This window comes from Mangifera indica, chromosome 15 (genome assembly GCF_011075055.1).
Source record: "Mangifera indica cultivar Alphonso chromosome 15, CATAS_Mindica_2.1, whole genome shotgun sequence".
Classification (NCBI taxonomy): domain Eukaryota; kingdom Viridiplantae; phylum Streptophyta; class Magnoliopsida; order Sapindales; family Anacardiaceae; genus Mangifera; species Mangifera indica.
The window spans coordinates 10,952,400-11,086,540 of NC_058151.1; the positions used below are offsets into that span (position 1 = coordinate 10,952,400).

At 31.2% G+C, this 134,141-nt stretch overlaps 14 protein-coding genes across 30 annotated transcripts; 9 read left to right on the forward strand and 5 right to left on the reverse strand.

Annotated features, from left to right (window-relative positions):
* Nucleotides 1-11,596: 11,596 nt before the first annotated feature.
* On the reverse strand, nt 11,597-12,712 carry LOC123198329 (heavy metal-associated isoprenylated plant protein 21). Its single transcript, XM_044613015.1, has 3 exons — nt 12,582-12,712; nt 12,391-12,466; nt 11,597-12,018 (listed from the first exon to the last, which is right to left on the reverse strand). Exons 1-3 carry the CDS (start codon nt 12,651-12,653, stop codon nt 11,726-11,728), a joined length of 441 nt encoding a protein of 146 aa, XP_044468950.1. The 5' UTR covers nt 12,654-12,712; the 3' UTR covers nt 11,597-11,725.
* A 3,987-nt stretch (nt 12,713-16,699) lies between these two features.
* On the reverse strand, nt 16,700-23,545 carry LOC123198423 (methionyl-tRNA formyltransferase). 2 transcript variants are annotated; one of them, XM_044613131.1, is made up of 11 exons: nt 23,298-23,545; nt 23,157-23,219; nt 22,640-22,774; nt 22,171-22,273; nt 21,943-22,013; nt 21,755-21,859; nt 21,057-21,090; nt 18,641-18,741; nt 17,546-17,605; nt 17,226-17,486; nt 16,700-16,967 (listed from the first exon to the last, which is right to left on the reverse strand). In XM_044613131.1, exons 1-10 carry the CDS (start codon nt 23,418-23,420, stop codon nt 17,250-17,252), a joined length of 1,032 nt encoding a protein of 343 aa, XP_044469066.1. In that variant the 5' UTR covers nt 23,421-23,545; the 3' UTR covers nt 16,700-16,967; nt 17,226-17,249. The 2 variants fall into 2 exon arrangements, with proteins under 2 accessions (XP_044469066.1, XP_044469065.1); XM_044613130.1 differs by having other exon boundaries at nt 17,283-17,486; nt 23,298-23,544.
* Nucleotides 23,546-27,702: 4,157 nt separating this feature from the next.
* LOC123197162 lies at nt 27,703-32,838 on the reverse strand. 2 transcript variants are annotated; one of them, XM_044611326.1, is made up of 10 exons: nt 32,623-32,838; nt 31,716-32,056; nt 31,429-31,562; nt 31,294-31,351; nt 31,062-31,196; nt 30,389-30,991; nt 30,163-30,306; nt 29,981-30,091; nt 29,378-29,419; nt 27,703-28,642 (listed from the first exon to the last, which is right to left on the reverse strand). In XM_044611326.1, the coding sequence occupies exons 2-10, from the start codon at nt 31,728-31,730 to the stop codon at nt 28,019-28,021; spliced, it is 1,866 nt and encodes a 621-aa protein (XP_044467261.1). In that variant the 5' UTR covers nt 31,731-32,056; nt 32,623-32,838; the 3' UTR covers nt 27,703-28,018. The 2 variants fall into 2 exon arrangements, with proteins under 2 accessions (XP_044467261.1, XP_044467262.1); XM_044611327.1 differs by lacking the exon at nt 31,716-32,056.
* A 5,904-nt stretch (nt 32,839-38,742) lies between these two features.
* LOC123197304 (DEAD-box ATP-dependent RNA helicase 46-like) lies at nt 38,743-44,387 on the reverse strand. Of its 10 annotated transcripts, none has more exons than XM_044611538.1 (6): nt 44,141-44,348; nt 43,245-43,589; nt 42,582-42,737; nt 39,793-39,993; nt 39,417-39,689; nt 39,145-39,232 (listed from the first exon to the last, which is right to left on the reverse strand). In XM_044611538.1, the coding sequence occupies exons 2-6, from the start codon at nt 43,563-43,565 to the stop codon at nt 39,218-39,220; spliced, it is 966 nt and encodes a 321-aa protein (XP_044467473.1). In that variant the 5' UTR covers nt 43,566-43,589; nt 44,141-44,348; the 3' UTR covers nt 39,145-39,217. The 10 variants fall into 10 exon arrangements, with proteins under 10 accessions (XP_044467469.1, XP_044467467.1, XP_044467468.1 ...); XM_044611536.1 differs by having other exon boundaries at nt 39,145-39,319; XM_044611535.1 differs by having other exon boundaries at nt 39,366-39,689.
* A 1,563-nt stretch (nt 44,388-45,950) lies between these two features.
* Nucleotides 45,951-50,200, forward strand: LOC123198229 (ATP-dependent Clp protease proteolytic subunit 3, chloroplastic). Its single transcript, XM_044612897.1, has 5 exons — nt 45,951-46,380; nt 46,788-46,902; nt 48,069-48,244; nt 49,546-49,641; nt 49,757-50,200. The coding sequence occupies exons 1-5, from the start codon at nt 46,096-46,098 to the stop codon at nt 50,048-50,050; spliced, it is 966 nt and encodes a 321-aa protein (XP_044468832.1). The 5' UTR covers nt 45,951-46,095; the 3' UTR covers nt 50,051-50,200.
* Nucleotides 50,201-53,953: 3,753 nt separating this feature from the next.
* Nucleotides 53,954-56,496, forward strand: LOC123197331. The gene is made up of 2 exons (XM_044611581.1): nt 53,954-54,264; nt 56,021-56,496. The coding sequence occupies exons 1-2, from the start codon at nt 54,012-54,014 to the stop codon at nt 56,173-56,175; spliced, it is 408 nt and encodes a 135-aa protein (XP_044467516.1). The 5' UTR covers nt 53,954-54,011; the 3' UTR covers nt 56,176-56,496.
* A 3,401-nt stretch (nt 56,497-59,897) lies between these two features.
* LOC123197482 lies at nt 59,898-60,359 on the forward strand. Its single transcript, XM_044611804.1, has one exon. It carries the CDS (start codon nt 59,898-59,900, stop codon nt 60,357-60,359), a length of 462 nt encoding a protein of 153 aa, XP_044467739.1.
* A 3,481-nt stretch (nt 60,360-63,840) lies between these two features.
* Nucleotides 63,841-64,446, forward strand: LOC123198236. Its single transcript, XM_044612905.1, has one exon. The coding sequence runs from the start codon at nt 63,925-63,927 to the stop codon at nt 64,384-64,386; it is 462 nt and encodes a 153-aa protein (XP_044468840.1). The 5' UTR covers nt 63,841-63,924; the 3' UTR covers nt 64,387-64,446.
* Nucleotides 64,447-68,585: 4,139 nt separating this feature from the next.
* On the forward strand, nt 68,586-69,381 carry LOC123198376. Its single transcript, XM_044613072.1, has one exon. It carries the CDS (start codon nt 68,740-68,742, stop codon nt 69,178-69,180), a length of 441 nt encoding a protein of 146 aa, XP_044469007.1. The 5' UTR covers nt 68,586-68,739; the 3' UTR covers nt 69,181-69,381.
* An 11,492-nt stretch (nt 69,382-80,873) lies between these two features.
* On the forward strand, nt 80,874-81,326 carry LOC123197483. Its single transcript, XM_044611805.1, has one exon. The coding sequence runs from the start codon at nt 80,874-80,876 to the stop codon at nt 81,324-81,326; it is 453 nt and encodes a 150-aa protein (XP_044467740.1).
* Nucleotides 81,327-90,018: 8,692 nt separating this feature from the next.
* LOC123197484 lies at nt 90,019-90,459 on the forward strand. The gene has a single exon (XM_044611806.1). It carries the CDS (start codon nt 90,019-90,021, stop codon nt 90,457-90,459), a length of 441 nt encoding a protein of 146 aa, XP_044467741.1.
* Nucleotides 90,460-115,774: 25,315 nt separating this feature from the next.
* Nucleotides 115,775-120,872, forward strand: LOC123197462. Of its 5 annotated transcripts, none has more exons than XM_044611777.1 (8): nt 115,775-115,846; nt 117,103-117,358; nt 118,522-118,593; nt 118,710-118,768; nt 118,879-119,029; nt 119,556-119,636; nt 119,772-119,861; nt 120,514-120,872. In XM_044611777.1, exons 2-8 carry the CDS (start codon nt 117,104-117,106, stop codon nt 120,598-120,600), a joined length of 795 nt encoding a protein of 264 aa, XP_044467712.1. In that variant the 5' UTR covers nt 115,775-115,846; nt 117,103; the 3' UTR covers nt 120,601-120,872. The 5 variants fall into 5 exon arrangements, with proteins under 5 accessions (XP_044467712.1, XP_044467711.1, XP_044467713.1 ...); XM_044611776.1 differs by having other exon boundaries at nt 115,785-115,905; XM_044611778.1 differs by lacking the exon at nt 115,775-115,846 and adding an exon at nt 116,008-116,026.
* A 4,542-nt stretch (nt 120,873-125,414) lies between these two features.
* Nucleotides 125,415-128,002, reverse strand: LOC123197954 (eukaryotic translation initiation factor 5-like). Of its 2 annotated transcripts, none has more exons than XM_044612491.1 (2): nt 127,851-128,002; nt 125,415-127,341 (listed from the first exon to the last, which is right to left on the reverse strand). In XM_044612491.1, the coding sequence occupies exon 2, from the start codon at nt 126,989-126,991 to the stop codon at nt 125,636-125,638; it is 1,356 nt and encodes a 451-aa protein (XP_044468426.1). In that variant the 5' UTR covers nt 126,992-127,341; nt 127,851-128,002; the 3' UTR covers nt 125,415-125,635. The 2 variants fall into 2 exon arrangements, with proteins under 2 accessions (XP_044468426.1, XP_044468427.1); XM_044612492.1 differs by having other exon boundaries at nt 125,415-127,275; nt 127,851-127,938.
* A 3,883-nt stretch (nt 128,003-131,885) lies between these two features.
* Nucleotides 131,886-132,567, forward strand: LOC123197189. The gene is made up of 2 exons (XM_044611358.1): nt 131,886-132,124; nt 132,194-132,567. Exons 1-2 carry the CDS (start codon nt 132,019-132,021, stop codon nt 132,460-132,462), a joined length of 375 nt encoding a protein of 124 aa, XP_044467293.1. The 5' UTR covers nt 131,886-132,018; the 3' UTR covers nt 132,463-132,567.
* Nucleotides 132,568-134,141: the final 1,574 nt, after the last annotated feature.

The window sequence follows — 134,141 nt, forward strand, 5'->3', positions numbered from 1 at the left end:
GTCTTGTACATTATTTCCTAACGAGGGATTCATTTTTCTAGTTTCGATGGCATCAAGGCCATTGATAATGCCCTTTTCATCTCTGCTGAAATTCAATCGTCCTTGGTTTGGTAAACACCTGCACACAAACATGTTATCAATCGTCCTTGATAGGGCTTCAAAGGCCAAAGCTCTGCAGGTTTACCAGATCTTACTAACTTCCTGATTAAAGTAGCGGTCTACCCTGCCTGAAACCATCACCAGAGGGTGTTCCGCATCTATGTTGAATGAGTAAACACCTGCACACAAAGTCGAATCCAAAAGGAAACAAAAAATCATGTGTTATGTTGATATTTGGTAAAAAAAATCCAAAAGAAATTATTTGCAGAGCTTTTAGCATTGAATCATTGATAACAAATGATACATATTGAGAAATGTCAAAATAAAAAGAACTAGAAACAGATGAAAAGGGTCAAAGTGCCTCTAATTTTCTGGAGAAGTTTCCTCACTTTGGCACCCTTGGCAATAGGGCTGGATTTGAGTAGAGTCGAACTTGTGCTTATTTGAGTTCGAGCTCGATTTGATTTGCATGAAATTGAACTCAAGCTCGCTTCAATTAAGCTCAAGCTCGACTCATTTTAAAAAAGTCAAACTCGAGTTTGATTCAAGTTCATACTTTTAACTAGTTTGTTATTAAAATGACGTCGTTTTAATATATTGATTAAAATAATATCGTTTTATATCAAAATTTTTAGCTCTATGCGCTTAACGAGCTAAACACTTCAAAACTCATACTTGAAAATATTGAAGTTTCAGATTCGAGTTCAAGCTCGTTCTAACTGAGTTAAAGCTCAAACTCGAGTTCGGTTTAAATCTAGCCTTACTTGACAATTAATATGTACTTCAATAACACAAGTCTATAAAAGCAAATCCATCGCAAAGTAAACAAATTTAATAATTTGAGATACCTGTACGAGGTAAGAAAAGAACTCTCTCCATGGCCACTCAAGCTCAGGGTGTAATCAAGACTTTTGCTGAGGGGTTTCCGTGCCTCCATCATTGTTTTCTAAGCAATACATATTTTACTTTATAGTCACACTCAATTAAATATTAAATTTATACAAAAAAAAAATGATGAACATGTTAAATCTGAAATGCCGAAATATATCTAAGGCATGAAACATATTAAAACCCAAACACATAAAATCTCAATGAAGTTGGGATTCACAAAGTATATCCCAGATAGCTTGGAAGCATGAATGATTCTCAAGAGTGACATTTCTTGTTTTCATTTTGTAGTTAATTAAAGTTCAAATAACAATGATCATGCTTCAGTTCTATTTTAGAGTTTTATGTATAGTGATAGAGTAATACTATATGTACTTATTTTTTGGTACACAAATATATACATATGATATATTATCGTATGATTATGTGTTATTCTGTCTTTAATTCAAAATCACTTAATCATTTAATGACACATATCAAATGTATATCTATTTACGTATATAAAATAGACATACATAATTTTTTTAGGAATTGACAAGTCTAAACCAAATAAGATGAAAAAATAATAGGATGTAAATTTTTTTATGGAAGCATTTGTGTTATACCAAACGCTAAGTTTGAGTTTGTGTTAAAACTTTAAACGGCAATTCATGGTGTTTCATTGAGCTACATTTTAACAAAAAAAAATCATAGGCAATTATATTATGCAGAGTCAAACATAATTTGCTTCCTTCCTAGAATTATTAACAAAGTCATTTGACCATTCAACTTATAATAAAATTCAAAAAAGGGTATCACCTACATCCAACACAGCCTTATTCATCATTATGTTAAGTGCTCAATCAATATGCCGTAAACCATGTGCTCCTTTCAATAAGTTGTCCAATTGCACTCTTATTAAGGTTCATGTATATTTGTTCACAGCAAGAAAAAACATCCAGTACAAAAGTTTTTCATTCATAGAATCCTAGGAAAAAAGACTTATTCGCACCGAACATTTGGTCGGATCTTAAACTCACACTTGTTAAATTTTGAAAACTGAAATATCTATCTTTTTTTGGATTAAAGGTAAAAACATCAATTAAAACCTTAAAATTTTAAAATTTTATAAAGTAATTAAAATTTTATCTTATTCCCCACCCCCCCTTTTACCCGTAGTTTAAAAAACTAATATTTATTTCTAATCTTAACTTTTTCAATTTGGAAAACTTACATTTTTTTCTTCTAAGATTTATTTTTCTAGCCACCATCTCCGGTCATTATCTTCAACCCAACGTCTGTCCCTCCCATTGGCGCTTTCTCTCATTCTTGAATTGTTAGTCTCTCTTTATTAGCGTTTGGTCATTTGGTTTTGTTTGTCTTACTTTTTGTTTGTTTGGTTTTGTTTCATTTGTTGGCGTTTGGTCGTCTAGTTTGAAATCCATTTGGTTGACCAAAGTTACATGTTGGTCGTTTGGTTGTTTCATTTGTTTGGTGCTGTGCGAAATCTATGCATCTTGAATGAAATCAATGCTCGAACAAAACCAATCGATGGATGATTGGAAGACGACGAATGTGAGAGAGCAAAGTTAGATGAACGTGAGAGAGAATGAAGCCAGACAATCGGATTTTAAATGACAGACGAATCAAGAGTGAGATAGAGCATCAACGGGAGGGAGAGAGGTTGGCTTGAAGACGACAGCTAGAGACAGTGATTGGAAAAGTAAGAAAAGTAAATAAACCTTAGGGGAGAACATGTAATTTGAAAAATTAAGGAGGAAAATGAGGTAAAATTTTAATTTCTTTATATATTTTTCTTAAATAATATTTTTATCTTTAATCCTAATAAAAAATTTTAATAGAAAAGTTGATGTTTGGGTTTTCGAATAAAGGATAATCAATCAGTGAAATTTCATCATAATTCATAGGCACAAAAACTGCAATTATGACCAACATTTCCTCATTAATTCCAAAACACTGGACCATTCAAGATGCTCTAACAAGAAATTGTTACAGAAAAATAAAAATTTTACCTGGAAGCTGTAACTAGAAGCAATAGAGAACTAAGAAGCAGCTTATCAAATGAGTAATGAGGGAGAATAAGTGAAGAACGGGATTGCAACTTGGGTCTGAAAATTCTTGGAGGCGACAGCATGGTTCTGGAAATTGAGTTTTTGGGCTGTTTATACCTTAAAAAAAATAAAAACTTAGTAAGAAAACAAATTAAGGTGGGCTTGCATTAAAAATGTCAAAAAAAATTGGAGTTTAAGGGTGGGCATAGGCATACCCTAAAATGGCCCAATTCCATCCCTCCTCAAGCTCAAGCTACCCTTTAAGGGCTTGCGCATGCTGATGCAAGAGACTGTATCTTTTATTTTTCAACTTACTATTCTTCAGTCAAAATCAACAAATTATCTTTATACTTGGTTCAATTTATGGAGAATCTTTTTACAAGTTACTATCATATACCAAGCTGAAGGTTAAACAGCAAACTCTTAAAGTCCTTAATTTTAGTTCATGCAGTTATGAGTGAAAGAGCATTCATGTGAAGAAGCTTGAGAAACACTACTAACAAATTTTTTATAGATATCATGATCTCTACTGACATTTTCATGCAACTCTTTTTACATTTTGAAAATCTATTGAGTTTGTTTTTTTTTTTTAATTGACCTTTTTGATGCAAACTTTACCTTGTTTTTATATAATAGAATTAAATTTTGGATGTAATTCTAATAATCTGATCCTTAATGTTACCATATAATAGAATTAATAAGCATATCCTTAATGCACTCTATATATTCATAAATCATAGAAGAGTAACAAAATCACATATACTGGCTATAAATGTTCCAGCCCACATTGATGTCCCTATGATACTATTGCAAATGAGTCTAAGACATGCCAGAAACAAGATAGACCAATCAATTTTAAAGATAAAAATCCATGAAAAAGGAAAAAAAAATGCAAACAATCGAGCTGTCTAAATTAAGGAGGTTGGTACTTATGAAGAGACCATTGACATAATTGCTGGTAAACTCTAGAAGAGGTTAAGTACCTACAAAATAATAAAGAGATCTTAATAAGTTATGTCATGGTAGGACAAAAACAAAATCGAAAGGAAATACTTGTTGACAATATATTTAAATATAACGTAACGCTTAATATTATGAATGAAAGTGAGAATCTCGAACCTAAAATTGTTGAAGAATGTTGTAATAGAATGGTTAACCAAAATGGAAAGATGCAATCATGACATAATTAAACTCACTTGCAAAACGTGAGGTTTTTTTTACCTGTATTCTAAACATGTGAAGATGCAAAACTTGTAAAGTTCAAATGGGTCTTTGTACAAAAAATAAATGAGAAAAATGAAACTAGATATTAAACACAACTTTAGCACAAGGTTTTCTCAAAGAACCGATATTGATTATGAAGAAATATATTCTCTAGTCGTGGATGCAATTACATTTCAATATCTTATTAATCTAATAGTTTAAGAAAAATCTTTATATACGTCTAATAGATGTTGTTATAACCTATTTTTATGGATAGTTTGATAACGACATCTATATAAAAATCCTTGAAGGATTTCAAGTGTCTCAAACTTCTGACCAAGTTTTTCAAAAACCTATTCAATTAAATTATAAAAATCTTTGTATTTATTAAAATAATTTAGACGTATATAGTATAAGTGTCTTGGTGATTATTTAATGAAACAAGGTTATCAAATCAATCAAATATGTTGGTGTTTTTATTTTATAAAGAAATATGAATTAAATTTTATTATCATTGTTGTTTATGTTGATGATTCGAACCTTATTGAAAGTCTTGAAGAACTCTCAAAAGTAGTCAGATTTATTAAAATGAAAGATCTTGGAAAAACAAAGTTGTGCATTTGCTTGCAAATTGAACATTTGGTGAATAGAATTCATTTTTATCAATTATATATAAAAAAAAAAGTCTTAAAACAAGTTTGCATGGATAAAGCTCACCCATTGAGTACCCTAGTGATTCTTCGAACATTTGATTTGAATAAAGATCATGAGGATAACGAAAAACTATTTGGTCTTCAAGTATCATATATCAATACAAGCGGACATTAATGTATCTTGTTAATAATACACAACCTGATATAACATTTGCTATTAATTACTTATTAGTAAGATATAGTTCTTCCCCAACACCGGAGACATTGGAATGAAGTTAAGCAATATTTAGATATCACTGCAACACAATTAATGAGTTTGTTTTATTTAAATAAATCTAGAACTCAACTAATTGGTTATACAGATGTAAATATTTATGTTATCGGTATAAAACTCGATCTCAAACATGTTATTTATTCACATATGGTACAACAACTATATCATAGATGTCTAAAAAACAAACATAACCATTGCTTCATCAAATCATGCAGAAAAACTAAAATCTCATAAGGCAAAATGAGAATATGTTTGGCTAAGATTTATGACTCGAAATTTTATGAGAAACTTCAAAATGAGAACATGTAGTCTACCTTCAGAGAAAGATACTCAAACCTTATTTTATGAAGACAACATTGCATGCATGACACAACTAAAAGGGGGATATATAAACGAAGATTGAACAAAACACATTCAACCAAAAATTTTTTCATGCATGATCTTCAAAAGAATGGTGATATTGAAGTTTCGCAATTTTGTTCCAAGTGATTATTTGACATACTTACTTACCAAGGTATTGCCTTATGCAACATATGAAAAATTTATAAGGAACCATATGAGAGTTATGAAAATAATAGATATCTTTAATCTCCCAACTCTTGGTATCTCATAACCTTCATCTTTTTGCATTTCATGTCATTCAACCTTTTACATTCAATAACTTCGTTGTTATAGTGGTAATTTATTTCCCTTATTATGAATTTAATTTACCATTAAATCTCTGATATCTCAAAAGTTTTCGTAACCCTATAAAGAAAGGGTAATTGTAACATAAAAAAATAAAACAAAAATTTTCACATATTTTCTTTCTTATATTCATTCCTGGTGCATCTCCTTCCTATGTTCTTCTTATTCTATTGATATATTATTATCAAATTTAAAACAGTTTAAAGTAATTATTTGAAATTTCATATTATAATAGGAGTTTAATTTGAAGAGTTCAATTAGTCATATTGAATGGATGAATGCAGATGGACGATTACATTGTTCATTACTTCTTCATATGCCCATGAAGGTATCAGAATGGTGTTAAAATATTACACAATTTGAAGAATTTCATAATGAATATGTATATGCATGCCTTGACACATGCCGATTTTCAAAATAATTACAAACCCCCAATATAATTAATTCTATAAACTAATAGCTAATACCTGTTAGCATATCTCCAATATGACTCAACCATGAGTGATTTATCTTACATGAATTAACTCTCTATTCAAATCTAATTTCTCAACAAAACCAAAATGACAGACAACATGAAGAAAGCTTCTCTACTGAGTTTTCCAATATCTTAAACATTATCTTTTTATGTAAGAGTAATACTATGCATATTTATTTTGGGTACATAAATATATATACACTTATATGTGTCATTACATGATTGAGTGTTACTTTATCCTTAATTCAAAATTACACAATCATATGATAACATAAGTAAGTGTGCACACATTTGAATACCCAGAGTGGGTACACATAATTTCATTGTTTTGTGTAATTAGTCACATAATCAATTTGCCTCAAGCTACAGTAATATCAGCTACAGTCACATATTGTATAATTCTAGAGGATGCTAAATGATTTCTTGTCACCTATAAATGAACCAAATGAACAATTGCCCTTGTTAATTTCTCACATAAATTTTATTCAACATTACCTAATACATTCATGCATTGTTAAAGAAGATTTTCATAAAAGAAATGTGTTTCAAGCTTTCAGCTATTCTTACAATCCATGTGAATATAGAGATTTGGAAGCAGGAATTTATAAAAATACTATTCACTCAAGATTTATTCTCCAAGTCTTGTATCTTCCATTGATTTGTACTGGGAAATTCTGATTTAAATGATGAAATGTCAATTATGTGTAACTTTTATAAGTAGTTTTTAATACAAAATTTGGTTTCAATACTTAAGAAATTAATCATTTTAAAATTTCCCATTTGTAAAAATCATCAATATGTTCATAATCAAATTATTTGATAACGTATTACTTATTGAGTGATTATTGATGATATAAAGAAGACGATTACATAATAATACAAGACCAAATATAGCAGTTATTGTTAACTTAACTTTTCGTAAGATACAGTTTAACACGAAAACATTAGAATGAAGTTAAACATATATTCAGATACCTTATAGACAATTGATATGAGTTTGTTTTATTCAAATAAATTTAGAATTCAACTAAATGGTTATACAGATGTAAGATATATGTCTTATCGATATAAAGCTCGATCTCATTCACATATGGTGGAACAACTACATCATAAAGGTCTACAAAACGAACAAAAACTACTACTCTATCAAATCATGCAAAATACTAGAAATTCATGATGCAAACTGAGAATAAGTTTGGCTAAGATTCATTACTTAACCTGTCCAAAAGACATGTGATTTATCATCAAAGAATATATACTCCAATGATATTTTATGAAGACAGCATTGCATACGTAACACAACTAAAATGAGGATATATAAAAGCGGACAGAACAAAACACATTTCTCCAAAGTTCTTTTTCACACATGATCTTCAAAAAATAATTTGACAGATTTATTTTCAAAGGTTTTGTCTTCGCTAATATTTAAAACATTGGTTCATAATATTGGACTGCATCAGCTTAGATTCTTTAAATGATGTTTCCAACAAGATGAGTAACGAAACATATTGTGTACAAAATGGACATCCGAAGGGGAGAGCTATGAACATAATGGATGTGCTTAATCTCCCAACTCACTGTATCTCATAAACTTCATTTCTTTGCATTTCATGTTCTTCAAACTTTCACATTATATAACTTCTTTGTTATCAAAGTAACTTATTCCCCTTATTATAAATTTATTTTACCATTAAATCATTGGTATCTCAAAGGTTTTATAGCCCTCTACAATAGGGATAATTAATTTGTAACATGAAAAATAAAACACAAATTTTCACATGTTTTCTTTCTTGTGTTCATCCCTCCTGCACCTCTTTCTTATTTCTGTTTTATTAAATTTAAAATAGTTGAAGGTAATTATTTGAAATTTCATATCATAATAGGAGTTTGAAAAGTTTAATTAGTCATATTAAAAGGAATGAATGGAAATGGATGATCACTTCCGCATTACTTCATCAATTAAACCATGTCTATCTATTTTTAATATTCAATTTGTGTATACGGATGATGTGTTATCATATAATTGAATAATTTTGAATTAAAAATAAAAAACTCTCAATCGCGTGATAACATATCATCTATGTATATGAATTGTATATAAAAAATAAATACACATAGCATTACTCATGTACTGAGATAATTGACATACACACAATGTGTCAACATATATTAGAACAATAAAATAATACATACACACTTTTGATATATAATTTATATGCACAGATAATATAGTATTATGTGATTAGATGATTTTAAATCAAAGATAAAATAATATACTATATATCTAAATTATATATAAAAAATATGTACACATAAAATTGTCCGTACTAAAACTTAGATAACTGGCAAGGTCATGAAATGGTGTTGACTTTTGGTCAACGAAATTCTCCATTTGAACAAAGAGGAGAGGCCGGTGGTGCTTTGCTTGGCATGCTTAAACTTTTCTGGCATTGAGTTATTGGTCACTAATAAACAAATTAAACATCTTTCTTTATTCTTTTTGGAATTCCAATAACATATTTTATTGTTATGATAATCTCTACAAAATTAAGTATTCGATATTTAATTAGTGGGCGCATTTTTTATAAGCTAAACATTGTCAAAAGGCATAAAAAAAGAGCCACTCTTTTAGTAGAAGCTTCATTTTTATCACCAAATTTTATTCCAAGCCATGCTTTGTGCTCCCTATAATCATTCTCCTTTTAGCCCATTTATTTTCCTGCTTTTAATCATGATTAAATTATAATACTTAGCGGCGACATGCGGTGAAGTTTTGGCCATATTGAAGACAAGACATGAATGATTAATCCCAATTATATATGATTTGATTATAATACAATCTTTAATTATTGGCAACTTATGATAAGATTACATTTTTAATGTATGTTATTAAGTAATTATATAATTTTAAATTAATAATAAAATAATATTCAATCATATTATGATATATTAAAAAAATAGATACGTATAACATTGTTCTTATAATAAAATTATATATATATAAATATAAATTAGATATATAAATAATACGTCATTATATGAGTTAATGATTTTAAATTTAAAATAAAGTAATATTTAATTATATGATGATATATTATTTATTTACTTGATTGTATACTTAAACTATACATAAAATACATTGATCGAAAAATTAGGTCGGCCTGAATGTTTGTGATAAACTCTCTTTATGTAGTTGCTGCTTGTAACAAAAAGCTGATGAGATGAAAGATGAGATCTAAATTGGAGAAATTATCATAGTTAAGATTAATTATATTATATGATCACGGGATCGCCACCTTAATTTAATAATGGAAACGACGTCATTCCATTCAAACTAAAGCCAGAAGTTGAGGAGGTGTCGTTGAAAATCCAAGATTGCTTCCTCCATTAGACCAGGAACTCAAAGATTAGTTTAGATATATGTATTTGATCTGTCATTGAACAAATTGCACCCAATTCCAGAAATTTATTTCAACACTTTCTATTTATGCGTACGTAGAGATGACAAGAAGATGAGTAAGGAGATGAGTAGAAACTGAATACCTTAATCTCTGTTTTTGTCTTGACAAAAAATTTTTTCATTATCCTTGCTCCATTCCCAATGTTAGAATGATAGGAATCTTTCATCCTTTTCTAGTAGAAAAATCTCTCTTCCTTTCTCTATCTCTACAGAGAAATTATCCTGATTTCTTCTCTCTATTTCTATTAAAAATATAATAGAATATTTCTCCAGTATTAAAACATATTTAAAATAATTTAAAACTTTTAAGAGGAATTTAATATATAAAGGTTTAGAGAATATATAAAGAAGTTGACAAACCGAGAAGAGGATATATTAAGGAGGGGATGATTCAAAGATATATTTATCTTTGTCCTGTCTTATCTCTAATTACAGAGATTTTAACCATTCTTATTTCCATCTTTATCAGAAAATCTCTTTCCCATCTAAACAAAAAAAATTCAAAAACCTAGTTTCGTAGGTCAAATTGTCATCTTTGTTTGTTCTCTTGTTACATATAAAAATGAAAGGGTTATATAATAGGTTTATTGAATTTATACGTATGATTTATTATAAAGTTAAGCTACAACTATTATTGTGAAGCTTAAAATATCGCACTATGATCATATAGCTATAGTATTGCTTGAATTTTGAAGCAGAATGAATTTATTTAAGCAATAGTATTTATTAATTAATTGATAGAGGGAAATGCAATTAACGGTCAGTGTTAATGATATTAATCGTATTGTCTTAATTCCATTGCCATTAATTTTGCCTTATTCCTTTTATCTGCGGTGGGCAAATGAGAATCTAATTCTTATCTCTAAGTCCAAGATCTTAAAATCCCTTCGTGTCTTCCCTTTGAATGTTTCTTCACCATAACTCATCAATCATTTATTGTTCACTCTTCATTGTAAGTTATTTACTTTTTTTTTTTTGTCCACATCACAATTAAGCCTCAAAGTCATAAAAGAAGAAATTAAAAGTATTATCATGATCCTAAGTGTTAGTAAAATTTGTGGAGTATTAAAATTTGTAAGGATAAGATACAGGTTTGAATTTTATCATATTTATAAAATTTTAACTTACTTAATATAGTAGTTATAGGTTTAGTTACTGTATCTCGAGTTTATCCCTCTGATTAATTCAAGCGTGGTCCCTGGTCACAGAAAAAATATATATATTATCATTCTTTTTTTATAATCAAAATAATAATTGAAGATCAACTAGGACACCTCTTTATTTTATAACGTTTTTTATATGAAGTGGGACAATAATATTACCTAAAGAAAGCAACAAAATTGAATGTAAGGTTCTAAAATTTTCTTTATTTTTTGTTGCTACGAATATTTCTCAATTTTTCTCTACCGTTAAAGGTTAATTTTAAAATTTGATCAAACATGTTCAAAAATTACCTTATCTGTCAAATGAGAGGATTCTAATTTTTAAGTATAAAAGAGTGAGAATTCAAATATCTTTTAATAATATTTTAATATTAAACTCTTATTTATCTATATTGACGGTTTAAGTAAGATTCTCGTTATAAAAAATATATTTATTGATTAGATACTCTTCACATTAATCCTTAGACATCACTTTTATGACACTAACTTTTGATCATAAAGAATGGAAAAGGCTAAGATGGAAGAATCAAACTTTTTCCCATTCGGCTCAAAAGGAGAGCAGAAAGAGGGAGAGGAGCCTGTAGCAAATCATTGTTCTATGCCAGTAAGTACGATATTAATTAGTGTATAATAAGTTAATTAATTAACTAAACAAACTTTAAATCTTACCATTATTTCATAACCAAAGAGATGACAGACTTTCAAGTCTTTTTGATAAACCTTGGCAAAGAGACATTGCCTTGAAAAAAAAAAATTCAAACCATGAAAATTCTTACATAATGGAACATGCATTCACGTTATCATCACTGAAGATCGAAACAAGATTATCCTCCGGCGCGGTGGTGGCCGGAAAAGCTTGAACAACGTTACGAACGAAGCCGGCCGGTGCCCTTTTGTCATAAACTCCAGCAACATAAGGATAGTAAACCAGATGTTGAGGGATATAAGGCCAAAATTCAGCTCTTTTGCCTGTGCTTTTCACCCTCTTTAACACCTTGTTTGGTTCAACATACCCGCTCACTGTTACCCGGCTTTGTTTCCGATTCACCTCCACAGTCTTTACACCTGCATAAGGAAATTATAAATTAATAAACCCTTTATTTCCAGGCAATAATTAAATGTTAAATCAGTTATTTGAAACAAATCAGTAGGGATTCCATATATTTAAATGTGACAAATAATTTTATAAGTTTCCTTCATATATTTGTTGGCCATCATAATTGATAAAGATATGTTTTAAGGTCAAAAGAAACTGGATTCTCCAGGTCACAAAAGATTCAGCAGTAATTCCATATTTTTATATGTATACAGATTTCAACTTAGAAGATTCTTTTGTGTTTCTTCTATAGAGAAATATATGATTCAGAAGGGTAAATAGAGAGAAAGAGAGCTAGCCGTTTTAGCTATTTTAATGCAGAAAGCTTCAGGATGACGAACCTTTCATTGAGGTTACAGCTTTTTTGACTCTTCGTTCACAGCCATCACAGTCCATTTTGACTTTGATTTCAACCGTCTGAGAAACAAAACACAAACCGTTTCAGTATAAATAGAACACAAGAAGGGAAGATATATTGAAAGACAAAAAACACAGCTATGAAAGAGGGAGGAAGTTGAAGAAATAAGAACACCTGCATTGCTTTGCGTTTTTTCCTGGTGGTGGTGACAGTGCAAAAGTTGGAGAGGTAATCAAGAGCCCCCATTTTGCTTGACAGGAAAGAGAGAGACACTATATGATATATGTGCAGAGGCCTGGCTCTTATATACCAGTGTGGTTATTGTATTAAATAAAAGAGGCATATATAAACACATAATTTTAGTCTTTTAAGACCACTTTCGTGTGTATTACATAATCTCATCTGTACGCTCCTAATTTAATATAATCCAACAATTTTATAATCAATTTAAACAATTTCATACATGAAGATAAAAATTTGCACATATACCACATTGATAGTGGAGATGGCAACGGGTGGGATAAGGATTTAATCCCTTAATCTCTATCTCTGCCTTTGCAGGAGAAAGTTTTCTGTCCATCCCAACCCTATCCTTGATATAGGGATGATAGGGAATCACCCCCCTTCCCCCCTCGTACGAACAATTTTTCTCCCTTTCCTTCCTCATTCCTATTAAAAAAATAATAAAATATTTATTAGATGTCTCAACATATTAATAATAATTCAAAAATATTTTTTTTGGATGGGTAAACTTAAGGAGACTATTATATCAAGTAAGTCAAAGTTTTACAAGTATAACAGAGACTCAAACCTAAACTTTTATTTTAGAAGTTCTAATATTTCATTAATTTTGTTAACCGTTGGGTCAATAATTCAAAATTTGTAAGAGTAAGTCAATAAACAAAAGTTTAGAAAATATGTAAGAGAAAGGACAAATTAAGGAGGGGGTGAGTCAAGAATATATTTATTCTTGTCATCCCCCTATCCCTAATTATAGGGATTTTGGTTAACCTTGTTCCCGTCCCCATTTTTATTTGAAAATCCTCTCTCTGAACAAAGAGAGATGTGTTAAAACCCATTTTCGCAAACCGAATTGTTATCTCTAATTGATAATAACATAAACTAAATATATTTATATTTATGCAAATTAAATTCAATAATTGTTAGATAAACAAGATTATTATATAGATAAAAAAGCAATATGAAAAAAATATAAAAAAGAAGGCAATAAGGTGAAAAAAAACGAGAGAAGAGCAACCAGTTTTGGCTCCTCTCATAATTTTTTAATGGATTATGATAATGGGAAACTGTTGTAAAGTACTTTTGTGTTTGCTTTCAACTTTGCTGAATGGGTGTGGCTCCGCTTTGCAATTATTTATTATAAAAAAACAACAATAATGGTTTGTATACATTGAAACATCGACAACAAGGAAATCTTTCATTTATATCTGTATTTTATACCAACTATGTTCATATTTATCTCCTCAATCTTTTCTCTTCAAATTGATTAATTATTTATAGTTTCATAGGCATATTGAGCCAAGTTAGAGATCTAATTCAAATACAGAATGACTTTTTTATTAGGCCGAAAGACTTACTCCCACCCAAGGTTTAGTTTATTTCTAAACACTTATTTATAAGATTTTAAAAACTTAAATACCTACTTTTTATCAAATTTCTATTAAAATTATTAATTAATTATAAGGGTAAAACAGTTACTTTATCATTAATATTAAAATAAATAAAATTATATCTCATTTCTCTCTTTATTTTAAAAAACTAACAATTGCCCTTATCCAAAAGTTTAAAAAGTTATATTTTCCCTTTACTAGGGTTTACTTTCTTCCCCTTCCTTCTTTGGTGATCGGACTCCAACCAAGACCGGTCTTCATCTCGTCCTTCTCCCTCTGTTACCGAAACAATGCTTGATGAAGCGTAAAGAAGCCCTAGCCAACTTCTCTAGATCCTTTGGCATTTTCTGTCTAATTGGCTTTAGACAAAGCTTCCATTGTGCAATTTGTCTTCATCTGAAGTTGAATCAATGGAAAAAGAACTCAAATGGCATCGTCCAGAGTTGATTTGATGAAGACTCTTCATCAAGCTTTGTTGCGTTAGACATTTTTTACGACGACATAAGGAGAAGGATGGGATGAAAATGATCTTGACTGGAGTCTAATCACCGGAGAAGGAAGGGGAAGAAAGTAAACCCCAGCGTGGGGGAAAATGCAACTTTTCTAACTTTTGGATAAGAAAAAATTATTAGTTTTTTAATCTAAAAGAGAAAAATAAAATATAATTTTATTTATTTTAATATTAATTATAAAATAACAATTTTACCTATATAACGAACTAAAAATTTTTATCAAAAATGGAATGATAGATGAATATTTAAGTTTTTAAAACTCCATAAATTGGTATTCAAAAATAGACCAAACCTTAGGTGGGAATAAGTCTTTTGGCCTTTTTATTATAAGACAGTATACGTTCAGTGATACGAATTAATTAGGTCCTAATTTTTGGAGTACTTTGAATCCTTCTGACTTTGAGTCTACACATAAATTCTCAAATTTCGTCCATCGTCGGAAATATGAAGTCAAAAAGGAATATTTCTCTCTTTACACTTTTAAATTGAAATAATAAATGGACGATTAGAAATTTGTTCCTCGTTATATGTCAAAAGATCCACCACCAACCCATTAATTATTTCTTTAACAAATTTATATACATATATTTTTAATATGTAAATTAGTATACACATGACATATTATTATATGATTCGATGGATTTGAATTAAGTATAAAGTAACATCCAATCACATAATAACACATAATTTATATACCCATTTGTATATTTAAAAACAAAGACGAGTTTACAGAAGTCATATGTAGGATGGGTAATGTGGACATGTAGAGCTGTGAGAAACTAGGGATAAAATTAAAGTGGAATGACAATGTTTATTTGTTGTCATTAAAAAACATATGATTCGAAACTTTAAATGACTATCATTTGCGTTGTCTTGGAAAAGTTATAAGAATTGGATCATGGAAAAGAGACGACCAAGGAGAGTTTCACAGCCATGCATTGCCACCCAATTTTATATTTTTAGGCTTCTGCTATGCAATCAAAAGATTTTATTCGGAGTCAATTCATGAAAGTTGTTATAGTGGATAGAGTCTTTGTGACCGGTAATACCTAACAACACCGACCTATATGAATATGAAATGATCTCGAGTTTAAAGGACTAATAAATTTTAAAAGTTACATCAAAGTAATTAAAAACACAACTTCTACTAATATATCAAAATTCTATAATTACGAGTTTACTTTTTTAAAATTCAATAATAAATGGATGAAAAAGCATTAATTCCTTTTTGCTTTTTGAAAATCACTATTTTTTTATTATTTTTTATTATTGTAGTGTATTCCATCCTCTATAAATAAAAGATAATTCTATAACACGGGTGAGAGCGGAAAATTATAATATCGAAACATTGTAGACATGGACACATATCAAATTACCAAAGCATGGAAAAATCACTTATTTCATCTTATTAAAATGTATATACACAATATTGTTTAAATCCAAAATAGACACGTGTCTTTGATTACATGTTAATATATGGTTTGACCAAATTAAAGCTCAGAAGTACAATTTTTTTTTTGGATCGAAATCAACCACATCGAACAAAAGAAACCTCTAATCTAGTAATTTATCTCATAATTATTGAATCAAATAAGCTAAGAGTTTGATTTTTTGATATGTCACTAAAAATACAACATTGCTCAAATAACACATACAAAAATGAAAGAGCTGGTAATAAAACTTTGATGCATAGTAAAAATGGATCCAATACTTGTTTGAAAGACATTTGGGCACTTTCAGAAATGTGAAAACAAAAATGTTCTCACTCCCTTTACACCAACAAAAATGTAAGGGACAAGCCAGACAGACCCTAAAATGGATTTGTAAAGGCTAGTGGGAAAGTAAGCAAGATCAATTGATTCCATTCCAGATAGAGCTTTCAAAAACCAAAGGCATAATAACTATCGAATTGACAGCACAAATAAGCAAGACATGCAACTACAACCCAATTCAACCAATTATAATACCATTAAAAAAAAAAGAATGATCTACTTTCTTTAAAGCTTTTTGCTTATAGCAAGTTAATAGATTCCTCTTCAAATGCCACCGGCAAAAATAAATAAATAAAACGAATCCAGCTAAGATTATTCTTTTTCCAGGGAAATTTTTCCAGGGAAAATTTTACCAGGGAAATTTTTCCCAGTTAATATTGTAATTAAAAATTTTGGAAGATTAATTGCTGCAAAAATTCATGATTACATGGAATATATTTAGACCAATAAACGAATCCATGAAAAGAAAGAATCAATAGTGAAAGAATAAAAATGACACTTTGCTTAGCCTGAATCTCTACTTTACTTTTAAATTGCATTCTGCTGGCAGCTCTGCTTTAATATCTTCAGTTTTTGACCTCGCAAACCATTCCAAAATGCCGTGGCATTTACCACCTTCTTACCAGGAAGCTGAACTTCCAATACCTGATTATAATACCGAAAATTAATATGCTTTCTATTCCCAAAATCGTCTGATTGTACTAAACAGAACAAAAGAAACATTATGCATATGGAGATCAACATTAGCTGTATGAAATAACTATTAACATTTTACAGTAGTTCAACTATTTAAGGTACTTAATTTATAGAATGAGTCTGGTCTGTGATGTTTTAGACCACATCGGAAACATAAACCTTAAAACAATAAAACAGTGAAGGCAACAGTTAGAACATGTATCATACCCCAACAATGCATTTATGGCAAAATTAGATAGTTACTAGAAATGGCATGACATGCACCTCGAGAGATGTGCACCCTCCACATGGAATGACCAGCACACCCTTTCTGAAAGTGATGCTATCTACTTCTTTGGCCTTAAAATTGCTATGAGCACAGACTCTTGTAGTGATAATCTTGAGTTCTATGATATTTTGCTCACTGTTTCTGTCATCAACAACTGCTACTTTTGCTCGGGTTCCTGGCCATCCTGCAAATGCACGAACCTAGAAAGGCTGTGTCATAACGAAATATCAACTATGGAGAAAAAAGGGTGAGAGTTTACCTTATTATGAAGGATTGAAGCTTCTTGATCAAAGGATAGCCACGACTCTTCAGATGTTATCTACATGAACCAGTAAGAACTACAGTTTGAGCAACTTCACCAATTATATATCATTGAACATACTATACTAGGCCAACTCAACATTCTGCAGCAAGCCAAAACAGTTACGTAGATGACTGAGGGTAATACTTCATGTGAAAATTCATTCCCTGATAAAATTTCCTCCCCACCTTGTTACTAGGAAAACAACAACAGTTGAGTAAGATTTGCAGCCAAGTACCATATTATATTATTCCATCTCATCTTCCAACATCAGCAGGTGAACACCAAAAAGAGGAAACCCCTATATCAAAATATATATCCAAAGAAGAAAAACATTTCCTAACTAGGAAATACTCATAAAAAACGAATTGAACATGATATGTGATAAAAACACCATTTTATCACATGATTTGATTAAGTTAACACAGTGATATTCATTCAATACCATAAATTTATACTTGTTTTATTATTATTATTTTATGATATAAAATTTTAGGGTTACAATGCTCCTTCAAAATTTATTTGAAAAGTTTAAGCTAAATTTGCCATGCCAAACATGGTCAAGAAGGAATGCAAGGAGGTTGCATGTCACTGATTAAATTGCAGGGGAGGGTCAAAGATTAGTTGGTGAACCACAAAGGACTATCTCAATATAGCTCTAACAGAAAGCTAAGTGAACTAAAATTTTCTTTGATTAAAATTTTATGAAGAATACATGCATAGTACTCCAGAAGAGCCATAATTCAAGAAATACAGGGTCAATATTCTAAAATAATACAACATGAGAACAAGGTATCTTCAGCAGAGGACAACACATCAAAATAGAACATGAGATGTAGACTTTGAAAGTTGATGACTTGAAAAGTACACTGCTTTACTATCTCATGGCTCAGCACAGTCTAGAACAATATTGCCTTAAAGTAAAAATAGCTCATCAAACCCTCACAAGAGAATACATTTTGGAAAAACTGACAGTAGTGTTTAATCAGTACTGATGATGCATCATACATTTGAAAAATCTGCCTTACAGCTGAACAAATCATAAAGGAATACCTTTGGTGCCAAGGTGGCTTTAGAATCATCTTGGGCCTGTGCTTTCAGCTTTGCTGAGCCGTCCAATATATGGGGAAGTTCACGAATCAGAAGTTTGGATCCTGCATGGATGAAAAGGATAAACAAATTTAGTGGAACTAAATAACATATTATGTTGGAATATGATAGAGCCCCAGCTTGGAAATTGTATAAGAGAAGACATGGTCCCAACAACAGCAAAATGGGGCAGCAAAGAAATATAATCAAGGGAGGGATTTTGGGAGATTATAATGATGGAGAAATGCCATGTGAACCTATGGGATGAGTGAAGGGGTAAAGTTAGCAACAAGAAGAACATATGGGGAAAAATAGGGAAAGGGAAGACAAGGAAAAAATATATGAAGGAATTGAGCAGCCGCTAGCTGATAGGGAGATTCCAGCTCCTCAAACTGCTGGATTTCAATAGTTGATTAGGTTTTGCTTTTTGAAGTTAAATGTCTAGTCAAATTGCAGACGTTAGTGTTTTGGAAACACAAATTTCTTCTCATTGGAGTTGCTTCTATAACTGGTTTTGTGTTGTGAATTGAAGTTATGTGTGTGGGTTGTTACACTGATTGTGTGTGTGAGAATTTGGTTTTTGTTTGAAGGTTCAGGTGTTTATCAAAGTGGAATTAGAGCTCCTATTGGGATCCATATGATAATGTAGAATAGAGTTGAGGGTGTGGAGAACAAAGTGTCTGAGGTGTAAAAAAACATTAGCAAGTTATTGAAGAATGTTACATGTATTGCAATTAAGTTGGAATTGCTCACGGGAAGTGTCAAGTCTTTACATGACTCTGTCAATGACCTTTTGAATCATATAGATGGTCGAGAAAAAGGTTCACAAGGGAAAAACTCAAATGAGCTGGAGCAATCTACCTTGGCAATGTCATAGAGTGCAGGAGAGTATACGGAGACTGTAGTTCCAAGGGTAGGGGAGTAAGTTGTGACTTTGCCACCAGCCAACAATCAAAAAGAAGTCAAGGGCAATGACTAGAATTATTGTTGTTCAGCAGAGAGGACCCTTGCGGATAATTACTAAGGGTACAGTGTTACTTCTACGTAAATGGCGTTGTTGAGTTGGAAAACAGGGAGAGATTCTAGGAGATTTAATGATAAGCAAACGCCACATGGACCCCTGGGATGAGTGAAGGGGTAAAATTAGTTAGAGGAAGGACATATAAGGGGAAAATAGAGAAAAGGAAGACAATGAAAAAAATATAGAAAGGAATTGAGCAACTCTTCCCAACTCCTCAAACTACCAAATTTTGATAGTTGATTAGGTTTTTTTTTTCATTGAAGTCTCTGAAGTGAAATTGTAGACGGTGGTGTTCTAGAAATACAAATTTTTTCCCACTGAGTTGCTTCAAAAATTGGTTATGTGTTGTGAATTGAAGTTGCGTGTGTGGGTTGTTCCATTGATTGTGTATGTGATTTGGTTTGTGCTGTTGAATTTTTGAAATTGTAATTGAAAAAAAAAAATTAAAGGGCATATAATGTAACAAGTGTTCATTTCAACAATTGGGAATCAAAACATGTTAAAGCCTATAATAAACAAAGATGTTGATCCACACTCTAGGTTAAATAAAGATGTTGATCCATACTCCAAGTTTAAAGGGCTTAATATTTTTAACATGGTATCAGTGCTCATTGATCCACGACTTGTTTGAGCATGATAGGCTGAGTTGAAAGAAGTAATGCCCTAGGGTAAAAACCTAGGTGGACCTATGGGGCTAGCCAAGAGGAGCTAGTTCTTATTTCAAGTTGAAACAAGAAGAGTCACACACAAGTTTAGATGGGACACCTATGTATGGCAAGTGTCAACCGATAGCCTAGTTGCATTTGAGAGGGAGTGTTGAAATATATGTCCTATATTGGGAAGAAAAAGTAAAAAAATGCAAAGATATCTAATGTAATGAGTTTTAAAGTTAAATGGGTTTAAATTATTTTAACAATTAGAACCCAAGACATGTTAAATCCTATAATTACTAATGATGTTGATCCATACTTTAAAGGGCGCAAGATTTCTAACATATTATATTCAGCAATATGATTCCATGACATGGATCAAACACAATAATGCTTAAACTTCGACAAATTTATGTATATTATTAGTGCATTTATCAGGAAAATTGATAAATGTCATCTAAAGATAGAAGAGCTAAAAACTATCCTACTCTTCCTACATCTCACATATATGTCAACTTTTTTTATGCATGTAAATGCACAAACAAATGCCTCGAAGTGAAATAATCTCTTCAATATATGTATAATGCCAAATCATATGACCTGCAAACACTTTTCCATTAAGATATGAACAATAAAATGAAGCTATAGTTTCTAAAATGCATAATGCTTGAGTTACTAATGTAGGGCCCACAAAAATTAAGAGAAGCACCTTCAGAAAATAATAATGCTAATAAATCCGGTGCCTGCATGCCAATTAGAGTAAAGGTCAGTCACAAATTGCTTTAGAGACCAATAATCCGTTCTCAAGAAGAAATTTTGAGTGAAATTGCAGTATATAGATTTAATTCCACTATGTATGCAAGATGCATATGCTACATTTATAAGCTTATACTGGAAAATTACCAAACATTAGACAGACCATGCATGCCATCTATGTGTCAAGCCAATGACTGCATGCTACTTATGTCTTATTTTCTGTTTGATTAATTAAACTACGAACTTAAATAATTTCTACAGGGAAGTTATCTTGATGGCAGGCTTTTATCAGTTTTTGAATATCGATGACACAATGCAACAAATATAGAGGGTCTCTTTATATTGGATAATCAATATTATGTGTGTGTACATATGCATGCAATAGAGTCAAAGAGACGATTCAAGACAGTGAACGAAGCACCAGATAAGAAACAAAAGATAATATATTACATATGAACCAGTTAAAAATAATTTTTGAATATGGTTATCATTAAGCAGCTAAGATAACTTCATAAGCTGCATGATACCCAGTAATTGGGCCAAATCAATGCAAAACATCAACCAATTGACCAAGAGCAATGGATTAACTGAAATCCACATCCAACACTTATTTAAACTGAGGCCATAATCTCAGAAAAGCATCATTTGTACCTTAATTTGATCATCAACTTCCATTCTTTCACAAGCAATGATAGGACCAGCATCAAGTGCACGCACAGTAAAAGCTAACGATACTCCTGTTTCTTTAGCTCCATCCTAATGCAAAGTTTAAATGTAATTATACAATAGGAAGATTGTACAAGAATTCATATGTAGTCGTTATAGACCAATAAAGCCACCTGCAATGCTCTTTGAACAGGAGCAGCACCACGGTACAGTGGCAGCAGACTAGGGTGTATGTTTACTGTTCCTGAGAAAATAAAACTCAAGTGTTTGAAAATTTTTAATAGCAACTATTCTGTTTAGGTACGAAGGATACTACAAAAACCTTAGACTCAAAGTAGTTTTGTTCTCTTTCAGTTAATCTCTATAATTCCTGAGTTTATTAGAAGATCGTTTTCACTAACCCAATGGTGGAATATTGAGGAATTTGCTGGGTAAAATATTCCCATATGCTGCTGTAATGCAAAGTTCGGGCTGCAAAGCTCTTAAACTGGTCAGGAACGCATCCTGCATAAAAGTAGAAAGAGAATGGTTTCTCTTAATTAAGTCACTGAATCAAGCAGCAAAGGGAAGTTCCAATGGCTATGATATAAACAAAGAAAAAGGAACATCATTCAATCTTTCCAGTTCATTAGACAAGCACCGTCACCAAAGTTTGGGTTGCTTGCATGTTGTTTAAGATAGAAGGAAAAAAAATGCAACGATTCCAGTCAAATTATTAGAAATAAAACAACAGAACAACTTTTGGTACCATCAAATTTTAGCATTAACTTAGAGGAGCAAACCTTATGCATATCTCTATTATAGATAAGAAACTGATTATTTATTCAGCTTATTCAGATGTTAAAACCAATAGCATAAACCATGAATTACCTCTCCAGCCCGTTCAGGTGTGAAAATGAGGTCAGAAGAAAAGCCTCTCTCAAGAGCAAACTCCGCTACTGGAGAAGGCAGAACCTTTCTACCTCTATATCTTCTAGATGGTGGCTGGGTAACAATAGCTGCAACCTAAACCATACCAAATCAGTAAATTCCAAGGCATTTCCTCCTGATTTCAACACCCATCGAACTCAAATAATTAACAAATGTAATGATTCCCTTTTAACCAAAATCTTTTGCTTGCATTATACACCCTATAAACTCTTTTTCAAAACATTAACACTACATATATTACTACTACAAACTTGAAAAATATCCTGAACTTTAATAAGGAGGGGAAAGTTTGATACTGACCTAAAAAGCAATAGGGTTCTATTTTGTATATCAATAGAGTAAAACATAACTCAATTAGATGGATTTTAACATTGAATTAAACAAGAAAAGAAAACAAAAGAAAAGCTCATTGCTTGAAAAAAAAAAAACAAAATGCTACTGAGAGAGGATGGTGTACCTCAAAAGAGGACGTGGGTGATGAAGAAGCGTTGAAAAGAGCGTCAAGTACAGTAGTAGAGACCTAAATCCAGGCCAGTTCATGAGAAAAACAGTGAAATGAATCATAGATATAAATTTATCAACTGTGTGAGGCGGGTACCTGAGGAGAGCCCAAGAAGACTAGAGGCTTTTTCTTGGAAGCAGAAGAAGCACGAGCTGTTGTTGCTGATGAAGATGATGCATTGAAGCAGAAGAAGCGTCTCAACATAAACGAAGAATTCATTCCTCTTCTCAGCTTCTCATCTTTGAGTTAAGCAAGTCGGCTTTCTTTAAAAGATAAAGTTTTCGATTTTTTAAAATTTTCAAAAATTTCTTCTAAATTTCTATTACCCAAAGTCAGGCCACTTTTGTTTTGTAGACACGGGGTTGGATTCGAATCAATCTTATTTAAGTTTGAGTTTACTTTTAGTTTGAATAAGTTTAATTTAAACAACTTTGAATTTGTCCTTAAAAGTTTAATATTTTTAAGTTTAGGGAGAAGGACTATTTCACCCCCAACTTTTGATGCGTTCTTAAATTACTATCCACAGCAGATGAAAATCTACTTTTCCCACCCATGAGCAAACTGTCGTCCAATTTTTCAGTTAGGGACAGGGGCAAAATCATCATTTGCTATTTAAAACCTTAAAACTTTAAAATTTTACCATTTTTCCCCTCCAAGTTTTAAAAACTAATAACTAACCCATCCTCAAAGTTTAAAAAGTTTAGATTTCACCCCTAGGGTTTGTTTCCTTCTCCGGCCACCACCGACGGCCGACGCATTCGACCGATCTCTCATCTCCGACTACAAAGGACGACGAAGGACGACCCTTCGTCGCCTAGATCTGGACGACGAAGGACGACCCTTCGTCGCCCAGATCTAGACGACGAAGTGTCATTCAGATCTGGAAGAATAGACGAAGGACGACGCTTCGTCGTCCTTCGTCGTCACGTCTGGACGACGCGACTAGCGACGAAGGACAACGAAGCGTCGTCCTTCATTATTTAGGTGGAGTGACGAAGAGAGACCTCTTCGTCGCACGATGGTGCGACGAAGAAATTTCCGTCTCTTTATCGCACCAAAAGAAGGAAGAGGCCGGTGACGACGCCGGAGACGACGTCGAGAGATGAAGTTGAAGAATGGGGGTGAAATGCTAGTTTTGAAAGTTATGGGGGGTGGCTATATTTTGAAAATTATGGAAACCCTAGGTTTGGGGGTGAAAATGTTAGTTTTCAAAGTTTAAAAACTTTAGGGAAGGTGAAAATGTTAGTTTCTAAAACCTAAGAGGGGTGAATGATAAAACTCTAAAATCAATTTTGGGAGATTAAATTGAGGGGTATTTTTGTCATTTCTTTTAATAAGGGTAAAATAGGCATTTTACCCTTATACAAACAGAAATCATCTATATTAACGGTTCATGGGTGGAAAAAGTGGATTTTCATCTGCCGTAGGTGGTAGTTTAGGAACACATCAAAAGTTGGGGGTGAAATAGTCCTTCTCCCTTAAGTTTAATTTCAAATTTTACGAATATTTCACTCGTAACACCCATGCATTTAAAAAATTTAATATAAAATGATATTATTTTAATCAATATATATTAAAACGATATTAATTTAATAATAAATTGAGCTCAAAACTCGTAACGAACTCAAATTTGAGCTAAACTCGAGCATGACTCTTTTAAAACGAATTGAGTTCGAGCTCTTTTGAAGTGAGCTCGGTTTCATATTAATTGAGTCAAGATTGAGTTTAGACAAGTTTAAGTTTGACTCAGTTCGAATCTAACCTATGAATGATATAATTATCCATGAAAGCTAAAAATATTTATTTATTTAACAATAAGTTTATTATTTTTATTCTGAAAAATTATTTTCTGATTTTTTTGAAAAGGGTTATAAATTTAATTTACCATATTTTGAGGAGTTCATATTCCACAATCACAAACTAATTCAAATTTTAATCATAAAACCAATCCAAAAAATTGTAAATGTCAATCAGAAACCCTAAACACAAATTCCAATATTAACCGAAATCAATCAAGATGAGCATAACATTTTTTTTAGCATACTTAGGTTAAAAAATAACATGATTGCATAAAATTGTAAAATCTAACAATTTTTTTTCTCATTTTATTACTAAAATTTGATTGGAAATAAGGGAAACGCATTTGACTATGAAGACACATGCTAATGTCTATGACAACAAAAAAATAAAACAAAACGACAAGAAATTCACGTTTTAAGTTTTAAAAGGTAAATGTGATTAGTTTTTTATTGAATTTTAGTTAAAGGATATATTCTCACCCAAAAATTAATGTTTTTTTAAGTTTTCACTCTTTAACTTTGAAAAACTTTTTTATTCACTTATGAACTATTAAAATTAATCGAATCTGTTAGTTTTAAATTTTTTTATCATTTTTTTCTCTAATACCCTAAAAACAAATAAATTTTTTCTTAGACCAAGTTTTAAAAAATTACATTTCCTCCTTAGGGTTTATATTTCAATATTCGACTACTCCCTCCGATGCCATCTCTAGCAGTCTCTCTCTCTTAACAATTCCACTTCCTCCAACAATCTCCTTTAACATCTCTTCTCCCTCCAACAATAGTGTGACGCTCGTTTAGGAAAATGATCACCTTCCTAAAAGAAGATGAGTCATCGGGAAAGAAGAAGACGACTCGTCTTCTTTTGAAAAGACAATTGTCTTCTCAGAAAAGCGTTGCACGACTGTTAGAAGGAGAAGAGATGTTGAGAAAGACTGCTAAAGGAAGATGAACCATCGAGAGGAAAAGACCGTTTGCAATAGTATTGGAGGGAGTGATCGGATATTGAAGAATAAACTCAAAGGGGAAAATGTTATTTTTTTAAAACTTAACCTAAAGAGAAACTTGTCAGTTTTTAAAATTTAGAGGGAAAAGAAAATAAAATTTTAGTTTAATTTTAATATTATATGTAAAATAACGATTTTGTACTTAGAATTAATAAAAGGACTTTTCAAAATTAAAATGTAAGAACTTGAGAAAATATCAATCTTTTGATAGAAATAAGTCCTTTGACCTCGAATTTTATACAAACTATTGACTAAATCTAGAATACAATTTTGAAAATGGCAGACAAACAAAGGGAACCTCAATTAATATAAAGGCACTCTTGTAATATTGTAATTTGTTGTTCATAAAGGTTTAGCTATTCAAAAGTTGAGCTTCTTCATCACCCCTCAAAATATGGTTAATTTTTCATAACCCATGTGGAAAAGCAGGTTCAATATCTTGTGATTATTTTCAATTTAACAATTGTAGACATCTTAGATCTCCAGGTACGTTCTCATTCCACAGTGACAACTAACATTGTGTGAATTCTAAATTTTTATTGGCCAAAGGACTATTTCCCACCCAAGGTTTAGTGAAAGGAACCTATTAATTTTCAAAAACTCAAATATCTATCTATCTGTTAAAATTTATTGTTAGGGTTAAAGATAAAATTGTCATTTGGCAAAAAATATTTAAAAATTTTAAAATTTACAACATTTGCCATTTAGGTTTAAAAATGTGACAATTTCCCCCTAGGTTAGTTTTAAAATATTATCTTTCTCCCATCTAGGGTTTCATCTTTTCCCCATTCAGCCACCCTGTAAACTTTTGAAAACTTCAGTGTGACCCCCTCTCCTTCAACTTCAAATTTTCCAACTAGGGTTTTAAAATTCTGACAAGTTCTCCCTCCATCTCCAATGTCATCCTTTGCCTGAGACCGAGTAGTAATCAGCCTTGCCTTCTCTCCAGTACTCAAGCGATCCTCTGGTGATGGCACCACGTTATTTCTCCTCTCTCAGGTTCGTCATGCATCTCCTCTCCACGAGAATTTCATCCAATTGATCGTCGACTTAAAGCACAATGTCGACAAAAGGAGAAGTTATCACCGACAAGGAGAGCCAAAGAGAACTTAGACGTCGTGGTTGAATCATGGCGCATCTCTTCTCAATGATTTCGTCTTCGTCGATCTGTTAATGGCATTATCGGAAGAGAGAGCACTCTAAAGAAAGAATAGAAGTGACAACAGCTCTGTTTGAAGCAAAGATTGTCATCAAAGACGAAGGAAAAACAATCATCAAAATGTTATCTACAAAGTGAAACTCAAAAAGGGGTGAAACTAAAATTTTCAAAAAACTAAGAGGTAACTATAAAAGAGAATAATATGGGGAAACCCTAAATTTGAAAACCCTAATATGGGGTTGAAAAATAATTTAGCAAAACCTTAAAAAACATTAGGTGGAAGAAAATTGTTAGTTTTTAAACATGTTGAGAAGGGGGGGTGGGGAGGGTGGGAATGTGACAATTTTTTAGTTTTTTTTAATATTTTTAATTAAATGATAATTTTACCTTCAACTCTAATAGAGAATTTTAACAAATAGATAGATATTTGAGTTTTTGAAAGTTAATGGATAAAAATTTATCCTTTCACTAAACCTTGGGTGGAAATAGTCCTTTGGCCATTTTCACATACTAAATGTATTAGAATAAATACATACCCAATGATTGCATCCAAGCTCATTATTGTAACTGTCAAATTGAATAATATATTTGCATACAAAGTATACTCCATCAATCAAGGAGAATCCTAGAAAGAAAATTCTACCGGTAAGCTTAAATTTACTCCCCACATATAGGCTCAGCAACAAAGAATTCTACCAGTACCGGCCCTCATTAAGAAAATACCATTTTCAGCTAGCTTCTGAAAAAAATTTCATCATTTTTTTTTGTGTTTGATGAGGTTAACGCTCCCAGACTGACATATTCTAATATGATTTACAAGCTGAATCTCCAGAAAGTTTTGGGATGGACAGATTAAGAACAATCTACACTAAATTCTATATTATTCCATATACAAACTTCCAAGTGGAGCTCCCCAGATGAACCGAGGAAACGAAATGGAACTAGGAGAAAGTCCATAGGAGGAAACCCTTCTACCCGTCCTGGAAAATTCTGTGTCAGTGACTTCAATCTGAGAGAGCTGATTCCTCTTTCAGATACAAGATCATACAGATACTTTTCCTTTGATGAGCTAGGGCCTAAACGAGTTATCATGACTGTATTACCGATATTTTCAACACCCTTGTTGAGGAGAAAGAGCACAGCATCCTCCTCAGCTTGAAGAACAATGAATTCTTCATTCATTCCTAAACAAACAGCCAAAGGGCTATTGTACCTAAATTGCCTTCCAGAATCCCAATGTTTGCTGCTAAAGTGTAGTGACAACTGTTCCGATGATCCAACAAAGTTACAGGATAAAAGGGGGCATGCACATGGTGCATACATGCATGTTTCTTCATGGTCAGCATTCTTTGTGTAATCCACTGTTTCGTTGCATCCATACTCTTTGTTCCGGCACAGAGATCTGATAGATTCAACAACCACCTCAATGTCCCCACAGACTACACTCTGGCTCTCAAGAAAATTAGGCATATCTACCTGCAAAACATACCGAAGAAGTTCACATTTCTAAATGTCAGCAAATGATGCATTACAAAGATGTTAAAGCATATACAACTGAAATAAATCTGACTCATCAATCAATAAGATGTCAAATTAGCCAAACATTTACAGTGAAGTTTCAATCTCCACATTCAGCCCACAGTCCAATTGTAACCAATGAAGGTCCTGTCGTTAGGCCATCATGAGGAACACTCCTTATCTTTCTTCCTGGCATCATATTGTCTTCTTGCCATAAAGTTAAGAAGTCTTTTTATTATCGTTCTTGTTCCAATTTTTTTTTTTTTACCCGTTTAGCGCCAAACATATTCACATCCACCCTCTGTATGGAATAAGGAACTAATTTGAACAGCTATGACACCAAAAATTCCCAATGTAGTGTTACATAAAATAAACCAATAGTTAAATAGTGTTAAGTCTTTGGTCTTTTGCTGACACTGATACAGCAATCAAATCTACCCATCTTCAATTAGACTTAAACTACATAACCCATCAAAATTGACTAAACGCTGACCAGTATGAAGAGAAAAGATCTTTTATTCGCAATTGCTTACAAAAATACAGCATTTTGTCATAAGAACTTGTTAGGTGGTTCAAAAGGTAGAACTGTCTGAAGAAATGGAGAATTCAGCTACCATTATGGTTGACAGAAAGAATTAAAACTTATTATTAGTATAAAAGTTTAAGAATGAAAAGAAAAGAGACTTTTTGTACCTCATCTATAGCAATATCTCCATTCATTTGTTCTTCTGCAGCCTACAAAATAAACAAGCACAACAACATATTGTCAGTCAAATGGTTTCCTTTTTGTATTTTTCTCCAATTTGATAGGTCAGAGTAAGGGGAAATAAGGATATTATTTCACTGACTATTGTCTGGTTCAAAATGGACCTAGCATTAAAATGAAACCAGATAATCAGATATATGTAGTTTCTAAAAGAATTTTGAATATCAAGTATTAAACACAAACTTAATGAGAAATTAAAAATTACATGAAATAATGGTAATGCTTTCCATGTTTACTAGAAATTTAAAATTGCTTATTTTTCACTAACAAATTAAACATATTCTTTTTCTAACTCAAAACTTGAATAATCTTTTGTGCAAATAATATTAAAAAAATAAATCAACAGAAAGGGGAAAAACTCCTTATTTAATGCTCTTCTAATATATATACTAAAGAAATTATCATCAATATTACCAAGGGATAAAATGGAACATGAAACGTATATAAAGGGTAAAGCAGGATTGCTCATACACCTTGAATAGATGTATAGCAAAATAACGTAAATCAGGCATAGAATATGAAATGGATACCTTGTTCCTGTCCTCTTCAAAGATAGGATCATTTTTACTCGCTAGTGGAACATCTAGTTGATCTCTGTACTTGGATGACTCCATACCAACCAACCTTTCCTTGCAAACCACCTGCATCGAAACGGCTAACTTCATCACTCTGACATATTTCAGGGTATCATGCATTACCAATGAATATGTACCTTCCCAGATCCATAACCACCAAGCTCTCTCTCTCGTTTTTCTCTATCGTTAATCTCCTCTTCACCCCATGAAGACAAGCATGGAATAACAGCAGAAGTCATACAACCAGATCCGTCAATTGAAATGCTTTCATAGTAAAAGAGCTGTCAAGGAACAAAAATCAGCAATGGCTTTTTATGCTTAGAGTTAAAGAAGATGAAACAAGCTTATAAATATCTAGATTACCTGGAGAAACAAAAGACATCCGCCAACAGCACGTTGCTTCCCTTGACAATAACGAGAAACCTCACGAACTAGTCGGTCAAGTAAGAACTTTCCCCAGTTATATTGATGGATAACATCCATATTTGTCAAAAAATGGAGGAATGAAGGGCTTACATCCAGCCTTGCTGTTGGGGATAGAAGAGTGCCCAATGCATAGAGGACAAATGATCTTTTGAAGTCCTCTCCTGCTTCTGGTACTGCCAAACGCTCTTCTAGAAGGCGCACAGATATCCCATGATTTGTAGCATTATAACTATGACGTAAGTCAGCAATAAGATCATCAGGCCCAGAGTTCACCACATCCTTCCCACTAGCTGCCAATCCCATTACAAGTTCCACATCTCTTGGGGATAAAGATATACACTCACCACAAATGTCCAGGCTACGTCTTGTAGTGTTGAACCTCTCCAATAACCAAAGACACAAACTCCGACGAAGGGTTCGGCATCTAAGGCCCAGGAGGCTGCCAAAACCCATGCTTTTGACAGCTTCTTTTTGTTCAAATGTGAGGCGTTGTAAAACATTAAATAAACGACCAGGAGAGCATCTTGTGACCAGTTTAGTCTGCATCATTTAAGGTATAAAATTTTTCTGCCGCAGAACTTTACCAAGAGTGACCAAAAAGAAAGCATACCTGCTTTCTTGGCTTGGGAATACGGGCAGGAGCTGTACTCAAGTAATTATCCCACACTTCACGAGCATGCCTAGTATATTTTGCTTTCTCCTCAAGGCTCATTGACTTCCAAGCATCTGAAGCTGCCTTTGTAGCCTGAAATGAAAAGTTTGTCATGTCCAATTCTTGCCTTTAGAATATTACTTGAAAGAAAAGAGGCATTATCATAATTGAAGTCAGATCAGAAACTCACAGCTTTGAGGCCTGAGGACTCAGGATGGGAAGCACTGTACTCCCTAATAAACTCCCGGCTTCAACATCCCAATTGATATATAAGTATGTAAACGATGATAACTCAAAATACAACATAATAGTTAACTGATTTTACCTAAAGTACACCCATGAGCATGCGGGACGAGGTGTGACAACTTGCTTCTTCTTTTTCTTCGTCCTCCTATTTCCTTCTGATGCATCCTCTTCTGTCTTCCTCTTTAACACTGCACCATCAGCTTCACTAGGTACCTAGCATAGAACATAACTTTTGAGCTGTGAACCCAAAGAGAAAAGCTCTAGTTCCATGATAGAGATTCCTTATCACTTTAAACTGCAGAAAGAGATTCACTTCTAAATTGACAAAAAAGAATAGAGATGATTACAGCAAGTTAAACAAATTACCTCAGAATCAAACATTAACTGCCCCCAAAACTTGATTATACTAAGCCTCAGTTGACAGACTTTTATCTAAAATGATAGGAATGAGACTCTTTATCATAGGCAAGGTATACATCAATTTTTAAGCAGCCTCAAACAGTATATAATGTTCACAATGACATTATACCACATTCTTACTCATGCCACAAACCAAAACCAATCAAGCATAAAGTTGTGGACAATTTTATCAAAATTATAGTTCTTCAAAGAGATATCAGCAAGCACAATCAACCAAGCAGCCAAAATCTCTAGATTGCAGATCAATGCAGCTCTCCATGTTGTTCCAGTGATATCCCATCAATTTCCTAGGATATCAATAGTGTTACAATTAACTAGTTAAAAAATCATAATAGTATTTTCTCCATACTCTCTTAGGCTAAAATTAAGGAATCAGTGATAACCTCATGCTCTAAAAGGTAGTACCTTGTGTTTTTCTAAATAAATTTTTTCAATTCAAAAAAATGCCCAAACTAATATTTTAGCCTAGAAACGTTTATGGAAGATTAAAATGAAACAGAGGTACATGAATGAAGCCCCACCAGCTCACAAAAAACTATTCTTATTAGTCAAGAGTGGTAAACAACCTCAAAGCTCTTCTGGGTAGTACCCTTAGCCTGTGAACCATGCTGCACCTCATTGTACTAATGACTTTGCAAGTAATTCACAATTCGCTTTCAATTTAACACTACTACTAATGCCAACGCTTTTCAAATAAAAAAACCATAAACTCATACTGATATTTCAATTAATCACGCAACTACATAACCATCTTAAAACAATGCTCTTTCAGGTAGTACCCTAGGCTGTTTAACATTATACCTCTACCCAAATCACATAAAATAAAGCAAATACATAAAGTGAGAAGCAATACCATTTCTTGACAAAATTCACGCCGGAATTTGAGGCCACCACCAGGAGGAAGAGGAAACTTCAGAAGCAAAAGTAGGGTTTTGAAAAGGGAAATTTGGGTACAATAAAGTAGTTAGAGAAACAAGTTTGAGAAATCAATTCCGAGAGATAACAAAAAGGTAATTTAGGCTATCAAGTTGACGGAAGCCGAATGGGAATTGCCGTGGGAAGGAGGTGAATTATGTGACGGGTTATTGAAATTGGTTGAATGGGTTGGTTGGGTCTGAGTCGGGTTATGGGTAATGGGTGGGCGGATTGGGGTTCATCGGCTCAAGAAATGGGTTGAATGCAGTTTGAGTTGGGCCAGAGTGGGGTATAAAGGTGGGTTGGCCTGGTGGAAATTTTGTGGGCTGAAATTATGATTGAAGGTGGGCTGGTCTGAGTTGGACTATTTGAGATCTGTAGTATATCTGGGCTGGGTTTGGGTAGTGGATGATGGGTCAGGATTGATATGGTAGGAGGGTTGCGCAAGCCCAGGCCTCCATTTTTGACACAGCGCACAAGCCAGTCAAGACCTGGCCATGGTTCATGAACCGCCTGTTTCCATTCGGAACCACCGGTTCACGGTTCGAAAATATAAGGACCTTGAATCGAAACCGTAACAGGACGGTTCGTCCACCGTTCGGAACCGTCGGTTCCGATTCATGGCCCCGGTTCGGAACCGACGGTTTCAGTTCGAAACTGATATTGAACCGTCAATTCTAATGCATGATCTTGATTTAATTTTTAAATTATTAATTACAATAATTGAAAATTAAAAGAAAGGTTTTGACTTAATTTTTCAATTAAGCTTCATACGTATCTTCTTAGGGTTTAGAATAATCAAAGCCTACGTAGTTCTCTTACCTTTGTATATCTAATAGCTGGCAGTACCCCCTTACCTTATCATTCACCTCCACTATCTTGAGTATTATTTCTCGTCGTCATCGAACTATCCGTAGTTAAATCAAGCGATTCTTCATTGAAGTCCATTTTCATTTCTTGTTGGCGTAATTCGGCTCTTGTCCAATAGTCCACACATACTTGGGCTTCAATAGATTCGGGAGCCAAACTTGATCGTCTCTCATCCAATATATTACCCCCATGACTAAAAGCTTGTTCTACTGCGACAGTTGATACTGGTGCTGCTAGAACTTGTTTAGCAATAGCTGCTAATATTGGAAAAGTTGATACGTGTCGACTCCACCATTCTAAAACTGGAAAGTCTTTACCTATATTGCTGTCACCAAACTCAAAAATAGTAGTTAAATAAATATCCAGCTCCGAGGTGGAGTCTAATGTTCCTCTTGGTCTTTTGCCCCTTTGCATCATAATACGATCACCATAACTCATATTTTGGGTTGATGATGGGGCAATAGGTGGTAGAGAGGAAAAAGAACCGCCATAAATTAATGCATATTTAGCATAAATTTCTTTAATTAAATTCATAATATTAGTTATAGTTAATGAAATATTAACTTCATCTAATTGCAAACATTCATAATATAATGTCAAATAATCTATGACACCATCTAATTTAAATCTAGGATCAAAAAAACATGCAACAAGAAAAAGTTCTGAAATTATTTTATAGTAACTTAACCATTTTGTTTTCATTAAAGAAATAGCTTCTCGTAGAATAATATCTTGTTCGGCTTCTTGTAAAACGTCAATAATATTAACAGCTTCATTTAAAAACAAATAAGAAGTGAGATAATAAACCTCACTTAAAGTATATGTTGCATTATTAAAATTTCTTAATACATTTAAAACTTTTTTACAAATATCCTAATGTTGGGGATATAATATAACTTGTGGCACATTTTGTGAAATAAATGAGCATAATAAATCCCTATAATCAAATGACTCGTTGAGTAATTCATATGTTGAATTCTAACGAGTCGGCACGTCTTTAGGAAATCTTTTTGGTCTTTTATTATGTTGTTTACAAAATTTACCTCATTCTTTCATAGTTTGGGGATGTATCCATAAATATGAAATTGCTATTTTTATTGGACTAATAAAATTATTAAGACAATGTAAACCATCTTGTACACATAAATTTAATACATGACATGCACATCTAATATGAAAAAATCTACCATCTAAATTAGGTTTACAAATATCAATTAAATCATTTATTGAGACAGTATTTGAACGTGCATTATCAAATGAAATTGAAAAAATTTTATAACGTAATTTATATTCTTCTAATATTCCTTTAATTATTCTATAAATATTATCAGCCGTTTGTCGTTCATCAAACACCCTAAATGATAAAATTCTTTTTTGTAATAGAAAATCGTCATCTATCCAATGACAAGTTATACCCATATAAGAGTGAACTTGTCAATGGTCACTCCAAATATCACTACATAGAGATACACGTCCACTAAAATTTGTAAAAAATTGAATTAACTCTTTTTTTTGTTTTTTATATAAACTAAATAATGTTCTTTTTAATGTATTTCTTGGAATAGTTTTATGTGCAGGATTTAATGCAGTTTTACAATAATTATTAAAACCTAAATTTTCACCAAAACTAAATGCTAAATGATTTGTTGCTACCATTTTTGTAAATTCTTCTTTACTTTTATTATCACTATACATAAATAAAGATTTGTGTTTAGAATCATACTCGGTTATTTGTGTTTGGTCTCGGCTTTGCCCCATTTTTTTTTTATGCTTTGACTCCAAGTGCCTTTTGAATGTCCTGTATCCACCTCCTTGTTTGAATTTGTAAATTTGCCTACAATAATTGCAAGCAACATCAAAATTACCATCTTCTTTTTGTATTTTCTTGAAATGAATTTTGAAAATATCGGATGTAGGAATTTTTTGAGATTGTTGTTCCATCTCCATCTGTTGTTGATGTTGTTGTTGTTGCTCCACCTCTTCATATTGGTTTTCACTTTCTTGTGAATGAAAATCAACAAAATCATCTATAAGTTGATTTTCATTCACATTTGATATATGTGAATATTGACCAAATCACCTATTACTAGAAGAATTTTCACTGTTTGTCATTTTTTGATAATAAATAAAATTAATTATATAAATAAATTATATGATTAATTATAAAAGGTAATAAAAAAATAATAAATAAAATTAATTATAGAAATAAATTCTATAATTAATTATGAATTGTATAAAAAAAATTGAAATTGAAATTAATAAAAAATAAAGAAAGAATTTAATTAAATTTAAGAAAATTTGATTGAATTGAAAGATTGAGAGAATATTAAGAGTTTAAAGAATGAGAATGAGAGTTTGAAAGATTAAGTGAAAGAGTAGAGAGATTGAGATTTGAGAGAATGGAATTTGAAGGGGTATATATAGGAAAAAACTTTTTTGAAAAAAATTAAAAATAAAGGGGTGAATTGAGATTTTGAAAATTACAGGGGACCGTTGGTCCCCTGCAAATTTCCCTTCAAGCCAACGGTTCCCTGCGCAGGAAACCGTTGGCTTTTTAAATAAAATTCAAAAAAAATAAAAAAAAATTCAAATTTTTTTCGGTTTAGCACAGTAAACCGCCGGTTCATAAATCGGTGTGAACCGGTGGTTTCACAGTTCCAATTTATATAAACCAGAACCGAACCCTAGAACCACGATTTCGATTTCGGTTCAGTCCGGTTCTGGGTTTGTCGGTTCCGATTCTGGGTCTATCCGGGCCGGTTTCGATTCGGTTCACGTGCCAAATCGGCCCGTGGCCAGGTCTAAGCTAGTCTGATACAACACGTTAAAAATATAAATAATTAAAAAAATTAAATCTTGAAGGTCGATCCACTAAGGCCCCACAAAGGCACAACTCAAACGGGTTAGGACCGTGTCATAAGCCTTACATATTTGTAAGTAGACCTGATCTATTAGCGTGCCAAATGGCAGGCCTAAACATGACCCAACCCTTAGGTATAGTGGATTATGTTGGAATTGACATAATACGACCCATCACCACGTTAATGCAAATTTGACATTAGGGGGCGTTTGATTCCAGTTTTTAAAGATTACCTTGGTAATCTATTTTTTATTTTATTATTTGGTGTGTCAGTAATAAAAGATTACAGTAATCTTCTATTACCAATACTGACGTGACAGGTAATATAGGATTACCACATTCACCTTAGGTATTTAAAAATTACTAAGGTAATATTGATTTTATTATAATTATATTATTATTTATTAATTTTTTGAGATAAAAATAAATTTATTTTTAATTAATATGACAAATAATATAAAAAATATTTTAAAAATAATTATATTCAAGAGCATTTAAGTAAAATAATTTACTAGTAATCTTTTATTACCTTTAACCAAACACAATAATTATTTATACTTATCAAATTTTATCAAACATAGTAATTATTTATACCCAGTAATCTTCTAAGTAATATATTTTCAAGGTAATCTTTCTATTTTTGTAATAAAACATTATCCAAACCAAACGCCCCCTAGGTGTTTCTTAATAATACATATTTCTAGACAAGGGATTTATCTAAAAGATTCAAAAAGGGCCAAAGGACTATTTCACCCCAAGTTTTAGTGTATTCTTAAAGTTACACACATGAGATTTGAAAAACCCAAAGTCTTACTCATAGACTAACTTCCGTTAAAAAAAGTAAAGGTAAAATCGTTATTTCATTAATTATATTAAAATAATATAAAATTTATTAAGTTTTCCTCCCACACTTTTAAAAACTAATAAATTTACTCTTGTCAAAAGTTTTCTAACTTTCTAAAGTAACATTTCTCCCCCCCCCCCCCCCCCCAAAACCTAGGGTTAGTTTCCAATGGCTTTTTGGCCACCATCTCCAGCCACCAGAGAAAGAGCTTCGACTCACCATCTCACCGGCCACTATCGAACTTCCAAATGGCACACCAAAGATTCATTTTCGTCTATTCTAGATGAATGACGAAGACAAAGGTCTTCGTCGATTCCAGAAGAATCAAACAAGATGCTCATCTTCGTCGATTCCAGAAGAATCGATGAAGATTTCATCGATTCAAACGAATCAACGCATCTTCATTGATTTGTCTGGAATCAACGAAGACGTGTCTTCGTTGCCTCTTCTTCCACCGGAGAGTGACGATCTGGTAGTCGACGAGTAGTGGGTTAAAGTGTTATCGTTGGTTGCCAAAGATGGTGGCCAGAGAACGTCTGGAAAATAATCCCTAGGTTTTGGGGGGGGGGGGGGGAAATGTTACTTTTGAAAGTTAAAAAATTTTAGATAGAGGTGAAGTTGTTAGTTTTTAAAACTGTTGAGGGAAAATAGAATAAATTTTATATATTTTTAATATAATTAATGAAATAACGATTTTACCCTTACTTTTTTTAACGAAAGTTAGCCCATGTGTGAGATTTTGAGTTTTTCAAACCCCATTGGTGTGACTTTAAGAATGCACTAAAACTTGGGGGTAAAATAGTCATTTGGCCTTCAAAAAGCGAGGCAAACAAGCTGAATTACCTAGTGAATAAACTCAAAGCTAGTGAAGGTCTGTAATATCAATGATCGAAAGATTCTGAAGTGAAGACGGATTGTCAACCTCAAACCCACGGCAAAGATGAAGTTTGTTAAGCAAATAACAACAGTGGCAATGCCGAGAGATATGATCATGTTGTGGAACCTAACAATGGTTGCATTTCTGTGATCCTTATCGACCCACAAGTTCTTCATTGTCCTGTTTGCAACAAGCACTTGGCGATTCCGGTCTTTAAGGTCTGTCGTCTATACATCTTTCATGCAATTTCTTTTAGATCAGAAATATCAATGGGATTCTCTTTATCACCAACCTATTTCCACTATTTTTCTTATTTTACAGTACCGTACAGAACAGGCAATCTCAAGTTAATAATCTACATAGGTCCAGCTGATGAATATTAAGTGGGAATGTTTGATTTAGGTAATTTTTAATTATTAAAAGTAAATGACTGTCACAAATATAAATTATTTAAAAAATTATTAAATATAAATTAGTATTATGTTTAATAAAAATTAATAGATATAAATTGATTGGTTGGATATACTAAAAAAATATTAAAATATTATTTATTATAGTAAATAAAAATAAAAATAATTTTGTTAGAATCAGTACAAGATTTCCTTACTACAGTAATACCTCCCTAACAGTATCGATTAATGCAGTTGTACAGTTGTTGAGATATTACACGACTTGTTAATTCAAACCCAATGTTTAACAGAATAAAAATACTTCCTCAAACATTAAGCAGGACACAACAGATAAGATACAATCAAAATATTTTCCAAATTATAACTGATTAGTTGACCAGCTGCCAATGCCTCCAACACTACCCATGCTAAACTAAAATTAACACAAACAACTACACTTCTAATTCAATTTACACAAAAAAGTATAACACCAAATTCTTCACACAATCCCATATTACTTTCTTGAATATATACGGACCTCTAAGTTAAGTTGTCCATAGTATCCGAAGAGATCACTTGGTAACAAAAAGTCTTTTTCCAAATCAGACACTTTTTCTTCCTTTTTCTGTATGGTCCTTGTTATCGATTGAAATTTATACGTACTTCCACCAGACCTTGCCAACAAGTTATAAACTACTGCCTTTTTCCCTGGTTGACCAATACAAGTAACTGACATTACGTTCCCTCCAGATTCAGACATATTGTTGAGAATGAAAAGGTCAGCATTTTTCTCTTCTAGAAGGACAATGAACTTATGATTAACATTCAAAGATATGCTTACGACTCTGTTGTATGTGAAAGAAACAACTGAATTCCGATGTTTCACACTAACATGTTGGTGTAACTTGGCAGGTGTACCGATGAAATTGCAATCTGAAAGTGGACACGAACAAGGCATATACTGGCATGTCAGTTCGTGATCACTCATCAGGTTGTAACTCATTGTTTCATTGCATCCATACTTTGTGTTTGGGCATCTTACTTTGACAGACTCTAAAACTTTCTCGATTGCCCTACAACGAATATATCCAACCGGCAAACTGCAGGTAGGACATACACTCAATTGACCGCAGCAAACAGAACAAACTATGTGCCCATCTTCACACTGAATTAATTTTCATCCATGCATCAAACATACAATAAGAATTATCAAATTACTACACAAAGAAGCTTGTGCTGAAGATATAGCCAAGGGATAAACAAATTACCTGAAATACAGGAATTGTCAAGGGCTCTAAGCATATTGGGCAATCGAAAAGTTCCGGGTCAGATACAATCAAAGAAAAAGGAACAGCTTTTGAACTTCCTGCTCCTGCCGGTTGAGTCATTCTTCTTGCACAACAATTTGCATCCCCTTTCCCATGTCCTCGTGGTCTATCTCCAAATTTTTCCTTTTTTCGTTTTTTACTCTGTTTAACATTATGCATTACTATCAAATGTTATATCATAAAGAGTTTATTCACATATGAATCAAATAGAACAATATTATATATACACATTTTAGTACACAATTAGGTACAAAGATGATATATCATCATGTGATTGGGTGTTACTTTATCCTTAATTTAAAATTATTCAATCACATGATGAAATATCATCTGTTTAATGCAGACATAGTTTTATTAGAATCAAATATCTGATTATTAAGTTAGTTTTATTCATCTCAAGCATAGAAAGTATACTATAGTCAAAACATGCAAAGAAATCAGTTGTTTATCAAATATAACCGAAATAGCAAAACAAGACTCTGATTTCAAACTGAGATGAAAAATGAAAACTAAACCACAGTGATTCCAAACACCAAGCAATGCCTTTACTTATAATAACAAAAGAACTCAAACAAGTTCATAAATTTACTGATTTCAGCAAGCCCCACAAAAGGTATTTTCTAGTAATATTCATGCAATAATGACAACATGTTTCCACAAACAAAAAAATGGACAAAACATTTTTCTTCAATGAGAAAAAAATTTCCATTTTAACTTCATCTGATTGTTATAATATTGTTTTATTTCCAAAAAAAAAAAGGAAGACTTTTTTGCAAATATAAAAAAGTTACATTGTTAAAATGAGCACAAGAAACACTCAATTTACATGGTTTAGCTAACTTACAGGCAAAGTAGCACAGAAACTCATAATGGGGTGCGTTTCCACGTTTAGGAAACGTTTCCGTTTCTGAAACTCCCCGAAACTTATAAGAATCGTTTCGGGTCATTTCAAAATTTTTAAAAAATTTTGAAACACGTTTTTTTTAAATAAAAATCATAAAATTGATTAAACACATATCTTTTGTATTTTCAAACCTAAAATACATTTAAATCTCATATGAAATTTATCTCCTCTCTACTCTTCGATGTGTTACTCATCTCCTCCTCAACATATTATATAGATTATTGTGTATTGTTGTTTTTTTTCTTAAATATCTATATGTGTTTGCTCAAGAACAATTTACAATAAGTTTTATGATTCTATTTTATAATATTTTTTCTCTTCATTCTTTTTTTATTATTTATTTTTATATTATACAAGTTTATGTATTTTTGTTATAAAAAATTTATTATTTATAAAAAAACCCTTATATTTTTCATATTTATAAGTTTTCTCACATTTCTGTTTCCTATAGTTTTTAAAAAATGCATTTCTACATTTCCGTTTCCGCGTTTCTACGTTTCTCCGTTTCCGTTTCCGTGCTGCATAGCTTACAGGAAATCCAAGCTGCCAGTATTGAATAGAGACCCAAAAAACAGAAGAGTACCAAAAAATCATACCTCTCGAAGAATCTCAGAAGGAAAACCAGTAGCTTCAAATGACATAAAAGGTGGGGCACATCATCGCCATAGTTGTTAAAAGCGCATTTTGAGCGCGCTCAGGCGAGAAGCTCCTCAAGGCAATAGGCCCATTGCTTCTAGGCATGCAAGGCAGGCGAAACTTGAAAAGCACAGCTTAAGCACGTTTTTATTGTGCTTTAGAAGAAGTAAAAAGCTCTAAAAAAACACGTTTTTTAACCAAACCTAATAATACAAATATAGGTTTGAAATTTCTTTTTTAAAAATTTTTTTTTTTTATAACTCCCTTATTTACACTCCCTAAGTCAATGTATAAGGATAAAGAGGTCCTAGAATACAAATGCTTTAATGAAGAAATTAATAAAATCGGAGTTGAAAAATTTGATGATAAGAACGAAGATGTGACCTTCGATGATGAGGATAAAGACCTAGAATTCACTTAAAATACATCTTTGATAAAAGCTTATGTAGATTAAAGAGTTTTAATATTCTTTCATGTTTTATTATAAATATCTGTTTGTGTTTTTGAGATTTCATCTATGATACCATGTTTTGGTACTTGAGTGATTAGTCTCTATTAATTTTATTTTTTGGTCCAAAAGCAACACCTTCACCTCACTTTTTTCGCTTAAGCGATGGGACCTCTCATCGCTTTTAGGCACTTTTCGCCTTTAACAATTATGATCATCGCCCATCAGGGATTAACAAAACTGGTAAAACATTTAAATTTTCAGGGAGAAGACCTGAATTCGAGCTTTTGTCATGTTTATGAAACCATAATTTGAATTACTTAGGGAAAAAAAAAAAACTATGATCATCGCCTAATAAGAGTTGCAAAGGAAAAAAGTCATCATCAAGGTGCAAGGAAACAAACACGTCACGCAACAGATGAACAAAACAAATATTCTAAACTAGCATAGGTAATTCGTCAATAGACATGAAACTGTTAAAAAAACACACATATGCAACTCCAAAGCTCACCATCCCAAATGCTAATGCACCAATGAAATAAAATTATGTTTATTTTGGAAAACAGTTGTATATGAAAAGAAAAAGAAGACAGAGTACCCAATAACATATCCATTTAACAATGAAGTAGGAAAAGAGATGCAAAAAGCACCAAATAAATCCAATTTGATGGAATGTGTAAAGAGCACCACCACATATAGAATTCGGACACAGAACCATGAAACAAGTTCCTAGATACTCACAATCACAGTTATCTTATGTTGCTGGCAATAAGCATCAGGAAACAAACTGACTGCTGCATTTGACGAACCATAACCTCTCATAGACAATCCTCCATGTCTCACACTTGCTATTCCATTTGGGACATTATGTGATTGAATAGGTGCTCCTCTTAAGCTCTTTCAAAAAAATAATGAATTAATAGCATTAAAATTTTCATATAACACACGAAATGACATAAGTTTTGTCTCAATAACAGGAATGGAATTATATGACTAAGTTTCTGAAAAAAAATGCATAAACTAGTCAATGTTATGAATGCATCCTTCCTTTTAGGAAATTAGCTATCCATACCTTTTGTAAAATTAATTTGGCTAACATACCAAAACAATTCAACATGGGAGAACAAAGCTTATCCATACTTATGAACGTGAATGAGACAAAAGACATAACTAAATTATCATAATAAGGTAGGAAGTCTAAGCCCAATTAGCAACTATGACAACAAAAAATAATGCATAATGTTTTATACATTATTAAAACATACATCAAAGCGCAATAAAATGGGAAGACTTATCTAACTTGTAATGGAGGGCACATATAATATGATTTATCAGGATAAGGAATATCCAAACAAAATACACTGAATGTTGAATAGCAAATTTAGAGATGAGTACAACATATACCTGATTTCTCCTCGAGCCAACATCAAGCTTTGATCCACCAATGGTCCGTCGACCATACCTATCATCTTCCTTTTCAGGACTACAATCGCGATGTTGTCCTTCTGAAGATTGTTCAACTTGTACAGAAGAGCTTATTGGCACTGAGGAAGACCTTGGCGGAGGAGCCAAATTTGAAGGCCTCTGATACTGGGTTACATTTGTCTCTGGATTCCAAAAGTAAAGATACCCAGTTCTACCATCTACGAGGCCTTTCCATGGTTTGGGGAGACTGGGGTCCTCTGGTGCATATCTGATACTAGAGGCAGTTGCAGCAGCAGCCATTTCTAGGGAGTCAGCAAAAAACTCCTACAAACCACACATTTACAAGATTAAAAAGCATATTAAGCAACCATGATTTTCACCACTAACATGGTACATATCAGACTACAAATAAAATCTATCTATAAGTTCCAGCGAGAAATGCTTCATCAAAATCTCTACAGAGAATCCGAAAAAACAAAAGAAAAAAACAAGGTACCACTAATTACACGCATTTGACTTCTATATAGGGAAAGCAAAATTTAGAAACTGGCTTCAACCAAACAAAACGAGTGAGTAAATCAAACTCACTTCAGCAACAAGTTTAATTCTCAAATATTCCAATATTCATACAACTCAACTTCCATTATATTGGCATTCTGTTTTTCACAACAAATCCTCAGCAAACAAGACGTAACAATAAAAGTAACAACCAAACTCAATTTAAACCCTTAAACAGCCATCAATTTAAGAGAAACTGGTTCCGCTAATATCAACAACAATAGAAAAACAAAAATAGAATCATCTAACACAAATCTACAATCAGATGTTATAAAAAAAAAATCAGTTCAGCTTTGTATGAAACGAATCCCTCTTACAGTAACATTCTCGTTTCCAAACAATAACACATCAGCACAACACAAACACCAGCGTTAAACTTTGCAAAAAGAACCACCAAATTTGACCTGCAGCACAATTTAATACATTTTCCAACACCTGTAAAACAAAGCAACGAATTTGTACACACAAAAACCCTAGAATTCCCTTTGCTCAGGCAAGCAATGTAATAAAATTCAGATGTGAAAAACACTTATTTAATCATTACCTATTAGGCCATTACTGGTAACATAATTGAGTCAGACAAAAGTATTACTTTTTTTTTTTTAAATAGAAATTATATTATAATTTAAAATATGTATACGTAGCAAAATTAAATTTTATAATTCGTATCATAAGATCGTATTTGTATTATATCAGTTCAAGTTTTATATTTGAGAGTTTCAACTTTAACTTAAATTGAATTAAAATTATATTAAAATTTTTTAACACTAACCCAACTTTTAAATATTTGAGTTGACTGGATCTAACCCAAATTAATTTGAACTTATCAATTGTTTTTATTTTTCAAAGTATTTTTATTATTTTAATTTTTTTCACTAAATTATTTTAATATATTATTAATAAAATATACAATATAATATTTTGTGTTGTTCATAAATGATCTAAAAATTATATATTAAAACCTTTAAAGCACATAAGTAATTTAATTAATCAAATTATATTCTTACTATTCAATAATAAAATAAAATATTTAAATAAAAATAAAAATGAGTAATTACAATTATATAAGTATATAATTGCATGCATTAGGTAAAAATTTCAATTATTATTGATGTTATTTTTCAAAATTTTTATAATTTATCCATAACAAATTTTATTAAAATTACACTTCTTCAAAATATTTGAGTCGATTCAAATCGTATCGGATTACTTTAATGTGAATCTTAATATTATCTAATTTAATTTTGAATTATATCGGGGTGACTCAAAATAAATTTTGTATAAAAAAACTTAACCTTAATATGATTTTTTTTTTGTATCATATCAAATCAGATTAACAGATCATGTTAAAATTTATTGGTTCTAAACAAAATTATAAAATAAAATAATTCCAATCATAGAAATTTTATCTTTAATGAAAGACCAAAGGACTATTTTTCACCAAAATTTTAATGTCAAAACAAATATATATTTATGAGGTTTGAAAAACTTAAAATTTCCTCTATAGACTAACTTTTGTTAAAATTTTATATTAAAGAAAATAGTAAAATTGTTATTTTATTAAAATCCCTAAAAAATATAAATTCTATTAAGTTTTTCCCTTGAAGTTTTAAAATTAATAACTTTACTTCTACCTAAAGTTTTCTAACTTTGAATAATAACATTCCCCACCTCACCCCCCACCCCTCCCACCCCAAAATCTAGGGTTCTTACCCTCTCCGACTCCCAGTGACGTTGCTTTTGTCTGATGATACATAGAACATCATCTCTCACCCTCTCCAATGCGTGTCATCAATTCCAAATGAATTGATAAAGACGCATTGATTTGAATGAATGAATGAAGCCTCATTGCTTCGTCTGATTCAACGAAGTCTCATCAATTTAGATAAATTGACAAAGCTTTGTTGTTTCATCAATTTGTCTAGAATTGATGAAAATGACATCTTCTTAATCCCAGACACTTTTTTTTGAGATAGTGATCAACATATGGGTTCAAACATTGTCGCAGTGGCCAGAGAAACTGAAAAAATAATTCTAGGTTTTGAAAAAAAAAAATTAATTTTCGAAATTAAAAAACTTTAGTCACTAGTGGAATTGTTAATCAAATTAAACAAATCAAAAAATGAAAACCTATCATTTAGTCCTCGTTTTTAAGTGATTACAATGGTGTAATACGGTGTCGTTGAGACGACGAAAGAACTCAACCTGTTCAATTCGAAAGACCAATTTAATTTCCCAAACGCAGTCTGTGAGGACAAAGATAGAGAGGGAAATGGAGATGAGTGTAGCATGTGCGGCAGCTGCTTCCGTTTCAAAGCCTCTAAGTTTCTCAAAACAATCCCGTGTGAAAACCCAATTTCTTAGCAGGACCAAGAGACCCATTTGCGTGAAGGCGTTGAATAGCTTGCCCGCAAGAGGACACACCTTATCTACCAATTGGGATTTGTCTAATTTCTCTGTTTCGAACACCACTTCAGCTCCGTGGCTACCCAGGTTCGAAGAGCTTGATATCACCAACATGCTTCTTCGCCAGAGAATCATCTTCTTGGGCTCTCAGGTTCCAGTAAAATGAATATGATGTTGGGATTAATTGTTATATTTTTAAATGGTTTTTTACTTTTAATTGGTTATTTGTGATATTTTTGATCTTTTGGAGATGTAGAAACGAGATTTTGGATTTTTAGATTTTTTAGAAATTGTATAGCTGGTTTTTCTTTGTTCAATACAGAGTTTGGGATACAATATATGCTGGTGATTAGATGGTATTTTTGACGTTTTGAAATGGGTTTACTGATTATTGTTAATAGAGTTGTGTTTTACGGTTTGATTTTGACGATGTTTGTAAGGAATTTGTAGGATGATTGTATGTGCTTAAATTATAATGTATTAGATGGAAAATATGACAGGAATTTGTTGTTTTCGCTCTATGTTAAGTTTACTGGTTTTCATATCTACATTGGGCAGGTTGATGACATGACAGCTGATTTTATCATTAGTCAGCTCTTATTTCTTGATGCTGAAGACTCTAAGAAAGACATTAAGTTGTTTATCAATTCACCTGGTGGCTCAGTTACTGCTGGTAAGTATATATGTTGATATATATATGTATGGTAGTATTCTAGATTGGATCTGCAGAAAATTTGGTGCATGTGTTTGGGGTGTTAAATGGTGTAAATGCTGGCAAAGATTCTGGGTTCATGTGTTATGCTAACGAGCATAAATAATGCGATTGAAGTTGAACTTTAGGTTTGGATTGAGAAATGACTTTATCACCTGCTTCATTTATTTTCGTTTGCGCATAATTATATACCAGTGGGCATCCAATAATGACTTGTAAGTGGTTTTATGTCTAGGAAAATATTTGATGGCTTTGATTAGCCATTGAGGATTGTTTTTGCAAGGTATATGGCTCTTTTGATGTTATTAAGTTAATAATGGGTATGCTAAGGTTCTAAATTTTTTGAGTATATTGTTTGGTGTTTTTGGTTTTATGGGGTTTATATGTATTTTCAAAACTAAAGGATTACTGGGATGAGTTGAAAATTCTGCAGCTGATTTACTTTGAGCTAGTTAGTTCTATAAGCCAGAGGCAGTCGTCTCATAAGAACTTACTATTTTTTGTGTTGATTCTTATTTTTAATGTCGAGGGGGAGTGGAAATTCTTCTCTTTTGTCCACAAAGGGAAGTATTATACCTCTTATATTTTTTTCATTTATTGTTTTTTCATATACAAAAGCATAGCATGTTCTAAAATCCATCGCTTTCTTGGGATTATCTTTTGGCTGTTTGTTCACTGACTCAAACAGGTGTATCATCTATTTCAAGGATTGGTGCTTCTTCCCATCACATTTCTACTTGTCCTGCCATCAGTGGCATTGTGATTAACTTAAAGTGAACTAACTCTTTATTCTTGATTTCTGTTAAAGTTATTTTTTAAATTATTATTTGGTTAACACATCCAAAGACTTGAAGTTTATATTTACTTTGGTTTATAGTCTTAAATTCTATTAGCCCACTCAATAAGTCTTAGTATTGTTTAAGTGGCTTGTGTGTTAGGAACAATAGGTAAAGAAACTTTTCTAGAAACCTTTATGGACATAATTTTTTTAAATTTCCCACCTTACTTCCTCAGATGACTGAGGCAGGTTTAACTAGTCATAAGGAATCCAAGTGATTGTTGTCTTCACGTTACTGATGATCAAATGCTGATTGCTTTGTTCTTTTGTGCTTTGCTGATGCATGTAGGAATGGGAATATATGATGCAATGAAGTTATGCAAGGCTGATGTTTCAACTGTTTGTTTGGGGCTTGCTGCATCTATGGGTGCATTTCTGCTAGCATCTGGCACAAAAGGGAAGAGATTTTGCATGCCCAATGGAAAAGTGATGATCCATCAACCACTGGGGACTGCTGGAGGCAAAGTAAGTGTTCATTATCCACCTCTTTATGAGGACATTACTCTTGAATTCCTACCACCAAAAGTTGCTAATGCATGGAAATCTCTTGAATCTCATGCTTCAATCCCCAACATAAAATTTGAACACCGCAATGTCCTAGAATCCTAGCACTAGACTAGAATTTCTGGGATATTTAGTAGGATTAGATTCCCTAGGGTGATTTACACAAGGATAACAGTTGCTGATACAGAAGACATAATTGTGATAGATAGAATGTGCCCTTGAAGGACATCAGGTCAGCTCTAAGAAGAGGAGTGAATGGAAATTTTAGGCTGCCACATTGCAGTCAATCATAGTCATACAGTGCAGTCGGCCACAACTAGTTATAGCTACAGCAATATTTATTGGTATCACAGCAGCTTGATTTGTTTGTTTATCTTCCCTCTTTTATGTCATAAAAAAGCTATGGTAAAATATTAGGATATTCAATTTTTTTTCCTGCGGTAAGGATTAGTTTCTTTAGTGTTTAAGCATTAGGTATTTTGTGTTTGGGACTTTGGCCTCTTAATGCACTAAAGTGTTTAGTAAGCAGAGCAAGTGGATTACAAACACCTAACTTACTGGTATGTTACAAGCTGCTTAACCATGAAGGGGAATTCTCTACCTAAAACAGATGTGTTCTCTTTCATATAGGTCTGCTAGGTGTTGTAATCCAAAAAAATTTATTGCATTATGTGCAAGAAGGCTGGTGGCAAATCACTAGATCATATTTGCAATATTATTTGGAATTGAACCTGTAGGTCTTCAGTCTGCTTCTTTTTTGGAATTCAGTAGAAGTTATTTTTATGGATAATACTATTCTTTTGGGTGACTAATATGTGCTCAAGAGGAGTGTTTAAATGATTTTAAAGAAGATTCATGTTTTGGTTTTGTTGTGTTTGGAAGGATCAAGATCTGGAGGGTATTTGCATGTTGAATTATAATCCTATGGTAGAAGACTGTTACTACTTTTGTGTTTGATCAACTTTGTGTGATGCTTTCTTGAGTGCTTTTCTTTGGTTGCTCTCAATATTTCTCTCAATAGATCTCTCCCTTTTTCTCTTGCTATTTCCATAGCCTTTTAAAATAAATTACCGGACTGTATCTGTGATCAATTCTTTCATCACAATTGAATGCTGTAACACATTTGTTTGACAAATTGAGAACTTCTGTAACAAATTTATTTGACTAATTTAGAGGAAATTCCAATCCTAAGGATTTAGTTGAGATCAGGCCCATGGTTTGTTCTTACAAGCCACTAATTTCTTGCTTACCTGGGATTTCAGGCAACAGAGATGAGCATCAGGATAAGAGAGATGTCTTACCACAAGATTAAACTGAACAAGATATTGTCAAGGGTTACTGGGAAGCCTCTAGAGCAGGTTCTGGATTATATGATAGTGCCTCCACATTTCTTGTTATTTCGCGCAATCCATTCCTGAATTTCCCTTTCTCGTTTTCTTACATTTTTTCCTTGGAACCTATGCTTGTTTGCAGATTGAAGTGGACACTGACCGTGATAATTTCATGAATGCTTGGGAAGCCAAGGAATATGGATTGGTAGATGAAGTTATTGATGATGGCAAGCCGGGATTAGTTGCACCCAGTGGAGAGGCAATACCTCCACCCAAAACCAAGATATGGGATATGTGGAAGGTTGAAGGTAGCAAGAAAGCAAAGAAGAACTTTCTTTCAGAGGATAAACTTTTTCAGAATAGAAATAAAGGGGATCAAGGAAGTGATGAGGACAGAGGCACACAACAAGAAAAGGAGGCTTCTGCTCCTGTATGAAATTTGAGTCATCTCTTCTTCTTTTCCCTGATTTATATTGGCCTATACATGGTTCACCTTTGTTGTTTAAGTGGTTATCAATCACTAAATATAAATTTTGAGAGAATTGATCGGGTACAGATTTTAATCATTTTATTCAGAACGGTTGTTAATGTGACTACACAAATTGCATTTTTCCTGTTGGTATTCGCACTTTAGCTGGGGATATTAATTAAAATAGGTAGTCGTTCTTAAATGTTTTTCGACAGCAATTCATACGTTTTACCTTTTTAAGCAAATTAAAATTTTCATTCCAAAAATACCCTCATTTAATTTATCAACGTTTACCGTAGTGTTTCACCGATTAATTACTTACGTTTAACTATACGCATTAAAATTAATTTATCTGTAATGAATAAAATCTATAGATTGAAAAACAGATATACTACAGATTGAATAAAATCTACAGATTGAAAATGTTAATCTATGAATAAAATTGAAAAACACATTGAAAATCTATAGATTGAATAAAATTTATGAATAAAATCTACAAATTTTATAAAATTTATTTTATAAAATATATAAATTTATAAAATAATTAAATTTAAAATTGATTGATATATATATGAAAAATAATGGATATATCGAAAACGGTACGTTTTTCTCAAAACGGTGCGTTTTCTCAAAAGGGGTGCAAGAAAGTGTTAAGGGGTGCGAGAAGGGAATGAAAATATAAACAAGTGTGTGAAAATGTAAAGGGGTGCGTGAAAATACAACGGATGCATGAAAATACAAAACAAGTACGTAAAAATATAAACGGGTGCGTGAAAATATGAAAGGGTGCGTAAAAATATAAATGGGTGCATGAAAATGTGAAGGGGTGCAGGAATTGACTAAAAGGTACAGGTGCGTGAAAGGGTGCAGAAATTTACTAAAGGGTGCGGAAATTTATTAAAGGGTGCGTGAAATTGCACCCCTTTATATAATATAAAGGGGTCGCACCCCTTTATATAAAGGGGTGCAGTATATATATATATATATATAATATATATATATAATATATATATATATATATATATATATATATATAATTAATATAATATATATTTTTTATATTCCATGCACCTGCACCCATTCCCGCACCTCTTCACACACCCGCACCCTTTTAGTTAATTCCCGCACCCTTTATATATATATATATATATATATATATATATATATATATATATATATATATTATTAATATAATATATATATACATATATTGCCCCCTTTTATATATAAAGGGGTGCGTGGAATTGATTGAAAGGGTGCGATAATTCCTGAAAGGGTGCGACAATTGACTAAAGAGTATAGGTGTGTGAAGAGGTGCGGGAATAGGTGCAGGTGCATGGAATAATATATACTGCACCCTTTTATATATAAAGGGGTGCGTGGAGGGGTGCAATTTCCCGCACCCCTTACACATTTCCCACACCCCTTGATATAATATAAAAGGGTACAATTTCAATCACCCTTTAGTAAATTCTCGCACCCTTTAATAAATTCCTGCACCCTTTCACACACCTGCACCAATTCTCGCACCCGTACCCTTTAATCAATTCCCGCACCTCTTCACATTTTCACGCATCCGTTTGTATTTTTACGCATCCCTTCACATTTTCACACACCGCTTCACATTTTCACGCACTCGTTTGCCCGTTTATATTTTTATGCATTTGTTTTGTATTTTTATGCATCCGTTTGTATTTTCACGCACCCCTTTATATTTTCACACACTCATTTGTATTTTCATTTCCTTCCTGTACCCCTTAACACTTTCCTGCACCCCTTTTGAGAAAACGCACCGTTTTGAGAAAAACATACCGTTTTCGATATATCCATTATTTTTCATATATATCAATTAATTTTAAATTTAATTATTTTATAAATTTATAGATTTTATAAAATAAATTTTATAAAATTTGTAGATTTTATTCATAAATTTTATTCAATCTATAGATTTTCAATGTGTTTTTCAATTTTATTCATAGATTAACATTTTCAATCTGTAGTATATATGTTTTTCAATCTTGATGCGTATAGTTAAACGTAAGTAATTAAACGGTGAAATACTACGATAAACGTTGAGAAATTAAATGAGGGTATTTTTGGAATGAAAGATTCAATTTGCTTAAAAAGATAAAACGTATGAATTGCTGTCAAAAAATATTTAAGCGGGAAAGCGACCGCCTATTTTAATTAATATCCCCTTTAGCTGTGTGAGTTTGGGGGGGTTCTTTTTTGCGTCATTGGAGGTTAAACGAACAAATTCAGGGATTTTTGAGAGTATCAATGGGGTGAAATTCGAACTTTAAAGAAAAAAAAACAAAATAAGGGATTTTTGAACTCTGATTTCAGAATTAGATTGATTAATTTCAAACCCTAAGAACCCTAATTAAAATTCAATCAAACTCTAATTTTAATTTCTGCAATTATGATTTCAGTTTCAATACAAATTCAAATTTTATAACTTAATATGTACTGTTCTATATTACATGAAAGATTTATTTATATAAATTAAATAAATAAATAAATTATACTCTATAGGATCTATACACAGATTATAAAATACTGAATTAGAGTTTTAGGAATGCTTGAATCGCTATGTAAACTAAATTCAAAAGCGGCTAAAATTATTTGCTGAAATATCACCTTTTAACGTGACTTGGTTTTTTACTCTAAAAACCTATTTGAATGATAACTTTAAATGAGTAAATTATATTACAATTATACTGTACTAGGTTTTGGAATAAAAACCTTGTCTATATATAATAGGTTAATTGACCTCATCAAAGTCTAATAACCTCAAGGCCATACTTGTGTGTCCATCCAGAGCATAACATTTAAATGTATTGAGTTTATTATTATTGATTATTTAAACCTATTTACAAACTGATATTAGATTAGTTTAAGTGATCAATAAAGATTTATCGATCTATACGTATTGTTCTATACCATATGTAAGATTTATTTACAAAAACTTGAATAAATAAATAAATCAATTATAATCCATAAAATCTACACATAAGTTATAAAATACTGAATTAATCTTTATAGTTTTAAGAATACTTGGATCATTATGTAAACTAAATTTAAAAGCGGCTGAAATTATCTGTTGAAATATCACCTCTTAACATGACTTGATTTTTTATTCCAAAAACCTCTTATAATGAGTAAATTATATTGCAGTTATATTGCATTAGGTTTTGGAATAGAGATATAACTAATATATAGTAAGTTAATCGATCCTATCAAGGTCTAATAACCGCAAGACCTACACTTGTGTGTTCAATCAGAACATAATCTTCAAGTGTATTAAGTTTATCCTTATTGATTATTTAAATCTATCTACAAACTAATATTAAACTATTTAATTATCAATATTAAACCAAAACCATAAGCTGAAGTTTAGCCAGCTTAGCTAAAACACATTTTTTAAGGCAAATGATCAATGCCATTCAAAGCACTGAAGCTAAAACATGCACATCTGTAACATAGTTTAACACATCTGTTTCCAAGAACAATTGATCTAGTAATTAATGTCATCACTCGTAACGAAAACATAACTTGTTTGAAGATGCAAATCAAGGTACATGCATCATTGAGTACCACTGAAACTGAGAGCTCCTTCATCAGTTCAATGTGAACTTTATCTCTGCTGCATATTTTGGCTGTGCAGTCTGCATGCTTTAATTTTTATTCCTACCGCCATAATTTTACAAGTACATCAGTAGTTGATCAGTTCAATATTGAATTCTAAGAAACACAGTAGCTTACAAATATATAAATAAGTTTAGTTCTAACATGATTTAAATCAAGCTCAAAAGATATTCCAACCCGATTCGGATCGTATAATTCCTGGATATTAGCCCAACTTATGGTTTTGTCTACCCGACCGTCCTCTGTGTCCCATCCCATTACATTTTTCTTTCAATTTCTCATGGCTCTCTCCATTACTCATGTCTCGCTCCCTTCCTTCTCTTCCTTCCATAGAAATCGAACCTTGCCAACAATTTTCCACCGTTATCTGAGACCAACAACAACACTCACTTATTCATCAAGTCTCAATTCAATTCAATGCTCAGCCAACCCCGATACCAAAACTCTCAGAACTTGCAAGAACTGCAAAACCCAGTTCGACCCTTTGCTTAACCACCCTCGAGCTTGTAGATTCCACACCGCTCATTTTGGAGGTAACCCACTTCATTTCTCTTTTTCTTTTCAACTAATTTGTCATTCTATTTCATCTTTAATTTTGATTAAGACAAGGGTCTCAAAATTTAAGCTTCTTTTCAGAGAATCAAATTCTGTTGATGATTTATGTTATCACCACTTTGGCAATTGTATGTGTGATAATCCGGTGACTGATTGACTGGTAAATAATTCATCTTGTGCAATTTTTTTCGAAAATTGAGCTGAGCCGAACAATCCAAATGAATTATTATCACATTTTCACCAGGTTTTACTATCTTATATACAATAAAAAAGGGTAAAATTTTTACACTATCTACTGTAGATTGCAATGCGTTTCTGCTGTTTTGAGAATTAAATCTATTGGGAATTTTGTGCCTAAATTGATCAAACACATAACAGAATGATTGTTAAAATTTTATTAAAAGGCACAAAACCCTAACCCTAGAACAGGGTGTGAATAGAAGCTTAAAATAAATAGAGAATATTCAAAATACCATGATAGTGTTGGAGACTCCTCTCTGTGATCTCTATGTGAATGAGTCTTGAACAACTCTTTCCAAGCATAGAAAAACCACTACTTGTCTATAGAGGACAATGAGGACACCACTAACAGTGGAGAAGTAATAGGGAACTCAAGGATGGTGGTAACGATCTTTTGGAGTAGATTGACAGAGATAAGAGAATTTTAGAGAGAAATTTTGTAATGTATTTTTATGCAAAAGTGAACAGTGTCACCTAGGGCAACATAATGGTCATTCCTTGAGCTGAGCAGGTGTATCCATGTTTTGCACCATGTTGTCATTAAACAATCTTTACATGAGAAATATGTCATTACTTGTAGGGTTATTTAATACTATGATAGCTTTCCTATATAATTTATGGCTTTGGTCGAGATAATACTTGAGGCTAGGAACGTTTTTAGAATGACCACTTAATGTGTTCATAAGGTTGTTACAATCAAGACACACTTAATCCCCTTGTCATGGTTACTGCCATTATAAGGATTAATCTTAACATATATGCAAACATCTACACAAACAGATAAAAAATGTCATCTTGTTAATACATAAACATGAGATGGTGAGAATGTATATGGTCAAAATGATTGGTTGTAGTGCACAAAATCTAACAACCTCTTACTTTATCTGGAAATTTGTCTGAACGATGCATACGTACAAGTTTAGCTGTTTGTTAGTAAGGTTGATTTAAAATTAAAATGCCTGCAAAAATGAAAAATCCAGAAATGAAAATCTATGTGTGTGTTTGTTCATTCATAATGTTTAATGTAGTGTATCTTTGGATGGGAGAACAATCATGGAAAGTAAATCAATTATCAAGTTTGCTACTTGTAAGTATGGGAAAGCTTTGTAACAATTTTCTTGTAGATGTCATACATTACAAGATATTTTACCACTTATTGTGCCAAACCATGAATGCTAGTGACCGTAATTCAAATAAGCTTTAATTAAATGAAACTCTTCTTTTCTTAAATCTGTTAGGATAGATTTTGCAGGTCTCTCATGGAACTACTAATGTTGCAGATAAAAAAGGATTTTCAATTGCTAAATACACGGTCTTTAACACCAATATATCTTTACTTTTAGTCTGTACTCCTGCCTATAGTTGTTGCTGTGACATATTCCTGTATTTGGATGTTTTGGTGTGTTTTGTTCCTTATGCCTTTTTTCTTTTTCCTGGTTTGCTGAAGACAGATGTGGCATGACACGTTAATCTATCTTAAGTATGATGTTGCAGGAGAAACGAAGAGAAAGTTTGAAAGTGTCTACTCAGGAGGCACCATGGATACTCCTGATTCTGGCAAAGTTTTCCAATACTGGCATTGCTGTGGATCTGAGGACCCCTTTGACCCTGGATGTACTGCTGCTCCTCACTCCTCCTATGATGATTGATGCAGTTGAAGTTATTCCAATTTAGATGCCTAATTCACTTCTTTCACCTTAAATACTTGATTGTTTACTCATTATAGTTGTGGGTCTCAAATGTACATGTGCACCAAGGAAACTAAAACCAAAGATTTTATTTTTAGTGACTAAACCATTTTCTTAAAAATACAAGTTTGGTCCAAGGCTTTGATGAGAAGCGTCATCCTATTTTGGCCAGAGGATATATACTGTTAATGTAACAAGTTTTTACTTATCATCGGTTTGCACTCTGTTCAGAGGAAGAACATATCCTTGTGTAGTGCACAATTATCCAAAATTTTACTTCCAGATTTTCTTGTCGCCATTAACCTTTGGTTATATGTGCATGTCTTTCCTGCAATATAAAAGATTCATTTTACAGTTTCAACCTTCATTTTGGCTAAGTTTCCTGTTTTCTGTGTCCTTTATTATTCTAATAATTTCAAGGCCTGAATAATTCTCCAAATGAGGGTGAGCAAAAGAACTGGGTAGAACCAAAATCGTCAGAGTAACTGACATGATGGCTGACGATTTGGTTCTAGTTTCTATTTGGAAACGGCTTTGGTATGGTTTGTTTTAGTTTCGAAAATGATGGAACTAGTATTGTGCAAGAATTAGATCTGTAATCAAACCTAGGATACTCGGTCGGGTACCTGACTACCATTTCTTTGTTGCCTCACCAACCACCATAACCTCCACTAGACCCTGTTCTTCTCACGTCCGACTCTCCTTGTTTTGACCCCTTCAACCTTGGTATCAATGAGCTAGCTACACTGGTTCCCCTCGATGCTGCTACAACATCCATCACTTGGTCCAATCTAAGCACAGTTATGCTTTGAGAAGTGATTAAAATTTTGCAAGCGCTATGGTCACTCTCAGGTGGAATACCAATCTCATTCAAATTATTCTTTCCCCAACATCATATAAAGTTACTAGCACGGTGGTTCCCTCTCTTTCCATAAGTGCAGATGCCACTACAACATCCATCATTTGGTCTGGTCTAAACACAGTTATGTTTTGAAGGGTGATTAAAATTTTACGATCTCTATGGTCACTCCCCGAAGGAACATTGATTCTAGTTGATTCATAATTAACTGGGAAAGATGTTACATGTTAGCAATTTTTCTTTGAATCCTCATAATACTCAGATTTTAAGAGACAATTCCCATTACTACTTCATCATATATCTTTTTCTCTTTTGCTTGTTGATTGATTTTGCTCACCAACGTGGTCGTACCTATGTTTCCCATCCTACATATTCTTATCAAGTTGATAATATCATCAACAGTTTCTAGAAACAAATTCTATGACTTTTTCTTTTTGTTTTTTTGTGTGTGAGGGGAGGATTCTAGACTGTTTGACGGTGAAAAGGACATGGGGAGAAATCTTTTTGGTTTTGTTTGAAATAAAGAGGAAAGCGCAATGAAATGAAAGGTAAAAGAGTGAAAGAAAGGTTGTGAGTCGTGGAATAACAACAAAAAGAAAAAGCAAAAAAGAAGACCAATGCATGAACCACGGAAAAGCTAATGATAAAAAGAACATGGAATGGATGGAATGAATAAAACAAATTTTCCTAAAATTATTTGTGTGAGGTGTGAAAAATATTTGGTACCCAGAAAGAAGAAGAACTGACCATGTAATTTTATTTTTAAAACTAATTAATGATATTCATTTTAATATACTAAAAATAATAATTTAAATTTTTAATAATTAATAAATATCAGTTGGATGATTTTTGGGAACCTAATGTAAGAATAAGTCAATTGGCCTCGAAAGAATTGGGATACAATGTATCTAGTTAAATTTATGGGTACATTTGTTTATTAATTTATTGTCAACTTTTGATCTTAATGCAAAGTTGAAATTGGGATCTTCCTATTTAATCATCGAGAATCAAAATTTAGATTTATAATTGAATCGGCGACTATTAAATTATTTAAATAAAAAAATTATTTAAAAATATTATTAAAGAAGTTTCAATTCAAATTCTTTTTATTAAAAAACCACTTTAAAAAAAACATTTTTAAGGATTATAATTTTAAAATCACATCAAATATCAATTTAATAAAGGGTATAATTTAGTCTAATTAGTGATTGAATTGATTGATTGATAATCAAATTGATTAATTATTGAAAAATACTTTATAATCAAATATATAATTTAACTTATTTAATGTTAAAATAAATTTAGTTTAATAAAATATATATTTAAATATGATAAATAAATTTTAAGTTTATGATTTTATAATGAATTTAAAAAATTAATTTTTTATATTAGTCAAATCACATCTTATTATATATATAATTTAATTAAAAATTGACGATTTAAGTGATAGAATATAACGTTTAAAAGTCTGAAACACTTATTCTCAGCCAAAGTATAATGTAATTCAAGGATTTAAAAACTGAACCAAACAGGTCGGTCTGTGAACCAGCACTATAGCCGAGTGCTATTGAAGGCAAAACTGTTTTGAGGTTGAAATCAGATTGGACGGCGATTGAATCGTAGATTCTCGCCTGATCCGAGGTCCAACCAGGTTCAAGGCTACATATAAAACACTATTTTTCTTTTTCCTGTCCCTTACAGTGCACGCAGACGCAATCCTCAGTTGCTGCAGCTGACGAATTTCTTGTTCTTTGCCGACAACGATTTAAAGACTACGGCCGATGACAATACTGCCATCAAGGGGTATTGGTTTACAGGTTCACAAGGCAGCAGTTTCACGGTTATATTTGCAACATTTCACGACAACTTCTCAAGCTTAAGCGGTGGCTGACGACGACGAGTTTCCGTTGCTATTATGACCATTGACTTCTTAGGCAACGACATGAAGTTGGCGTTTTATAAGGCTTTGTAAACTCTTTAGAGCAATTGCTTAAGGCTGTGAAAACTTTTGAAAGTTTCAAATTAAAAGTTTCAAATTTAAACTACATGTTATGAGTTTATGTTTGCACAGTGAAGTGAACTGAAGTAATAAAGAGATAAAAATTGAATTGAAACAAGGGAGCAATCGGTCAATTTTATATAAAATTGACTAAACTATCAATAAAGAGATAAATACAATGAAGTCAACCTTGGTTTATATAAAATAATAGGTCAATTTTACGACTAAACTGTAATTCCGGTCTAACTGATCGATTCAAACTGTTCAACTGATTTAATCGAAACCAGTACTTAAAACGTTTTTTTATCTGGGTCCGATTTTGAAAACCTTGATGTAATTGTAAATTCTCATATTAGTCAATTTCTCTAAAGATTATAAATAAATGTTTGAGTTTTAAAAACATAGGGAGGAGAAGTAGAGATTTTATTATACTTGGGTACAAAAGGTCTTTTAGCCTTTTTAAAGCCGACCTGGGGGTATGTCAACAATTTTCTAGTTCATCAATTATTGATTTTTATTTTAATAATTCGAAATATTAAATTAAAATGAAAAATCTAACTGCGGATGCAAGTATCGGCAAGGAGCTCAATATTCTAGGAAGAATCATCTGATTAACTTTATATAATAAGCGCCGACATCAGACGCCAACGCGTGTCACGAGAACGCGGAGAATGGACACGTGTCAACAACCCATCAAACTCTTCGCCTAATCTTACATCTTAGATTTGCATCTATAAATACACAACAGCTTTGTCTCTCCACATCCATTAATCATCTTCAGCTTTATTTCTCCACTCAATTCGATCTTTCTCAAATTATTCAGAAATGGAATCAAATTCTCTCTGTTCTTCAATTGTTCTTCCTTCTCCTTCACGTTCTCAAAACAGAGGATTTGGGCAGGTAAAACCAACGCCAAGTGGCCGCAAAGTTTCTGTAAAAGCTGTAATGGACTCCGGCGACTCAAACTACAGGAGGCAAGGGCAGATGGTAGATGAAAGCATGATTGTGTTGAGGAAACGCATACGTGAGATGAAAATGATAGAGAGAAACTACGAGCCTCCGGTCAACTGGATGGCCTGGGAGAAGCAATATTATTCATGTTACGATGAATTAATATGCCAAGGCGTTGGGTTTTTGCAATCTTATTTGATGAACTGCCGGCCGAGTTTGGCTCTTGGGTTGGTTGCAGTGGTGGCCATGAGTGTCTCGGCTTCCGGCTTTATGGTTGCATCGCGGTTGTTAGAGTTGGCTAATGGAGTTTTGTCTGCGGCCGGGCATGTTGGTTGAATTTTGTACTTCTTTGATTCTTTATGCATGTAAATACAAGAAATTAACCACAGCGATAGGTGTTGATTTCTGTAGTTGTATATGTTTTTCAGGAAAGTAATGACAACATTCTAGTACTGTTTGGCTTGTTTTAGAGAACTAATTTAATTTTCTCTTTTTGAATCTATGATTCAATTGTTGAATTTTAATGGTTAGAATCTATAATACTAGGTATATCTAATTTTGAATATAATAAGATCATATGATGACGAATCTTGCAATGTTTTAGTGATGAGTATATGATACAACTTGAGTAATAAAATCTTGTGCTATGTATGCATAAGCCGGAAAAAGAGTGCATGTGTTGGACTACTAAGGAAGTAACTACCCCTAACTAAAACTACAAGGCTTAATTGAAAACGAAATGAAGTGAATTATCGGTTTTGTAATAAAGACCCTTATGCCCTCGCTCGAATCATTCTCCTAGAGAAATATAAGCTTGTAATACTCAATCAAAAATATGATTTAAATATTCAATTGAATACTCAAAACTAGATACAGATTATATACATAGTATATTTTAAAAATATATTATAATTGGTAAAAAGAAGATATAGAATTTGGGTCAACCCAGCTCATTTTCTCATGAATGTAGAGGGCCTATGTATACAAATTAACTAGGCTATGTTGGGGTCCACTGACATATGACCATCTTATGTCTTGACGTTGACATGACCTAATCTCTAATTTCTTCGTCTTCTCTTTTATTTTCCAATGCGATGGGAAGAGGTGTTGCTTGGAAATTAGACAGTGAAAAGTAGATATGGACTTTAGTAAAAGTAATTTATCTTAAGTCCATGATTTCACAACTAAGTCTTCTCATATAATTTTCATATCTTTGAAAACAATTTCGAAAGTATTCACAAGAAATAGCGGTAAAACTACCAAGAAATTCTATAATAGAGAGATTTTACTATATGATATGTACGATCAAAAGTCTGTTTGATGGAGTATATCTTTATTGTGATTTAAGGGCTATGGACCATTGCTATATGACTACCATGACCGAAGAGTCTCTAAAATTATTTTTTGGTTAATCCAAAATTGGCTCTCAGTTTGGCTATAATGAACATAGAAGGTAACTCCTATAAGTGTGAGAAGTTTGAGAGATATGAGAGAGAGAAATGACTACCATGTCTTTTTCTTAACCATTTTCATCCATAAAAACCACATAAATAATATATTTTTAAAATATATTCTAATTTAAAGGTGAATTCAAACTAAACTGAGATCAAACATAGGTTGGCTCAAGTTCAATTCGAATGGTTTTAGAGATAGTTCAAGTTCGGCTTAAGTTCATTGAACTAATTAGAATAAAGGTTTGAGTTCGACTTAGAAGAAATATTAGAGGTTCGTAGCTCATTTGAATTCGTAACTTGAATTTATGATTTGAGTTCATAATTCAAATTCGTAGTTTGAGTTTAGTATTCGAATTTGTGGCTCCATTTTTTTAGCCCGAGTTCACCATGTATATTTTACACACAAAAACTTTGGTGGATCAACCATAGTGACAAACTTTTAACCAAAGTTCAGAGAGTATGAGAGAAAGTGACAAAGAGATATGGAGAGAAAATGTTTCTCTCATGCTCTCAGCCTTTTTGATTTCTTTCTCTCATATTCTTTGCCTTTTTGGTCAATGCACCAAAATTTGGTAAACCATTTTCTTTTCGTTGTCTCTCATCGTGTGAATGAGAGGGATGGAGACTATGAGAGAAAGTGACGAAAGAATAAGGAAGAAAATGGTGGAGAAGAGAGAAAGTGATGACAAGGTGGTAAGAAAATGGTGGAGAGAGTGAGAAATTTTACTTTGATGGAGAAAGAACTTTTGTTTTATTAATGGAAGGTAGAGGAGGGTGTAAAAAGGTGGGGTGGAGGGGGGGGGGTTGTAAGAAATTGCATGGAAAATAATGGATAAAAGTGGTACATTTATCTGTTATATGAGCTGACTTAACTGAGACATGACTTAGCTTGGTCTAAACCGAGTTGATGGTTGGCTCATGACTTAAATTGAATTGAATTTGATCTAATTCAAGTTTGACTCGTTTTTTAGATGAGTCAAATTTCATGACTCGAATTTGGTTGAGTTGCCAAAAATAAACTTGGATCGAGTTACAAAAAGTTGAGTCAGCTTTTATGAGTGAGTTGGTTTGGCTCAGATCCAAACCTATTCTAATTGGTAAAAAGAAGACAGGTAATTTGGGCCAACCCAACTCATTTTACGAATATAGAGGGCTTATGTATACAAATTAATTGGGCTATGTTGGGTTTCATTGACATACAACCATCTTCTGTCTTAACCCTGACTTGACTCAATCTCTAATTTCTTGGTCTTCTCTTTCAATTTCCAATGGGATGGGATGAATATGATTTCCATAACTTACTTGAAACGTTGTTGATTGAAAATTAGAAAGCGAAAAGTTGATGTGGAGTTTAGTAAAAATAGTTGACCTAAAGTCCATGATTTCACTGCTAGGTCTTCTTATATAATTTTCATATCTTTGAAAATAATATCAAAAGTATTTAGTCATTTATAAGAAATTGTGGTAAAACAACTAAGAAATTCATAAAAAGGGTAAAAATATGAAAATTAATAGAAAAATATTATGTACATATATTTTTTAGTACTTAATTAGATATACAGATAATATGTCATATCTTCTTTAGTTCAGAATCACCAAATTATATAAAAATATATTTTATATATATCCAATTATATATTTAAAAATATGTAAAATTAATAATTCCTCTCTTTTTGTAAACCGATCGATTTAAATTAAGAATAAAACTATATTACAAACATGTGACTAATTTACCCATATGAATTAGGATGACAACATATAACTGACCGATTTTGAAGTGAAAGAAAATAAATGCTCATATTACCCAATCTTACCAATTTGTATTGATAAATTAATAAGATTTATTTATATATGTAATATTACTTTTTAAATTATTTTAAAGTATAAGAGATGAAAATAATAATTTTTAAAATAAAATAGGAGAAATGCCATTTACTCTCTACCAAGTTTTGAAAAATGATACTTACACTTTCATTTACAATTTACATTATGATATTTATATGAAATTACATAAATACTCTTTTTTTTTTTAAATTTTTGGTTGAGTTTAATGGATGGGTGAGAAATTGTTTTTCTTTTAACTTTAATGGTAGAAATATGTGATTTTGTGAAACCTTGGGTGGGAATTAGTCATTTAGTAACGGCCAAGAGCCCAATTTTCTAGTAAGAATCATTAGAATGAGTAATATTTTAATGAATACGCGCCGACCATTACCCTAGGAGCCAACCGCCATCCACTAACTGACGCCAACACGTGTCAACATTTTACAGGAGAACGCGAAGAATTGACACATGTCAACAACCCATCGGGCTCTTTGCCTAACCGTAGATCTTAGGTTTGTATCTATAAATAGTACACAACTTAAACAGCTTTGTTTCCCAAATCCATCCATCATCTTCAAACTCAATTCGATCTTTCTCAAATTAAAAAGTCTTTATTTTTAGAAATGGAATCAAATACTCTCTGTTTTTCAATTGTTCTTCCTTCTCCTTCACGTTCTAAAAACAGAAAATTTGGGCAGGTAAAACCAAGGCCAAGCGGCCGCAAAGTTTCTGTTAAAGCTGTAATGGACTCCGGCGACTCAAACTACAAGAGGCATGGGCAGATGGTAGATGAAAGCATGATTGTGTTGAGGAAACGCATCCATGAAATGAAAATGATAGAGAGAAACTATGAGCCTCCGGTCAACTGGATGGCCTGGGAGAAGCAATATTATTCATGTTACGATGAATTAATATGCCAAGGCGTGGGGTTTTTGCAATCTTATTTGATGAATTGCCGGCCGAGCTTGGCTCTTGGGTTGGTTGCAGTGGTGGCCATGAGTGTCCCGGCTTCCGGCTTTATGGTTGCTTCGCGGTTGCTAGAGTTGGCTAATGGAGTTTTGTCTGCTGCCGGGCATGTTGGTTGAATTCTGTATTTTTTAAAAAAAAATCTTTATGCATATTAATACAAGAATTAACTACAGCAATATTACTATATCAATCAGTTATACATATGCTAATATATTATCATATAGTTAAATAATTTTAAATTTAAAGTAAAGTAACACTAAATCATTTGATAATACATCATCTATATATCTAAATTGTATACAAAAAATTATGTGTATAGGGTGTTGATTTGTGTAGTTGTATATGTTTGTTAGGAAAGTAATGACAAGATTCTCACATTGTTTTAGAAAACTAATTTAATTTTCTGTTTTTGAATGTATGATTCAGTTGTCCAATTTTATTGGTTGGAATCAATAATATTATGCTCACTCAGTTTTAAGTATCATAACAAAATCCTGCAGCCTAAGTGGTAAAATCTTTAACGATGAATGCGTAAATAGGTAAAGAGTACATGTGTTAGGCTATCAGGGAAGTAATTACCCCTAAATGAAACTACAAAAGAACCTACTTAGAAATGAAATGAAGTGAACTATTGATTGCGTGATAAAGACCCTTATGCCCACGCCCCAATTGTTCTTCCCGTGGAATATGCCATGGAATATAAGCTTTTAATACTTAATCGGACATATCATTTGAATATCCAATACTAAATAGGGACTGATGGCTATAGTATATATTAGGGATATTAATTAAAATAGGTAAAATTTTTTTTACTTAAACGTTTTTAGGCAAACGTAAAACAATTTTACTTTTATAAACAAATAAATTTTTAATTCCAAAAATACCCTTCCCGACTTATTACTTATGCTTAATTTCACGAAAATTTTTCTTCTGAAAAGCTTCTAACATTGTATATTTGTTACATTCGATAATTCGAAGGTTGAAAAACTTATTTGAAAGATCAATTATTAGTCCAATTGAAAATATTAACAAAGTGAAAAATTGGGCAAAGCAGGGCGCGTAAAGTGGTAAGGTGCGTAACGTGTGTACGGGCATAGAGTGCGTATGGGTGCGATTTGAGTGCCGTTTAATTGAGTTACTCAGCCCATTTGGTTCCCTACTTCCTACGCCGCATTATCCAAAACACACTAAACCCACCCATCTGCTATCCTTTATAGGTCCATTTACTTTGGTTTTACTGAGATTGGCACTGTGAGATCGTGGTTGTGATCGAGAATGTCATCGGATTCGTCTGAGGTAAGTGGATCTTCTGGATGCATGCTTTTAGTTTGAGTTTATTAGGCTTATTATATAGTATATTTGGCTGGATTTTATTCTTTCTGTGTTGCTGGTGACAAAGAGGAAAAGTATGCCGTTCACGCACCCCACACGCACCGCACACTTCGCACGCACCTCACGCACCACGCACTCCGCATGCACCCACACACCCTGTATGCATTCAAGCATCCCTTCCCTCGCCTACGCACCCTGTATGACCCTTGACACCCACAGGGTCGGAAGGGTATTTTTGGAATTACAAATAAATTTACTTATAAAGGTAAAATCACTCTACGTTTATCTAAAAAGGTTTAAGCGGAAAAATTTTTATCGATTTTAATTAATATCCCTATATATTATATATTTTAAAAATATATTGTAATTGATGAAATGAAGACATAGAATTTGGGCCAGCCCAGTTCATTTTTGACAGATATAGAGGGCCTATGTAACAAATTAATTGGCTTTGTTGAGGTCCATCAACATACAGTCATCTTATGTGTTGAAGTTGACTTGACCCAATCCCTAATTTCTTCGTCTCCTCTTTTATTTTCCAATGGGATGGGATGAAAATAGTTCACATTACATACTCGTAACGCGGTTGCCTGGAAATTAAAAAGTAGAAATGAACTTTAGTAAAAGTAATTTTTCTAAAGTCCATGATTTTACTATTAAGTCTTCTCCCATATTTTTCATATCTTTGAAATCAAAATCAAAAGTATTTACCAAGGAGTTCATACAGGGGAATCTTCAGAAAAATAAGACAATTAATAATTCCTCTCGCTATATACGTAAAACGTATAATTTAAGTTAAGAATAAAAATATACTCATAGGTTTGATAGCTAAAATCATTAGGTTTTATTCATATCTCTTTAACCCTACCTCAATCTAAAATAAAATCATATTAAAATTTTTTAATCCTAAATCAAATCCAAATGTTTTTGTATTGATTTGATCTGATATAAAGTAACATAAACTATGTAATAAACAAAATCGTGTCAAAACATAGCATGATAAATAAGTTTATAACTTTTACTTCAAAATAAAGTTATTGATAACCAACGAGATTAACAACTTGTCAAATATTAGAACACTAACGAAAAAACAGATAAACTATAAATAGTTTTTTAGAAGTGTATCAAAAAGAGTTATTATATTAGAACGAATGTCTTTAGTAGAAGATGATAAATTTTTGCCAAAAGGTTTAAGACAAACTCTTTCGAGTTTACATGCTGCTAACCTTACAATGTTCCAAGTATACATTTTAAGGGTTAATTTAATGTAACTATCATAATTGAGCTAATAAAATAACTAAAATTAAGTTTTAACTTGAAAAATCCTAATATCGAGAAGTCTTATAATATTGTCTTTATTGAATATTTTTTTTGTTTGTATTAGCATCGGTAATGTCCTTTGTGATCTCATTTAATTTAAAATTATTATCTTCTGAATCAAATAAACCCTACAAAGCGTCACACTTTTTCTTGTCCACATGGTTTCTATACATTCCATTTCCATTTCAGGTAAGTTTTTACAATTTATCATGCAACTTTCTATCTATAAATTTTTAACTATCTACCTAATCATTTAGCTAACAACAACGCTAAACAAACATTAGCTAAACTAGCTATGAACTGAACTTCACCAATGGAAGCAACAAAATTCTTATCCTCCACGATTCTTCCTTCCCATCATGGAGTTTCTTCCTCATTGCTATGCCGAAAGAGGAATACGAAAAAGCCCTATATCTTAAGCATGGGTGGGAGTAGAGGATCGGAAGGACGAGATTATGAGGGAAGGCTGGTGGATGAGAACATGATTGTGCTGCGAATGCGCATTCAAGGGAAGAAATTGTCGGAGGCAAAGTATGAACCGCCTTCGAATTGGATGGACTGGGAAAGGAAATATTATGTGCAGTATAATTAGGATGTCTGTGAAGTAATGGGGCTGTTGCAGAGTTATTTGATGAACATTAGGCCAGGTTTAGCGGTTGGGATGATAGGTGTCGTTGCAACGAGTGTGGCCATTTCTACTGGGGTACTCCTGTTTCAAGCTGTGGAATTGGCAAAGATTATCTTATTTGGCTTTCATTTCATGTAAATCTTTAACAAATTAACAGAAGCCAATGTATGGCTATCTAGATTTAATTATAAGTTGAAGTTGGCATCAGTTCTTCTTGAATTAATGCACATTTTATATTTTTTCTAGTTTATTTTCATAATTCTTAAACTTAAGGTTGATTAATTCACATACCCAACTGCACTAGAAAACATTCAATAAATTTGTTACTACTTTTCTTTGTTTTGATATAATATAAACTTCATCGTGCATTTGCAATTACAGTCATGACTCATAACCAAGAAGAAGATCATCTTCTTTCACCGAAAGTCGAAGATATGAATAGTTGGGCTGGTACAAAAGAACAGAGAGGTCTAATATTTTATTTGCTAGAAAAATTATATGGGAAAATAAAGGTAAAATTGTTATTTATTAAAAAATTTTAAAATAATTAAATATAAATATTAGACAAAAATGAAAGAGATGAGACTATCTTCTTGATTAAATGATTGTACAATAAACTATGTAAACTAATATTAAGTATAAATTTATATACATATGATGATATAAAATAACATCTAGTTACATAATAACATATAATTATTGATATATAAATTAATATTTATTATAAGTTTTCATAGTTTATTCCACGGTAATTTAAGAAAATAGTCTCATCTTTTTTATTTTTGTCTAATCATTATATTTAGTTATTTTAATAATAATTAATATATCTTTTTATTATCTTTTTTATTAGTATATATAATTTTGCTCGAAATAATATGTATATAAGAAAAATGTAAATATGGAAACCAATGAACATTCACCAGTTTTTGTTTATATTTTATTCGGAATATTTACTCAAGAATTATTCTGGGATCTCCTCCTATAATTTTACTTTAAAAAGAATAATAAAGCACACGCCCGCCATGCTTCCTTCATGGAAAAGCCACTGTAATTGTGCAACTGCGAAGCAACGCATCTTCTCTGGGCTGTCGACACGCTTTTATAATTTACCAATTGCCACGCAACTACTTATCTACGCCACTATAAATAATGGTTACTTGCGCTAGCTAACTCACAACCATCTTCAAGAATGGATGCAACCAATTTCTTATCCTCCAACACTACTTTTCTTCAACAGCCTGCAGGGGTTTCTTGCTTGTTCTCAAAAAAGCCCTATATCTTAAGCATGGCTGGACGTAGAAGATCGAAGGGACACGATTATGAGGGAAGGCTAGTGGATGAGAACATGATTGTGCTGCGAATGCGCATCAAGGAGAAGAAACTGTTGGAGGCAAACTATGAACCGCCTTCGAATTGGATGGAGTGGGAAAAGAAGTACTATGTGCGTTATAATGAGGATATCTGCGAGGCAATGGGGTTGTTGCAGAATTATTTGATGAACATTAGGCCGGGTTTCGCATTAGGAATAATAGTTGTTCTAGCTCTGAGTGTGGCTATTTCTACTGGATTTCTCTTTTATCAATCCTTAGTGATAACAAAGATCATCTTTTCTGGATTTCATTTGTTGTAATCTTTTAGTATAAAATAAAGAATTATCCTTAACAGGTACCTAGCCACCATATATACGGTTTTGTTTAGGTGTAACTCGGGGATTCCATATGCTCAAGCTACCCTGTGGGAGCAAGACAAACTGATAGTCATTGTAGCTTGGTCTTCTTGTTGTTTAAATCAACTGGGAATATAATCTCAAATGTAAAATAATTTAAAAGAAGCTTTTGTATTAGGCATAAAGTTAAGGAAATCAGATGCTGAGCAAATTGCTCATTAGCGAAATTAAGATGATTTCAAAGCAGAAACAGTCTCAATGAACTTCTTTCTAGCCAACCAGCCACATTTTTTACGCTATGAAGTCAATCTTAAACTGTTATAAAGCACGTTCATTATCAGTGGGCAAGGTTAATTAATTATAATATCCTTTGAAGTTCATAACTTGATTACAACTTTTTCAAAAGCTAATCATGTATCTTTGACACAAATTCCTCAACTTTTCCGCATGAAGCTTTCCCAGTTATGATGTTTCATGGAAGACTTAACCAAACTCTTATATCTGACTACAAAATGTTATTGCCATTATTGTGTGAATATTAATGATGGACAGTACATATATATATAAGATGTCTTGTCCCAGGCTAATGTATGTAATTTAATGTATTGCACAAGTCAAACTACAGTAACAACACTAAGGATATGTTAATAGACCCTAACATTGGGAAAAAAAAGAAGGAATATTTAACGTAGCATCATCCGATGATAGAAAAATCAACGTTCATGATATAGTTATTAGCTGATGTTATAAGATATCCTGAAAGGGATGTTCTGAATGATGTAGCTAGATAACTTGCTTATGCCACTGACTCCATAGGTCTCCCAATGGGTATATATCTATCTCCCTCTCTACTTGTATTAGTCCTTTATATATCTAAGATTGAGATGAGAAATTAATATTTAAAATTTCTTAATTCAAATATGACTATGAGAATTTATTCACCACTAAAACAGAATATTTATGATGACAGAATGAACCCGATTGGGAAGTATAAAATAATTGTTCATTGTTACCAGGGAGGAGAATAAGAAGATGTTCTTATAAATATTGTCTACATCTACTATTAAGCTCCTATTGTTATAGGATGAAAAGTTTATTCACATTTCTATAGGAAGAATGGATAAATGATGTATAACTTTAGTATAACAAAGATAGGAAAAGAGACACAGTTTATTAGAATTCTAATGGTATGAAAATTTAATTAGTTCATGCATGCGTACACACCCCAAATTTTCAACTCAATTTTTTCTTCACTAGGTATAGAGTAGCTTGGCTTCTTTTATTGACAACAAAGTATTGCAATTGAAAATTTCTTGAATTAGGATCCTCTTTAAATGCGTCAATTTTGAAAGATTTTACGGCAAGCACCTTCCTGTCTATATTTGTGATTTGTGAGGCCGCAGTATCTTATCCCGTGGTCAATTTGCCGCATAATAAGACAGCGCTAGCTAGAAGTTTTGAGTTTGACATCTATATATATTTAATGCACACACAACGAAGAACCTATTGCTAAACAATAAAGTAAGTGTTACTAAATTTTTGTTTTGACGTTAAATTAGAAACCAATAAATATTTATTCATGGTTAGAAAATTTCAAAGCTATAATGATTCCATCTCTTAGTGATTTACCAAATTCAATCCCAGGTGTAATTATATCCTTGAATAAACATTTACCTGATGAATTATGTCACATAATTTAAGACTTTTAAGGTGTTAGTGTATCCTAGAGACGTATATAGACCATATCTGATTGAATCCGCTTTAGTACCATCTATTAAGCTTGTGTGTTCTGTTGGATTTAAGTCTAGTACAATAACAAGCAAAATTTACTAAGTTCATGACACGACTTTATATATATAAAAGATCGTGTCATACCAAAGCCTTCATAAGCCAACCCACAAGCTTTTATTGAGTTAATCCATTAATTTAATAAAAAATATTTTTGTTATTAAATAATTTTTTAATTATATTTTCTAATAAAAGAAAATATATTATGAAATTGAATTATGATCGAAAAAAAGATAAATTTATTTATAATTGATAAGTTGAGTTTTCATAATTAATCTCATCAATATGAGATCCAAAACTTGAGTTTGGTTAAAACTTACTTTTTGTTTAGTCTTTATTTATAGTGGATGAATATATTCTATTATATGTGAGACTCTTTTGCATTTCGTACTTTTGCAAAAGTGTCTCACATCTAAAAGAATATAAATATTCATGTCTTTTACACATTATAAATAAAAGTTTAATATCATGTTTTAACTAAACCTAAATTTTGATTGTTTAACATATGTGAGATTGATTCAAAGAACTCAACTTATTTTTTTAGGTCTAAAATTTTAATTTCTTATAAAAATTTATAATTTTTTATATTATAATTATTATTTTATTTATTTATTTATATTTTTTAATATTTTAGCACAATACTGATTTAGGAAGATCGATAGTACACTCTAGCCAGTTTGCGGGTTGACATGATCTGTTACAATAGCAGGTCATGCTTGTCCAAATCAGGCTAAAATAAAGAGCCTAGACCTCGGCCAGCCCAACCTCTTTGACACCTCTAATGTATCCTTAATCAATACTAATTTGTTGATAAATGGACGATTAATGATTAATCAGATGATGAAACTACTAATAATCACGTTATCAATACAATACATAGAGAGAGAGAGAGAGAGTATAATATCAAAACATTAATAAGAGATAAATTAATAATTATGATATATATTTTTTTTTTTGGTTTTGATTTAGGTTAATGGACTAACTTAAGAATATTATATAATAATAAAAGCTTTAGAAGTTTTTGTATGTACCACTATTAATATAAAGGGAAATTTAAAAAAAAAAGATTAAAATAAAACGGGCTTAAATAGAATAGATCAATTTTTTTGGGTGTTAAATGGGAAGTAATCAATACTTTACAATTTGATTAAAATGTTCTCATGTAAAAAGTCTTAAATTCATTTTCAACAGCAAAATTTCACATTCTCGCTCTATATACTTGAAAATAACTAAGTACACTATTAGTGATCACAAATCTGGCAATTTCATTTGATTCTAGCAGAAAAAAAAGGGAAAAAGGGTTAGTAAAGTGTTCTTTATTATTATTATGTTTAGTAGCTTATAGTCTAGAGATTTAAGCATTTAGTGTATATTTAGGGCGTTTAATGTCTCGATTTTGTCAATTTTTGTTTTATTATTAAAATAGTTTCAATCCTTGGCAATTCTGATAAAATTTGTTAATAGATTTGTGTTATAATAGGTATATAATCGATTAATATTGAAATCGTATTTGAAAATGATAGATTTAGAGTGATTCAATCACAACATATGATTTGCAATCACCACACTAATAATGCATGGTGATCAAGGTTGAAGACATGGACTTATTTGATATTTTTAACCATGTGTGAATTGTGTGGTAGGGGTCTTTTGGTTATTTTAAGTACGTGAGGGAGGGGGTTTACAATCCACCATGCAGGGCACACGTGGTGGGGATTTTTGGTAATTTTCCACCACACATGTTTTTGTTCAATATGTATAGCATGTGTGGCAGGGTTTTATGATATTGTTCGATTTTGCGAGTTTTTGATATTTTTTAATTTTGGGGGGTAATTGATATTTTCTAGTTTAAGGTTTTTTTACTTGTAGTTTTCAAATTTTTTAACCTTTTTTTTTTTTTGAGTAAAGCATGTATTATGGAAATTAACCTATTTTTATATATTTTCTTGCATAATCTTACTTCAAGACATAACAGAAAAAGGGACCAATCATGCTTCAAGACATAATAGAAAAAGGGGCTAACCATGCAATAATCTTAGATTTACTTAATAGCGCCACTTTAAGATGCAAGTGATGATGTGTGGCCACTAGAACTCTATAGCCAGTACTAGATCAACCTTGACGATTCGACAAAAAGAAATTTTCAGAACGATATGTTTTGGACATTTTCTTTCGTTAAAAGATAGTCATTTCAACAAAGTACTACTTGTACAGTCATTCATTCTATGTGAGGTGGTGAGGGCGAACTCCATTGAGGAGTTCTAGTTTAGAATTGATATGGTTAACATCCAGTTTAGTTCATATGAGTTCGGTCATGATGGGCTTACAATTCAACAGGTAATTTAATATACATAGTAACTTTTGTCTACCACTGACCATAGGATTTGAGAGATATACTTTATAGACAAGACATCAGTGGCGTATGTTGACATCTTATGCATCTTTGTATAGAGGGCATTGGGAGATGATGACTTCGATGCCATGAAGTTAGCATTACTTTACTATTTTCACTTTAATTTATTAAGGGTCGATAACAAAAAGGTGATCCCCAAGGAAGTTCTCTAGTTAGCATATCACATCAATGGATACATAGAGTTTAGGCTGATCAAGAATAAGCCCCCCTTTATGCGACAATACAATATTATAGGGTTACCTCTAGCTTTCTAAGTAACTATGTCGTCTAATCCTATTATTTATCATTTCTTAAATAATAAATAATATGTTAATAATTTTTTAATAAAACCTTTAAATTGTTATCACAATTTGGGATATATGAGACACTTGACAGATTGGAAAGTTGGGCAGAGCACATGTCCTTTTCAATACAATCACACATTTTGAGGTGGTGGATAAGAGACATCCCATGATGGGATGATGTCAAAGTTAGGCAAACCCTATAGGTATGCATTGATTCCATCAATGTCATCTGATAACTGGCTAACCTACTTGGGGATCACCTTTTTATCATCGGCCCTTAATAAACCAAAGTGAAGTTAGTAAAATAGCACTAACTTCAGGACATCAAAGTCATTATCCTCCCATGCCTTCTATTCAAAGACGTGTAAAATGTTAGAATACATTATTGATATCTCATCAATGAAGTATGTCTCTTGAATCATGTGGCCGATGATACACGAAAGATATTGATGTATATTGGATCACCTCTTGAATTGTAGGCTTGTCACAAGGGTAAACTCATACAGACTGAATCAAACATTAACCCTATAAATAATAAACCAACATTCTTAACCGGAGTTCGCCTTTACCACATCACGTAGAATGAAGGAGTGTATACCAACATTCTATTGAATTGACTATCTTGTAAATGAAGAAAATATTCAAAAAATAAGGTCCTTAAAATTTCTTTTTGTCAATCCTTCAAAGTTGACCTAACGTTGGCCATAGCGTCTGCACTTTAAAGTGATACTTCTAAGTAAATCTAAGATGATCAAATGCTTAGTCCTTCTTTCTTTTAAATCCCGAAGCAAGATTCTCCAAGAAAATAAATAAAAATAGGTTAACTTTTATAATACATGTTTTATTCAAAGAAAACATACAAAAAATTTAAAATCTAAATGTTAAAAAACCCTACACTAGAAAATATTAAGGGAAATTATAAAAAATAGCCAAAATATCTTCTTACTAAGCAAAAATGCATAAAGTCACTATTTTCAAGGAAAAATGCCCAAATTCACTATTTCTAAGCAAAAATACCTATGACTTTTTTTAAAATATCAAAATTACCCTTCCCCTCATTTATATAAGCTCCTCATTCACTATAAGGGGTTAAATGAAATTTTATTAAAATTAGGGAGGAATTTTGATATTAAACATTATAAGTTTTTCAATGAAATTTTAGGAATAGATAATTGAGGGGTCAAATGAAATGTTATTAAAATTTAGGGGGTACTTTGATATTAAACATTGTAGGAGCATTATAAATGAAATTTTAGGTTTTTTCCAATTTCTTAGTAAATCTAAGATGATCAAATGCTTAGTCCTTCTTTCTTTTATATCCCAAAGCAAGATTCTCCAAGAATATAAATAAAAATAGGTTAACTTTTATAATACATGTTTTATTCAAAGAAAACGGACAAAAACTTTAAAATCTAAATGTTAAAAAACCCTAAACTAGAAAATATTAATTACCCTCAAATGAAAAATATCATAAAACCGTAAAAATTAGAAAATTTTAGAAAAACCCCAGCACATGTGCTACATGTATCGAATAAACACAAGCGTGGTAGAAAATAACAAAAGAAACCCTTACCATGCGCACCCCATATGGTGGATTGCAAACCCCAACCCCCCACCTTACATACCATAAATATAAAAAAAAAACCCCTAACATGTAGGTCATATGTACATGTCTCATACCAAATAGCCCATTGGTTTATCCAAAAGCCCTACCATGTGGGTCACTCATGGTTGAAAATTATCAAATAAGCCACCATCTTCAACCTCAATCACTATGTGTGATTTGCGTGGTGAGAGCGAATCATGCATGGTAACCGAATAACCTTAAATCTACCATTTTTAAACCTAATTTTAACACCGATCAATTATACACCAATTTTAACACAAATCTATTCACAAATTTCATCAAAAATAATTACGAATAAACTAAGACTCGAAATACACTAAATTCATACCATGTTTAAATCTCTACATTATAAGTTGGTGAACATGATAATGAATGGTTTAGTAACTATTTTTTGCCAATTTTTCATCAAAAATTAAGTGAAATCATTGAATTTGTAATTGATAATAGTGCATTTGTGGTGAGTTTTGAGTATGCGAGGAGAAAATGTGAGATTTCAAAGTTGAAAATGAATTTAAGACTTGTTATGTACGTGCATTTTCATCAAATTGTAAAGTTTTATAAATATAATTGAATAATTGAGGATTGTAAATAGAAAATAAAAATAAATTAAGGTTGAGAGACAAAAGATTGATTGTACAAAGTTGTGCAAACTTTTTGTGAAAGTGAAAAATTAAAGTGTGTGTATCAAAATACAAAGGACGAGGGGTGCATATAACATTTTGCCACCGCCCTCCATGCCATCAAAATTGAAACTGACATGAAATGTGGTCGCCCAAAACATTAATTGTTTTGTACTAAAAGGTCATAAATGCATTATTATTTTTATTTCACTTTAATCGATGAAAAGCCACCATTTCATAGCACTTTTCTTTGAATTTTTATCACTTATAGATAATTACATTAATCTAACTGAGAAAAAATCTGGTGAGAAGAAAAATCAAAATAAAGGATTAAAATTATTTGATAAATTGTAAAGTGAGGTTGGACATACTTAAACTATCTAATTAAAAATCTTACTAGGAATACTCAATAAGACAAAATCTAATAAAAGAAAGAATAGTATAATGCACATTTTGTTTAATATGTGACATACTTAAAAGATTTGCTCTCCCTATTGAGTGCTTCTCCTGATGAATGCTCCTTTTGGTGAATGCTCTTCTCTTTATAATAAGATTAATTTGATTGTTTGTTGAGTTGTCATATACGTATGTTATATACTAACTTTTCAAATATTGATATCAATAATATCTTAGTGAATAAGTCTACAAGATTGTTGTTAGATAAGATTTGCTCGACATAAATTTTTCGACTCTTCTAAAGCTCATGAGTGTAAAATAATTTCGGTGAAATATGTTTGGTTATACCTTCTTTAATATATCCTTATCTAATTTAGGCAATACATGTTATATTGTTTTTATATAATATTGAAAGAGTATCTATTGTAGAAAGAAGACTACATGTATTTTGAATGTGATAGATGACAAATGGTACCCATATGCATTCTTGACTCATTTCATAGAGAGCTAAAATTTTTTAATAATTCGAAGATATTACAACTAAGGTTTGTTTGGTAGAATGATGTGATATTGTTATGTTATTATAAGTGAAAAATATATCTCTCTTGAGAACGAGTCTTATGAGGGTTAGAATGATAACCAACATTTACATATCAAACCAAACTAGAATTTTTAGGAGATTTAATATAATAGAATAATCTCAAATCCCTAATTCCACATAGGTAACAAAATATATGTTTGATTTCATTCTAGTAACAACGGATTGATGTAGAGCTAAATCAAGTAAATAAATTCACTACAAAAGATATATTTAGTTTAATGTTTTGAGCCAAATATAATAAGACACCAATAATATTAAGATACAGTGCTTCTGGATTAAATATTTTTTCATCTTTTTCTTTTGGATGAAATGGGTTCTTTTTCGAATCAAGAAATCAAATGACCATTGGGGTACTCAAAGAATAAGTCTTATCTATATTAAAGTGTTTTAACAATTTTTCAATAAATATTGATTCATGGATAAGCATTCATTCCATTTTAATTGTACTCGACCTACAGACCGAAACAATATATTATTTTCCTTAAATCATTTATCTCAAATTCTTTTTTTAAATATTCAATAGTTTTTAAGAGCTCTTTAAAAGTCTCGATTAAATTCATGTCATCAACATATACTACTACAATGGTAAAACCTGATTCTAGCCTTTTAATAAAGACATATAAGTATGTAGGGTCATTCACATAACTTTCTTTTATTAATTATTCATTGAGGTGATTGTACCATATTCTTTTAGATTGTTTTAATCCATACAATGATATTTAGAACATGATTAAGTACATGCTTTTTGAATTGAACCTTTTTACTTCAAACAATTTAAATCATTTTAAAAGTTCCATATAAATTTCTGTATCTAAGTTTTTATACAAATAAATAGTAACTATGTCCATTATACGTATATCTAGCTCGTCAAAGACTATTAAACTGATAAAATATCGAAATGTGATTATATCCATTACATTTGTGTATGTTTTATCGAAGTCTATACTCGACCTTTGGGAAACGTCTTGGGCTATAAGTCTTGTTTTATATCTAGCAGTCTTATTTTTCTCACAAATACTTATTTATATCCAACAGGTTAGATGTCTTTAGATATTTGGACTACAAGCCTAAACACTTAATACTTTTAAAGAAAAGTTAATTATGCTAGAATTGCTTCTTCTCATTTACGCTAATCATGCCTATGTTTGCATTTGTCCACAGTACATGGTTCAAAATTATCATCATTCATAATTTCAATAGCTACCACAAATAAGAATATAACATTAATGTTAATTGTTTTACAATTCTACATCTTTTTTGTATGAACATAATTTATAGAGGTTGTATTCTCATTTTCTTGTATTTTAGAAATTTGTTCCACTTCAAAGGCTTTGATCATTCAAGGATTGTAATCTCTTTTAGAGAAATATTAGCGAGTGTAAATTTTTTAATCGTTTTAGGATCATCATGATTATGTTTGATTTTATTTTTCGTTTTTGAATAACAATATCCTTTGATCTAATAGGTCTACCACACTTCTGATGTATAATAGATTTATCGTCACTATTTGAATAGACTGTTTAGTAATCACATTATTTCTTGCAGGTGCATTGGCAGTTGGTATATGTGATCTTGTCACTTTTGTCATCTCTACATCAGGTATTTGGTGGCAATTGTTTGTAAACGAAATATTTTTTGCACTTTAGCTTCACTATAGGATATATGAGGATCTAAATGAGACATAGTAAGTAAGTGCCAAATGAGTTCATATCTAACTTTAGGATACATTTTCTTTTCTCCTAAAGATGGGAGTGTTGTTTCATCAAAGTGACAATCTGTAAAATGTGTAGTAAAAAAATTACTTGTCAATGGTTCAAGATATCTGATAATGGATGATGAATTATATCTAGCATAAATTCCCCAAGGATGTTTGAGTCTTATTTTAGTGCGTTAATCAGATGCAATATGAACATATACAATGTAATCAAATATCTTCAAATAAGATATATCAAGTTGGTGACCAAAAACTAATTATATAGAAGAATATTTATGATAAGAAGAAGGTTGCAAGCGAATTAATGTTACAACATGTAACATAGCATGTCCTCATATAAAAGTTGGTAATTAAATTCTTAGTAATAAAATACGTGTAATTACTTGAAGTTGTTTGATAAAAAACTCAACTAATCTATTTTGAGTGTAAAAATGTGGGACTTGATGCTTAACATCAATCCCCATATAAATGTAATAATTGTCAAATATCTTAGATATAAATTTACTATATTAACTTGATCGGATAATCTAATAAATGTGTCTTTAATTTGATAATATGTGCTAATAATTTAGCAAATGCAACATTTCAAGTTAATAATAAACAAATATAAGACCACATACAAATGCATTAATTAAGACCATAAAATAATAAAATGACCCATTTGATCGATGAATGGGTCCACACATATCCCATTAAATTATATATAGGAACGATTAGATTTTACTCTATCATTAGAGGAAGATGGTTTTATCACTAATTTATCTTTTAAATAGATGGTAAATATTTCTCATTGGATAATAGAATTTTGTAATTATTTAATGCATGTCTGTGTGAATTTTTAACAATCATATGCATTATTGTGTGTGTTGTTAAAAAATAATGTTTACTTTAGTTTCAATTAATGATAAAGTTTAAAAAAACTTATTTTTTTAAAAATTGTGTGTGTTGTTGTATTATCTATCAGACACATGATTACATCATCTTTTTTGGTGTCAAAGCTTCAATTTTAAAATTTATATTCTTTCATTTAAAAATTACATTAATCATAAAATATATAAAATAATGAAAGGAAGGAATACATGGTAATAAGCACACAAAGTTTGTAGTTTAACAATTCTTGACCACAGGATGGGTGGAGCTTTATTTTTTTTTTTAACTTTGGGTGAGAAATAGTAATTTGTGGCTTGTAGTCTGTGATCCTTGACCATAGCTTGGGTGGAACTTTATTTTTTATTTAAAAACATATTTTTTGTTTGTGTAATTAAATCTAAATTTATAATGTATTATATATTTCCAATATAAATTTGATCCTTTTTAAATATCTTTCAATTTTTTAATTTCTCACCATTTAGAGTTAGAAATTATCATTTTAAATTTTTTTCTCTTTTTCACATATTATATCTGTTAAAGTCTAAATTTCCATAAATAAATTCAATTTTCTTCTCAAAAAGATTATAATAAATTATATTAATCAAATAGGCATTGGCATTCATTTCTTCAGTAAATATGTAATCTTTAGTTAATACAATTTTGTCACATACATAAACAACATTCATATACATGTATGTATGTATGTACGTATGTATGCGAAAGAAAATTTTGTTAATATCTCAAAGGTTGATTTCTAGTTCAAAAAATTATGCAAACAAGCAATATCTATAAATTTGAATAAAAACGATAATAAATTATTATGTATTTGAATAGTTTCAAATTAAAAATAAAATAATACATAATTATATAATGATACATTATTATTTATATATAAATTTGTGCATATTATTGGTACAAACTAGCTCTAGTTTGACCTGCCATTAGGGGTTATAAACTTTAGTATTATTGTGGGCGTTTAGACTCTTTTAAACATACTGCGTTACATGTCTAAATCAACTCTTCTCCTTCTAGTCTTCTTCTCTCCCCGTTTCTTTTCTTTGAAATTTAGGGCCTTCGATAGATAATATTTGAGTATCTTCTTTTAATTTTCCTCTCTATACTGCGTTAACACGTTTCCAAGAAATCAATCAAATAAACCCTACAAAGCGTCACACTTTTTCTTGTGGACACGGTTTCTAGACGTTTTATTTCCATTTCAGCTAAGTTTTTACAATTTACCACGCGGCTTTCCCACTATAAATGCTTAACTATCTTCCCAATCATTTAGGTAACAACAACATTAAACGAGCATTACTTAAGCTATCTATGAACCGAACTTCACCAATGGAAGCAACCAAATTCTTATCCTCCACCATTCTTCCTCTCCATCATGGAGTTTCTTCCTCATTGCTATGTCGAAAGAACGATGTGAAAAAGCCCTACATCTTAAGCATGGGTGGGAGTAGAGGATCAGAAGGGCGAGATTATGAGGGAAAGCTGGTGGATGAGAACATGATTGTGCTGCGAATGCGCATTCGAGAGAAGAAATTGTCGGAGGCAAAGTATGAGCCGCCTTCGAATTGGATGGAGTGGGAAAGGAAATATTATTTGCATTATAATCAGGATATCTGTGAAGCAATGGGGCTGTTGCAGAGTTATTTGATGAACATTAGGCCAGGTATAGCGGTTGGGATGATAGGTGTTGTTGCAATGAGTGTGGCCATTTCTACTGGGTTGCTCTTGTTTCAAGCTGTGGAATTGGCTAAGATCATCTTATTTGGGTTTCACTTAACGTAAATTCTTAACAAATGAACATAAGCCAAAACATGACCATCCAGATTTAATTATATGTCGAAGTTGCCATTAGTTCTTCAAGAATTAATAATTTTTTCTAGTTTATTTTCATAATTCTTAAACTTAAGGTTTACTAACTTACATACCCAGCTGCGCTGGATCTCTGAAAATAGTCTTGATATTTATTGAACCAATTGGAGAGAATAACAATCCTAAACTTCACCATTGTTTACGGCGTTAAATCAAATTTTCTAGGAAAATATTCGATAAATTTGTCACTTTTTTCTTTGTCTTTAATATTTTTATATAATATAAACTTCATCATGCATTTGCACGTACAGTTATGACTCAGAACCAAGGAGAAGATCGATCATCTTCTTTTACCACAAGAAGAAGAAAATAATAGTTGGGCCGGTAAAGAAAAGAAGAGTGAGGTATAATATTTTATTTGTTGGAAAATTTTATATGGGAAAATTTATGACAGATTAAACCATTCGTGTAAGTCCAAACTACCCCGTTTTCCCTGTTTTATATTCCCAACAAGAAAATTCAGAGCACATTTTTGTAGGTTTTGACTACATATTTCGTAGAAGAAACGATCCCCTTTGCCGTTGATTTTAGGAAACTGAGTTCGAAAAAGTTTATGAAGATTTTGAATTTTTGATTAGACAGGAAAGGAATCAAATTCATAAGCATATTACTCTTAAAAGACAAAGGAAGACAATCCAAATGATGGTGTTGGCAGCCGCAAACAAAACGTGGTGCTCATCATGTCATGTGCTTCTCATTAAAGTTATTCATGCAAAAGCTTGAAAATGTAAACATACAATTTTCTATCAGCGAAATTAATTAAAATACAAATGTTTGTGGTGGTCTATATAACATTAATTAATATTATATGTATAAATAATATATATAATTTTGTATATAAATAATATTATAAAATTATGTGATTAGATAATTTTAAATTAAAGATAAAATAATATTTATTTATATAATGATATGTTATTATTTATATATATTATTTATACATATAATTTTATTGTTCGTATTTTAGGAGTGATATAACCAAATTCTAAAATTAAATTTAAAGGTTCTCTCATTTCCCATTTTTAAACAAAACCCTGTTTTTTTTTTTTTTTTTAAAGAACTCTTCCTGTCACAAAAGCTTAAATATATGGTTTTCAATCTCTCTTACTTTCATTTAGAAATTAAAACCTAGAATCAAGAAAGAAACTTTGTTATATCTAGATATCTATAGAATAATTAATTTTATATTTCATTTATACGATGATTGTGTATTGTTTTTTAACGTGTTGATTTGATTTTTTTAAATTTGGGTTGAAATTCTTTAGCGTGTGATTGAATCACAATATGTGTGGCACACACTAGGTTTCAATAGAATTTTACAATGTGCAACACATGAGAGCTTTCTAATATTTTACTATGTGTATCGCATGTGGGGGCTTTATAGAGATTTTACTGTACGAGGTGCACTAGGGGGATTATTCATATTGTACTTTGTGGAATGGATGAGGGTGTTATTAAAATTTTATAATATGTATTGCATGGATGGTTTATGGGTATTTTACATTAGAGAATTAATTGATATTTTTCACTTTATGTGTCAAAATACGCAACATATACAATAAATATAGACTGAAATAGAATTTTTGGACACAATTTATTTTTGTAATTCTTAAATAATTTACCTAGTAAACTATATATTACGATGGTCATGTTTGTGCAATCTTCACTCACGATTGTCCAAACGGTTGTATACATCCATCGTTGGTGTCCTATGATCTTCAGAGACACATTAAACCATATAACCAACTTCATACATGGTTGTGCATTTTTTCATGCATGATCATACATGGTAACCAACTTAAACTGTATTTTTTTTATCGAGTGTATAGGCGTACATCTTCATCATGCACGACTGTGTATCATCTCATACTTGGAATATATTCACAACTCATTATGGAAAGGACCCAAGTGTCTTGCATCACATGTGCATGCGTGTAGTCCTAGCATACACGATCATAGAACATGCTTCAACAATAATACATGCACAAATATTCATCAAATATGGTAAATGAATAAAATAAATTTGACTTGTGGGTGTGTCATCTATATTTTGAGCTTTGAAAATTTTTATAAAAGAGTTAATAGAGATGCTTACAAGGTGTGGTAGAGTTGAATATTTCATTCACCACCCCGTTTGGTGAAAACTTGTCCTTGATTGCATTACAGGAAAAGTGGGGGATCCTAATCCCCACTCAACAAGGAAATTATAGTCCTTTCCATGCCTTAACCTATCATAGCCTACGTTCACTACACCATTCAAAAATTCACTTCTTGCCCTTTAGCTTGCTCATAACCACAACAAAATTAAAAATTTGAAAAAAAAATAAAGAAACATACTTGTTATTGATGAGATTATCATCATCGTTAGGGAAGAGATTATTGTTGTTATTATTGGTGTTGTTGTCGTGGTTCATTGAAAGAGATGATGTTAAGGTTAATGCCTCAGAGAAGAAGGATTTATGAAGACGAAAAGTGGGAGACAGAGAATTTTTTTTTCCAACACTAGATTTGATAGAAAAGGAGAAGGAGAAGGATGAAAAAAAAGACATGGAGAATGATAAGAGAAGAGAAGGAGATGGAGAAGAATGGAAACACAGAAGATAAACGGAAAGAGATGGAGAAGAAAGGAAATAAAGAAGAACAAAATGGGAGAAAAGAATAAAAATAGAGGGAGATTCAAGAGATAGAATAAGAAAAAAAAGGGAAATATACATGAGAAAGAACAAAGAAAAAGGGAAAAGGTAGATAAGCTAGTATAGAAAAAATGAAAATAAACTTTTATCTAATATAATTTACGAGGCACGAAATGGGGATAAATCTATTCTTGTTCTCACCCTTTCTTTGCTTATAGAAATTTTTCTTGTCTCTATCTTTATCATCACTCTCATTCTGGTTTCTATCAAAAAATCTTTTTTTTGTTTAGAATAAGCAAGTCAAGATTAGGTTGAAGGGTTGAAGTGTCATCCCTATTGCATAATCATGTTCTGAAATAAAATGAGTACTACATATTCAGTCATGCAATCATATATATAATTGGATATATTAATTATCATTAAAATAACTAAATATAATTATTAGTCAAAAATAAAGAGATAAGGCCATCTTCTTGAGTGCAAAATGAGCACCAATTTATGTATCAATATATTACTATATAAATAGATGATTTCAAATTAGATATAAATTAACATATAATCATATAATAATAATAATATTTACATTTTTACATAAGAAACATGCAAATATGGAAACCAATGATCACTTATCAGTTTTATTTTATACATACATACATACATATATATATATATATAAGGAAAATTTACTTTAGAATTGTTTTCTGATCTCTACGTAAAATTTTACTTTAAAAAGAATAACAGAGCGCACGCCCGCCATGTTTCCTTCATGGAAAAGCCACTGCAATTGTGCAACTACAAGCAACGCATCTTCTCTTGGCCATTGACACCCTTTCCAAATTTACCAATTGCCGTGTAGAATTATGAATTGGATTATAAACTAAATTAATATTATTGACAAAATAGTGTATAATATATACTATTACAATATAGCTTAAACTAAAATTTTAATCTTATGAAATAAAAATAATAATAAATAGCTACACTAAAATTTTAATTTTATAAGATAGGAGGATAATAAATAATTAAACCGAAATCTTAATATTATAAAATACAAAAATGATAAATGACTAAACTGAAATTCTAATTTTATAAAATAAGAAAATAATAAATAATTAAATTGAAATTTTAATGAAATAGGAAAATAATAAATAATAAATCAAAATTAAACCCAATTAGAATCATGCCAAATAATGATAGGACATCATCAGAATCGGATGAAATTGGACTATGTTTAACACCACACAACTACTTATCTGCGCCACTATAAATAATGGTTACTTATGTAGGAAATTAGAGAATTAACTCACAATACACATTAAAAACTGAACAAGTCTGGGAGGAAGAAACTTTAATAAATTTTAAATTAAAGAAGAATTACATTAAACACGTAAGTGAGCATTTAAATAGAGACTCTCTCCACTTAGTTGTTACACCACAAAGCCATGACTCCTAATTTTTCTAACAGACACTTAGTGGACAACCCACTACTTAGACTTATTCAACCTTAATTCTAGGAACTAACATCCACTAACCAGAAATATAGCAACAGTAAAAGACCACACTTGAATTATTTCCAACATTTCCCCCCTTTAATTCAAGGAAGGGCTTCAACACCCATCATTGAACAAAACTTGATGAATTTGGCTTCAGTTACAGCTTTTGTGAAAATATCTGCTGGTTGTTCTTCAGTGTTGATGTACTGCAACTCTACAATATTATTTGTAACTAATTCTCGAATGAAATGATGTTTTGTCTCAACATGTTTTGTCCTTCCTTGCTGAACTGGATTTTTGGATAATGCAATAGCAGATTTGTTATCACAAAATATCACACTTGCTTCATTTTGCTTTAGCTTCAAGTCTTCCAAGATTCTCCTTATCCAAACAACTTGACATGTTGTAGTTGTTGCAGCTGCATACTTTGCTTCAGTGCTTGAAAGGGCTATATTGTTTTGCTTCTCTGAGCACCATGAAATGGCTCCTGAACCAAGGCTAAGAACATACCCTGTTGTGCTTTTTCTATCATCTGAACAAGAAGCCCAATCACTATCAATAAAAGCAATAAGTTTATTGGATTTGCCTCTTAAATACCTAATGCCAAAATTAGAAGTTCCTTGAACATAACATAGGATTCTTTTGGCTGCTCCCAAATGATTCTTGCTTGGGTTGTGCATAAATCTAGAAATTAGATTAACACTATAAACAATATCAAGTCTTGTATGTGAAAGATACAAGAGACTCCCCACAATGCTTCTAAAGTGCTTTTCTTCAACTTTTTCAGCTCCATCACTTAAGGACAACTTCTCATTCGCATTCAATGGAGTTTTGACAGCCTTGTAATTCTCCATTCCTATTTTTTTCAATAAATCAATAGCATATCTTCTTTGACAAATGAAAATTCCATGTGAATCCTGCACCGCTTCAATTCCTAAAAAGTAGTGTAAAGAACCCATGTCTGACATCTCAAAAGTTTGCATCATGGATATTTTAAATATTTCTATCATATGAGAAGAGCTCCCAGTATACACCATATCATCAACATATAAACATACAACCAAGAAATCATTACCATGAGTTTTAACATAAAGCGTAGGTTCATTAGCACTCTTTTGAAAATTATTCTTAGCAAAATAGGAATTAATCTTGCTATACCAAGCCCTTGGTGCTTGTTTAAGTCCGTAGAGCGCCTTGTGCAATTTATACACCTTTTGTTCTTGCCCTTTCACCATGAAACCTTTAGGTTGCTCAACATACACATCTTCCAACAATTCACCATTAAGAAATGCAGATTTTATGTCCAATTGATAAATCATCCATCCATTATGAGCCGCCATTGCCAACATAGTTCTAATTGTATTAAAATGTGCAACTAGAGCATAAGTTTCGGTGAAATCGATACCTGGAATTTGTGCATACCCTTTAGCCACAAGTCGTGTTTTATTCCTTTGCAAAGAACCATCTGAGTTGAGCTTAGATTTATAAATCCATTTCAGCCCAATTGCTTCCTTTCCTTCTGGTAAATCCACTAAGGTCCATGTGTTGTTCTTCTCAATTGCTTTAATCTCTTCAGTCATTGCAACTCGCCATTCTTCTTTCTTTATTGCATCCATGAAGCAACAAGGTTCCTGCACAACACAAACATGTTGACAAGATTCATAAATTTCAGCAAGTCTTCTTACTCTTCGTGGTGTTGAATCTGGAGATGATGAAGACTCATTTTGGCTATTTGGTTCAACATCTACAATCTCCACCAGAATACTAGGCTGCAATTTAGCATCTTCCCAAAGCCAAGCTTCATCTTCCTTAAAAATGACATCACGATTGATAATTAATTTTTTAGAACCAGGATCAAAAAATTTGTAGCCTTTAGTTTCCTTGCTATAGCCCACAAAAATACATTTAGTACTTTTGTTGTCTAGTTTCCTTCTCAATTCAGTAGGTACACATGCATAAGCAATACACCCGAATGTTTTTAAATGACTTACATTGGGTTTACAACCATGCCAAGCTTCAGGCTTTAGTTGGAAATCTATTGAGAAGATAGACAGCAGCTCCAATAGCTTCAGCCCAGAATTTCTTTGGAAGATTTTTATCTTTTAACATGCTCCTAGTAGCTTCAACTATTGTTCTATTTTTCCGCTCAGCGACTCCGTTTTGTTGGGGAGTATAGCTTGCTGTAAGTTGCCTTTTGATGCCAATGTTACTGCAAAAATTATTAAATTCTGTGGAAGTAAATTCACCACCACGATCGGTGTGAAGTGTCAAAATTTGGTAGCCACTGTGCTTCTCAACCATAGCTTTGAATTGCTTGAAACATTCAAAAACTTCTGATTTCTCCTTCAAAAAATACACCCAAGTCATCCGTGAAAAATCATCAATAAAAATCACAAAGTACTTACTTCCATTCAAGCAGGGTGTTTGCATTGGTCCACAAACATCAGCATGCACCAACATTAAAGGTTTTGAGACTCTCCATGATCCACCTTGAGGGAACTTATCTCGATGATGCTTACCAAAAATGCAAGCTTCACATGATTGTTTTTCAATACTAACCATTGGAAGCCCATCCACCATCTTCTTTTTATACAACAAATTTAGTCCACCGAAATTAAGGTGACCAAATCTTTGATGCCAAAGCAAGGAATCATCACTAACTACATTAAAGGCATTTATAGAAACTTTCGAAAACACAAGTGGAAACATATTATCTTCTGTCATCTTGATAGTGTAAATTAACTTCATGTTCTCCTTTTCATAAATCATACACTCAACATCATCGAACACTATATAATACCCTTTCTTTATCAATTGACCAACACTAAGTAAATTCTGTGCTAACCCAGGAACATACATTACATTATGCAAATATTTTTCACCATACTTTGTCCTTACAGAGATTGTACCCTTTCCACATGCCTGAACACGAGTATTATTTCCCATCTTTACTTGTGTTTTCACAGACTCATCAAGTTCCAGGAAGAGTGATTTGTTGCCACTCATATGATTACTACATCCGCTATCAAGATACCAAACATCATCAAAATTTTCACGATGAGTAAATAAGCAAGCAACAAATAAATTTTCTTCATGAATATCCCTTTCTTCTTGTGCATTTTCTTGCTCAGCAGTTTTTTTAAGACAATTTTTCTGAATATGGGCATATTGCTTACAATAATGACACTGTGGAATATTTTTGTTTTGACTATATTTCTCCTTATACCAACAATTTTTTTCTTCATGATTTGATCTTCCACAATGTGAGCAAGGAACAAAATTAGAGTTGTTACCTCTGTAATTAGTGTTTCTTTGCTGGCCATAACTTCTTCCCCTGCCTCTTCCTCTTCCATGAAAGGATCTGTCGCGTCCACGACTAGAGTTGCCTTGATTCGAATCATCAAATTTCTTTTTCAAGTCAAGCTTCAATTGAAATGCTTGTTGAATAGTACTTTTCGATGTTCTGTTCATCCGTTGTTCATGTGTTTGAAGTGACCCCATTAACTCTTGAAGAGAATACTTAGTGAGGTCCTTTGATTCTTCAATTGCGGCAACAACATAATCAAATTTTGTGGGAAGGCTTCGCAAAACTCTCTCAACAACCTTCTGCTCTGTTAATTTTTCACCAAAGGATCTAATTTGGTTCACGATCAAGTGTACTCTTGAAAAAAATGCTTGAATTGATTCTCCTTGCTTCATTGACAAGTTTTTGAACTCTCGGCGCATGGTTGTAGCTTCACTGTAACAGCTTTGTTAGTGCCTTGATATTCTTCTTCAAGCAGGTCCCATGCTTCCTTTGATGTAGTGGCAGCCATAACTAGTGGAAAAATTGTTTCATCTAATGCTTGTTGAATTAGGGATAATGCTTTGGCATCTTTCTTTCGCTTTTCTCTCAACTCCGTGCGTTGAGCTGCAGTTAATCTTTCTGCATCTGCAAGATCTTCAAAACCATTTTCTACCAATTCCCACAAATCATAAGACATAAACAAGGTTCTCATCTTGATACGCTAGAACTGATAATTAAGACTAATAAAGATAGGAACATTCTGAGATGAGTTTAACACAACACTAGTAGAAGCCATAAGTAGTCTGGAGACACAACTCAAAAATCACTCACAACCCTCTAACAACCTGCTCTGATACCACACTTGTAGGAAATTAGAGAATTAATTCACAATACGCATTAAAAACTGAACAAGTCTGGGAGGAAGAAACTTTAATAAATTTTAAATTAAAGAAGAATTACATTAAACACGTAAGTGAGCATTTAAATAGAGACTCTCTCCACTTAGTTGTTACACCACAAAGCCATGACTCCTAAGTTTTCTAACACACTTAGTGGACAACCCACTACTTAGACTTATTCAACCTTAATTCTAGGAACTAACATCCACTAACCAGAAATATAGCAACAGCAAAAGACCACACTTGAATTATTTCCAACAACTTAGGCTAGCTAAGTCACAACCCTCTTCAAGAATGGATGCAACCAATTTCTTATCCTCCAACACTACTTTTCTTCAACAGCCTGCAGGGGTTTCTTACTTGTTCTCAAAAAAGCTCTATATCTTAAGCATGGCTGGAAGTAGAAGATCAAAGGGACGCGATTATGAGGGAAGGCTAGTGAATGAGAACAGGATTGCGCTGCGAATGCGCATCAAGGAGAAGAAACTGTTGGAGGCAAACTATGAACCGCCTTCGAATTGGATGGAGTGGGAAAAGAAGTATTATGTGCGCTATAATGAGGATATTTGCGAAGCAATGGGGCTGTTTCAGAATTATTTGATGAACATTAGGCCAGGTTTCGCATTAGGAATAATAGGTGTTCTGGCACTGAGTGTGGCTATTTCTACTGGATTTCTCTTTTATCAATCCATAGTGATAACTAAGATCATCTTTTCTGGATTTCATTTGTTGTAATCATACAGTATAAAATAAAAGAATTATCCTTAGCAGGTACCTAGCCACCATACATATGGTTATGTTTAGATGTCCCATGCTTAAGTTGATACAAGTATTACTAAGAAAAATCCACCATTTTCTTACTGATAAATCTTTCCTCTTCTTCTTTTAATATAATCTTCCAACAGCTGTTTCCTGGTGATCATTACTTAATGATAGAGATACAGACCCAATCATGTGTTTGGCATAACCAAATAGCAGCAACCTGATTTCATAACAGAAACAGTCTCAATAAACTTCTGTCTAGCCGACCGGCCACCATGTCTACGCTATGATGGTATGCAAGCGTCAATCTTAAACTGTTAATGAAGCACGTTTATTCTTAACAAAACCCTCGATCGGTCGGAAAGGTTAATTTCTTATATCCTATGAAGTTTATAATTTTTCCTCTTCTTTTTAATATAATCTTTCCTCTTCTTTTAATATAATCTTCCAACATCTGTTTCCTGGTTACCATTACTTAATGATAGAGATACAGACCCAATCATGTGTGTGTGTGTGTGTGATATAGATAAAGTAAAAACGAAAAAGGAAAGAGAAAAAAAAAATTTACATAGTTTGACCCAATGATCAGAAAACCTATATCTACGAAATAACTAATATTACAAAATATCTTGAGAGAATGTATTGAATGATGTAGCTAGATAACTTGCTGATGCCTCTAACTCTATAGGTCACCCAATGAGTATATATCTATCCTCCTCTCTACTTGTTGGTATAAGAGGAAAGTTAATATTTAAAAATTTTAAATTCAAGTCTAATTGTTTATTCTTGTTACTTAACACAAAGAAGAATAGAAAAATTTTCTTGTAGATATCGTCTAAATCTATTGCTAAGTTGGGATATCTTGTTACTGTAAAAGGAAAAATTTATTCACATTTCTATATGACTGACGGATAAGAAATGTAATATTTAATATAATATAGATAAAAAATGGTTTACACTTCTGTTTAAATGATGGATACGAAATGTGAACTTTAAGATAATAAAGATAGGAAAAAATTCGCACTTCTGTATGAATCTAGGTAGCACGGAAACAGAAACGTGGAAACGTGGAAACGGAAACGTAGAAACGTATTTCCTTAAAAAAGTAGGAAACGGAAACGTGGGGAAACGTGTAAATATAAAAAATATAGGGTTTTTTTTATAAATATGAAATTTTTATAAAAAATACAATAACCTATATTTTAATTAAAAAAATACAACAATTAATTTTTTCCAATCAATTTAAAATAACATATAACAAAATAATCAAATTACAAAAATTATGGATTATAATTACAAATTATATTTATAATATATATATATATATATATATTGCAAAAATTAATCAAATTGCATTGATATAATATATATATATATATATATATATATATATATATATATATATATATATATATATATATATATATATATATATATTAGGGGGAATAGAGCAAATAATTTAATGTTTTAAAATATATTTTATAATAAATTAGAATTCCAAGGTTGAGGTTGACACATCTGGAAGAAAGCATGCATTGACGGCAAAGGCTAATGGAGTCTAATTCTACTTTGAGCAAAAGGGAGGCTAATGTAAAGTATATATAATAATTTAATATATGTTTTATAATAAAATAAAAGTCCTGGGAAACTAACAAATCTTAGAAAGCTAACAAATCTGGAAGACGCAGCAGAATTATAATCTTGGCCCAGAGATGCATTAAATTCAAATCTATATAAATTAATTTATATCATAGAAGGGCAAGAAAACTCATACTTTTTTCACAGAGATTTGTTTCTTCCAGCCAGTGTTTCAGAGAAGAAGAAGATGTCCAGGACAGCAAAGAAGAGAAGAAGACACCCAGCAGAAGAAGAAGACGCCCAATAGATTGACGGCAAAGGAGATTGACAACAAAGAAGAGAAGACGCCCAGAAGACTATTACACAGGAAACTATTTTTGTTATTTATTTTCAAAATTCTTTTAGAATCCATTTATGATGCACTTTCAGAATCCTGGTATGCATAGAAAACTCTTTAGGTTAAAGAAACGCGTTCCCCTTTTATTTAAAATTACCGAAACGGCCCCGAAACGTTTCGTACCAGTTTCGGGCCGTTTCGGAAACCGAAACGTTTCGGATTCGTGGAAACGCACACCGTGCTTCTTAGGTATGAATGATGGATAGGAGATATAAACTTTAGGATAGCAACGATGTGAAAGTAATTAGAGTTTATTCAAATTCTAATGGTAGGAAGTTTAATTGGTTCATGCATGCGCACACACCGCAAATTTTCAACACAATTTTTTCTTCTTTTATTGGCTTAATGAGACAGCGCTGGCAAGAAGTTTTGACATCCATATATAATTAATGCACACAAAATTCAATCTCACACGTTTACATCGTTATTTACTTGTAGAATCTTGTTGCTATCGCTAAGCAATAAAGGTCAAAAAAACACTTGTTCACATCTATGGTTTATTCTCAAACTCCCTTATAAAATTTTATTTATCATTTAATTTTTATTAAAACTTTTTATTAGGATTAAAAATAAAAATATCATCTAATCAATAATATTAAAAAATATAAAAATTTATATTATTTTCTATATTTGATTTAAAAAACTAACGATCATTTTTAGGATTAAATTTTGAAAAATTATAATTTTTCTCTTAGAGTTTCAAATTTCTCCAACAATTTTCTAGCAAACGGTGACAACTCTCTCTCCCTCCTAATGATATCGCTCCCCCTCTAGTGTTTTTTCTTCTTTGGAGCTCTCTCTTAATAGATGAATTTAGACGAACCTGTTGTCTAAATAATAAAGATGATATGTTATCATACATATTAAATAATTTAAAATTTAAAATAAAATAATATTTAATTATATTATAATAGATTATCGATATATCTAATTATATATTCAAAAATATATCCCCGTAATATTGCTTGTCCTTGAATATATATTTACTTGTAGTTAAAAATTTTCAAAGTTGCAATGATTCCAAGTAAGTGATTCACCGAATTCAATCAGAGGTGTAATTATATCCTTGAATAAACATTTACTTGATAAATGATTTCATGTAATGTAAGACTTTTAAGTTGTTAGTGTATCCTTAATCATTATTAATTAGCTGATAAAGCAACGGGTAATGATTAATCAGATGATCAAACTACTATAACCACAATATCAATGCAGTATATAGTAAAATGTCAAAACATTAATAAGAGATAAATTAATAATTACGATATAATAATATTTTTTCTGGTTTTGATTTAGGCTGATGAACTAAATTAATTATATATTATACGATGGTAAAACCTTTAAAAGTTTTTATATGTACCACTAATAATATAAAGAAGGGAAATTAAAAATAGGCCAAAAAACTATGTCCCACCCAAGGTTTAGTGAAATAACAATTTTTCATCTATTAACTTTCAAAAATCTAAATACTCATCCTTATATTAATGTTTATTGTTAAAAGTAAGGGTAAAATATTATTTAGTTAAAAAATAAAAAACTAAATTTTTTTCTCCATAGATTTAAAAATCTAACAATTTCCCCCCTAAGGTTTGAAAATTTACCATTCCCCCTTAAGGTTTGGAATTTTTTTTCCAGATTTTTCAGTCAGTTTCTCATCAATCTCTTCCTCCCAGCACTCTCTCCCTTACAAGCACTCCCTCTCCCTCCAAACATTGCCAATTTCCAGTATCGACAACTAACAACTTTAAAACCCATGATGGGTTTCAACCCTAACAATGATCAATGATGGAGGACACTGGGAAGACCAAATGCGCAACAGAAGAGACACTGAGGAGACTAATTGTGCAACGAAATGGACATTGAGGAGACGAATCACACAATGAACGAGGAGGTGCTTCTACTTTTGGTTGAGATTCGTCGACCTTCTTCTTTGGTCGCCAAGTGAAGATGAATGGGCAACGCCGACTCCGGTCACCGAAAGAAACTGGAAAAAAAATTCCAAACCCTGAGGGGGATGACGAATTTTCAAACTTTGGGTGGAAAAAATTGTTAACTTTTTAAACCTAGGGGGTGAAATGAATATTTTTTTAGTTTTTTTATATTTTTAGTTAGATAACAATTTTACCCTTAACTCTAATAGTAAATATTAATAGATAAGTAGATATTTGAGTTTTTGAAAGTTAATGGGTGAGAATTTGTCTTTTTACTAAACCTTGGGTGGGAAATAGTCCTCTAGCTTTAAAAATAGGACTAAAATTAAATGAATTTATGCATAAAAGACCAATTTTTTGGGTGTAAAATGGATATAATCAATACTTTACAATTTGACAAAAGTGCACTATTATACATACTCATTTTGAATATATAAATGAGTATCATTTATGTTTGTTATCACATAATTGAGTGTTACTTTATCCTTAATTTAAAATCACCAAATTATATGATAACACAAATAAATATATATCTATTTGTTTATTCAAAATAGAAATGCATAGTTATATTATTGATGAAAATACCCATATATAAACAAATCTTATATTCATTTTTTATTTTAAAATCTCACATTCTCACCCTACACACCCGAAACTCACCATGCACACACTATTAGTGACACAAATCTAGTGATTGTGTTCTATTCTGACAGAAAAAATTGACAAAAAAATCAGTAAATCATTCATTTTCATGTTTACTAGATTAAAGTTTAGAGATTTAATCATTTGGTGTAGGTTTAGGGTCTTTATTTTGTTGGTTTTTATTTTTTGTTGAAATAACTTGAATTCCTTTGTGATTTTGATGAAATTTGTTAATGGATTTTTGTTAAAATGTGCAGACTCAATTCGTGTTGAAATCTAGTTTGAAAATGATAGATTTGAAAATCAGACTGAAGACAGAGGTTTATTTGATAATTTTCAACCACATGTGACTCGTATAGTGGGGTTTCTTTGGTTATTTTGAGTATTGTGGGGTGTTTACAATCCACCATGCAGGAGACACATGGTGGATTTTTTTAGTTATTTTTCACCTCGTGTTTTTTTGGTATGTGCAGTATGCGTGCTGGGTGTGACACCTACAACAATGGCAAAATAGTCTTTTCCACGAACTACATGAAAATTAGTTAAGTATGGATAAGACACTTGTATATGTTGGGGTACACGTCCATATGTAGTCAATGCGTTTGAATTTTGAAATAATAATCAGTTTCACGATAATTTCGACAACTATAATTTTTTAGTAATGACCCCTTAAAGTTTTATAAAACATTCATTATGGGGAAATTGTTAATTTTCATTTTTTATTAATAATAAATTTTATTTTTTTACCATTTATAATTTAAGTTTTAAAAGTATTTATATTAAATTTAGAGAAAAATTATTGAAATGGTTAGGGGTCTTCAATCTTATTTTCTTCTTTAATTTTGCTAGCTTTTAAATATTTTTCATATCATTTCTTTAGTTTTTCTTTTTTATAAAGATAAATGAAAAATGTAAAATGATTTTAAGCAAGGTTACATGTACTTAGTTTTAAATATCTAATAAGACACTCATCTTTAATTAGAAATTAATAAATCATATAATAATAAATCATCTGAATATTCACATCATTTTATTAATTAATTTTGTTTTGAAGGATAAAATGAACATTATATTGTCTTCTAGGACGGAAGTGTCTTAAGTACCTTTATCATTCAGCTTGTTATTAGGGCAATTCTCAAGGAGTTCAATCTCTTACTATCAATAAAAAATATGGGTGTTTTATTGGCTTTCTAAAATATGTGAATGTAATAGGTTAAAGCTAAAACCCCAGGGATGAATAGAAATTTCCAATCAAATGTATGCGCAACATAGTTATTAATTTATTATACGATATACGATACATATCATACCACATTATATGATATATATTAAAAATAATGCGTATCTTAAGGTGTATCAAAAATTAATATGATAAAGTATGTGTATATATGATATGATACGTATCGGTAAAATTAACGATATAAATCGATACACCTTGTTAAACTTAATTGGGCATGTAATTAGGATGAATACAAATCAGGCCAAGCTTGAACACCCCTTTGGCTCGAGTTTGGTTTAAATAACATGATTCGATTTAGTTTAATTCAAGTCAAAACTAGAGTTGACCCAACCTATAGACCTGATGGGTCAAGTCAAAGCTAGAGCTGACCCAACCTATAGACCCGATGGGCCAAGTCAAAGCTGACCTTGCCCAGCATAACCAATTGCCACCTCTAATCTGAAGATAAATTTGTCAATTTAATTAATCTGTTATTATGAGTAATCATGTTTATGATCATATTTATTATGTATTATGTTAAATTTATTAACATAAACTTGTTTTGATGGGTACAATTTAGGTTTCATAATGACTACAAATTTAACAAAAAACTCTACTTTCACCGGGATCAAGCTTCTGGAATACAAATCATATTCCTTTCTTTCCATAAGAAGCACGCTTCAACCTTGGTCAATCAATGTTAATTGCTAATTGTGTTAACAGATTCAATTTGCTTCACTTTGATCTATTGTTGGTGATTCTATTTTGGTCGATAAATGAAGCAATACAAATTAATTTAAAATAAGAACTCTTCACAGAATTTTAACATTAGCATATATCATGTTCTATTTTTTTGGTTGAAAAGAAGATACCTTTAATGATTTCAATAAATAAATATTATTGTTAGTGCAAGTAAACTTATCTCTAGAATATTGTACCTCGGGTAGCGTCTATCTGTCATGTGATAGATATTTACTATGCATATAACATCTTAACGATTTAACATGTCATGAAAAGTGTGTAGATAACGCTTGTCAAAAGCGTATAAAAAATTCACATCGTTTAGAGGCATACTGTTGCAAAATGCGAATGTGTGAGTTCGTAACCTAGAGAGTGTAAAAGGCAAATCTCCTTTTTAAGTAAAAAAACATTTAAGTTGTGTTATATAACCATGTGTCCACCATTAGATAAAGTATTCAAGTTATCAAAATAAGCAAGTGAGTAAAGTGAGTATAATAATCACCATGTTGCATGTATTATAAAGCGGTTGTACTATTCTAATATGCATTAAATATACAGTGATTGAGCTGAACAGACAATATACATCGTATTATATATAAAGCATTGGTGTTACACCTAACCATCTCTAACGTAAAATGATTCTGAGTGTGCATATATCACTTTAATCAAATGGATATGTAGACTTAGCTAAGCATCTAGGCTACACATGTTCATGGATGGCAATAATGCCCACACCACTCGATCATAAAAACTAAGAGGCAAACAAGGGCAATAGATCCTTTTCTTTCGATCCTTCTTCAAACTCAAGAAAATACTCTTTAGACTTTCTCCCAAATCCCTTATAGAACATTTCATACTAATTCAACCACCAAAAGCAAAACATTTTTTGTAATTATTCTTTGAGAACTCGTTGCCAAAAAAAGTAATAATATAATAGTAAACGTAGGTTTTGCTTAAACAACTGTAACACTTTCAAAACTCTCTTGTATTATTGTTTTACACATTCCACTCAAAATTCCACCACACTTAATATTTTCAAATAATTGCATTACCGTGTTAGTCTAATTCTGCATCAGCAATGATGATTAAGGACATAGTGTTAGACTGTTTTTGCAGAGCCAGCTCTACAGCATCATAGTGGATGTGCTCTAAAAAAGCAACCCATTAAATCTGCATTGCTGATACTTTCTCTTTGTGGTAGACGGACAAGAACTTCAAGGCATTTATTATAAGTCTGCTGCAATCCAAGATGTCCCATTTTAAAACCGTTGTATAGAGCTCATGTTCTTGATCTTCATAGTTCCATACTCCAATCAGTTGCAGAATTATGTAAGCCGGATGAAGCATGTTGGAGAGCATTTAATTTCTTAACGAGCAAACATATTGATCTGCATGTAGAAATTTCAACAACTCTGGTCAGAAATGACCAACAACATCTCAGTGCTAAAAGTCAATTAGAGTTGTACCTTCGGTGGGATTCTTCCACAGGGTGCTTGTTCGACAATTCTTCATTCCAGGTACATGTATTTTTAGTTTTAGTTTATTAACATCACCCTGTTGAGAAGACATGAATTGAATGAACTGCAACACTCTCTGATTTAAGTTTGATTTGAATTTTATTCTAATTGAAAAACCAAAATCAAAAGTACTTTGAGTTTAACTCAAATGAAAATAATTCAATTGAAGTTCATCGATCGGATTGATTGTTTAAGTTTGTAACTCACTAATAAAATAATATCGTTTTGCAAATAAAACGACATCATTTTAACAATTGTTTGACATAATTCAAATAAAGTAACAAATTAAGTTTGAATTGAATTAAAAATTTTTCTCAATTTGAGAATCGAATTTATGTGAATCAACCATCTCAGCTCAAACTTAATTAGAATTTGAGTCAAATTGAACTAAACTGAACCGATTTTTAAAACTAAATCAACTTAATTCGGATCCAATTTTAACATTCAATCTGGCCATTTTGAATATTATAATTCAAGCCCCTTAAATTGTAACTCGTAAGTCTCTCTAATGTTTGTAAAAAAATGATTAGTAGTGTATTTTACCTACAATTCTTTAGGAATTAATATTTATCCAATGTTTGCAAAAATATGATTAGTAATTGTTGTATATACTTGGATCTCTAAAGGCTTGTGGCCCATGATTTTACATCCTGTGTTGGGCCTCACAACCATTTGACGATCTTACTGGTTGTTTTGTAAACTCAGCCTGCCCTGATTTGGGCTTTTAACCTTGCTTCTTATCCCCAACTAGACATGTCAATTGGACCGGGTCAAATGAAGGTCTGACCCGAAATATAAAAAAAGTTCAGATATGATAAAACCTGGTCCAATACTATAGAGTATCGGGCTAGGTCCATGGGTCAATCAGGCCAGGTCTTTAGTCTTTATATTAGACCCATGGGCTGACCTGATCTGATACTGTTTATAAAAGAAAAATAAAAATTTTTATTTTTTTTCCAGCTTTCTGCTTCTGCCGTTGCTTCTACCTGGCAGAAGCCTCACTTTGCTGCACTTATTCCCACACTCACACAAAAGAAATGGAAGAAAATTATTTTATTCATAATTATAATTAATATTTAAAACTAAAAAGAGAAATTATTTCAACACATTTCTACAGATAGAAATAACAAAAAATTTTGGACGTGAAAATATATTATTTTTAAAATTGATGAGAGCTTGCCATTTAAAAAAAAAAAAGAAGGTAATTTTCCTAATCCTAATTAGTCCAAATTGTGAAGGCAAGTGAGCACACAAAAAAAGTCAAATGACTTGCAGGCCAATAGAAGAGAAGAAACTAAGGGCTTGAAATTGACTTAACCCTATTTTTAGTTGATGGTATCTATCAATCAATTCATCTACTCAATTTAAGAAGAGCTTTTTTTTTTCAAAATAGTCAAGGAACTTGCTCAATTTTGTCGGACAAATACCCTTAAAATACAATAATTAGACCTATAATCATTACACTGGAGAAAAAAATTTTCTAATCCTAATTGGTCCAAATTGTGAAGGCAAGTGAGCACACAAAGGGGGCGTTTGGTTTGGGTAATATTTTATTACCAAAATAGAAAGATTACCTTGAAGATAGATTACTTAGAAGATTACTGGGTATAAATGATTACTATGTTTGATAAAATTTGATAGGTATAAATAATTATTATGTTTGGTTAAAGGTAATAAAAGATTACTAATAAATTATTTTACTTAAATGTCCTTGAATATAATTATTTTTAAATATTTTTTATATTATTTATCATATTAATTAAAAATAAATTTATTTTTGTCTCAAAAAATTAATAAATAATAATATAATTATAATAAAATCAAGATTACCTTGGTAATCTTTAAATACCTAAGGTGAAGGTGGTAATCAGATTACCACCTATATTATCTGCCACGTCAGTATTGGTAATAAAAGATTACTGTAATATTTTATTACTGACAAACCAAATAAAGGAATAAAAGATAGATTATCAAGATAATTTTAAAAACTAGAAACCAAACGCCCTTAAATGACTTGCAAGCCAATAGAAGAGAAGAAAATAAGGGTTTGACGTTGACTTAATCCTATTCTTAGTTGATGACACCCATTAATTAATTCATCTACTCGATTTAATAAAAGATTTTTTTTATTAAATAAATAAAATATTTCAAGTACTGTCTTCAGTTTTAATAATTGAAAAATAATTTATGTTTAAAAATTTTAATTAAGAATTTTTTTAAAATATTGATTAAATGGGCTGGGCAAACCCGATTAAAACTTGACCCAATTAAGGTCCATTATTATATGGGTTGGGCCCTTATATTTCAATGGGTCGATCCGACCCATTGAAATATAAAGGCCCAGCCTATATAATAATGGACCTTAATTGGGTCGGGTTTTAATCGAGTCTGCTCGGCGACTTGAAGGCCCATTACTATTTGGGTCTTGGGCCAGACCCGACCCATTAACCCCATGGGCCGAGCCAGAGCCAATCTGACCCGGCCCATTGACATCTCTATCCCCAACAATTTAGTGCATTTGTGGTACAGACTTAAATAAATTTAAAAATTAATTGTCGTTTAAACTTTAAACCAAAATTACCCTTAAACGATTAATCAATTCAACCATGGTTAACCAGTTTCACTGCTAGTTGACCTAAACCATCACCTTCCCCGACTCAACGTTGGATTTGAGTATGTGAAAAATGACCGAAAAAACGAGGGGTGTTTATACTCTAGTTTGGTATGATTTGAGAGTGTTTTTAAATTAAATTGAAAAAAATAATTTAAAAATTTTTTAAATTAAATTAAATCATTTTAGGTTTCAAATTAAATTAAACTAAACTAAAAAAATATAATTTACTCAAATTTAAATTATAATTTGAACGTAATAAAATCATTCTATTCTAAATATATTTTATTTAATAAAATTAATTTAATTATAATTTTTTAAAATATAATAAAAATATGTAAAATAAATATACAATATAGATGTAAAGAAAATAATTATATAAATATAAACAAAACAAATTGTATACCTAATTGCTTATTGAAAAATTATGTCAAATATAATTATTTGTATGTATTTTATAAAATATGACTTACTGTTTGATTCAGTTTAAAAATCACTCAAACTAGAAACATTTTTTAAAAAATTTATCAATATAAACTAAACCAAAGCAAACCGTAATTTTTAAGCGGTTTAATTTGGTTTTATAATTTGAGCCGAATTATACACACTCTTAAAAAGAAAGTGTAACATGGTAGTTAAATCATGTATCGAAATCCTAAATTTTCATATGATACACTTTTTTAAAAAATAAAATAATAAAAAATTCAATTTGACATGTCGTTATTTAAAAAAAATATCACAAACATATTAAAAAATTAAATTTTTTTCATATACACCTTTATTATACCATTATTTTTTAAAAAAATATATCTCGATCCGTATCAGTAATATATATTGTATTATATGATACGTATCATATAGTACGATACATTCACTATATCGTATTAATTTGATACACTTATGTTTCGTATCATTTTTCACATGTATTATATTGTATTATAAGATACTAATATCTATTACCTGCACTAAATCTATGGGTTATTCTCAAACACTCATTTATAAAGTTTTAAAAATTTAAATACGTATTTGTCATTTAATTTCTATTAAAATATTCTATTAGAATTAAAGATAAAAATATCATCTAACTAATAATATTAAAAAATACAAAAATTTATATTATTTTTTCTCTTTAATTTAAAAAACTAACGATTCTTTCTAGTATTAAATTTTGAAAAGTTATAATTTTTCTTCTAGAGTTTCAAATTTCTCCAATAATTTTCTAGTATTAAAAAATATACATTGCCTGTTCTTGTATCTATATCTTAGCATGAAATTAGAGGTCAATATATATTTATTTGTAGTTAAAAATTTTCAAAGTTGCAATGATTCCAAGTAAGTGATTCACCGAATTCAACCAGAGGTGTAATTATATCCTTGAATAAACATTGACTTGATAAATGATTTCATGTAATTGAAGACTTTTAAGTTGTTAGTGTATCCTTAATCATTATTAATTAGCGGATAAAGCAACGGGTAATGATTAATCAGATGATCAAACTACTATAACCACAATATCAATGCAGTACATAGTAAAATGTCAAAACATTAATAAAAATTAAATTAAATAATAATATATAACATATAATATTATAATATATATAAAACAAAGCTGCGATGAGGGTGCGCACCCGCTTCGCACCTATATATATATATTTTTAAATGAGTTTTACACACCTTGTACCTTTTACATATTCTATGTACCATATACACATCCTGTACGTATCTTATATGCACCTTGTATGTACTTTGTACGCACCATACACGCACCCTTTACACAGTCTTTACTCCCTATACACACCGTGATATAGCATCGGTTCGCACTTATCATTCTTTTCATTTATACTATTTTTTCTTTACTATCTGTATTTGAAACCTAAATGAAAATTTGTCAATTTTTAAGTATATTTTTACTCCTTAAAACGTGAATTAGTGATAATTTGAATAAAAAATTATCAAATTTGTTAAGAAAATTTTAGGCGATCAAATGTGACATAAATAGCTGAGAGTGACATAATAAGCTGGGAGAGGGTATTTTTGGAATTAAAAATAAATTTGTCTATAAAAATGAAACCGCTATATGTTTGTCTAAAAAAGTTTATGCGAAATTTTTTTACCTAATTTAATTAATATCTCTTGCAAAAATATGATTAGTAATTATTGTATATACTTGGATCTCTCAAGGCTTGTGGCCCATGATTTTATATCCTGTGTTGGGCCTCACAACCATTTGAAGATCTTACTGGTTTTTTTTGTAAATTCAGCCTGCCCTGATTTGGGCTTTTAACCTTGCTTCTTATCCCCAACAATATAGCGCATTTGTGGTACAGACTTAAATAAATTTAAAAATTAATTGTCGTTTAAACTTTAAATCAAAATTATCCTTAAATGATTAATCAATTCAACCATGGTTAACCAGTTTCACCGCTAGTTGGCCTAAACCATCACATTCCTTGACTCAACGTTGGATTTGAGTACGTGAAAGATGACCGAAAAAACGAGGGGTGTTTATACCCTAGTTTGATATGGTTTAAGAAAGTTTTTAAGTTAAATTAAAAAATATAATTTAAAAATTTTTTAAATCAAATTAAACTAGATTAAAAAAGCATAATTTACTCAGATTGAACGTAATAAAATCATTTTATTCTAAATATATTTTATTTAATAAAATTAATTTAATTATAATTTTCTAAAATATAATATAAATATATAAAATAAATATGAAATATATATACAATATAGATGTAAAGAAAATAATTATATAAATATAAACAAAACAAATTATATACCTAATTGTTTATTAAAAAATTAGGTCAAATATAATTATTTGTATGTATTTTATAAAATACGACTTACTGTTTGGTTCAATTTAAAAATCACTCAAACTAGAAACATTTTTTTAAAAAATTTATCAATATAAACTAAACCAAAGCAAGCCGTAATTTTTAAGCAGTTTAATTTGGTTTTACAGTTTGAACCGAATTATACACACTCTTAAAAAAAAGTGTAGCATGATAGTTAAATCATGTATCGAAATCCTAACTTTCTATATAATATGTCATATCATAGGATACACTTTTTTTTAAAAATAAAATAATAAAAAATTTAATTTGACATGTAATTATTTAAAAAAATATCACAAACATCATAAAAAATTAATTTTTTTCATATACACCTTTATTATACCATTATTTTTTTTAAAATATGTCTCGATCTGTATCAGTAATATATATTGTATTATATGATACGTATCATATCATACGATACATCCAATATATCGTATTAATTTGATACACTTATGATACGTATCATTTTTCACCTGTATTATATCATATTGTAAGATACTAATATCTATTACTTGCACTAAATCAGACATATAATATTTTATTAGTTAACATATTTTTGGAATTCAATAATTCAAATATATATATTTCATTAGAATCTAATAATTCAGTAGAAATTAATCATTTATGAGTAATATTATGTATATACACTTTTAAATATATAAATAGATATATAGATGATATATCATCATATAATTAAATATTATATTATTTTTAATTTAAAATTACTCAATTATATAATAATATATTATCATATATCTATTTATATGTTAAAAAATATATACATATAATTTTATTTATTATTTAAACTATGGGCCGACACATGCGATAATATTAATTATGTTATGCATGTACAAGAGCGGCTGTTTATAGTCGAAATGGGCCACTTATTGAGACAACAAACAAATCAACCCCTCATATTGAAAATGACTTAACAAGCCTATGTTATGGGCCTCCACTCACATTTAATGGGCTTTCTAAATTAACTACCACTCATGTGCCTAAAGGGTCCCTCCCTCTTTCTCATTTCTATTCTCTATGTATTCTTCAACATCAATCTAAATTATATTTATTAGACCGCTATCTTTAATTCTTTCACTAATTTGGAAAACCCTCTTACCGAAATTTTAATCTAATTTATAGTTCTTATGCCACTATCTTTAATTTTTTTACTAATATGGATAACCATCTTAACAATAGTTAAGAATAGGGGTGTTCAAAACCGGTTAACAGAATTGATTTGTCAATTTTTTTAACCGAACCAAATTTTTGGTTTGAAAAAAATCATGAATCAAAATCGAATCGATTTAAAAATTAACCGATTTTGAATCGAATTGAAAATATCATTTAACCGAACCGAAATTTTGGTTAACCGATTTTTGAATTGAATTTCAAAAAATTATCATATTTTATTATTTTTTTCTAATTTCTTGAATATATTCAATATTCTATTAATATTTTATTTAATTTTTATTCAATTTTTTAAAAACCGGTTTGGTTCGGTTAACCGATTTTGAAAATCAGGCAAACTAATAATCGAATCGAAAATTCTGTTTATATATATTTTTGAACTGGTATCCGAACCGATTTTCAAATAACCTATTTTTCGATTTGGTTTTCGATCTAAAATCGGTTCGATTCAATTACCGGATAATTTTGAACACACCTAGTTAAGAATTCAACTTAGTCTACTCATAATAGATTGACATGAGTTATTTTTAATATGATATTAATTTATATTATTGTCCATAACAGTTGCAAAAAGTTCAGAACAACTATAACTTTAATTTAAAATTTTCAAAAAGTATTGTCTAACCAATCTAGCCGATAATTACGCAAAACCAACAGCTCTCTCTTCTCCTCATTCTCTGTTTGAGACTACCAAAAAAATACATATAAAACTTGTAGTACGTCAAAAGTAAATTGGGTTGTGGAAACATAATAATCAAGCTTCATATCATCACCAAATCAACTTCATCATCAAATATACTTATATTATATTTTGGGTGTGTTGAATTCGATCCTTTTTAAATTTCCTACCTTATGTATAATTACTATCATAATTGGAATTAAATGTCAAAATTTCCTATAATATTCAACTTCTATTGGGGTGAATGGATTACCTATTGACTTTCATTTTCAACCCTTTGATGAGACTTTCATTTCTTAAAATTGGTTGTAGGAGCATTCTAGAGAAATCGTGTCCATTATATATCAAAAGAGGATTGTTAGACTTCTAAGTATTTTAATTATGTTAAAATTAAGTTTAAAGGTATTAATTTATATTTATTGAGTTAATTAAATTGATGACATAAAATTCTTATGATTGAAAGATGAGCGAAATGTATATTTTTCATCTTTTCAGACATGAGACTCTTATCTCCAAATGTGGAACACCGGTTCCTTTGCTCGCTCTATGACCGTCCTTACAAGTCTGAAGTTTTCAAAAATTTTTGTCAAATGGACAAGAATGCCTATTCTCAGATCAAGGACGTCCATTCTCATGACAGGGACGCTTATTCCTTTGACGTCCCCTGCTAGTCCCTTCATGTCTAAAGTTTCTAAAATTGAATTCTAAAGATGCAAAAAAGGTGCACTTGTCCCAAAAAAAGACACCCATTCCTAAAGTGATGTGTTTCAAGAATTCGACCATTAAACGACTATTTCGAAGCCATCAAAGTCAAAATATGTAAGAGGACGCTCGTCCCTCAAAATAAGATGTTTGTCCCTTTGTATTTTCAAGGTTCAAACATCATTATCGAAGCTCAACAAATATATTATCCTAACCAATAGTCATTTGAGTCATTCCAACCATTCAAGACTATGAATTGAAAACTCTTTGATAAGAAACAGGTTAGATAATATAATGTAAAAAGTTTATACTCTTTTTTTCTCCAATTCCTCTTACACAAGTTTATAATTCAAAATTCTTTAGAAATATATTTATGCTTATTTTCGTGTATCAACCTTGTATAGGCATTCACAAACATTATTTTTTATATTCAAACACTTGGACAAAATCTCGAATAACTATTGTGGCGGACAAAATCTTGGATAACTATTGAGTTTGGTGCAATCCTGAATAACTAGTGTACATGGGCGAAATTTTAGAGAATTATTATAAAAAGACGCTACTTTTACGAGTGAAACTTCAAGCGGGTTGCTTAAAGAAGTGGATATAAGAGGCTTAGAAGAAAAAACTTTGAACCACTATAAATCTTAAGTATTTTCTTTCCCTACTCTCTTTACTTTATGTTTTATATTAGTATTATATGTTTTTATGATTTGTTGAATATTGTTTATGATAAATTACTTGAGTTTGTTGATTATTTGATTTATTTGAATATCTTGTTAAGTTTATTTGTTTGGTTGTAGTTGATTATAAATTTCTTCAAGATTTTTTATTTGGTCAAAAGTTTTTAGATAATTCTATTCACTTCCTCTAAGTTTATTAGCCATTTGAGGTTTCTTAAGTATGAGTATGCATAATTTATAAACTATGTATTAATATATAAATGAATATTTTTTGATCTTTAAATTAAAATAATTGACCATATAATAATACATTATTGTTGAAATAAAAATTAATAGTTATTATAAACTAAAATAGTTTTATTATTATAAAAGAAATCTATTTACCATTGGTTTGAATTCTTATTTTATATTTCACCTTTAAATCAAATTATTTAAATTTGAATAATTTTTATGTTTATTTTTGTGAAATATTTGAAAATATTCATGATTTTTAGACCTACCCCCTACATTGGTATTGTTATCTGATGCTGATACCATTACTAGCAACTAGGATTATATTCAAATCAAACTAAACTCAAATAGGATAAAATTTGTTTTTAGGTAAACTCAACTCGGGGTCACCAAACCTAGAGAATAATTCGTTTGTGTTAAACTTGTATAAGGCTCAGGTTCATACAAAAGAGCCAAACTTGGTATAAGCTTGCTAAACTCGTTCGCTTGTAGCTTGTGCAACATGTATTAAAAAAAGATTTAACATATTTTAGTTAAGGTTGGGGCTCAGATTGGTTTTCAAATATTTTTTAATTCAAGTTTGAACTCAAGTTCGTATATGTCAAGTTTGGGCTAGGGTCATTCGAACAAAGCTTGTATTGAACTCAAACAAGTTTGCTTCGAATCCAGCTTTACTTGCAACCACCATTGGAATGGAAACCGGATGACAAACTTGGAAGACTTAATTCACATATTTTATCATGCAAGCCTAATCCATGGGATATACATAAATGCTATAAAATATTGAATTAAATTTTTTGGAGTTATAAGAATATCTAAAATACTATGCAATTTAAATCCAAAGACTTCCCACAATTACCTATATTACAGTAACATATATTCCACTCACGAAATCTTTCTTAAATGATAATTTTCAATAAGTAAAAATTTATTATATGAGTTTTAGAGAGGAAATCTGGTTAACACATAATAAATTATTAGACCCCTATCAAATATCCACTAAGCTTTAAAGTTTAATCATATGATTATATATAATCTATATTATCAATTTACCTAATTATATATTTAAAAATGTGTACATATAATATTATTTATATTATTTATGTTATTTTATAATATTACTGAAGGTGAAGCATAATAATAATAATAATGTTATAAATAGAAGGAAATGAATTGCAAAATGAATATATAATCTTTAGTTAATTACTCCCAGGTTACGGAGAATAAGAAGGAAGAAAACAAAAGGCAAGTAGGAAGAAGCAAGGAGGCTTTAGATTGAAGAAAATGTACATCTTACATGCAGAGAAGAGAGGGGTATTTATAGGAATTTGCCGCCCTTCCAGTTAACAAAAATGGCTATGTTCATAGCCAATTTTCTAAGACATTTAATGCCTTTATATTACCATTTGACCAAAGTCAAATACATGTGGTGGAAAAATCCACCATGCATAACACTCCCCCTTGGATTTCCACTACTTACAGATAATTATATTGACTTTAAAAAACCCAGTGAGATAAAAATCAAAGCAAAGAAACGTAATTATTAAATGTCCTGTAAGTTAGCATTGAACGTGCTTAAACTGCCTCATTAAAAATCTTACTAGGAAAACCTAGTGAGACAAAACTTAGTGAAGGAAAAAAGAGTACAATGCACCTTTTTGTTCAGTATGTGATAAACTTTGAATATTTGTTTGACAAATGCTCCCCCCTGATGAATGTTTCCCATCTTTATTGTATGATTAATTTGGTTGCTTGTTGAGCCACCACATATTGATGTTATACACTAACTTCTCAAATGTTGATGTCAGTAGTGCCTTAGTGAACAAATTTGCAAGATTCTCATTGGATCTTATTTGCTTGACATCAATCTTTTTTACTCTACTGGAGCTCATGAGTGTAAAAGAACTTTGGTGAGATATGTTTGGTTCTGTCTCCTTTGATGTATCCATCTCTAATTTCGATTATACATGTTGCATTGTCTTCATATAATATGGAAGGAGTGTCTGTTGTAGAAGAAAGACTGCATGCATTTCGGATATGATGGATGACAGATCGTAACCATATACATTCTCATTTGGCTTCATAGAGAACTAAAATTTTTGAATAATTTGAAGAAGTTACAACCAAGGTCTGTTTGGTAGAAGCGTCATGATATAGCTATGTCATTATAAATGAAAACATACCCGTCTATGAACGAGCCTTATAAGGGTTAAAAAGATAACTAGCATCTGTATATCCAACCAAACTAGGATTTTTAGGGGATTTGACACAATAGAATAATCTCAAATCTCTAGTTTCACATAGGTAACAGAGTATATGTTTGATTCCATTTCAGTGATGACGGGTTGGTGCAAAGCTAAATCAAACCAATAAATTAACTGTGAAGGATATGCTTAGTCTCATGCATTGGGCCAAATATAATAAGGCTCTAATGACATTAAGATATGGTACTTCAGGACCAAGTATTCTTTCATCTTCTTCTTTAGGACGAAATGAGTCATTTTTTAGATCAAGAGATTGAATAACCATTGAGGTGCTCAAATGATAAACCTTATCCATATTAAAACATTTTAATAATTTTTCAATATACGCTGATTGATGGATAAGTATTCCATTTGAATTGTGCTTGATCTACAGGCCAAGACAATATTTTGTTTTCCCAAATCTTTCATTTCAAATTTTTTTTTCAGATATTTAGCAGTTTTTGAAAGCTTTTCAGGAGTCTCAATTAAATTCATGTCATCAATATAAACGTTATAATAGCAAATCCCGATTCTGACCTTTTGATAAAGACACATGGGCATATAAGGTCATTCACATAACCTTTTTTTTTCAAATATTCACTGAGGTGATTGTACCACATACGTTCAGAGTGTTTTAATCCGTACAATAATCGTTGTAATTTAATTGAGTACAAGCCTCTTGAATTGACCTTTTTTGCTTCAGGCAATTTGTATCCTTCAAGGAGTTTCAAATAAATTTCAGTGTCTAAATTTTCATACAAATAAGCAGTACTACGTCCATTAGACGCATATCCCATCCTTTAAAGACTGTTAAATTGATTAAATATCTGAATGTGATTATATTCATTACAGGTGCATATATTTCATCAAAGTCTCTACCGGGCCTTTGGGACAAGCCTTGGGCTACAAGCCTAGCTTTATATTTAGCAATTTTATTTTTCTTATTTTTTTTCTCACAAATACTCATTTATATCTAACGGGTTGTTCGTCTAGAGGTGTTGAAACTATAAACCCAAACACTTGACATTTTGCTAGAGAAGTTAATTATGCTTGAATTGCTTCTTCCTATTTAGGTCAATCATGTCTTTGTTTGCACTCAGCTATAGTACGTGGTTCAAAATCATCATCATTCAGAATTTCAATAGCTACTGCAAATGAGAATATATCATCAATTATAATTGTTTCACGATTCTACATCTCTCGTGTATGAACATAATTTAAAGATATTTCAATATTCTCATTTTTCTGTTCTTAAAGGTTTTGTACCACTTCAGGGGTTTGTGCCACTTCAGGAGTTTATGCCACTTCAGAGATCATAACCTCTTTTGAAAGAATATTAGAGAGTGTGAATTTTTCAATTATCATAGGATCATCATGATTGATATTTTGTTTGATTATTTACCTTTCTTTTTCGAGGAACAGTGTCTTTCGATCCAACAAGTCTATTACGCTTCTGACGTGTAGTAGATTGATCAGTTACGGCTTGAATGGACTGTTCAGCAGACACGTTTATTCTTGTTGGTGCATTAGCAGCTAGAACATGTGATCTTGTCACTTTTGTTGTATCTACAAATGCATCAGATATTTAGTTGGCAATAATTTGTAAATGCACTATCCTTTGTACTTCAGTTTCACTTTGGGATGTGCGAGGATCTAAATGAGATATGAAAGGTACATACCAAGTAAGTTCATGTCTAACATTAGTTGACATTTTTTTCCCCTAAAAACGGGAAAGTTGTCTCATCAAATTGACAATCTGTAAATTATGCAGTAAAAAGATTATCTGTTAATGGTTCTAGGTACCTAATAATGGATGGAAAATTATATTCAATATATATTTCCAAACGACGTTAGGGTCCTATTTTTGTGCGTTGAGGAGACGCAATAGGGACATATACAGTACAACCAAATATTCTCAAATGAAATATATCAAGTTGGTGACCAAAAACCAATTGTAGGAGAGAATATTGATGATAAGAAGAAGGTCGCAAGCGAATTAACGCTGCAGCATGTAATATAGCATGCCCCCACATAGAAGTAGGTAATTAACCTTTTAATAATAAAGTGCGTGCAATTACCTAAAATCATTTGATAAAAGACTCAACTAATCCATTCTATGTGTGGACATGCGGGACTGGATGTTCAACCTCAATCCCTATAGACATGCAATAATCATAAAATATTTTGGATGTAAATTCACCAGCATTATCTAGCTGTATAGACTTGATCGAATAATCTGTAAAATGTGCCTTTAATTTGATAATTTGTGTTAACAGTTTAGCAAATGTAATATTTCTAGTAGACAATAAACAAACATGAGACCATCGTGCAGATGTATCAATTAAGACCATAAAATAACAAAATGATCCACTTGGTGGATGAATAGGTCCACATATATCCCCTTGAATCCTTTGCAAGAATGATGGAGATTCACCTTCAATTTTGAAGGGGGATGGTCTTATTACTAATTTGTCTTGAGAACAAGCGGTGTAAAATTGTTTACTGGACAATAAAATTTTATGATTCTGTAATGTATATCTATGTGAATTTTCAATAATCTTACACATCATTGTAGATCCTAAGTGGCCTAAACGATCATGCAAACGCATAAATACTTTTGGATCAATGAATTTCTGGTTCGATATTGCGTAGGTTTCAATTACCTTTAAGATTGTATAATACAATCTAGATGATAAAACAAACATTTTTCTAGTATAAGCCTTCTTTCAGAGGCATTACTAGTTAGATAGATGAATTTTACACCATTTTAACTCATGGGTTTAAGATGATAACCATTTTTTCTTATATCTTTAAAACTCGGTAGATTTTTTCTAGATCTACTTGAATATAATGTATCATTGATGCTTAATTTGGTCTCATTGTTTAACATAATTGTGACTCTTTTGGAGCCTTCTATTAGATTAATTGATTCTGATATGGTATTTACTTTAGCTTCAATTAATGTTAAAGATAAGAAAATTTTCTTTTCCTTGAGAATTGTGTGCGTTGTTGCACTATCCACCAAACACATGTCTCCCACATTAGCTTTTGAAATCAACGCTTCAATTTTGGAGTCCATTTCCTTTTATTTAAAAATTACGTTAGTTATAATGTACACAAAATATTAAAAGGAAGAGAACATAATACTGAAAGACAAAATATTTATGACTCCAAAATAAATATATATAATGAACTTATAAAAATCTTAGACATCTTTGTCACTATTTAAGTGACCCATATTGTTATTCTTTGAAGGAGGATTTGAAACATCAAAAATCATTAGATCGATAGGATTTAACTTATTAAAAATTTAACTTTATGGGTGCTTAATATAAATCCACCTAATGTTTGTGTGTACTACAGGTACACCACCAATGACATTTATAACCACACTTATTATTTTATGGTTTATTCTACATTATAATTTACTTCGTCTTACTCTTAGTCCACTTTTGGTGGTGTGACTGAGATTTTCTATTATTTCTCACATCCATGATAACTACTTCTGGTAGTTGCGTTCACTTCAGAGAACGATGTATAATGAGAAAATATTAATTTAGAATTTTCTTTTCTGATATTGTTTCTATAGGAGCATAAAATAAAATGTGGAAAATATTTTATCTTCCACATTCAGAAAAAGATTCTGAATATTACAGAGTTATACTAAATTATAGAACCATTGGGAGTATTATTGAATCTGATGTTTAAATCTATCTTTCAAATTTATCCACAAATTTAATGGATTTATCATTATATCTATATTTTGGTTTACAATCCTTTAGGGATATGAGGCCGAAAAATAATAGTCTTGTATTTGTCCTTCTGAGATATTTTATTTAGTTAGTTTTTCAAGGCTCATAAATTCTAGGTGGAGACTCATGCAAAAAGCTAATTTAATATTATTCATCCAATTTTAGGAACTTCAAGTTCAATTATTATCATATTTACAAAACTTCTGGTTTTCTAGACAATATATATGAGTTAATTTTTGAAACTTCAGGTTCAAATATTATTTTTGTAGGAAAAATATTGAGATTAATTTTGTAAGCTTCATGTCCATATATTATCCTACATCTACAAAACTTCTGGTTTTGTAATTAGTATTCAGAATATTATAATATGTATTCTGATTATATTTTGGACTTCAAGTCCATATTTTTCACTTTTTATGTAAACTTCAAGTTGTAAAGGTGATATAATTATTCTAAAATAAAGACTTTGATAAAACTTGAGACTTCTGGCCCATATATATGTATTCTTATGATTTTACAAACTTCAAATTGTAAATCGTAAAACTTGATACTTCGGATCCATATATATATATTCTCACGATTTTACAAGCTTCAGGTTGTAAATCGAATATAAATAAAAATAAAAATTCAAATAAATAAAGGTTCAAATAACTAAACATGCAAATAAATTGAATACAATTACTATAATAAAAATAAATATTCAAATAATATTTGAGACTTCTGGTCTTGATTCATGGTTTTTATAAACTTCACGTTACAAATGATATTTATGACTTCAGGTCTAAATTTATGATTTCGTAAACTTCAGGTTACGAATGATATTCAGGATTTCAGATCCAGATTCATGATATTCAGGATTGCAGGTTCAAATTCATAATTTTGTAAACTTCAAGTTACAAATAAGATTTAGAACTTTGAGTCTAGATTTATAATATTTCAAACTTCAGGTCTAGATTCATAATTTTATAAACTTCAGGTTACACATAATATTCAAGATTTCGGATCTAGATTTATGATATTCTAGACTTCAGGTCTAAATTCAATGGTTTCAGGGCTTCAGGTCTAGATTTACAATTTTACAAACTTTGGGTTGCAAATATGATATAATTATAATGAAAAAATTTAGCAGAAATATAACAGAAATTAAAAGTTAATTGAGACATCACAATTGGGATATCCATATTTATAATATATAAGCAGCATAACGACATAATGAAAAGATTATGATATACCCAAGCTGATCGTACTGATAACGTGTTATAAATAGAAGGAAATAAATTGCAAAATAAATATATAATCTTTAGTTAATTACTCCCAGGTTACGGAGAACAAAAAGAAAGAAAACAAAAGGCAAGGAGGCTTTAGATCGAAGAAAATGTACATCTTATATGAAAAGAGGAGGGGGTATTTATAGGAATTTGTCGCCCCTCCAATCAACAAAAATGGGTATATTCACAGCCAATTTTTTAAGATATTTAATGTCTTTACATTACCATTTGGTCAAAGTCAAATACATGTGGTGGGAAAATCCACCATGCATAACAAATAATAATAATAATAATAATAATAAATTATTCTTTTTCTTTCTCCCTACGGCCCTATCTCTTTTCTCGTTCGCCTATAGGAGGTAATATCTTAATTTATAAAATTATATATACCTATTTTTAATGCATAAATTTATACATATTTATATATATTATCATATGATTGAATAATTTTAAATTAATAATAAAATAATATTTAATCATATAATGATACATATGAATGTATACATAATTATATATTTAAAATAGGTACACATAGTATTACTCTATGTTAATATATTATTTGAATCTAATTTAAATTCACCTCATACATAATTATAAATAATCTTTATTATTATGAGTAGATTCGAATTAATTTTATTCAAGTTTAGTTCAAACAATTTTGAAAAAAATCTCATTTCAAATGAGTTTGAACTCGAGTATAAAAGTTTAATATTTTTAAAATCTAATTTTTAAGTGTTTTTGACTTATGAAACTCGTAAACCTAAAAAATTTGATATAAAAGATATTATTTAGATTAATATACATTAAAATAATATCATTTTACTAATATGCTTAACTTAAAACTTGATTCGATCTCAAATTTGAATTGAACTTGAATTTAGCTTTTTTGAAATGGGTTAAGTTTAACAAATTCAAACTCTAATTCGAATTTGGTTTCATATAAATTGCGCTGAATTCAAACTTGGGTAGGTTAGAATCTGACTGTACTTACCATACAATAATATAAACAATTAATTGCACATACTTCTATTTATTTATTTTTGGGTAAGTTTGTATTTGCTTTATGACGATTGGATTTCTTTAACAAGCACCACCCTGGTCTCTTGCTTCCTTTTCACTAAACATTCTACCAAAGGTAAAGGAGCCCAGATATTGTTGCTTTTCTTCTCTTTTAGAAATCCCATTTCCATTCTTGTAAGCCTTCCCTCTCTATGAATCTTCCTTTCTTCTGTCATTCATAAATTTCTTCACATGTTCTTCTATCAATCATAACTGTTGGAATATTTACTAATGCATTCATTCAATATTTCTCTAGGTGATTCATTTAATATCTGCATTATCATTTTATTTCACCTATGTGTCTGAATCTTGGTTCTTTTTTACTGTCACTTTCTGGTCTGTTTCTTCTGGGCTTTCCATTTTTAAATTCTGTGTTTTTAATGTCTGTTGCCGGGTACTGGCAACGTTACTGGACGTCACGGTTTTTTCTCACCTCACATGAATTGTAATTCATTTTAATTTAGAAATTGTGACTGGTTTTTGTTTTTTGAATCTGGGTTTTTGTTATTTTCTTTATCTATCACTATCTCTAGCTTTTTGTTGTCGTATTGTATTTTACGCTACTTTCGTTTTAAATGTGAGTTTCCTCTTGTGTTTCAGCTTTACAAACTTGGTCTTTTACCCTTTTTTCATTTTATGGCTTTCGCTTTCTGGGATTTCTGATAAGAAAGCAAAATTAATGTATCTTTCCATTTCTGGTTAAAGTTACTTCTGCTTTTGACCTTTACCAGTCTTTATTTTTATATTGTTCGCTCTCATTTATCAAAAGTTTCTTTTTCAGATGCTTATATTGTTCTTGATGAAGTTTGAATATTACTCCATTGACTGCTTATTATATCTTCTTTTGACTCTGCGTTTGAATCTAGTCTCTGGACCATGTGTTTCATTGCCGGTTTTTTGCTCAATTTTTTTTAAAGAATATGTGCTTAAGGTGGTCTTTTAATTATCATATTTTTGTTTGGCTGCTAAGAAACAAGAGCGAAATCCTTTGTTTCTATATTTTTCTCAGAATAACTTTCAATGCATGGTAATGAACATTTTTTAATTAATTTTGCAAAATAATTGAAAGGGAGAATGGCTACAAACTTTTGTGGAAATTTTAGTTCCATAATATTGATACTCTTCTGTGTAATTCTCTTGAAAAAATGCTGTAACAAAGTTTTCTTAGCTGTAACAAAGTTACTCTTGTTTGTTTTTAGTTAGTTTATTTTATTCTTTTCTTCTCTATTTTATTTTGGATTTTTGTTCAAGTATACCAGGGTTGGCTGTTCTTTTTTCACTTCCATTGTACTTCTGTAAATTTTAAAAGCTGTTTCGTTGTCTAACCTGAAGGATGGGGGATCATTTTGTCTTGCTGGTGGATCGATTGCTAACTGAATCAACCATTGAAGCTGCTATAGAGAGCAACAACCGGTTGCAGCAAGCCGCAGCCTTGGCAAACAAAAATAGAATGGCTGAACTTTCTTCTCAGAGAGTGGATAAAGATATTGGTTCATCCCTGAGTAAACTAGTAGAGTGTAGGATTTGCCATGACGAGGATCAAGTCTCAAACATGGAAATTCCTTGTTCTTGCTGTGGCAGCTTAAAGGTCTGTTATTGTATTTGTGTAATTGGTTCTTCATGGAAAATTTCACTGCAGTAAGCTGTTAAAACTTGAAATTTATGGTGGTTGTGTAGGTTATCTAGATATAAAGCTGTTTATTCATTATTTCATTGTATGCTTAGATGATTAAAATTTGAAAATCCCATGCAATTTTGTTTCAGTCAAAAGTTATATGATTAAATAAAGAGCACGTCTTAATTTTAACTGAAAAAACATTGTATTCAGTTAAAATCTGACCTTGTTTGACAGGAAAAGTTTTGCTTAAAACATGATTTTTAAATCTAACCTTGTTTATTAACCAGTTTTTTCAATTAATGAACTATAAAATGTCAGTGAAGTAAAATCTTATGAACTTGAATTCAGGGGTTTCTTTTTTTATGGTGTCTTATATTCAAATCCCAGAAACTTTTATCATGCTTCTGTTTTGAACTTTCCTCTAAACAAGATATTAAATTTTGGCTGTAAGTTATAAACATATGCTAGAATATCTGAAAATAGGTTGCTCTAAAATGATGTGCTCTTTATCAATGATATAATGCTAAAGATAGGAGGACTACATCATGAATTATTTTATTCACTTCTGATGAAGTATTGCAATGACCACTTCGTAACTTATAGAAAGCAGACAGTATGCTTGTGCTTGCAGTTATATGAAGAAACCATCCATCCAAGCAAGACATATAATTGGTCAATTTTTTTAAGTTATAGTAAAACTGAATGTGATTCTTAAGATTTAAAATACCTTCTTTCTGAATTTGGTTCCATTAGTAGGGGACCTGATGGTTCTTTACCCACACACTCTCTTTTTCTTTTTTCTCACAATCTCTAAGCTAAAATTGGATCTTTGTTGATCATAATGAAACAAATCCAGAATAATTTGGGAGTCAATTGAGTACAGCTGCATCGTGGGAAACTTCAAGCAGAAGTAGGCAAGGTTTTTGTTTGTGTTATTACTTTAATAGGACACACCTCACTGTTGACATATATAATAACATGAAGTTACCTTTAGCAATGGTGAACTCATTTCCTTCACCGAATTTTAGCTCAACTCTCTAAGGGAAGGAAATATTGATAGCAATATTTTGCCTCTTTTTGACTACATGGTTCTGCCATTTTCATATCCCTTTCTTTTTTTTTCATTTTTGCAGTATGCTCACCGCAAGTGTGTTCAGAGATGGTGCAACGAGAAGGGTGATACAATCTGCGAGATTTGCCTTGAGGTCCACCATGCTTACATTAAGCCTGTTTATAATCTGTAAATCAGTAGTTGTTAATTAATTATCTTCACATCAGTTTGGGATAAGATAGTTATTAGCTTTTTGTTCTGAATGTGCAGCAATATAAACCTGGCTACACAGCACCTCCTCCTCTATTCCGCGATGGTGGTAACTTGAGGTATAGTTTTAACCTTTGAATGAAGTTTTGTCGTTGTAGAGTTTCATCTTTCATTAACAAAATGATTTTCCTTTTTGAAGTCAATAACCTTTTGGAGATTATGATTTTAGGGCAAATTGGGAGATCTCTAGAAGGGACCTGCATAACCCTCAATTTATATCCATGGTTACTGCTGATCGTGAATTTCTGTATTCCAACTTTGAGGAATATTACACACCCAATCCTAGAAGCCTTTTATGCTGTCGTATTGTTGCTATAATTGTACATCTCTCTCTCTATCTTTTGCTGCCTCTCTATGGTATGCTTGTTTGATGGTTGAGTCTCTGAGAAATAATGAAATCTAACTGAATTTGATTGGTTTCTGAAAGTTGAAATTAAAGCCTAATAATCCAAATAAAAGTTGATTACTTTGGAGAGAAAATGTTGTCTGGTTTGAGTTGTCTGAGATTTTAGAGCCTGATTCCTTGAGCTTGTGAACATTAGTCATGGTGACCTGTGAGTTCTATATCCCATCATCTTTGTTTTATTTTCAAGTCAGACTCTGCTGAGAGTTTTTAACCTTATGGTGATTGATTAGCTGCTCATGGAATTTGACATCAGAGCTTTAGTAAAAGTAAACATTACAGTATTCACATCACTTTCAGTTATAATCCATATGGCAATTTTGCATCTTAATCAAATTGAACATATATGTAAGGAATATAGCATCTTGTCTATCTTTCACCATGGCATTTTATTTTGTTTTTTTTTTTTTAATTATAATTAGTTTGTTGATATGTTTTTACAGTTCCTGATTCTGCTGGTGTTACGGCATACTCTTCCAATTATAATTAGTGGAGCAGGAGAATATTCCTTGATGTTACTAACTGTGAGTCTAGCAGTGCACTCTTTTTTTTTTTAAATTAAGAACAATATAATTACATATTAGGGGGTGATGTGGAATACTTTTAATTCTGGTTCTGTGGGCTGGTCTAGAGAAATAACTTTGTGCTTTATGTTGCAGTTACTGATGTTGAGAACCATTGGGATTCTGTTGCCTATATATGTCATGATTAAGGCATTCACTGCCATCCAACGTCATCGAAACCAACTGGTTAGTTATGGATTTGATAATAGGATAAAATTCACTTACACCGGCTGGATGTAGCATCAAGGATTAACATTTCACATTTGCTTATTGAACTATTTATGGTTCTGAGTATTATATGCGCATGCTTATTGCTTCTGCTGTTTTAACCTCATACTATGAAGTGAATGTTCTGTCTACTAGGCTCAGCTACTAGTAAGCTTACACTTGTTCATTAATCAGATCTATAGTCAATGAAGTGGAATATGTTTACATATCTAAAGAGTTGATTGCTTCAAAATCCCCACATACTTCGTCTGATTTATGATTATGAATTGTCGGAACCACGGTTACTCTCTTCCCAGTAAAAGGGGTAGAAGTTTGTAATTTGAAGGATTTTTCTTTAGGATTCCAATGAAATTTTAGTTTTTAGAGGATCTTTCCTAATTTCATTGACTATTAAATTACACTAATATTTGTATGCGAATAGAAATGATAAAATTCAGCAATGATATATAACTTGACCGTAAAGTTGCCTTTAGAACTTCTCCAGGCATATAGGATGTTGCACTCTCTGAGTTATGCATTGCTTGAAGTTAATCTTAGATGATTATTGTCATTGATACTACTTCAAGCACTCCAGTTAATTATTTTTTCTGTTTATTTCATGTGTCACTAGGATACTCGAATATCACTTGGTGCAACAGATGAAGAAAATGAATTGCCACAACCGCAGCATACTCGGTCACGTCTTATTCATGTTTGATAATTGTGACAACCAGATCACATTGTAAGAACTGAGTAGCAGGTTATAGTGTACAGAAAGTTGCAGCCACAGATCAGCATACAGTTGCTGCAAATGGTGTCTTTGATACATTATAATTTAAAGGGCAATTCCTGGATCTTTAGATGAAAATGGTAAAAAAATCAATGATTTACTGAGATGTATAGTTAATGAATTCTGATAAGTTATATGTATATTTTTTGTATTTATCAATGCAAGTAACTTTTGCAAAATAGAAAAAAAAATTGAAAATACAAAGAATCTGAGCTGATTGGTATGCTGCAAATGGAAATAACAGGGTGTGCATTGGTATACCAGTGGTTTAATTTAAAATAAATTATGTAACAACGGCACGGAAGGGTCAAGTCAGTTTGTTCACAGTATTTTTCAGAGATTGTATGCTAACAGTGACAGAGAAGATAATTGGGAGTGAAAGATGCAGATTGCAGAAGTAGAAAAGAAAATCAATCATTTTGTCACTATGAAGGAATAATTATTGGATGCTCCCTGGCCTTGCAAAATAGCATTGCCTGTTTTTACCTAACAATAAAACTATGTGTACCCACTTTGGGTACACAAATGTATACACATTTATATATATCATCATGTGATTGGATAATTTTGAATTAAGAATAAAACAATAACCAATCATATGATGACACATATAAGTGTGTATATATTTGTGTACCTAAAGTAGGTACACGTAGTATTGCTCTTTTACCTAATTAAGACAACATTACTGTGACCAGGGAGAGTCCCATGTAGCCCTGGCCATGGGTCGGTTTGCCCCGTGAACCGGACCGAAACCGATCCGGATAAAATAAGAACCGGAACCGACAGACCCGGAACCGGATTGAATCGGAACCGAAACCGTGGTTCTACGGTTCGGATAAACCGACATGTAAACCGGCGGTTTACTGTGCTGAACCGAAAAAATTTGAATTTTTTTTGAATTTTTTGAATTTTTTTAAACAGCCAACGGTTCCCTGTGCAGGGAACCGTTGGCTTGAAGGGGAAATTGCAGGGGACCAACGGTCCCCTGCAATTTTCAGAGAAGTTGCAGGGGACCGTTAGTCCCCTGCAATTTCCCAAAAACTCAATTCACCCCCCCTAATTTTAATTTTTTTCAAAAAAGTTTTTTCCTATATATACCCATTAAAATTTCATTCTCTCAAATTTCAATCTCTCCACTCTTTCACTCAATCCTTCAAGCTCTCATTCTCATTATTTAAACTCTTAATACTCTCTCAATCTTTCAATTCAATCAAATTTTCTTAAATTTAATTAAATTCTTTCTTAATTTTTTATTAATTTCAATTTTTATTATATAATTCATAATTAATTATACAATTTATTTCTATAATTAATTTTATTTATTATTTTTTATTATCTTTTATAATTAATCGTATAATTTATTTATTATAATTAATTTTATTTATTATCAAAAAATGATAAATAGTGAAAATTCTTTCGGTAATAAGAGATTTGGTCAATATTCACATATATCAAATGTGAATGAAAATCAACTTATAAATGATTTTCATTAACAAGAAAGTGAAAACCAATATGAAGAGGTGGAGCAACAACAACCACATCAACAGCAAATGAAGATGGAACAACAATCTCAAAAAATTCCTACATCCGATATTTTCAAAATTCATTTCAAGAAAATACAAAATGAAGATGGTAATTTTGATGTTGCTTGCAATTATTGTAGGCAAATTTACAAATTCAAATAAAGAGGTAGATACGGAACATTTAAAAGGCACTTGGAGTCAAAACATCCGAAAAAAATGGGGCAAAGCCAAGACCAAACACAAATAACCGGATATGATTCTACACACAAATCTTTATTTATATATAGTGATAATAAAAATAAAGAAAAATTTACAAAAATGGTAGCAATAGATCATTTAGCATTTAGTTTTAGTGAAAATTTAGGTTTTAATAATTATTGTAAAACTGCATTAAATCCTGCATATAAAACTATTCCAAAAAATACATTAAAAAGAACATTATTTAGTTTATATAAAAAACAAAAAAAAGAGTTAATTCAATTTTTTACAAATTTTAGTGGGCGTGTATCTCTATGTAGTGATATTTGGAGTGTCCATTGGCAAGTTCACTCTTATATGGATATAACTTGTCATTGGATAGATGAAGATTTTCTATTACAAAAAAGAATTTTATCATTTAGGGTGTTTGATGAACGACATACGACTGATAATATTTATAGAATAATTAAAGGAATATTAGAAGAATATAAATTACGTTATAAAATTTTTTCAATTTCATTTGATAATGCTCGTTCAAATACTGCTTCAATAAATGATTTAATTGATATTTGTAAACCTAATTTAGGCTGTAGATTTTTTCATATTAGATGTGCATGTCATGTATTAAATTTATGTGTACAAGATGATTTACATTGTCTTAATAATTTTATTAGTCCAATAAAAATCACAATTTCATTTTTATGGACGCATCCCTAAACTATGAAAGAATGGGATAAATTTTATAAACAACATAATAAAAGACCAAAAAAATTTCCTAAAGACGTGTCGACTCGTTGGAATTCAACATATGAATTACTCAACGAGTCTTTTGATTATAGAGATTTATTATGCTCATTTATTTCACAAAATGTACCACAAGTTATATTATATCTCCAACATTGGGATATTTGTAAAAAAGTTTTAAATGTATTAAGAAATTTTAATAATGTAACATATACTTTAAGTGAGGTTTATTATCCTACTTCTCATTTGTTTTTAAATGAAGCCGTTAATATTATTAAGGTTTTATAAGAAGTCGAACAAGATATTATTTTACAAGAAGCTGTTTCTTTAATGAAAACAAAATGGTTAAGTTACTATAAAATAATTCCAGAACATTTTCTTGTTGCATGTTTTTTTGATCCTAGATTTAAATTAGATGGTGTTACAGATTATTTGACATTATATTATGAATGTTTGCAATTAGATGAAGTTAATATTCCATTAACTATAACTAATATTATGAATTTAATTAAAGAAATTTATGCTGAATATTCATTAATTTATGGTGGTTCTTCTTCCTCTCTCTCACTTATTGCCCCATCATCAACCCAAAATATGTGTTATGGTGATCGTATTATGATGCAAAGAGGCAAAAAACCAAGAGGAACATTATGCTCCACCTCGGAGCTTGATATTTATTTAACTACTATTTTTGAGTTTGGTGACAACAATATAAGTAAAGATTTTCCAGTTTTAGAATGGTGGGGTCGACACGCATCAACTTTTCCAATATTAGCAGCTATTGTTAAACAAGTTCTAGTAGCACCAATATCAACTGTCGCAGTAGAACAAACGTTTAGTCAAGGGGGTAATATATTGGATGAGAGACGATCAAGTTTGACTCCCGAATCTATTGAACCCCAAGTATGCGTGGATAATTGAACAAGAGTCGAATTACGCCAACAAGAAATGAAAGTGGACTTCAATGAAGAATCGCTTGATTTAACTACGGATAGTTCGATGAGGACGTGAAAAAAAAAACTCAAGATAGTGGAGGTGAATGAGAAGGTAAAGAGATATTGCCAGCTATTAGATATACAAAGGTAAGAGAACTACGTAGACTTTGATTTTTCTAAACCCCAAGAAGATACGTAAGAAGCTTAATTTAAAAATTAAATCAAGATCATATATTAGAATTGACGGTTCAATATCGATTTCGAACCGAAACCGTCAGTTTCGAACCGGGGTCATGAACCGAAACCGTAACAGGACGGTTCGTCCACGGTTTGGAACCGTCGGTTCCAAACCGTGGACGAACCGTCCTGTTACGGTTTCAATTCATGTTCCTTATGTTTTCAAATCGTGAACCGATAGTTCCGAACCGAAACCGATGGTTCATGAACCGTGGTCAGGTCTAGTCCCATGTATTTGGAAATTGCAATCTACCATTATTCCCATATGATATGGTATTTTACTAAACTATATATACACTTTTAATACATAATTACATATAGTGAGTATACAATTAAGTACATAAGTGACGTATTATTATGTGATTAAGTAATCTTGAATTAAAAATAAGTGACATTTCATCTGTATACCTAATTACGTACTTAAAAATATGTTCATCTAATATTGTTCATAAAACTACATATAACCAGCTTTGAAAAATCAATTGAGATTCAAAATGTTATAAATCATACGATTAAGTGATTTTAAATTAAAGATAAAACAATACTCAATCATATGATGATATATTATTTATACACATAAATAAATACTCAAAACTAAATATAAGTAACATTGTTATTTGACTTATAATGCATCAATTTGAACCAAGTGAGAAATTTTAAAGGAGAAAATTCCGAAAATTGCAAAAGAGATTTTTTGGAAACACCTGGACCCATAACATTCAAGGTCAAAGTAATACATTTCTGACATGTAATCATTCCAAAAATCACTAATTAGACAATTCGAAAGGAAAATAACACACATTTGACTAATGTATACAGTCTAAACCAATGCATTACATCCTGCTTTCCTCAATTTCTTACGGCCACCAAGTTTCCTCATAATCCTATTCCACTTGAGACTGTCATCATCGTTAATAAGAAAATAATAGTCTTTCCATAACAAATCTAAACAAAACTTGACCAAAAAGAAAAAAAGAACAGAAAATAGGCACAAGGGTTATAACCTATTAGCATAACTGCACCAAATAACAGGAAACCGGATTTCGATTTTTTTCATACAATGACAACAGTAAAGTAGAAAGAAGAAACCGTAAAACAGCAGAAGTAAAGAAAAAAGTTTTATTATTTTTAATTTTATAGGAGCAAACATAATAATTCTCGCTGCTATAGAGCATAATAATACTATAATAGTCACACTCCATAAAATTATTCATAGCATCTCAAGGAAAATTAAATGAGAAACCAACTCATTACTTGTCTTAATAGACCAGTAACATAGACAACTGCCACAAAACAACTTACGTAACATTACTGGTAGAGATATACTCATTCATCCTCAGATTCAGACTCAGCACTCTGCAGCCACTCAATAAAGGGCTTGGCATTCTTCCAAATCTGAGGGTCCTTATTGCCTATTTTAATTCCCTCTTGATACCACTGCACTATGTCCTCTTCATCCAATACATCCGCATCATAGAGAGCCTTCAAAACCAACGCCACTTCCTTCAACAAAGAGCTCGACTTACTACAGAATGCCTCAATTGCTCGAAGCAGATGCAACTGTGATCCCTCTTCCTGAGCAACAGCAGAAGCAAAGAAGTTCTTCTTCTTGACCACCTCCTTTGCAAATCCCTTCTCAATACCATCAAAAAGCGCCTCAACCAGAGCAGTCATTTTTTCCTGAGCAGATCCAGAAAGAGATTCCATAGTTAATTGCAGTTGATTCCCAGTAAGACCTTTCTGTATTTTTGCTTTAAGCTCATTAACAAGATTTTCATGGGAGCATAAATTCCCATTCTCAACCTTGGTTTGCACAGCATGCAGTGTAAGACTTTTTGGACTATCATCAGCTTTATGGGCTGTCTCAGCCTTCTTTTCTGACTCATCTGTAGACAGAATGACCATATCAGCTGTCACAGTACTCAGTTGCTCTTGGATACGTTGACGAGCAGCCTCAAGTGATGTATCAGTTTGCCACTGAACATCATCGTCAGCATCTTCATCAACCTCTTCCTTCTCATCAACCTGACTGTGCACTGGTGATATGCGGTCCTCATCAGAATTATTTCCTTTCTTTTTAGTAGAGCTGGCTTTTCTTGTACCATCCTTTGCAGAAGAAACCTTCTTCTTCACCTCTTTCTTCAGTTTCTTCAGTTCCTCATCAGCAGCTTCACCTTCCTTTAGTCGCTCCTTCTCAGCTCTCCGTAATGCCTTCTTATCTTTTGATGCCTTCTTTGTTTCTGGTGGGTTCTTCAGGATAAAAGTGGTGAGCTTGTCCCGCATATCCACATCCGACAAAAATCCACAAGCAGCACATTTCAATTGGATCATCTGATTTTTTGTGATCAGTACCTCAGTTTCTGGGTTTCCACAACTATAACATTGGACATATTTCTTAATGAAATTCTCAAGAAGTCCAGCAAGCTTAGCAGTGTCATGGGACCCATTAACAAGTGAAGTACCAGTCTTCTCATCAAATTTAGATTGAGCACCAAGCTCACAACCAAAGTATTTTGTTGTGTACGAGGGTGGCCTAGCCAAAGCCTTTGCAATATCAACCATGTTGACTACATTTGTCTTAATGCCATTTCCGCGCCCCTCTATTTTAGTAATCATTTTAGGCATCTTATACCTGTAGAAGGCATCATCTCTATTATCAGCTCCTATGTTCAGCAAAGCCATCTTGAGCCCAGATAAAAAAATTCAAGATGTCAAAAGGAGTAAATGTTGGCAGTCCAAGTGTGTGCAGTAACACTGTTGTCTTCTAAAGCTTCTTGACCGAGAGAAGACTGATCTTCAGCAGCCTGGAAAGGTCGCAACAAGCTGCAACCATAAAATTTTTCTGGGTACTCCTGAAATGACAAGAGATGCATACAGCCAATTCTAACAGACAAGGGTCTGATCTTTTTTCTGGAACAAGGGCAATACTCTCCAAGCAACCCAACTGATCCCAAACAGGAAATGGCCTGTATGGACATAAAAGAAACTTTCCCTTTACAGAATAGTAAATATCACAAACACGCGTAAGTTTCCTGAACAAACAATACCAAGACAAGTCAGGACCATGTAGAAGGTTAAAAGAACACTTAATTGCTGCAAATTTATTACCAGGAAGGGTGCAGAAATCAACATACAAAATTCTACGCGACCAAGTGACACAGAGATGGAACAAATTTGGAAATAAATAGGTTTATCGCTTATTTTCCCAACTGGTGGGATCTTCCAAAAATGGGACAAAACTTTGAGCAGAATTCAAGGCAATATTCCATCGAAGAACCGTCTCAAATTAAGCATTCAATAATCTCGAATGAACCTTAATCTCATCTATCACAAAACCGATATCATATCAATAGCAAACACGTCAACATGACAAAGTTCATCTTCAAAGATTCGATTCCAAATAAATATATACAAGCTGTCCAATCAAAAGTTTACGAGAACAAATAAAATTAAAAATATCTACTGAAATATGAATCAGAATTCCAATTGCAGTCCATTCTACAAAACGCAATGTTTACAAGAATAAAGAAAAGCCACTTACCGGTTTTGAGGTCTTGGCCACGGATGGAATGAAGAGGACAGAGTAGAGATTGGAATGGCTAGGGTTAGGATTAGGGTTGTATTTATTATGTAGACACTGTAGAAATCTTCTGTTTCAACAATTTTCCATCCCACGAACAGCAACACGCCACGTGGCTTCCCGTTAGCCCCAAAATTTACCGAATCAACAATTAATAAGCCCGGCGCAATTGAGGGCAAAGCCCACTACGGTTAGGAGAAAGGAATAGGATAGAGAGTTTTATACTATGATTCCAAAATAATATCAATAATGCAATGTTATTTATCAAATTTTAAGAACTTAATAGGATATTTTAGATAATGTATTATTATATGATTGAATATTATTTAATTATTAACAAAATTATTTACTCATATCATCACATATTATCTGAGTAATTGGTTAAATACTCAGAAGAAATATATATAATTTAATTTATATTTAAGTCAAAAGACATATTCCCACCCAAGATTTAATATGTTGTCAAACTTAGTCTCAATCGATTTGACAGAGATTCAGAGGCATCTTCATCTTCATTTCTAAAGAAGCAGGACTGTGCTAAAGAAGCAAGGGAGAGAGCGTTGATAGGAAGAGAGACTAGGCTGGCAATTTTGATCCGAGATGGTTCCGATAGCTAGAAAATATAAAAAAAGAAAACTAAACCTTAGGAAAAAATTATAATTTTTCAAAACTTATTTTAAAAGAAAAATGTGAATTTTTAAAACTTAAGGTAAGAAAATGAGATAAAAGTTTATTTTTTTATTTTATTGGTTGAATGGTAATTTTACATTTAATAATAATGAATTTGGTTAATTTTATGTGTAAATAGGTGAATATTTAGATTTTTAGAAATTTGCACATGAGAGTTTGACAATAAACTAAATCTAGGGTGGGAACAATTATTTTGGCCTAATATTAATAATAATATTAAATAACGAGTGCGGTGTATTCAATCAATACATCTAAATATGTGATCGAACATAATGTTTAAATAGAATTTACTTTGATAATAATATCAAACAAGCCCTAAACACTATACTTGGAATTCGTCAGTGAACAGGATCTTGTTTGTAGGATTTTCAAACCGAATCAAACTGTAAATCGTATATTTTTAATATATATGACAAATTTTTTTAAATGAATAATTAGGTGTATAATTTACATTTTCATATATACTTTGTTATTTTATTTACCTATATGTTGTATATGAACTTAGTGTGAACAGTGAATTCATGAGTGAAAAGTGCAACTCGCTTGAGCATTATATATTTTGTTGTTATTTCTCATTCTAACCACAATTCCAAAACCTATTTAATTAATTCCTAAATGCAAGAATCATAAAATCCTACTTATCTCTCTCCAAATTGTAGGATTTGAAGCAAAAACCCTCTTTTAATCACTAGAATTTCTTTCTGATTAAACTCTTAGTGCTCATTGAGATAAAATAGAGATATCTGTTTAAAGTGAGTTATGTGTTTTAAGAAATGTCAACGTCGTGTAGGACATGCCTCCTTATAAAATTTTCAAATTAGATAACTATTAGAATGATCATACATTCATAAATGATCATTCAATCTTTTAAATTATCTGATGTAATATGATATTCATATTGTCTACATGACATGACACAAATGGGCATGCACCCTTCTTGCACGACCATTCAATAGGCCAAATTCTAAATTCTTTAACATTTAGTCATTTTCTCATTCATCGATATCAATTATAACTCATAAATCAACAAAATGACTAAAAAAACTTATTATACACCTGTGGGCATTACATAAAAGGAATTTCCTTTTTCATGAAATTGACAGTGAGATTCAAAACTCATATACCTTGCAGAAAATTTCATTGGATGGTTCGGATGGACTTTTCCGTTCTTTTCTAACTAAAATAAAAAATATTGTCTTACATCAAAATCGATATTGTTTCATTTTCCACCCCTAATGGGATGGGGGATTTGTAATCCACTAGTTAGACTTTTTGGCCCTTCATCTTTCTAACTAATTAAAAAAAAACTCAAAATTGTAAAACATTGCATTCAAACTAGTATTTATCATAAAATTTGTACAATGTAGTATGGAAATAATTGCAACTTACTTTCTTTCATATTTTGTAGAGTGAAAGACCGATTTATCAGAAATGATCGGATTTGGCTAACAAATGTATTAAAGATATTGAAATTAAAAATTTAGTGCATATTTGAAGGCAATTCCATCAAACTTTAAGCGAATGATTATATAAACATAAAAGTCGATGATTTAAGTTATTAATATCCTTCAAAAATATTGTTATCGCATATGTCATATATCGAAAGAAAGAATTTAATTAACTCAAATTCAAGACTCAAGGTGTCGATTTCGTCACAATTTTGAAGACTTTATAATTAATATAATCGATTATAATTTTATAATTTTACATAACTAGCTTTGTGGAAAGGGATCTCACAAAATAAATATGAAATTTCAAGTAGATAATACTTCAAAATTATGGTATAAATATCATCATATTCATTTAATTTCTAAGTATAATTTGATGAAATTCTTGTCAAAAAAAAAATCTTTCTGATTTGATTTTATGTCCTTGAGCATACATAGAAAAAAAAATGTTAGACCATTTAATATAAAAAATAATGTTAATAGACATGATTTAAACTTAATTATTGTGACTTCGGATGGAAGCAACCATGAAGAGTCTCATTTTATTAAACATAAATAATTACCAAATATTCCAAGTAAATACATGTAAAAATTATGGTTTAGTTAAATAATGTTAGTGTTCGTTTTAAGGTTTTCAATAATATATTATATATAAGCTGGGTTTCTTCTTCGAAATTTATACAGTATAATTTTATCTGTTAAAAATTATCATTCAAGAAGGTTTCAAGAGTGAAATGTATGTAATCTTAATAGCATTACAAATGTAAAATATATGGGATTCCATATATTCTTATAACCCTGAAGTTTTTAAATAATTAATTTATAATTTATATATAGATCTTGAAATTTGGATTAATTGAGATTTGTATACACACATGTACCCAAATATATAAATACATATGTATTTTATATGTATCATCGTATGATTAGGTAATTTTAAATTAAAAATAGGCTAAATGACTATTTCCCATCCAAACTATGCTGAATTCTCAAAGTTCCCCACTTTAACTTTGAAAATACCATTTACCCATCCATGACCGGTTAAATTTAACGAAACTCTAATTCTTAAAAATATGATTTCATTTCCCCCCTAAATTTAAAAAACTAATTTTTTTCCCCTAAACCAAGTTTGAAAAAATCACATTACCCCCCTAGGGTTTAGTTTCTCCAGTGTCATCGTCGACTGTCTCTCTCTCCCGACGGTTTCCCTTCCTCTGACGGCCGCCTCAACTCCATCCCAATCCATTCGATGCTGAGAGATGTTGTCTGGGAAGAGAAATCATCTTCCCAGATAGTAAAAACGACTTTGAGAATTCAGCATAATTTGGGTGAAAAATAGTCTTTTGACCTTAGAAATAAAATAATAACTAATTATACGATAATACATATAAATATATTTATTTGTACGTGGATACATATGATATTGTTCAATCTTGATATTGTTCTGTCGTGTATATCAAACGTGATCAAAATCCCAGAAATCTTCTGGTGAGCTCTAAGAAACCATTGATTTCATGCATGGAAATCATGTATCCATCAAGTTTCCAACCTTTTCCGATGAACAAGAACATTAACAAAATGTCTCTTCATCACCATCCTAACATTTTCATCCACTTGTTATGGCTACTACCTAATATATTAACTGAAAATCTCGTAATACACGAGTCAATTTATGGTGGCTGATTATAACTCCGCCAAATGGCATGCCGCCAAATTTTGCCCATCTGTTTACCCTAATACTTGACCAAATACAATATTATACATTATCAACTATTTGTCCTCTTTCCATACGAAATGTTGCTCATAGCCGACGTCCCTCACTCATTTCTGTTTCCATATTTTACTTTTCCTTGCAGATTTCATTGACCACACACAAGCTTCATTTACGCACCAGGCAGACCAAGAGAAATTCTCTGAGAAGAAAAAGGAAAACCCTTGACAGGAAAAACAAGGTAGCCAGAGAAATTCGAGGCTGGTTATTGATCCACCAAATGGCTTCTTCTCTACCTTATTTCAATACTGTAACCAATCCAATATCGCTCAAGCGCAATTCTCATAAATCCCTGCAAGTCAAAGCTCAGAGCTTTAAAGATGAAGGTACATTTTGCAAGCGAATAATTCTGTTGTTCATATATATGGCGATTAATGAATAATTTTTATTGACAGGAAGAAGGGTTAGCATTGTTGATGCAAATTTGAGTGTTCTAAGAGAGAGGATAGAGGAAGTTGTGATGAAGGAGAGATTGGAGAGGTGTTGCAGATGTGAATATGGCTGGAATTATGCATCTGGGTATGATCATAAACTGAAAAAACACAAGGATTTGAAAGAGTTTTTTGAGCTTGCAGGATTGATTGGTGGCACTATTGGCTTCACATGTCTTGGTGGCACACTTTTCCTTTGCCTTGTTTCCGTCCTTGTTCATCTCTTTCAATGATTTCTCCACTGTTAGGTGCCGACGTTTCTCTGTTGACGTACAATGCACTATAGTCTCTACCAACGAAAACTGAGATGATAATATAAAGCCAGACGATTTTTTTGTTTGCACACATAATTTTATTTTTTAAATTGTATTAATAAAGAATGTTAATGGGCTCTTGCACCTATGTTGGTATTGTAATTTCATGATGATAAAAAACTGTTTATTAAAAAAAGTGTTGTTATGCGTATCAATAAAATTATATGTATAAATAATATATTATATGTATAAATAATATACATAATTTTATACACAAATAATGATATATCACTATACAATTAAGTATTATTTTATCTCTAATTTTAAACTACTCAATTATAAGAGAATATATCATTACTTGTGTATATAATGTTATTCTACGTATATATACTTTTAAGTACATAATTAAATAAATTATTATGATGTGATTAAATATTATTTTATCTTTAATTTAAAATTGTCTAATCACATAATAATACATCATTTATATATAATGGTGTTATGTGTACAAATAATATACACAATTTTATGCACAAATAATAACATATTATCATGTGATTGGATAGTTTTAAATTAGAGATAAAATAACACTGATCAAATAGAGACATATCATTATTTGTGTATTTGTTTGTATACGTAATTTTATTTTTTAGGTATTCGATTATGAATTATATTATATATATTCACTTTAAATACATAAATAAGTATATATTTGTATATATTATCATATAATTAATCATATAATAATATACATAAATATATATATATCTATTTATATATTTAAAATTGATATACATAATTTTATTGTCTGAAGCCATACAATTTGATTTTTTAAAAAATTATTGTGGAAAACGCAGAAATCAAGGCCTTTGATGACGCTTGCTAGCAATGTAACAGCTGTTTAATTTCTTAATCAAGACCAACTAAGCATTTGAAGGAAATACGAGTTTCTATAAATTTACGTCTTAATTTATTTCAACAAGATCACATATCTTTTTCAAATATATTTTTTAATATTATCATATATTGATTGTTAATCCCAATTAAATTAAATAGCTTATAAAATACATTTTATTAAATTAGAGTTGCCTTGGTAAACTTGAGTCCCAAATTCCAATTCTTCCAAGAACTTAGCCCTTAAAAAATTCTTAATAATATATTTTTCAAGAGGACGTGGAAGAAGATGACGAAGAGACCCTGTTGTTATCATTATTATTAAAAATTAGCTTGTAAAAATTTGCAAAAATTTTGTAATCATCTCCAGATTGTATAATAGATTATGATGTTGAGACATCAATTTTGTCTCTAAGTATTGGGTTTACTTGTCGAAAACTTAGCTGTTAATTTGTATGAAATGGGCAAGTTAGCCTGCTAAGTCTTCTCTTCAAAAGTTTTATTGACTCCAACTGATATTTTTTCTTTAGGAGTTTTAATATTTTATTAATAAAATATATAAATTGTTTTATTTTTTACGGCCCAGACCAGGCTATCCATGGCTATCAATACAGTGCGAACCCAAAGCTCTTCCTAGAGAATGTTGCACCTATGTCATTTTTACCCTCAGTCATTTTGATTATGCTTAAGAATGAAAATTAAAAAAAAAAAAATCAGAAAATGAGAAATAAAACTCAAATTATTCACTTAAGATACTGTGGCTA

Excerpts from the sequence above, each read along its gene's own strand:
- LOC123197162 (XM_044611326.1), bottom strand. Across the intron at positions 31,197-31,293 it reads AGTCCTCAGGCCTCAAAGCT|GCTACAAAGGCAGCTTCAGA; the intron begins GTGAGTTTCTGA and ends TTTTCATTTCAG. Across the intron at positions 30,092-30,162 it reads GTGGTTATGGATCTGGGAAG|GTGGTTTGCAAGGAAAGGTT; the intron begins GTACATATTCAT and ends GTTTCGATGCAG.
- LOC123197304 (XM_044611534.1), bottom strand. The coding sequence starts at position 43,565 with ATGGCTGCTGCTGCAACTGCCTCTAGTATCAGATATGCACCAGAGGAC. Across the intron at positions 42,738-43,244 it reads TTGGCTCGAGGAGAAATCAG|AGCTTAAGAGGAGCACCTAT; the intron begins GTATATGTTGTA and ends TTTTTTTGAAAG. Across the intron at positions 39,690-39,792 it reads TGACAATTCCTGTATTTCAG|TGTGAAGATGGGCACATAGT; the intron begins GTAATTTGTTTA and ends AAATTAATTCAG.
- LOC123197482 (XM_044611804.1), top strand. The coding sequence starts at position 59,898 with ATGGAATCAAATTCTCTCTGTTCTTCAATTGTTCTTCCTTCTCCTTCA.
- LOC123198236 (XM_044612905.1), top strand. The coding sequence starts at position 63,925 with ATGGAATCAAATACTCTCTGTTTTTCAATTGTTCTTCCTTCTCCTTCA.
- LOC123198423 (XM_044613130.1), bottom strand. The coding sequence starts at position 23,420 with ATGAATTCTTCGTTTATGTTGAGACGCTTCTTCTGCTTCAATGCATCA. Across the intron at positions 23,220-23,297 it reads TCTTCTTGGGCTCTCCTCAG|GTCTCTACTACTGTACTTGA; the intron begins GTACCCGCCTCA and ends GCCTGGATTTAG. Across the intron at positions 17,487-17,545 it reads CTTCAATCCTTCATAATAAG|GTTCGTGCATTTGCAGGATG; the intron begins GTAAACTCTCAC and ends CAGCCTTTCTAG.
- LOC123198376 (XM_044613072.1), top strand. The coding sequence starts at position 68,740 with ATGGATGCAACCAATTTCTTATCCTCCAACACTACTTTTCTTCAACAG.
- LOC123197331 (XM_044611581.1), top strand. The coding sequence starts at position 54,012 with ATGGCTCTCTCCATTACTCATGTCTCGCTCCCTTCCTTCTCTTCCTTC. Across the intron at positions 54,265-56,020 it reads CCACACCGCTCATTTTGGAG|GAGAAACGAAGAGAAAGTTT; the intron begins GTAACCCACTTC and ends ATGATGTTGCAG.
- LOC123197483 (XM_044611805.1), top strand. The coding sequence starts at position 80,874 with ATGGAAGCAACCAAATTCTTATCCTCCACCATTCTTCCTCTCCATCAT.
- LOC123197954 (XM_044612491.1), bottom strand. The coding sequence starts at position 126,991 with ATGGCTTTGCTGAACATAGGAGCTGATAATAGAGATGATGCCTTCTAC.
- LOC123197462 (XM_044611774.1), top strand. The coding sequence starts at position 116,691 with ATGTGCTTAAGGTGGTCTTTTAATTATCATATTTTTGTTTGGCTGCTA. Across the intron at positions 119,637-119,771 it reads ATTCCTTGATGTTACTAACT|TTACTGATGTTGAGAACCAT; the intron begins GTGAGTCTAGCA and ends TTTATGTTGCAG. Across the intron at positions 119,862-120,513 it reads AACGTCATCGAAACCAACTG|GATACTCGAATATCACTTGG; the intron begins GTTAGTTATGGA and ends ATGTGTCACTAG.
- LOC123198329 (XM_044613015.1), bottom strand. The coding sequence starts at position 12,653 with ATGGGGGCTCTTGATTACCTCTCCAACTTTTGCACTGTCACCACCACC. Across the intron at positions 12,467-12,581 it reads AAAAACGCAAAGCAATGCAG|ACGGTTGAAATCAAAGTCAA; the intron begins GTGTTCTTATTT and ends TTTGTTTCTCAG. Across the intron at positions 12,019-12,390 it reads AGCTGTAACCTCAATGAAAG|GTGTAAAGACTGTGGAGGTG; the intron begins GTTCGTCATCCT and ends TTCCTTATGCAG.
- LOC123197484 (XM_044611806.1), top strand. The coding sequence starts at position 90,019 with ATGGATGCAACCAATTTCTTATCCTCCAACACTACTTTTCTTCAACAG.
- LOC123198229 (XM_044612897.1), top strand. The coding sequence starts at position 46,096 with ATGGAGATGAGTGTAGCATGTGCGGCAGCTGCTTCCGTTTCAAAGCCT. Across the intron at positions 46,381-46,787 it reads TCATCTTCTTGGGCTCTCAG|GTTGATGACATGACAGCTGA; the intron begins GTTCCAGTAAAA and ends TACATTGGGCAG. Across the intron at positions 49,642-49,756 it reads CTGGGAAGCCTCTAGAGCAG|ATTGAAGTGGACACTGACCG; the intron begins GTTCTGGATTAT and ends GCTTGTTTGCAG.
- LOC123197189 (XM_044611358.1), top strand. The coding sequence starts at position 132,019 with ATGGCTTCTTCTCTACCTTATTTCAATACTGTAACCAATCCAATATCG. Across the intron at positions 132,125-132,193 it reads TCAGAGCTTTAAAGATGAAG|GAAGAAGGGTTAGCATTGTT; the intron begins GTACATTTTGCA and ends TTTTATTGACAG.